At 40.4% G+C, this 144179-nt stretch overlaps 5 protein-coding genes across 10 annotated transcripts in view; all 5 read right to left on the bottom strand.

Annotated features, from left to right (window-relative positions):
• The window catches only part of celsr3 (cadherin, EGF LAG seven-pass G-type receptor 3), a 62390-nt gene extending 31673 nt beyond the window's left edge, over positions 1 to 30717 (bottom strand). For all 3 annotated transcript variants that reach the window (XM_058389521.1, XM_058389523.1, XM_058389522.1), the window contains exons 1-10: positions 25405 to 30717; positions 16689 to 17026; positions 15427 to 15715; positions 4147 to 4369; positions 3219 to 3334; positions 2738 to 2826; positions 2482 to 2639; positions 1995 to 2158; positions 1714 to 1839; positions 1061 to 1230 (exon numbers count right to left, since the gene is read on the bottom strand). In XM_058389521.1, the coding sequence (XP_058245504.1) occupies positions 1061 to 1230; positions 1714 to 1839; positions 1995 to 2158; positions 2482 to 2639; positions 2738 to 2826; positions 3219 to 3334; positions 4147 to 4369; positions 15427 to 15715; positions 16689 to 17026; positions 25405 to 30403 (6672 nt within the window). In that variant the 5' untranslated portion in view covers positions 30404 to 30717. The remainder of the gene's footprint in view (positions 1 to 1060; positions 1231 to 1713; positions 1840 to 1994; positions 2159 to 2481; positions 2640 to 2737; positions 2827 to 3218; positions 3335 to 4146; positions 4370 to 15426; positions 15716 to 16688; positions 17027 to 25404) is intronic.
• A 14429-nt stretch (positions 30718 to 45146) lies between these two features.
• Positions 45147 to 56576, bottom strand: dalrd3 (DALR anticodon binding domain containing 3). Its single transcript, XM_058390111.1, has 13 exons — positions 56163 to 56576; positions 54820 to 55124; positions 54407 to 54702; positions 53260 to 53318; positions 52872 to 52973; positions 52458 to 52522; positions 49280 to 49338; positions 49079 to 49161; positions 48767 to 48893; positions 47705 to 47763; positions 47482 to 47598; positions 47251 to 47319; positions 45147 to 46991 (listed from the first exon to the last, which is right to left on the bottom strand). The coding sequence occupies exons 1-13, from the start codon at positions 56397 to 56399 to the stop codon at positions 46872 to 46874; spliced, it is 1698 nt and encodes a 565-aa protein (XP_058246094.1). The 5' UTR covers positions 56400 to 56576; the 3' UTR covers positions 45147 to 46871.
• An 8176-nt stretch (positions 56577 to 64752) lies between these two features.
• impdh2 (IMP (inosine 5'-monophosphate) dehydrogenase 2) lies at positions 64753 to 77513 on the bottom strand. Of its 3 annotated transcripts, none has more exons than XM_058390112.1 (15): positions 77102 to 77513; positions 75392 to 75440; positions 74950 to 75051; positions 74706 to 74780; positions 73859 to 74065; positions 73648 to 73735; positions 72675 to 72874; positions 72509 to 72599; positions 71586 to 71681; positions 69870 to 69941; positions 67618 to 67761; positions 67278 to 67422; positions 66794 to 66937; positions 66580 to 66663; positions 64753 to 65129 (listed from the first exon to the last, which is right to left on the bottom strand). In XM_058390112.1, exons 1-15 carry the CDS (start codon positions 77197 to 77199, stop codon positions 65108 to 65110), a joined length of 1617 nt encoding a protein of 538 aa, XP_058246095.1. In that variant the 5' UTR covers positions 77200 to 77513; the 3' UTR covers positions 64753 to 65107. The 3 variants fall into 3 exon arrangements, with proteins under 3 accessions (XP_058246095.1, XP_058246097.1, XP_058246096.1); XM_058390114.1 differs by having other exon boundaries at positions 73859 to 73993; XM_058390113.1 differs by lacking the exon at positions 69870 to 69941.
• Positions 77514 to 83072: 5559 nt separating this feature from the next.
• On the bottom strand, positions 83073 to 96362 carry arih2 (ariadne homolog 2 (Drosophila)). The gene is made up of 15 exons (XM_058390116.1): positions 96208 to 96362; positions 93718 to 94176; positions 92222 to 92289; positions 92052 to 92124; positions 90263 to 90404; positions 89881 to 90002; positions 89000 to 89109; positions 88722 to 88839; positions 88552 to 88602; positions 86995 to 87016; positions 86742 to 86893; positions 86239 to 86382; positions 86071 to 86139; positions 85384 to 85497; positions 83073 to 83780 (listed from the first exon to the last, which is right to left on the bottom strand). Exons 2-15 carry the CDS (start codon positions 93964 to 93966, stop codon positions 83709 to 83711), a joined length of 1506 nt encoding a protein of 501 aa, XP_058246099.1. The 5' UTR covers positions 93967 to 94176; positions 96208 to 96362; the 3' UTR covers positions 83073 to 83708.
• Positions 96363 to 99691: 3329 nt separating this feature from the next.
• Positions 99692 to 113177, bottom strand: xpc (xeroderma pigmentosum, complementation group C). 2 transcript variants are annotated; one of them, XM_058390108.1, is made up of 14 exons: positions 112850 to 113177; positions 111094 to 111360; positions 110849 to 110960; positions 110153 to 110237; positions 109856 to 110013; positions 108840 to 108960; positions 108649 to 108738; positions 107702 to 108538; positions 107019 to 107179; positions 106609 to 106690; positions 105539 to 105670; positions 103899 to 104068; positions 103085 to 103178; positions 99692 to 101021 (listed from the first exon to the last, which is right to left on the bottom strand). In XM_058390108.1, exons 1-14 carry the CDS (start codon positions 112956 to 112958, stop codon positions 100701 to 100703), a joined length of 2739 nt encoding a protein of 912 aa, XP_058246091.1. In that variant the 5' UTR covers positions 112959 to 113177; the 3' UTR covers positions 99692 to 100700. The 2 variants fall into 2 exon arrangements, with proteins under 2 accessions (XP_058246091.1, XP_058246092.1); XM_058390109.1 differs by lacking the exons at positions 111094 to 111360; positions 112850 to 113177 and adding an exon at positions 110424 to 110472 and having other exon boundaries at positions 110849 to 110927.
• Between the last annotated feature and the right edge of the window lie 31002 nt (positions 113178 to 144179).

The following is a 144179-nucleotide window of genomic DNA, read 5'->3' as shown; positions in this document are numbered from 1 at the left end:
TATATCGAATATAATCATATTAAAAAAATATATATATTTTTTTTATTATATTTTCCTTCTTCTATTGGAAGATCATTTTGTTCCTTTCTAGAAATAAATAGGATTAATAATCTTGTGAAGTGTTTATTCTAATCCTATAGTAAGAAATACTTCACTTGCTTAAGATGTCATCTAAAATATATTTAAAAAATCTAAAATAATACTCATGATGATTTCTGTGTTAAAAATTAATTCTATTAATTCTATTATTAAAGGTATAGATTTCATTTTCTTTCATATTATACCTATTATAGGTAAGACTTTAATAGGTTGAAATCTTGTAGAATTTAGAGTTTATGATGAATAATTAATACTATTTTTAGTGGTCATTTTCTAAAGGCTGAAAGATCTGAATCTTGCACAGAAACAAACGAAAGAAAATAAATTAAAATAAATTGTTTTAAGTCTGAATGAATAAATGAATGAATGAAAGAATTAATTAATTAATTGATTGATTAATTAATTAAGGCATCACTTTATGGGAGCTCAATAATATTCCAATCATGTTTAATTAAATAAAAAGCCATCACGATTATATAAAATAGGATCTAACTATAAACTATAATAAAGTCAAAATCATCGATCTTAATTCTTTTTCATGTAGAAGAATAATAGAAAACATGAAATAATCACACAGATTATGAACAATACCACAGAGATGCCATTCAGGTCATTTTATTAGAGAGTAACATGGTGTTAAAAATGACAGATGTTTATAAATATGTAACAAAATGGTGATTTCGGCTCCTGTGACATTTACTCTATCTCTTATTTACACTCTTACTTGCCATCAAGAGAGTCTGCAAAAATCTAACAGGGATTCGTGAGTCTATTTTCATAAATATTGTTTGTATTCCAGATTAATAGATTATAGATTATCAAACATTTTAGAATTCATTTTCCAGCTCAAATCAAACAGGATGGCAAGGAGAAGACAAAGATTAGCAGCGCACACAGTGTGTGTGTGTGTGTGTGTGTGTTGGATGTGTGTCGGTGTGAAAGAGAGAGTGAGTATACACACCTGAAAGATTAAGTGTGTGTACTGTTCAGCTTGCGCCTGCAGCAATATCCCATCTTTGGCTCGTGTGCGAAAAGCCAGCCCCAGGTACCAGGGTGTGCTGATGGTGACATCATTCTTCAGATCCCACAAAAGCGCACTGCTACCAAGGAAGCGGTGGGGGTGGGGCATCGCTGTGGAGGAGGTGTGGTCATGTGATCAGTCAGCACCGCTCTTACATGGTCATTTTGAATCAGAGCTATCAGGTCTCATCGTTTATCACCCGTGATCAGAACTGGATAATTGTTTCTGTCATTCAACACGCTGTGTTTGTTTTGGTAACAGACGGCACAATGTCTCGCCCCATGCTGCATCACGCCGAGAGAAGAGTGAATATTTAATACCAGATGCACACGATGCCAGCGAATATCCTGATAAGCAGAATGTAGCTTTTATTATTAAATTCATTTTAATCAACCTGTTTTTTATTGATCTCACCTTTTGATTGCTGGAGAGATTTATTGCTAAAAGGATTTAAATATTCTCTATACGCACGCACACACACACACACACACACACACAAAGGATCTGCCTTTGTTTCTGCCTGTACACATCATATAAGAGTGTGTGTGTGTGTGTGTGTGTGTGTGTGTGGTGTGTGTGTGAGATTTTCTTACCATGGCTGCAGTCTTTGCCTCCGAACCCTAGTGGGCAGTCACAGGAGAACGTCTCCCAGCTCACTCTGCACGTGCCTCCATTCTGACACGGGTTTGACTTACAGAAAGGCATCTTGGCACTGCAGCCTATCAGCACCAGGCATTCAAAATGACATCATCATATAAGTACAACAGTGGGATCACTGATGACATCAGACACTTATGACATCAGACATCAATGCATGATTTAGTAGCTATTGGTAGCTGTGCACAAAGACACACACACACACACACTCACATACCTGGCAAAGTGCCATTGTTAGCGACATATCCTGCCATGTCCACAAGTTTGTTGTCAATGTGAAGATCCTTCATACAGCCAGTAAATTCTCTCGTTCCGAAAGGGAAATTATCCGGAACATTCGGGACTCCGCCCAGAAACAATGGCCCGGTCAGATCCAAAGACCTAAGATGAAAAAGACAAATAGACAGAAAATAGACAGAGATGAGGAGAGATGAGAAGATCGCCCATGCAGAGAATATCAGTGAGGCTACAAGCTTATACATATGCAAGTGTGTGTGTGTGTGTGTGTGTGTGTATGCAGGAATTATTGTATGAGGCCACTAGTTTTTGTTTGTACAAAACAGATAACAGTCTAAATATCACAAATTTGCTTACATTTAAATATTGACCTAGAAAGGTTTTCACAGAATTCTCGACCCAACTGTGAATTTGTGTGTATGCGTGTGTGTATGTGTGTGTGTGTGTGTGTGTGTGTGAGTACTCACTTCTTACTGCTGCTCTGTTTGCCTTGTGCTGCACAGCTATAATTTCCCAGCTGAAGTCCGAACCTCAGTGAGATAGCGGTGTCACAGTCATCCACACTCACTACAGCCACTTTCTCGTCCGAAGGACCCTGGACCTCACCGCTCACACTCCTCTTGGGCTGCACACACACACACACACACACAAATACGGACTATACTTACTGAAGCAAAAATGACTAGATCAGATATATGGATCTATGCAAACACACACACTGACCTTGTTATAGTAGTGGACATGGACCGTGTGCCAGTTCCCATCACTCACACCTCCTGGCAGGTACGGGCTGACCTGCGTGGATGACTCACCTGAACCAAAAATCACACACAGGTCAGGATAATAATTCATCTTCTTTATCCTAGCCAGGGTCAAGGTGGATTTTCACGACCAGAGAATACTAGCAGCATAACAGGAATACACTCTTGATGGGATGCCGGGTCATCACAGAGCACCATGCGCACACAAACGCACTTCAAACACTTGGGGCAATTTAGAATGACCAATCCACCTTCTGTCATGGTTTTGGGAGGTGAGAGAAAACCAGAGAACCCACAGAAATGATTCGTTGCACACACATGAGAACCACAAGCACTTGTGGGCCCACTAATATCTTTAAAATTAACAGTCACCAGACAGAGGAAAATTTCATTTTAAATGCTGGTTCACACACACACACACACACACACACACTCACACCTACCTGTGGAGTACTTCAGCACTACTTGACCATCCAGTATCTCTAGGGCCAGGAAGTCGTGCTTTTCATTAAAGCGGCCGTTATAAAACAACAGCCCACTATTCTTAAGAGTGGCAAACCTGTAAAGAAAAACACACACAGATAATAAACAAAGAATATATAATGAAAGTGCTCATATGTTATGTGTGTGTGTGTGTGTGTTGAAGTAATGGATTATGTGGTATTGTGGATATGCCTCTGGGGGAACATGGAAAGGGGAGTGTATTGACTGCAAAAAATCCACTTGCACTTGTGTGTGTGTGTGCATGTGTGTGTGTGTGTGTGTGTGTGTATGTATAAGACACAGAGGGTAATATAGAAAGAAAGGTTAATAGAGAAGGACAAAGCATGAGATGAATGCTCGAATGTTCTCGACTACCTAGGGAAGGGGAGATAGAGTGCTGCTCTTTTCCTGTTATTGTTGGCTTTTACTAAATAAAATATCAATGCTTTAGATATCATGGGGATTAATAAAAAAACAAAAAACATATGTTATATCGCCGTGCCACTATGGCAACTGAATTCTGACCAATCATGGAGGACAGATGAGATATAGCACTCACAGAAGAACAGAGATGGAGAGTGTGATGATGAAAGAAATGGAAAGTGCAGAAGGAGGAGCTTTAAATGAAATAAAAATGAAAAAGAGAGATAGAAAGAGATCCTAGCGGGTATTGAATCTCTTCACCTCTATCTACAAGGCAGCTTTCGTCTCTCTTTATCTCTCTGTCTTTGTCTCAGATCTCTCTCTCTCTTTCTTTCTTTTTTTTTGGATCCCAGACAAAAAAATCATAGTCTTCATTTACAAACGTTATTGTAATGTGCATGGGTATGCATATGTGTGTGTGTGTGTGTGTGTGGTTTAATTTCATGAATATGTGTCTGTACTCACGAGAGAGAGATGGACAGGTGGAACCTCTGTCTCAGTCCACTGAACATGATGAATGATTTGGGAGGGAAGGAGCGAGTGCTGATGGCACAGTAGGGTTTCTCGTAGCCGCCCGCTGGACACTCACAGCGGAAACCTCCTCCTGAAAGCTCATGGCACGTCCCGCCGTTCCGACACACACCCGCTACGCACCGGCCCGTGCGCCGGTCAAATTCACAGCGTTCACCTGCCAGGAGAGGACACCATTAACCATCGACTTTAACACATTATACACAGAAGAGTTGTGTTTCTGAGCTTGGAGGAGAAAGAGAAATGAGCAGGACCCGCCCTCTGGGTGAGGAGCGTCCACTATACACTGTCCACTCACACACAGACACAAAAGCCACTGTTGATTTGCTCAATATTTTACAGGATTTTATTCTGTATACATTTGTTATCTCACTGCAAAATATATATCTTATTAAGCAGAAATATGTCAGATATAATTGAATTGATTTAACATTTTCATCGGTAAAGCTGTATCTTAAAGTTTTATGTAAAATCGGACTCTTCTGGATGCAGAAATCTTGATAACGAGCTGCATTTTGTCCCTCTGTTTATAGCTGCTGTGAATGCAAGTGCTTGTTCTTGGATTTTCCACAAAATTAAATGTAACCATAAATGGACTATGAAAGAGTATGATGTGTTTTTCTATAAAATAAAACTCATAATTGTTGGAAGATTGCTGGAGCAATAAGAGGAACAAAATACTTCAAAAGGTGTTGAAGGACTTTATGTCTGTCTTCTAAACAGAGACAAAGGGACATTACAGAGTGTTCGTCTACATGTCTAATGGTCTTTCAAATATTTTGGCTGCTTTCTGTCTGCCTTTCTTCTTCTTGCCATCCTTCTGTCTTCCATCCTCTCCCCCCTCCTCTCTCTCTCTCTCTCTCTCTCTTTCTGTATCTATCTTTCTTATCCATCCTTCTGTCTTCCACCCCCCCCTCTCTCTGTATCTATCTTTCTTATCCATTCTTCTGGCTTCCATCCTCTCTCTCTCTCTCTCTCTCTCTCTGTATCTATCTTTCTTATCCATCCTTCTGGCTTCCATCCTCTCTCTCTCTCTCTCTCTGTATCTATCTTTCTTATCCATCCTTCTGGCTTCCATCCGCTCTCTCTCTCTCTCTCTCTGTCTCTCTCTCTCTGTCTGCCATTCTTTCTCTGCCTATCTTTCTTTCTATCTATCTATCTATCTATCTATCTATCTATCTATCTATCTATCTATCTATCTATCTATCTATCTATCTATCTATCTCTCTTTCTTCCCTTCTCTCTCTTGCTCTCTTTCTGTCTGCCTATCTATCCATCCTTCTCTCGTTCATCCCCTCTCTCTCTTGTGCTCTTTCTGTCTGCCTATCTATCAATCCTTCTGTCTTCCATCCCCTCTCTCTCTCTCTCTCTCTCTCTCTCTTGCTCTCTTTCTGCCTATCTATCTATCTATCTATCTATCTATCTATCTATCTATCTATCTATCTATCTATCTATCTATCTATCCATCCATCCATCCATCCATCCTTCTGTCTTCCATCCTCTCTCTTGCTCTCTTTCTGTCTGCAAATCTTTTCATCCTTCTGCCCCCCCTGCTCACTTTCTGTCTGTCTATCTATCCATCCTATCTATCTATCTGTCGGTCTGTCTGTCTGTCTGTCGTCTGTCTATCTATCTATCTATCTATCTATCTATCTATCTATCTATCTATCTATCTATCTATCTATCTATCTATCTATCTATCTGTCTGTCTATCTATCTATCTATCTATCTATCTATCTATCTATCTATCTATCTATCTATCTATCTATCTATCCTCTTTGTCTTTATACCACTTTCCTTTGTCATGAGTTTTCCGTGTTTCCTACAGCCTGTTGATTTGCCTACAGTCTGGTTTTCTGTCTGTTTGGTTAGCTCTTGTAGAAAAAGGGAATTGAGCTTTTCCAGACATGCAGATTTCTTCCAGAGGCGTTATGATCTTCTGCCAAAAGTCGGCTAAGCATTGACTTTACACTGGTATAACGTGGTTAATAAATCTTAGGAAGCAGCTACTGTAAGTAAGTCAAATAACATGCATGTACAAACACACACACACACACACACAATGGTTTTGATGCCCTACGGTGATCCTGGACCACAACCGTCAGCCCCCCCCCCCCCCCCCCCCACACACACACACACACACACTCTGATCCCCCAACACCAAACGCAAAATCCTCCCTGTAGCTCTGTGCTCCTCCTGCCAACTGGTCCTGTGGTCCTCCATAACACACACGCACACATACACACACAAACACACACACACACATGCACACACACACACATGCACACACACACACATGCACACACAGCTTCAGGACTCAGACAGAAAAACAAAGACAAACATCTACCACACACAGACAAGGTAACACCACTTAAACTCAGCCCACGGCAAACCTACAACGTTTTAGCAACCACACACATGAACACAGACCCATGGGGGACAAAGGAATAAATCATTTTCCATCACTTTCCATCACTCATCAACAGCTCAGCTACACAAACACAGATTTTTAATCTGCAATTATTGCTCTCTATACGAAGAAATGTGGAAATGCACAAAGAGAAAAAAATATTTTTAAAAAATATGTTATTTGCAAAAGGATTTATTGATTTCTCTCTCTCTCTCTGTGTGTGTGTGTTTAACCCTTTGTGAGGACCAAATATCCTCACGATCACCAGGTCAACACAAAATGACCATAATTTTCAGCTTTAATTTGAAAAGGTTGAATAGGTCTGGATGTAAACAAAGCATTAATTAGCTACAGCAATGGAAGGTACTCATTAATTTGGGCAAAACGTCTGTTTGTGTGTGTGTGTGTGTGTGTGTGTGTGTGTGTGTGTAGGTTTTGCGTGGCCACAGGAAACCATTGCCACTGGAACCTCCCAAAAATAATCCAATAAAATAATTACCCAAACCGAAAGCCAGTGTACAGTCATACACCCGAATCCGGCAGGCTATCAGAAGCAGAAGCAGGAGGCTCTGGTGAATGTGTGTGTTCATTTTCTTCTCACAGCGCTGCACATGATGCAGAGCTGGATGAAACACCAGGCACTATGGGCCATGCTCCAGTTTCCCAACAGCCCTGTTGTGCAAAGCATTACATCTCTAATCCAATCCCCTAGCTAGCAAAGCCCTAAGTCAAGCTCACTGTACCAGCATACAGCCATGATCTAGTTAATGTGCTTCTCTCTACTACAGCTTAATCAACTAAACAGCTACCCAGCAGGCTGTGAGTCAGATCAGCAGGAAATGCACTAAAACATGCAGCGTGTCTCAAGGTGTTAGGCCATCACGATCCACCAGAAAAGCTTCAAGAAACCATGGGACATATTTAATAAATCTTAGAAACTCTCCTGGAGAAATAAACACAACTCTTCCAAAATATATTCCCTTTACTGGTGTTATGATGGTAGTGAACAGAGAGCTGTCTATCATGTCTCCCATTCAGATCTGATTTACATCATTTTCATAGTCGACAAACCATTCAGTTCATCCTCATGCACTGTAAATGAGGGCGGAGTCAGCCAAACCCATTCGCTCCCACCAGATTAGAAATGTTTCTTTATAAATTAAAGATGTATTAAATTTTGTACTGAGTTGTATTGGCTTCCTGTAAGGGAAGAAGTAAAGCCAAGTCATGCCAGTGAAAAAAAGAAAAATTCTTTCACAGCATAAAAGAGTCAATGGTTGTTCCTTTTATGTGTCAGGTACAAAGAAGCAGCATCGGTGAAAGGTATAGCTACAGCAGCCGTAAGAAAAACTCTTCTGCACTTGCATGAATTTGACTCACTGCTTCCTGTCACACACAGCATCTTAGTGGTTAGCACCGTTGCCTCACAGCAAGAAGGTCCTGGGTTCAAACAAGCAGGGGCCTTTCTGTGTGGAGTTTGCATGTTCTCACCGTGTTTACTCCGGTTTCCTCCCACAGTCCAAAAACATGTACATTAGGTAGATTGGTCATTCTAAATTGCCCATAGGAGTGAGTGTGTGCGTGTGGTTGTCTGTCTATATGTGGCCCTGTGATGGACTGGCAACCTGCCCAGGACCTTTCGCCCAATGTGCGCTGGGATAGGCTCCAGCAGACCCCCGTGACCCTAATTAGGATTAAAGCGGGTATAGGATGGATCCATGGATGGATGCTTCCTGTCACCAAAAAAACACTGGACTGGCAAACTTGTTCATTTTCTCTTTTTACATGAGGTGAATTGAAACCTCCTGGTGGTCCAGTGGCAGGCTCTTGCGGTCTCATTGCCGGGTTCAATTCCTGGGTAGGGCTCTAACCCAGCCACTGAAGAGTTAACTCTCAGTGCCGGTCCCAAGCCTGGATTAAATGGGAGGGTTGAGTCAGGAAGTGCATCCTGTATAAAACCTGTGTCAAATGGAAACGTGCGGACCAAATGACCTGCTGTGGCGACCCTGAACAGGGAGCAGCCGAAAGAACAACAACAATGTGTGTTGAATTGAAGTATTTTGAGACTATTTCATAAGGACACTATTCCTTCAATGAATACACAGGAATTCGCTCAGGAATTTGCTGAAGATATCTCAGAATCTCAGCGATCACAAAAGTCATCTTTGCTCTGATAAAGAATTTTTAATTCTCAAAAACACCTGAAAGTTCACATGTGCAATCTGAAACTTGGTACTCCTTGTATTCGAAACATGTGTACTGCTTGTATGTATGATACAGACCTGTTGCCATTGTATGACAGCAAAAACCCTTCTTTTATGATTAGCCTTTGTGTTCTATAAGGCAATTCTTCTCTTGCGTTTTTTTTTTTTTTTTAATACTTTTTTTAGGAACAAAGACTGTCACTCCATTCCACTGCAGTGGTAGAGGCGATGCTTAGTGACTTTAGTTTCCACGGCTACGGCAAACAGAATAAAACCATGTTCACACTGTAGCTGTCCTTACAGCAGTAAGTCCTTATTATCTCAGGAGAGAAAAAAATGCATGAAAATGCTTCCTATGTCTTCCTTCTTAATATAGAGACACCATTGTGATGTTCTATTAAAAATAATAATAAAAATCAACAGTAATCTTTTCAAATATGCTACGGTATGTTAGTCTGAAAAGAAGTGAAATAAAGGCATGAATAATTTAATCCTAATCTATAAATAAAGCAAATTCATGCACCACATCAGTTTAATACTGCATGTTTTAGGAATTCTAGCCTAACCACACTAAACACTAATAAACTGCAATAACACGATCAACACAATCGGTCTATTCATTAGCAGCTAAACTATACAAGTCTCAGGCACCTGATCATCGCTCTCTTCTCAAGTACATCGTTTTAAAAAGATTGCTGAAAGGCCTAGAAATCCTGACGGGGTATAGGCTTTGTCTTCTTTCTACACTAGAAAGCAATGCCTTTTCAGTATTTCTATGTTTTCCAGCTGTTGCTTTTCAATATATATATATATATATATATATATATAAACAGTAACAGAGAAAAAAGGTTCTGAGGCAGACTGAGGGACAAAGACAGGAGGACAGAAAGAAAGAGACAAACAAAGAACAAGCGTGAAGCCTCACTGACGGCGACACAAAGCAATTACGGTAAAACATTTCACTCTGATGGCTACCCTGCACAAAGCACTTAGAGACACACACACCTCCCTATTCACAAAGCACTTATACACACACGCAGGCATGTGGAAAAATGCACAGAATATGTGACTACACTTTTGTGCCAGCCTGTGTCTCTAAAGGAAATAACAATCCATCCATCTCAAAAAGCCATCCTGTAAAAAGCGGTATTTTAAGAATTTTGAGCAGGGCCCTTCAATTCAGACTTTTTATACACCACACACAAATACACACCACACACACACACACACACACACAAACTTCCACAAGAGCACTTCTTCTGCCTAAGACATCAGCTCGTCCACATGCAACAGTCTTAAAGTTAAGGGGACGGTTATTTGTTCGTGACAAAAAAAAACAACACAATTTTCTACGTTCATCAAATGTGTTCACTCAACCAAGATGTTGTTAAGAAGTAATGAAAATTTGTCTCAGCACAAATCTTTTCAATCAATAGTTGTTTCAGCACTAAAGCAGACTTCCTGATGTATTTGAGAACACAAAAACACTTCAATCTATAATTTAGAGCAAAGCGTAACAGTTAACAGTGCTCTTAGTTTAAAGACAGAATTGTACTGGAGAGCTGGAGGTGATGCGGATACACTATATTGCCAAAAGTTTTGGGACACCCCTCCAAATCATTGAATCTAGGTGTTGTTTTTCAGGGGTTGGGCTTGGTCCCTTAGTTCCAGTGAAAGGAACTCTTAATGCTTCAGCTTACCAAGACATTTTGGACAATTTCATGCTCCCAACTTTTTGGCAACAGTTCCCCTTCCTGTTCCAACATGACTGTGCACCAGTGCACAAATCAAGGTCCATAAAGACATGGATGAGTGAGTTTGGTGTGGAGGAACTTGACTGGCCTGCACCTCAACCGACAGAACACCTTTGGGATGAATCTCTGACCTCACAAATGCACTTCTAGAGGAATGATCAAAAATTCCCACAAACACTCTTAAAAGTTGTGGAAAGCCTTCCCAGAAGAGTTGAAACTGTTATAGCTGCAAAAGGGCGGAACAACTCCATGTGCATGTAAAGGAAGGATGTCCCAAAACTTTTGGCAATTTAGTGTAACATAGTTCCTTAAATTTGTAAATACAAATGATTTAATGCATGTTTGAAAAAATGAAAGAAAAGGGGGGAAAAATGAAGAAAAATAGGTGTTATGCATAAACTGGTGGAATGCACAGGTTATATGATAGATGACATCATCATCATCCCTGTGCTTAAAAGAACTACAGCCAAAGACCGATGTACAATCTCACAGAGCGGCACTCATCATGCCATAGACACGTCTCTCACCTTCAACAAGTTGCTAAGCCTGAACTGCTTAAAATTCCCATGTATCTAATGCCTATTAAAATAGATGATTTATGAAAAGTACCAGAAAATGTGTCTGCAGCTTTCAAGACTTTCAGACACTGCAAGTGGTCAATCTCTCTCTCTCTCTCTCTGCTCCACTTTCATCTGCTTCACATAGGAAAGTTCATTCCTTAGCACATTTTTGGATAAAGGCAGATGAAAAAAAAATGCTTAGGCTCTCTTGCGTAACCATAGTAACAGCAGCTATACTGACATCCATGTTAACAAAAAAGTCAAGGCTCCAAGTCAAGGACAGAATATTTGACTGCATATCTGTAAACCCCAATAAATGGACCATTTTGTTGTGTATTATTTCAATATGTTTTTTAACACAGCCCTGAATATACATTATTTCTCAGAGGTATAAGATACAACCTAAGGTATTACCTTTTCAGCAACATTTCCAGCTCAACTATGGATAAAAAGAAAAATGGAAAATGAGGATCCTTTGCATGGGAATGAAGTTCACTGTGGTGCACTCTTGGCAAGATAGTGCCATCATTTATCATCCATCCATAGTGCCTTTTTATCATCCATTACCCATTCCATAATCTCCCACACTCATCCTTATAACAGAAATTGTTCTGTACTTCTTAGACACACTGTCTACACTTACACCTTACATTTGTTTGCCATGCTTTGTTAGGTTAAGATGTCTTTATTTGTCACATATTCATTACTGCACAGTAAAACTCTTTTATTACATATCCCATCCTTGGTGGGTTGGGGTTAGTGTGCGGGGTCAGCCATGATGCAGCACCAATGGAGTGGGTGGGGGGTTGGAGGCCTTTCTCCATGGCCCAATGATGGCAGCTTGGGGGTGCTGGGGCTTGAATCCCAATCCTCCCATCAACAACCCAGAGCCTTAAGCACTTGAACTACCTCCACCCACTTTTGATTATTTGCTACTCAAAATCACAGGTCAGATTTAAACTAGCCTCAAAAATGAGAAAATACTGTCTAATCAGGTTAATAAATTCTAATAATAAATAAATGTAATCAGATCAGAATTTATTTTTTTATAGGAAAAGAAAAGATATCATAATACCTGCAATTTGTCAGAAAACTAAACTCCACTGACTCTCAAAGCAACAATAAGCAAGTATCACTGTTCTAAAACTTATTTCACTTTCTCTCATCATCCCCTCAGACATCTGCTTCCCCTCTCTATCTTTCTCTCTCTCTCTCTCTCTGTCTTTATTTCTGTTCATCCTTCCGATACATCACTCTTTCCTCAGATGTACACTTTGTTCCTCTCCCTGCTTCTCCCCTGTGGTGTGTGTGTTTTGCTATTTATTCACTCGCCTTTATTCACGTGATGTTTAATTCATCAAAGCCCCTGCTTACCCGATAGGCAAAGTAATTCCCCCCGCCCCTGTTCTTTCACACATGGTATGACCCCCAGGGGAACCCCATCTGCCCCTACCTCCATCCTCTCTGTCCTCCTCTCTCTGATCTTCCCTTGTCTCTGTCTCCGCACCCGCCGTCTCTCCTACACTTTCTCCTGTCCTCTGCATATCATTTCCATCTCAACTATCTGCTTCACTTCTTCACTGTTGTTCTACTTTATCACTCTACTTCTTCTTCACATTTCTCATTCTCGGTCCTTCATTCTTCCCGTCACTAATTCTGCTCATTCTTCTCATTCCCTCCTCCTTCTGCAGACACTAATTTCTATCCTGACCCTCTTTATTTTATTACTTGTCCATTAATTTGTCCTTTCTCCTCCCTCCATCTGTGCATTACTCAATTTCTATCTTCGTTTCCTGTATTTGGTGTTTTCAGTGTGTGGTGCTCATATTTTCACATATTGAGTGTGTTAATGTTGTTCCCAAAGGGTTTTAGGAATAATGTGCTAAAATGTAGCCTTTTTTAAATTAGCCTATAACCCATTTAATTTAGCCTATAAACTACATTTTAATATCAATTCATTCCTCTTCAGTAACCAATTTATCCTGGAGATTTTCCAGAGGCGGAAATACACCCTGGATGGGACGCCAGTCTATCATGGGGCATTGCACACACACACACACATTCACACCTTAGGGCATAGGTGTTTTTTTCCAATCCATTTATCTATGTGTCTTTGGGAGGTGAGAGGAAACAGGAGAATCCAGAGGAAACCCATGGAGACATGCACAGAATCTCCACACCCTGGAGCTGTGAATGTTGCGAATGCCCTGCCTTGCTTTCCGAATGCACATTAATATTACATTTGCCTTAGATTGATTATACTGGTTTTATTAAAGGAGTTGCATGAGTTTTGCATATGAAGTTTGTGAGCTCCTGAATTTTCCTGTGTATAACTGATGTAAGGAATAAAACACTTTCTGGAGTAGGAAAAATAGTCAGTGGTATGGTGGTATGATGTGGCCTGAAGTGTTTTAATCCACTTATACCATAGCAATCACCTTTTGTGAATAAAAACAGCATAAATGGCATCAATGATCATTAAAAAAAACAAATTATACTATTTAATCCATTTGTTGTTACACTTATTGTCGAGAAACCTCCAAACACATGTTAGCTCCGGTATATAGCATATAAACAGTTATTCCTTCACAAGCATCTATTTTTCCCCTCTCTTTTTATATGGAGAGTATTTTATGCAAGTGCCTGTCAATTTGCTATTACTATAGAAACAATACAGCTTATATACAACCGCAGTCAACGCTCCGTATCTTCTAACTAATCATATTCACGAATCCAGCACTGCTGTGGTATACATACGACACCATTGAGCATTAAATGTCCATCTTTAACGTAGAATTTGTATTTAAGATACAATGAGAGGAATCTGCATGGAATTAATTAGCAAAAAGCTTAGTTTCAAATGTGAATTGTTCAATGAATGGATGGTGAATAATATGGTTCATCTACAAAATATCGCTGCTTCTCAGACACAGAGTGTGGAGGCCAGAGTTGGCAGATTGTTTTTCTCGTAATCCTGGAAGAGAGAATTGAGACAGCATGCCTCACAGCTTCTCTCTCAGACCCAAAAAGACTGCTAACTTTTAAAATCAGTCTGCTAGGGTCTAGAGTTTCCATTCATTTGATTCCTAAGCCGGACTGATTTATTTATTAAAGAATTCTTACAATTCCATTTTAATTTCTTTATAAGATCCTTATTTTAAATCTATCATCAAAAAGCAACATGTGGCACACTGAGAGAGAGAGAGAGAGAGAGAGAGAGAACAGTATGTACTCTGCTGTCCAAAAAAGCAATGTCATGTTACACCTATCATAAACTACACACCTCAAAGAATACAAGAAAGATACATTAACCAGCAGCTACAAGATGACGTTATTGGTGTTAGTTTCATTTAATCTGGTAAATTCCTCATCCTATTTGGTCAGAAAGTGTTGATTAATATGTTGTCGTTTATATTGTTAACAGTTCATTTACAAAAATGGTTAAAAAGAGTGATGGATCTTTGATAATTGAAAGATTGTAATCATTGGTAAATGACTGTGGTATGAGAGGAATAAACAACGTGTCACTCTAGATAACAATAAAGGGAGAGAGAGAGAGAGAGAGAGAGAGAGAGAGAAAGAGAGAGGGAGAAATAGGGAGGCTGATCTGTCGTCTCCATTTAGCATAAAATGTTAGTTTCGGATGTTATTACCGAAAAATTAAAATTATAGTTAACAGTGAGGCAACAGTCACTCAGAGCTAGCCCGGATGCAGAAAAGACTAAGGAGTAGATAGATAGATAGATAGATAGATAGACAGACAGACAGACAGACAGACAGATAGATAGATAGATAGATAGATATATAGATAGATAGATAGATAGATAGATAGATAGATAGATAGATAGATAGATAGATAGATAGATAGATAGATAGATAGATAGCATCGTCAGGTAAATAAATAGTGCTATTCTTAAAAATGAACTAAATGTGGTCAAATGTGTTGCTTACTGGCCGCTATTTATTCCATCTGCACATTTTTGTTGAGACTGATATAATATACGTATAGTGTAATAATATAGGATCAACACATTCCAAGAAAAGATCCTGCTTGTGTTCTGTTTCTCACATGGCCAGCTTTTTCTTCTCTAACTATCCTCAAGCTTCCCTCATTATCATCCACTCTCTTCCTCCTGTATCTCTCAGAAGCTCTGCCTCAGCCCCTGCTGTACTGCATCTCATTTAGAGCTGCTACACGCCTTCTGACTGCACTAACTAACGAACACGAAAGCCCTAGAGCTTACACACAAACCCAAAATGTGAAAATCCTCACACGCACACTCACCTGTATAATTCTCTCTGCAGATGCAGGTGTATCCTCCTTCCCTGCGTGCACACACTCCTCCGTTCAGGCAAGGATTCGAGTAGCACATGTTAATCTCGATCTCACAGTAATCCCCCGTGAAGCCGGGGGGACAGCGGCAGCGCAGGCCTGCAATAGGGTGGATGGGCCGAAACAGCATGGAGGGTGAGGAGATAAAAGGGGCGGAGCTATTGAAGCGCAGGACGCTTATGCACTTCATGTAGTTCTGACACGGCTCACGCAAACACACGTTATCATCAAACGGCAGCACCTGCAGATAGCAACACAGGAGTTAGAAGAAAGTGTAAAATGTGTGTGTGTTTGCCTAAGATAAAAATATTTCTTTCAGTGTTGTACGATTTGGTCCTGAGTTCATTTCTCTTGATTTATGTGTTTAGATAATTAATAGTCTGTGATTATCACAGGTAAAAGAGACATACTAAAGCCTAGTACAGATGTGTTTCAGTGACTGTAGATAATAAAAGTATTATTGCTAACTAGATTAGCTAAGCATGCAAGCATTGATGTGCTAAGAATATGATCTAACAGTGGTTGTAAGCTACGTAGCTAAGTTACTTTGTACTGGGATTGATGCTAATCAAGGCAGTGTTAACAGTCGACCTAGCAAATGCTGTGGTATTTATTGTGATTGTGATTGTGTGGCAACGTCCGGTTAAACTGTTGATAAACCATACACCTCCGAGAATAATCAAAATGTTAGCTAGCACCTACAAGATATTGTTGAAATGATTAGCTTCATTATTAGCATATTCTATGGACAGTTTTTGCCTTTTCACTAGTTTCTCAGTTACTCTTTCATGCAATCTTTCAGTAAATCTCACAAAGCATCGATTCATTTGTAATATACCACAACGCTGGTGAATTCTTGATTCTGTTTGGCCAGAAAATGATTTAATTTTCTATAATACAGCTCTGACAATAGCGCCAGATTTAATACAAATCACAGGGTGATATTAACAGACTAATGTTATCATTTATATAGTTTATAAGTCATTTACAGAAATGGTTAAAAAGCATGATAGATCTTTCTTACAAGCTTGAAACTTGTAACCATTGACAAATTACTGTGGTATAAGATGAATACAACATTTTGGAGTTTTTTTAATAAACCAACCTGGCTCTATAAAAGCACATATTTTATCTTGTCATATTTTATTCTTTACTTTAGTGTATATATCTCTGTGTGTTGTGTGTATGAGGGAATTGTAAATTGGGTCAGTTACCTGCATCTGAGTGAGCATATTCAGTCTTGGTCTGTTGAGATAGAGCTGCTCCTCCAGGGCATCTGAAGGGAAGAACTGTCCTCCAGGCAAAGCTGCTGAAAAGCTGACATTCAACACTCGCTCCGCTTCGGCATCTGGCTGTACGTTGAAAACAAACACATCCGCAGCGGCGACTGACAGCACAGATGACACGCCTTCCAGGAAGTCAGCGAGCAGCGGAGACAGGAACTGCTCCTGGGACATATTTTGGAGTCTTACAGTAACGCTGCTGCTTAACATGTCCTCAGTGATGATCAGGACCCTCAGCTCACACTGAGCACTGATGCTGTGAACACCGTCTGAGACGAGAGGTTGGGGGGAGAGCAAAAGAGAACACGGCAAAATCAATGTCAATCTTCTGATAAGTAATCCCCCATAAAATACACACCTGAGGTTTTAAATACCACTTCAGCTCGTCTCTTTCTATTTAGTCACCCAAAACTAGCCATTTTGTCCATTTAATGGTTTCTGTATTAAATAATATATTGACAAACGTCCACAGATAAAAATACACAGGCGTCCTTACGCCTTTATCTTTTATCATCATCAAAGTCATATTTTATGATTATGCAGATTAGAAAATGCCCCTGAATTACATTATCTCAGTCAACAATTCTGACACATTTCCCAGTTCAGAGAAAAGATCAGAGAACCTCTTTGGCTGAAACTCGCTTTTAATAAAAGTCTAAAGGCAGCTGTTGAACTCCACCATTAATCTTTTTTACAAGTATTTTATTTAAAAGCTATGATTAATTCTTTAGAGAAGAATAGTGTAGATAGATAGATAGATAGATAGATAGATAGATAGATAGATAGATAGATAGATAGATAGATAGATAGATAGATAGATAGATAGATAGATAGACAGACAGACAGATTAATTTTTTTGGTCAGACATAAAAGGATCCATCTATACCCTAAGAGTTTATTTCTATGAGAAGGTATAGAAGCCTACAGCTGTTGGTTTTCTTCAGACAAATGGGGAGCACCTTAGGTGGCTCGAACCCATAATAATAATAATAATAATAATAATAATAATAATAATAGATACTAATCAACCGTTAAATAGTGAAGTAAAAAAGAAATTAGTCTACAGTATTTCACACCTCACAAGGAATAGTCAATTTTATTACAGTTACTTTTCTCAAAAAAGACATTCTTGACGACGTATGCAGCAAACTGCAATCTCCAGAAGACGCAGCATCCGAAATGAGACACAGAGAATATAGAATATATGTATATGTGCGGTTCACTGCCTCTGACTACTCCAACTATCCAATCAAAGGACGGGAAATTGCTGATGCTATCGTATGCCTGCTAGATGGCCCCAGTGATGCCAACTCGAAATCTGATTGGTTAATGGAACAGTTTCATCATCACTTATTTTAAGCTACAGGTGCCTGCACTTTTGATTCTTAAGGTCTTAGGGCCAGGCAACACATGATGTTAGCCACTGGCTGAAATATGATTGGATAAATACTCTTATCCTAAATATACACTACTGGAAGCAGCGCAACCAAGAGAAAAGCTATGAAATGTAGAGAATAGACTATTGGGAATAATTTAATACACATTCATGGAAAAATATATTAAATATATTAAAATGCAAGTCAGTGATTCAGCTCACTGCTGTTTAGGCCAGCAGAGAAGGCCTTGCTGGCCCTGACGGTCCACCACTGTATAAGTACAGTTTTCATCCTTGAAAGATGATCTTTTAGATAGTAGGTTCTACATAGAATATACAAGGGTTCATCCAGGGACAAACCAGAAGAATGATTTAAGGTGCTAAACGGAAACTTATGCTCTTTCCTAAGAGCATAAGTTACCAGAATTCCCATTATAGAGTAATGTATATGAAGCCTTTATTCACAGAAACCAATAATTGCACTTCCGCATCCATTATAAGTGAGTCGCAAGCCTCTATTGTTTTTTCAGTACTGGGAAATGTGTTGAAATACATCTCACTAGTAATAACACGTATTCTACAGATGCAGTGCATAAGGAATAGTTAGGAAAAAAAAAAACACTTGGGTATTCCTTTCAAGCCAAATTAACCAAAGATCCAAAACCTCAGCACAACACAGCATTCCTGTGGAGAGCAATTAGCGATTCAAAGCCTATTTAGTTTGCTTTCTGTGTGATAACGAACACTTTTAATTCCACCGAAACAAGGATTCAGAGAGGGGGAAAATGTGGGAAATGAATGTGAAATGCATTTTAATGTCACTAGATTTCCTCCTTTCCTAATAACTACAGCTAACTTCTAATGGAACCACATAGAGATAGAGAGAATAGAGAAATCACAGCAGTGTGGAGGAAAATGAAAAGACAGAAATGAAAGAAAAGGCTAGATTAAAAACAGTATGAAGGGGGGAAAAGCAGAAGAGAGAGAGAGAGAGAGAGTGAGAGAGAGAGAGAGAGAGGGTGTGTGATGTGGGGGAGGGGAAACATGGCAGCTGGTTTTATTACAGGATTATGGGGACTGACTCCCTGTTGACCTCTCGCACACACACACACACACACACACACAAAATCACAGTAAAACAGTGAGCACACAATTTCTCCTGCTTTACCCTGTCCTTCGCATAAAACCTGCCTAATATGAACAATTAATACAGTTAATGCTGCTAATCGTATAATACCATAAATATATTAGACATGGAGATTAAATCTGCAAATTTTTCCAGATTACAGACTAATATCCATAACAAGCAACACATCATACTACAATATAATAATAATGTGTGTGTGTGTGTGTGTGTGTCTGTTTCCAGGCGATATACCAAATCCTCCTTCATGTCATCAGCGGGACAAAAAGCAGACCATTTCTGCCTGTGTTTAATACAGTGAATTGATACAGCAGTTATCCTTATCCACAACTGGGAGTCTGGACTTTTTCACACCCTTGTTTTACCTCCAGCATCACTCCAGCATCACCACCTTACAGCATGTGAGGCTGCTTCTAAAGGACAGCTCTCTGTTATATACTGTATGGATTAATACTGCCCACTCTCTCTCTCACACACTCTCTCCTTACTTTCTTACATCACAGCTTCTGTTTGTTAGCCACTCTCTTTTCCATTTACTTTTCTGTCTTTTGTCTTCCTATCTCCCTCTTGCTCTCTCCCTCTCTCTCTCTCTACCTCCCTCTCTCTCTCTTGCACTCTAACTGTGATTAATATTTAATAAACCGCCAAACTCTTTCCCACTAATGTAAAGTTTATTTTAGACTCTTTATACTGCTGGGAGGAAATAAATGTGTGTCTGTGTGTTTTGGATATGTGTGCTCTATTTTTGTAGGCTTTATTTTCCCAGGGTGGAAAAATATTTGAAGTGATGGGTCACAGTGTGTGAATACAAACACAGACACACACACATACACACAGATACACACACACACACGATGGGGGGTGAGAGATAGAGAGAGAGAAGAAAGAGAGAGAAAAAGGGAGAGAGAGAGAGAGAGAGAGAGAGAGGGAGAGAGAGTCAGTATAATTTAAACACAGAGCAAAGACAAAAAGGCAAAAAAAATATAACCCTGAGACCAGCTAAGCCTGTAGATTCTGCATAATCAGTTAGACACACATAGTTGGAAAGAAATGCCTCATAAGCTGTGCTGTGTAGCTTATGTGTAACAACAGGAACAAAATGTACAGATGCTTTAGTAATAAATAACTTCAACCTTTAACGCCATATACAGTGTATATATATATATATATATATATATATATATATATATATATTTACACCTAAGCAACACACCATGTGCTTTATGAACATCCCATTCCAGGCCTGGCCTCCCATTCCTGTTATAATAACCTCCACTCTACTGGGAAGTGTTGCATTACCTTTTGAAGCGTGGCTGTGGGGATTTCTGCTCACTCAGCCAGAAAGAGCATTAGTGAGTTCAGTCACTGATGTCGGGCAAGGAGGCTTGGCATGGAGTAGGCATTTCAATTCATCCCAAAGGTGTTCATTGGGGTTGAGGCCAGGACTCTTTTCAGACCACTTAAATTCTATCACTCCAATTTTGGCAAACCATGTCTTCATTGATCTTGCTTTGTGCACAGGAACACTGCCATACCGGGCATTGTTTGGGCATTTTAGATCCAGTGAAGGATAATCTTAATGCTACAGCCTACAAAGACCATTCTGTGCTTCCAACGTTGTGGTTACAGTTTGGAGAAGGCTCCCGTATGGCTATGGTGGCCCGGTGTCCACATACTTTTGGCTATATAGTGTACAATCCAAGCAGTTGAGTTTTAAGCTTTGCTTAAGGCTTCTTCAGTGGCTACGCTAGCTAAAAGAACTACACTGGCTAAAAGACTATCCATTATTTTATATCCATTATATAACATAGGTGGTAAATATCTGTATATATTTTTTTTATCTTAACCTAAAAGTGCAAAAATCTACTTAAGAAAAAAAGAATAGCTTCAAATTCTGCAATCAAGTTAAAGTAAAAAAAGAAACTTATATTTACTGTAACTATCTCTAATCTCTCAAATGTCTCGAAAGCTATTATGATCATAAATCTGACCATACGAACTGAATGCTAAGGGCTAGCTGCCACAACATAGACTGTTGTAATAAATCCACAAGTTTACACGGGTATGCAGCAACAGATAGATTATAGTGATAAGTATCTCATTCTTGCTGCTGCATCTGTTTAGATTTTGAAGCTTAAATTTATTTTAGGAATTTAGATTGACTTGAAGCTGTCAGATGGTAAAAATTCACCTAGACACATACACCGATCAGGCATAACATTATGAGCACCATCAGGCGACGTGAATAACACTGATTATCTCCTCATCATGGCACCTGGTAGTGGGTGGGATATATTAGGCAGCAAGTGAACATTTTGTCCTCAAAGTCGATGTGTTCGAAGCAGGAAAAATGGACAAGAGTAAGGATTTGAGCGAGTTTGACAAGGGCCAAATTGTGACGGCTAGACCACTGGATCAGAGCATCTCCAAAACTGCAGCACTTGTGGGGTGTTCCTGGTCTGCAGTGGTCAGTATCTATCAAAAGTGGTACAAGGTAGGAACAGTGGTGAACCAGAGACATTGATGCTCATTGATGCACATGGGGAGCGAAGGCTGGCCCGTGTGATCCGATCCAACAGACGAGCTACTGTTGCTCAAATTGCTGAAGAAGTTAATGCTGGTTCTGATAGAAAGGGGTCAGAATACACAGTGCATGACGGGTCAGGGCTGTTTTGGCAGCAAAAGGGGGACCAACACAATATCGGGCAGGTGGTCATAATGTTATGCCTGTTCGGTGTACATGATTATAGATAATTGTAGTGCTGAAAGCAGAGATTTTATTTAAATTGATTAAGTAAATATCAAAAGTATTGGGTGAAAGAAAACTCAAGTAAAGTTCAGGTGCCTAAAAACCAGACTTGAGTACAATAACATAATAATAATAACATGTTTTCTTACGTTCCTCCTCCACATTCAAAGCTACTACTTCATGATTCCTATGCTATGCTTCATGAGGCTTCATTTGTATGTATAATATACCTTCCTGCTGTAAGAAATCTTCTCCCCAAAGACTCATGCTTCCCAGAGACTCGTGTGCTTTTAACATCCTCACTGCCGTTTGCCTTTCTGCAGTATGGCCTACAAACTGTTTCACTGGAACCTAACATTAAAATATTACTCTCCAGTGTTGCCCAGAGGGGGATGAGTTTCTCTTATGAGTCTGGTTATGCTCTATGTTTGTGACTCATACTCTCTCAAGGGAATGTTTTTCCTTTGCTTACTGTTGCCTTTGACTCGATCGTTAGGTCTACAAACCTGTAATTTCTGTAAAGCTGTTTAATTTATTTTTTTAATGTCTGTTGGGTTTTAAAGTGTCCGTTGTGGAAAGTTCTACATACAAATGCAGTTGAAACTAACTTCTGTACTGAACTGAAGTGGAAAGAAGTGAATATATCTGCATATATCTATGATGAATTGCAGCAACACACTCAGCATTCAATGCTACACTGCCACTGAAAATGCTGAACATTTCTACTCCGCATTCCTTATAAATTAGCTACTTTTTTTTTACAGTATGTTTACTTGAGTAGGATTCTGCAGCACTATTTCCAGCCCTGGAAAATACATCATTTATTCTAAATTAATTAACTAATTACCAGGGTGGAGAAGTTAAGAACTAAACAGCGGTTGTGCTGGACTGTGAGTAACAGAGTAATAACTACTCATTTGGGACAATCTGCTGAGTCTGCTTGCCTTCGGCCTGCGTGTGTGTATGTGTGTGTGATATAATGAGAGAGAGAGAGAGATAGAGAGAGAGAGAGAGAGAGAAAGCCTCATGTGCACAAGAAAACTGAACTGTGTGGGTTGATTTGACCTTTTTGTCTGCATGAAATTAATTTACAGCTTCATCTCGTCTTCGCACAGCAACATATACACAGCATCTATTACAGCAACATTCGATTAAAGGCATGTACACATGCACACACAAATCATATTAATGCACTGGCACTCAGTCCCAGATACAGACATGGATGAATGTGCATGAACAGACACTCACATATACAAGATAAGACTTTGGAGGATGGTATAATAGTTGATTATGGTGTTCTGTTTGCTTGTAATGTCAGGTGTACCCTGAGGTCTTAACTCTGAGTAAAGTAAAATAGTCAGAGGAGAGAGAAAGAGAACAGAGAGAGGGGGGGTAGAGAGAGGGTGGGGGGTAGAGAGAGAGAGAGAGAGACAGACAGAGGACACTGACTAATTCGGTTGCCGGTGCAACTTCATTAAACTACATTTGCAGTACAAATAGAAAGCACACACACACACACACATAGCTGTTTGTATTTAGATTACACTTTGCAAAATAACTTATCACTGTTATAACTTATGTTATAGCAGCTTTAGTAGTTGCTCTTTCAGCAGTCTCTCAATAGGAGTTTTATAAGACAGAAAAACGCAGATTGTCTTGTGTTACCAAAAATCCATAAAGCCTTCTGCTTGGAAAAGTCACACTGATACTGGAGATTCCTTCCAAAAACATTAAATAAATGCCTCTTCAATATCAATGATCACAGATTTTTTGTATCTGTACATATGGAGCACCCACCATTTCATCACTTTAAGTCCCTGTGTAATTTGTTGCTATAGAAATAATAACTTCTTAGAAGAAGCGCATTAAAATAAACCCTGTAACCAGAACGGTCAGAGCTGCTGTTAAAGAAAATTAATCAGTTTCCATAATGTAAGTAGACTTATTTAGAAGAGCAGGAAGTGACACATAATCATATCATATCAGGAGTCATACACTATTCTGTGGATCCTAATACAGAGGAAGGCAAAAAAATATTTAGACCGGCAATTATTGTAGTACGCCTGCTTTTCTTCTAAAAATCAATTTGTCTTCTCAGTATAATTTCCTAAAAATGAATTGTGCTCAGAACGACAGTGAAGTGAAGCTGTGAAGCTGATGTTTTAGAGCAACCAAATCTTGAATGATTAATTATATATGGGAAAATTGTACAAACTTCATTTTTGACAGATTCTATTAAGAACTAACGCTGATATTTTCCAGAGATGAATAAATAAACGAGTGTGTTAAAGCCTACAATATAACTTCCATACTTTTTCACTGCCTCCCTCGAGATAGAAAACTGTGTCGAGTTTTATAGTGGCCTTGTTATTCTTCACAGGCTAGTATTTTGGAATATATCACACAGATACACACACACACACACACTATGGAATTAACCCTCAATGTCCTCGCATTCATTCAAAAAGACCAGAACTGCCTTTTTGTTCTTTTTCCTGTCACTCACATCAGCACACACTGAGAGAGTGTGATATCAGGTCAGTTCCTCAATAATATTACATCCATCTCTTCAGGCAAGAAGAAGGGAGATGAATAACATTGACAGAGAGAGCAATGGGTGTATAAGAGCAGAAAAAAAGAGAAGTGAATGGAAGTGGGCTTCACATGCAGGAGAAGAGAGCCTGACAGGTAAAGGCAGAATGCTTGCCAAAATCTAATTGAGTTGGCTCTAATTGACTTCAGCTTCAATCACACACGCACACACACATTTTATGTCATCTCCCCCATATGGAGAACCCCAAGAACAACGATATTAATGCTGCAGGCCATCAAAATTAGTTGAGCTTGAAAAATAGTGCTGTGAAATATGTTGCTATTCCCAAATCCCATTTTTCTAATGCCAAGTACAAACATCAACAAATTAAGACCAAATAAACCTAAAGCTTCAACATGTCCACAACCATTGTATCGTGTTTAAGCCATGCTACAATGAGACCAACATTGTCATTACAGCCTCTGCTTATAGCATTTACCCACCATTATTGTCTATTGTTACCTGCTAATACCAGGAAGCCACCATTAGCCCATAATGCAATTGACAATGATCTGAAATGCCCGTGTGATGTAAATCAAGAGTCAGATTTCTCTATAGGCTCTTCCTTTTATCTCTCTCTCTCTCTCACATTCATTAATTTTGACACTATTTTCTGACACTGACCAAGTGCTGACTTTGTCAGTTTCATAAATGTCCAACAAGACAATTACACAGAAGCAAAGGGTTATGAAAACCATTGTAACCTGATTTGGTTCTTCATTCCCTACCTCCTTGACTCAACACAATTCTTACTCCCATCCCCCCTTCCCTCTGTCCCTGACTTACCAGTGACGGTGATGAGCATGTGGGCGACCAGTGGGCGATTGTTGTCCAGTTCACTGCTGAGTTGGATTTCTCCACTCGTGCGGTTGAGCAGCAGCAGGTGAAGTTCGTTACCATGTTCAATGGTGTAGTAGAGGCGGTCAGTTACATCTGGGTCGTGGGCTGGAACACGCCCTATTACTCCGTTTGGGAAAGTGTTGGACCGATTTGACACAAAGTTGTTGAATATAATCTGAAAGTTTTTCATTTCAGGGCTGTTGTCGTTTTGGTCAATAAGTCGGATTCGCACCGTGGCCCGGCTTACCAGAGGTGCTGATGTGGCTTGGACGACAATGACATACTCGTTCCGTGTCTCATAATCCAAGTCAATCAGAGATGTGAGCTCTCCTGAAAAGATGTCCATCTGGAAGATTTCTGGAATGTTACCCTCAACAATTTGGTACATGATCTGGGCATTAGGTCCTTCGTCTGGATCTGTGGCTGTAATCTGAGCTACAACTGACCCGACTGCACTGTTCTCTTTCACCCGCACCTCAAAATCATCAGCTGGGAACACAGGAGCATTGTCATTAACATCCATTACACTGACCTGGATACGGACAGGTGTGCGTTGAGGTGGAACTCCACGATCCACTGCAAAGGCTGTGAGTTCATAGAATGGTACGCTTTCACGATCAAGTCGCCGCACGGTGCGGACTATTCCGGAAGTGGGCTCAATGGTGAAATCACCATCGCCATCTTCCCCATTTTGGAAGGTGTACTGTACACGGCCATTAGCATGAGCATCTCGGTCAGTAGCAGAGATCTGTAGGACACTTGTAAAAGGTGGGGCATCTTCACTGACCCCACCCTGGTAATGTGGGCTGAGGAACTGTGGCGCATTGTCATTTACATCATTCACATTGACTTCTACATATGTTGTGTCAGATTTCTGTGGTATTCCATTGTCCCGAGCTGTAATGGCAAGAGTGTAAGTCATTTGGTCTTCATAGTCCAGCTCAGCTTGTAGTGTAATTGCACCTGTTGCAGGATCAATTCGGAACTGTGGAATGTTGTCTTCTAGGAAATAAGTGATCCGGGCATTCTCGCCAACGTCGTCATCTGTAGCACTTATTACCACGACAGTGCTACCTGGAGGTCTATCCTCATTCACACTCACAGAGTAGTGAGCACTCTGGAACACTGGGCGGTGTGTGTTTGCATCTGTGATGTTCACATGTACCTGACAGGTATCATGAAGAGTTCTGTCAGAGGCAGTGACTGTTAGTACATAACGCCGCTCTTGTTTATAGTCAAGTGGCAATGCCAGGGATAAAAGCCCAGCTCCTCCAGCTGTACTTATAGCAAAACGGTTCCGTGTGTTTCCACCAGTAATCTGGTAGGTGACTGCACTGTTGACATCACGGTCCACTGCTGTTACAGTAACAACACTCGTTCCAACTACAGCATCCTCATTTAGTCGAACATAGTACTCTTTCTGAAGGAACTCGGGACGATTATCGTTAACATCCATCACAGTGATAGTGACACTTGCTGTGGCAGAAAGTGGTGGTGTACCATAATCCCTGGCCTCAACACCAAAGAAATAGTGCTCTACCAATTCCCGGTCAAGCTCTGAGCTCACTGTGACCCAGCCTGTAGCAGCATTGATGACAAAAGGAGTGTCTGTGCCAGTTCCTGTTAGCCTGTACTCTAGCCGTGCGTTATCAGCACTATCAGTGTCAATGGCTTGTATGTGCAGTACAGAGTGGCCAATCGGGGCACTCTCCAGCACTGTAGCTTGGAATGGTGTGGATACAAAAATTGGTGGATTATCATTAACATCAGTCACTTGGACACTAACAATTCCAGTGCTGTTAGAAAGAGGAGGCCGGCCATTATCTTGGGCACGTAGTCGTAAAGTGTATTCACGTTCGGTCTCAAAGTCCAATGGTGCCACTACCTGTATTTCTCCAGTAACACTATCGATTGCAAACTGCCCTCTGCTGTTCCCACTGATAATGTTGTAGTGCACAGCAGCATTTCCGTCTTTATCGTCATCGGTAGCACTGACGCGCAAGATTTCTGAATGTGGCCGCACGTCTTCTCGAACTGCCACTATGTAACGTTTCTGACTGAACTGTGGAACGTTGTCATTCTCATCCAAAACTGTTATGTGAACATTAACGGTAGCAGAACGTGGACCTGGCTCTCGTCCTTGATCATTGGCCTCCACCTGTAGCATGTAGCGTTCGTTTATCTCTCGGTCAACAATACCACGAGTTGTGATCAAACCTGACCGCGGATCAATTTCAAATGCAGAACGAGCAACAGCCGCACTTTCCCCAATAAACCGGTAACGAATGTTAGCATTTGCCTGGGAGTCGAGATCAGTAGCACGTAGCTGCAAGATTGGATAACCCTCTTCCACGTTCTCTCGGATTGTTTCACGGTATTCTGTCTGTTCAAAAATTGGAGAGTGGTCATTCCGGTCAGAAACAGCAATAGCTACCATTGTTGTTCCAGACAAACGTGGTGAGCCATGATCTGTAGCCGTCACTCTGAAGTAATGCAAGTCCATGTGCTCTCTATCCAGTACATGTGTGGTAGTGATAAGTCCAGTCGTAGGATCGATTTGAAAATAGTCCATGGATCTGCTGTTCATTAAAGGTGCCATGGTGTAGCTGAGCCGTCCTGCCTCTCCAGGATCTGGATCATCTGCTACCATTGATATAACAGAGGTACTAGGAGGCTGGTTTTCTGCCACCTGAATCTGATAATTGTACTGAGGGAAATGGGGGTGTCGATTAGCAGCTCTACGTGAGCGTCCAACAGGAGGGACACCTAGTTGCTCACCTATTTTTTCTTTGAAGTATTCATAATTGTCCATGACTTTTTTCTCGTTACTTTCTTTCTCTGTTTGTTTTGAGTCAGTAGTAACCTCTACTGGGGTGCTTTCTACCAATTCTCGGCTGTTTTTTGACTCATCTTTTTCCGCCTTGGTTTCCTTGAATTGCTGCCAGTTTTTGTTCTCATCTCCTCTAACCGTCTCTCTTACTGTATGTGAGACGTTGCTGCCTTGACCTCTTCCTCCCTCTCCCAGTAAATTTGTGTTTCCTTCAGACACCTCTTTCTTTGTGCTATCTGCATTTACCCACCCTCCTCTTTCCATGCTTCCTTCTTTTCCATACTGCCTGTAACCCTTCCCCCTGCTATCCTCCACCTCCTCCTCCCTCACCTCTCCTGCCATCTCTCCCTTCCTCCTCCCTCCTGAGACCCCAACCTGCTCCACATGCTGACTGACAGCCTCAGCTTGTAATGGCAGCCCTTTACCGGATTTTAATTGCGTTTGCCCGGCTCCCCTGTTGGTATCTAAGCTGTTGCCGGTGGTGCTGTCAGTGCATGCCGGGTGTGGACGCTCCATTGGGACAGAATCCAGGTGAGCTTGAGGACATGGCACATGCGCTGTTAACTCTTGTGCTGAAATGTTGCTGTCCTTTTTGCTATTCGTTTGAACAATTCTTGTTTCATTTATACTTTTTTCAGTAGAGCCACTGTTGTTCTGATAATCATTCTGCTTGTTGTTGTTGTTGTTGTTGTTACTGTTATAGTTCCACAAGAACAAACTTTGAACAAAGTTAGGATCTAGAGCTGACTCACCCTGTGTGCCATTTTTCTCATTGTTCCAAGTCCCAATGTGAGTATGTAAGTCACAGGATGTCTCAGTCAAGTTAAGCTGAGCCGAGGGCTGGAAGCGTTTCATTATGTGAGTAACACTATCGCTACATTTAACTTGTGAGTCAGAGATTTTCTTGCTTTCCGAGTCAGAGAAAGTAGAGATGGGTTCAGATATGGATAGATAATTAGTTTGTCGGAGAAAAGGGTTTCCAGTAAAGTAGAAGACACTTTGTGACACGTGACTTTTGTCAGAAATTGAAACGGCTTTGCGAGCCTTACCTTGATTTTGTCGATACTTCTGGTTATGTTTTCCTCTCTCGTCTCTAAGCTTTACATTCAGATCAGGGGTGTCGATTACCGTGATATTTTTGCATGTCAAATGGTGTGGTAAAGTAGTGCCAGTAAAAGGGACGATTTTGCGCTCTCTGCTACTCCACTCCGTGCGCGCCAGAGTGTGACTGGCTCGGTGCCCGTATCCATTTAAGAGTGTTTTAGAGTAAGCTGCGGGAGCGACAGTGACTCCTGTGAGCCGGCATGACTTCAGACAGATGTTTGACGATCCTGGAAGGTGCTGCGCGCGAGACCTGATGCTATCCCCAGTGGCATCATGAAAACACCCTTTCCAGCCCTCTGTGGCGAGATCGATAACATTGAGGAGGCCTCGCGAGGGACTGTCCGTTATCCATGGATTCCTTTTGTCCCTTTTATTGGCGTCCAAAACACTGCAAGTCGCATTAGAATTTGAATTGTCCGTTGATGGCGGCCGAGCCCACCTCTTGGCAGCGTTAAACTCCCGTTTTGAGGGCAACAAGCTGCGCCTGGGCCCGGTTCTCCAACCACCTGCGCTCTTATCCAAACCGGAACGGGCATCGATACAGCCCTGTTCCTGGTGCTCAGGCTGTACAGAGACCCATCCGCAATCGAGATGACACAAGCACGAGCATGCTCTAGTCCTTTGCACAGACCTCTTTTTTCCAATCTGAAGCAAGGGAGCGAGAAAAGGGGAAACAACGCCCTTCTGAACACAACCGGGTAGCCGCTGATGACAGCGTCCGGTCCGAGGCGTTGGTTCTGATGCATTGTAATCCAGCGGCGACGAGACCACGGGGACTCCTGCTGCTCCGGACCGCGAAATCGGAAATTCTTGTCTGGATCCGAGCCACGCTGCTGTCCATACAGGGCGGATCTCCGTGTCGCTCTCAGCCAGAGTCCGCGCGTCTCCGGGGGCCGGGTGGTGGCGGCGTGGCGTGGCTGCTCTCCCCGGGACAACGGCGAACAAAGAGCAGAGCAGAAGGTGCAGCAGGAGCGACGGCGGCGAGCTAAAGCCCAGCAGCAGTGCAGCCATTAGTATGGCGAGATCCTTTTTCTCCCCCTTTCTCCCTCTCTCCCTTCTCTCTGCCTCTCAGTCTCTCTCCCTCTCCCTCTCTCGCTCTCTCTGTCTTCCGACGCCAGGTCCTCTGCAACTGCCCGACTCCTTCCGCCGTGCTCCCCCGGTCTGCGCTCTCGAAGCCCCCGGGAAGCTCGCATCTACTCTCGGTGTCGGGTAGAGCTCGCGCTAGTAGCAGCACGGGCGCAGCATCTTTCCTACTTACACACATCCAACATGGCTCACAGAGGAACCGGTGCTACTATAATTCCACCCCCCTCGCGCTCCCTTCGTTCTCCCTCCTCCTCCTCCTCCTCCTCCTCTTCCCCTTCCTTTCTCTTTTCCTCTATATCTTTCTCTATCCCGATCTCTCACCGCACGCGCACAGTCTCTCTCTCTCTCTTTCTCTCTCTCTCTCTCTCTCTCTCTCTCTGAGAATAGCCCTTTGGAGTCTGCGCAGGACCGTTTCTCCAGCCGCCATAACCTACACTGGAGAGAATCTTGTAAATGGAAATACATCAGATTTAATAATGAAACACAGAATTCTTATAAGCATTATAATTTAAAGCAATACGATTAAAACTTGACGTTGTGAAAGTGAAATCTTAACTGATGGATTAAAATGTATAGTATACGCGCGGTATCTATATATTTGTAATATTAATTTCAAATATGTAATTAATCTATAGACTTCTCCCTTATTTTAGAAGTCAAGCCTATAGCAGGTTGATTTCCTTCCTTTGTGATTCTGTCAGCCGGTGTCCACCTGTGACGTCATTCAATGGCCACAGGACATTTTCAGGGTAATTATCCTATTTCAGTCCATTAAGACACACACCATTTCGCTAGATGGCTATACCTTTTATGTAAGTCCACAATTAACAATAATAACAGGAAAAAGAAGAAGTATTTAAACATCTAAAAAATAAAAACACCAGCCTGTGTGTCGTGCAGTTTGGCTGCCTGTGCCACAGCTGGAACAAATCCATGGATGGTGAAAAATGCATACGGCTCAATTATATCAAGCAAACACAAACACGCGCGCGCAAGCACACACACACACACACACACACAAAGATAAATCGCCCTCTCGCCCACGGTTCTCATGCTGTCTCGTCTGAGCTGAGCTGAACTGACGGCTGCTATGGGCTCCATGTCTCAGTGTACTCGCGGTGTATAAGAAAAAAAATCCCCATTAAGTAGGCCTCATGTCGAGCTATCAGCTTACTGTCTCTCTCTCTCTCTCTCTCTCTCTCTCTCTCTCTCTCTCTCTCGTGTGTGTGTGTGTGCGTGTGTATAGATTGTTCTCTTGTTGCCGTAATGGTATTATATCATACGGTCTTGGCTGTCTAAATCACGTTAGGTAAGAAGAGGAAGAAGGAATCCCTTAAAAGCGCATCCGCAATATAGCCGCTCTTTTTTACGCACTGACAAAGCTGATCAAACTGCCTTTGAGATCAGATGAAACGCACAATCACTTCTACCTGGAGTACATTTCCCATCCACCAAAGTGCAAATTCATGCAGTGCCAGCTCGCTTTACTCACTTCAGCTCACATTACCGAGTTCCTTGAAATCATTGTTTGATATAGCCTAAAATGTCCCTATAGTAGCATTTCAGTCGAGATTCAACACCAAATCCAGAGTAACAATTAACACTAATGATTTAGTACAGGGTTGCAGGATTAGGACTGGACCTGGAACACTTTGACACTGAAAATCTCCATTCATATTTCTACTTAGTTTCAGGACCAAGGACAGCTCCCGTGTCTCTTCTAGCGCTTTCACGTGCAGATCCTCGCGCACTAATGTATGTCTTGTTCCGAGGGCGTTTCCAAACTGCATATTCATGCATATTTTTAGATCCTGGCGTTCTTAATGAAGGCACGAAATAGAAAGGTTTTCAAGTCATTTTAGTGCTTTCTCTGACATTACAAACACGTGAAAGGATTTATTATTCTACATAGATTAAATGTAATGTTTCAAAATAGTTTTGTCTTGTGATATCTTATTATTCCTACACTTGAGCACTGTCATCGTTTACAGGGACATCGAAAACAACTGTTGTTGTATTAGATGCCATTTACACATCTGTTAGTGGATCACACATTGTTCAGTTCTTTGGCAAAATCGTTGGGGTTGGGGCTGACCTAATGGGCCGAGTAGTAACCCCGGAAAATCCAACCTACTCATCACGCCTCGTGGAGCGCAAAGTGCACATCTAGCGCGCGCGCACACAACATACACACACACCTGGCTACAAGGCCTCAGCTCCATTCCATAGCTGAAGTTACCATGGGAACGGTAAAGACGAGAGTAGCTTATTCTTATAATGCAGTGTGTGTGTGTGTGTGTGTGTGTGTGTGAGAGAGAGAGAGAGAGAGAGAGAGAGAGAAAGAGTTGGGGTGTTGGGCATTTGGGGAGGGGCTGGTGGAGGTGCACAGGTCTTTTTTTGTTGCACGCTCGCCTCTGTTGCTCATTATCATCACGCGCTTTGTGCTCTCGCAGTGCGCTCCCTGCGGCGAAGCCCAGCCAGCTCAGCACTTTAACTGGCTCCGCCCATCAGACCAACCCCTTGGATCCCACCCCGCTGGTCGGTAGCAGGTGGCCGCGTGCTGGCGCGTGTGTGGTGTGACTGGGCGGTAATGCATATTCACCCATGCTGTGTGCAGACGGGACGTGACTGATGGATGATCTTGTCCATTGCCAACAGAGTGCCCATTGCTATACATGCGCACACTGCACACACTCACTGATTGCGCACACACACACACACACACACACCTCTGTCCTCAGGCTATCCCTGCTTCATACACGGCATATGGAAGCAGCTGGCCGACGCGCCCGGGACCTCTGAGGGACTGTTATCACGGTGAAAAGTGCACCGGGAAGTAATTAGAGCGAGTTGCATGAGCATCAGGGGAAAAAATATTCTACATAGACTTCAGTCCATCAGTACTATCGACTTGACACTTTGCTTAGGGTTATAACTTTCTTAGAAAACAAACTCCGAATACTTCGTCGCCTGTGTGCATTTCCACAAAAGAACAAATTATTTCGGTGGCCGACTTTCATATGTATAAACTGAATGGGAAAGTTGTTCCCTGATGTTTTAATGAAAGTGAAACAGTGAATAGGAAAGAAAGTGGTAAAAGTACAGATTGACAGCTTTGAGAAGTTTAAAGGGGCTGACTTTAAAGTGCAGTACATTTTTGGCGCACATTCATGCAATTATTAAATCAGCCAGTTATAGTCATTTGAAGATCAGAAAATCTTGGTCTGGTCTTTTTCCAATGACTTTCCAGTGAACGTGTGCCCACTGCAGCCTCAGATTCCTGTTCTTGGCTAACAGTAGTGTACCCTGATGTGGTCTTCTGCTGTTGTAACTCACCTGCCTCAGGGATCAATTCAATCTCAGTTCAATTCAATTTATTTGTATAGCGCTTTTAACAGTGGACATTGTCTTCAAGCAGCTTCACAGAAGTATAAAAATATAGAGAAAAAATTATAAAGCTTAAAGTTAAGTAACTATTTTATCTCTATTTCATCCCTAATAAGCAAGCCTGAGGTGGCGGTGGCAAGGAAAAACCCCCTGAGATGATATTAGGAAGAAACCTGCAGAGGAACCAGGCTCATTTGGGTGGATCAACCTTTTGTGTACTGTATTTTGAAATACTTTTCAACTCTCCATATGTAATGAGTGGTCATTTGAATGACTATAGCCTTTATACTGTCAGCTCAAATCAGACTGGCCATTCTGCTCTGACCTCTCTCTTCAGTAAAGTGCTTCCACTCACAGAACTGCCACTCACTGGATGTTTTTTGTTTTTCACATCATTGCGTGTGAAACTACCACGTCTAGTGACAACCATGCATGAAAGTCCCAGAATCAGCAGTTTCTGAAATACTCAAAACAGCATGTTCAACAACCTTGCCACGATGGACACCACAGACATCACATTTTCCTCATTCTGATGTTTGATATAAACATTAACTGAGGGGCCTGTATCTGCATGGTTTTATTCACTGTATTGCTGTCACATGATTGGCTGATAGGATCGTAAAATTGTAAAAATGTCAAATAATATTAGGGCCAGGGTTAGTGATCCTGTTCAGAAGAAATCCAGCCACACTGCTCTTGCTCATATAAAGACAAAAAAATTAAGAATGCAATCAAAAAAATAATGAATCTTATTTATAAAAAAAAAAATAAGATAAATGATAGAATTAAATAGTGATTAATAATCAGTTATATAGGTCAGCGTTCACTTTTCTTTGTGTGTGCTTGTGTGTTGCCGAAAGCGGGATGATGTCATAAGTTATTTTGGAGGATTATGAGATTATGAAGTCCGTGTGTTCGTTATCTGGCACACACTTTATTGCATTTTGACATGCAGATTGTGCAGTGTGACTGCTGAGTTCCTCTTAGCAAGGAACTCTCTTACTCTTTCACACACACACACACACACACACACACACACACACAATTTTAATCCTAAATCACAGTAGTGATTAATACACAAGCAGGAAATGTGGAAGATTCTTCATTTGCATGGATACATATAGGTTTCCCTTTAAATGAATATATACACACACCCACACAGATCAGTATATTCTGATGAAGATAATAATTAGGCAATAACACACAGCTGTTACACTCACTGAGGTGATGAAGGATAATAATGACACATGCTGACCAGTTTGGAAAATGAACAGATTTTCTTTTTTTTCTTCTCATTTTTATATAAATATGTACACATTATATACATTATAAGCATATATAATTATTTAACAGCTCAATAAAATGCTTATATTTTATATTAGCTAATAAGGTCAGTATATATATATATATATATATATATATATATATATATATATATATATATATATATATATATATATATATATATATATATTTTACATTATTGTTATACTGTAATACGCTTACCACAGAGCACCATCAGCTAGAGTTATGCAGGTCTATTCGGAGAAAACATACTTTATAGTATTTAAAGCTTTCATTAAAGAAGACATGGAACTAAAATAGGCACAGAAATTGGTATCCTTGATATTTTATTTGTCTCATGTATGTATACGTGTGTCTTTTATCTATGCTGAATATTTTTGATGTACACTTGCCACGTTAGAAATGCGGGAACGAGTCAGAAAAGAGACATAATCGCTCTATAATATTAATGTAATAGTTAAACTCCAGAGTAAATAAGTTATGTCCTGACTGTGTGTGTGTGTGTGTGTGTGCATTAGAGTTATCTTGTTGTGTTGTGTTTAATTGCTCTGTGTCTATCAGAATGGGAGGGGGAAGCTGTTTATAGGCCAACAGCGTTGTCTCTTAGTCAGCCAGTGACCCAAATCACAGAATATGAAAAACGAAAAACAGAGGAAATGAGAGAGTAAAGGATGAGAGACAGGAAGGGAGGGATGCAGGGGGGGTAGAAAGAGCGCAAGTATAAAATGACATTTACTGAACCGAGGAAGGAATGAATTCATGAGCCAGATATAAATATCCAGCTTTATTATCCCACTGCTTCCCTGTTTCTACTTCAGCTCAAACAAATACACACAGAGCCTTATTCCAGTTTACACACATACACAAACTCTTACCCACTTATTCAGCTTCCATATGTAAGGGATATAAAGCTTTATTTCCTTTGCTTTTTTTAAAATCGTTCCAACAATACCACAGTAGAGCCATGCAGTGTTTTGAATAAAACCATAGATGCACTGTAGTGTAAAACCTCACTGATTCTCGCAGATTAGATGTTTCCTTGGATTCACACCCTTTAGCCATTTCCTAGATAGCTTAAATAGCTGTAGCTCTGTTACACATGCACTATATCATGTTATTGACCTCTGACAGAAACTTCCTGGCAGATGACTGGCAGCTTACTCTCATATAATTGTACTGTAATATATTTACAGGTAAGTGCTGTACTTAAAAAAAATGTAAACTAAACATAATCCACTACATATGTTCATTTGGCTGGTGCTTTTTAGCCAAAGTGACTTACAACTAAGCCAGGATAAAAGTGAGCAGTTGAAGGTTAAGGCTCTTGCCCAAGGACTCAACCATGGCAGCTTGGCAGTGCTGGGAATTAAACTCATGGTTTTCTGATCTGTAGCCCAAAGCCTTAACTGGAACCGGAACCACCTCTATGGTTGAATTAACTCGCGCTAAAAGAATATTTTCAGTGTTTTACAGAATCAAAGCTTCTACAAGAATATAAACTTAATCTCAAAGAGGGATTTTTGTTTGCCTTAAATAGTTGCTAAAATATAGGGCACAGAAACTCTCGTCTCATCTCAGATAGATAGATAGATAGATAGATAGATAGATAGATAGATAGATAGATAGATAGATAGATAGATAGATAGATAGATAGATAGATAGGCATAATATTATGCATAAATTGGCCATCAGCTTTGGGTGATATTTACATCAACCACCAGAATGGGTAAGAAATGTGATCTAGTTACGACCATGGTGCCAGATATTCCACTTCAAGCCAAGAACACAAAGCTGAAGCTGCAAGTGGGCATAGGCTCAGCAAAACTGGACAGTTGAGGACTGGAAAAACAGCCTGATCTGATGAATCTCTATTTCTGCCGAGGCACACAGATGGTAGGACCAGAATTTGGCACGAACAGCATGAGTTCATGGACAAACCTGTCTTTTGTCAACAGTCCAGGTTGGTGGCAGTGGTGTAATGGTGTGGGGAATGTTTTCTTGGCACACTTTGGGTCCATTAATACTAATTAGTCATTGCCTGAATGTCACAGATTATTTGCATATTGTAACTGACCGAGTGCATTCCTTCATGTCCACAATTTACTCATCTTCTAATGGCTACTTTCATGCACCATGTCACAAATTCATCTCAAACTAGGTTCATGAACTCGACAATGAGTTCAGTTTTCTTCAGTGGGCTTCCAAACTCAGTGCATGTGAATTCAGTAGAAAACCTTTGGGATGTGTTAAAACGGGAGATTCACAGCATGAAAGCACAGCTGAGAAATCTCCAGGAATTGACGTGAGGAACTAGACCAGAATCTCAAAGAAGGAACATTTCCAAACATCTTGTGGAAAAAAAAATACCACAAAGAATTGAGGCTGATTTGAGAGCCTAGTATGGTGTTCTTAATAAAGTGCTCAGTGAATACGTGTGACCTGTAGTGACTGAAGGCTACATCACCATGATAAATGGTGCACATTCATGTACTATTTAGTGTGCTCTACTTAGTCATGACAGGTGAGAACACAGCAAGCAAGTCTTGGATATGTTCTTGGGCCACATCCCACTGAACTCTGGTGTGAATTCAACCTAATTCGACCCACTTACATAAAGGAACCAATGACAGATTTTCACAGGTTCCAGCTTGTGGCTTTCGCACATGCACCTAAGCAAATGTTACTTTTTATAGTGTGTCTGTTTGCACCCGGAAAATGGCACTAGCCAATTAATGGCATCTTCATCCTGAAGCAAAACAGCAGTGTGCAGAGTATATCAGAGTCAGCACATCCCTATTCAGCTACTTAAACACACCAATGTGCTGATTTTCACAGCTAGTTAGCTCAACAACTTACCTTTTTAGTAGTATATAGACAAATCGTCAACAAGCAAGCAAATTTTAGGCTAAATATAGGTTATTATAAACCAGTAACATAAGGTAGATAAAATTAGCTATTCATTATATTGTGTAAGATTTTAAGCGTGGAAGATGTAGGTTAGGAGTAGCTACAAATACACCGATCAGGCGTAACATTATGATCACCTAGCTAATATTGTGTTGGTCCCCCTTTTGCTGCCAAAACAGCCCTGACCCGTCATGCACTGTGTATTCTGACACCTTTCTATCAAAACCAGCATTAACTTCTTCAGCAATTTGAGCAACAGTAGCTCGTCTGTTGGATCGGATCACACGGGCCAGCCTTCACTCCCCATGTGCATCAATGAGCCTTGGCTGCCCATGACCCTGTCTCTGGTTCACCACTGTTCCTTCCTTGGACCACTTTTGATAGATACTGACCACTGCAGACCGGGAACACCCCACGAGAGCTGCAGTTTTGGAGATGCTCTGATCCAGTCGTCTAGCCATCACAATTTGGCCCTTGTCAAACTCGCACAAATCCTTACGCTTGCCCATTTTTCCTGCTTCTAACACATCAACATTGAGGACAAAATGTTCACTTGCTGTCTAATATATCCCACCCACTAACAGGTGCCATGATAACAGTTGCCAAGATCATAACTGTAGTTTAATTATGATATTGCATACAATGGCTCATTAAGTTCCTGCAGTAAATGGGTTTGGGTTAAAAGAAAATGGCTATAAATAGTATAGCATATAAAATGCCTTTTATAAATTGCCATAATAAAGCGTTCCTATAATGAACAGTCTCATAAACCAAGATTTTTAAATCTGAAAAAAATTCATTTCGAATGTGGTACTTCAGCAATTTTTTAATATCCCTAAGGATTTTCATTCACATTCTCATAGAAAGAAAAGTAATAAAAAATAAATTAAGCTTCAAATTCTCTTTGGTAGAAATTCAATTGCAGAAAGCAAGTAAGATTTCCCAGCTTTATTTTGTTCAATTTATAATCTTTTATCGTGTGGAAACTCTAGTAATGATCATTCAACATCATCCCACTTATCTATATTTTAGATTATTTTATATATTTTACTAACTGGATGGTAGCTTTACACCCAGTATACTGTGTTGGGTGTAAGGCTAAGCATTATCTAATAAATAATAGCATTATGCAGGTTTGTTTGCAAGCTAATATTTAGTCTAACTATTCTGTTGTGTAACTGAGGCTCCAGATTCACCCTTATTCACCTATTAGTCGACAAGAACACTGAACTAAATGACAAAAATAAAGAAGCAGTTTGATTAAGCATGAGGGAGAGTGGGTGGCAGTATGTGATGGCTCCCTGAAAGTGTGAATTTCAAGTGACCTTAAACCCTACAGCATGTCACTTAAAAATGAACTTGTGAATTTTGCAGTTTTCAAATTGAATGGAAGAAATGAGGGAGGAAATGAGCTGAGAGATCGGAGAGAAAACCCGGGGCATTTCTGAGAAGGACCACCTGCAGCAGAGCCTTGTAGGCTTGTATGAAACTCAAGTGTTCAAAAACTTTACATCAAAGAGCGCTTTCCGAAATGGCCGGAGGTTGGGAAATGGCCAAGCCTAAATTAGAGGAAAGATTAGGCGAACGTTTTTTGTGGGCAGAAATCCATGAACACTTTGCTTCTCAGATGCTTTTTACTCCTGAAACAATGGCTGTAGCAACCAGCAAGTTTAGCTAAAAATGTAGCTGATGATCGAGTTGTTTTTGATCAGGGAAAACCAGAGCACCCAATCTGATTTTTTTGATTTGGCATAGGTTTTATGCTAGATGACACAACCCTCCCATTTTATCCAGGTTAGGGACCAGCAGTTCTTAGGAAGAACCTGATCAATTCTGTTCAGACAGTAACCCAAGCTCAGGATTGAACCAGAAACCTGTGAAATGTGAGACAGCAAGGCTACTCTTCACCAACGTGGTGCCGCATTACATTTAGATAAGAGTAAAATGTAATTAAAATGAGTGATCTGGCGAATAAACCCAAAGCTGTGGATTTGTATATGACAATGAACAAACTTTCCAGAAGATAGAAGAAGTTACAACTAAATCCAGACACTTATACAGTATGTGTCCATGCATGTCTGTGATTGTGCAACACTGAGACATAGGCTTTGGTTTTCCATTCAAGGGCTTTCCAAATAGTCGCTGCTCTCTACCGATGAGGACACTTAACCATTCTCACTGCGAAGGGTGTAGCCTTCGGAGGAAGTAGGGCATAGTCATGATCACTTCAGAATTGGCCAAAGCGAGACAGACAGTGGAGGAAGTGACAGCTGTTGAATGAAGCACTGATCTGATTAAATCTGTCCATCGCTGTTCAACACCACCAACCCCCACATGCCACATTCTCTCCTTACACTCCCTCAATCACACCTTCTGCTGAGGGATATTTGTCTTGGATCTAATAGTGTGTGAGCTCAGTCATACACACACACTCATACTGTCATTTTATCTCACACAAGCTTCAATATGTCAATCACTCAGCTCTAGAACAGTACAAGTCGGATAGAGTGAAGCCTTTCGGCATTTGAAAAGCCGTTCCTAAAGGGTACATGACAACCTTTTGTACTGTTAAGGCAGTATTTATTTCACACGCCTACTGTGACACATGTTGACTTCACTCAATTCATGAACTGCGAAATGCTTTCACAGAACGTGGGTAATTGATATTCAATATAAAACAAAGGTTTCATCCACAACCAAGGCTCTCCCTTCAGGAAATGTTGTTTGTAAAACTAGAACAAGAACTTTCCAAAGAATCTTTAACAGACTGTTTGTTTCATGAGAAAAACACCAGGGCTATTCAGCAGGTTGCCAAATAGGAGCATTTGCAACATCTTACCCAAGGAAATTAATCAATATGCTAATTAATATAATAATTATGTGGGGGAATTAATAATAGAAAAACGTGAAATGGAAGAAATAACATTATTGAGTGACCCAATAATGTTACACATTTGGGTGACCCAGTGTAAAACAAGTCTCTCAGAGAGGAACTATGCATCAACCAGCTCTATCTTGTATGAAAAATATGCAAATTTACGCTACTTGTCTACCGGCCAGCAATGAAGAGTGCAGATCTAGACTCCTTGGTTTGAACCTGTGCTCAGATTTATGTCTGTATGAAGATTAGCACGTTCTCCTGGTGTTTTCTCAGGGTTCTCCAGTTTTCTTCCTACCTCCAAAAACATACAATTAGTGAATTAGCTAGGCTTAATTTCCCCTAGGTGTAAGTCAATTGTGTGTGTGTGTGTGCTCGGTGCACTAAAAACAACTAGCGTCCCAAGCAAGATGAATTCCCGCCTCACGCCCAAGAAAGCATCCTGATGGGGATAAAGTGCTTAGTGAAAATAAATAAACGCTTCTGTAAGATTGTCAGGTACTCCCATGGAGAAAAATCATCCAGAATAAATGATTCAAGCTGTCACAAGCCTAAGCTGTCACCAAACAACCGTTTGGAAATAGAAAGCACAAAGTCTTCAGTTGATCCTTTTCTCTCAGTTACAAGGCAACCCACGCACAGCTCACCTTCAACTGCTGGAAACACTCCACATGATAGCATCCCAATTTATAATTGGCTTCTCTGGTGAGCAGATGAACACTGCGCACACACACACACACACACAGACACTTCCCATATATCACTGCATCTTTCTGTAACCTTACACAGTGCTGTGAGCAGCTCAGTGAGTCACTACAGCAGTGAAAAATAGCTTTCCTTGTGAGCCACACACACAATCATCATGTGGCCATTACATGTAGTTGCCCCGCCTTTCTCCACCTCCCGCTTAGCCCACTCCTCTCTCTACCTCTCACGCTGTCAGCGTTGTCCACAGCACTTAAAACCACATCAATACAGTGCACACTTCCCCCTACAAACCTGTTTCTGCATCTCTACCCTTCGCTGGCAACCACAAAGACTGGGCTCGTTCTCCTGGGCATCTCTGACCCCATTCATCTCCCTCCATCCATTCCTCTTCCCTTTACAAAAGATGCCAGTTTCGCTTGTAGCGATTACAGCATGTACTCCGTCTCCTGCTTTGTGCTTTCATGCTACACTTGATTTCTCTCTCGCTCTCTTTTCTTTTGTCTCGGCGCAAAGGAGGCCTTCCGGGAATGATTGACAGGTTAACAGTCCCCAAAGCACAACAGCATGAGAGCGAGAGAAAAGGAGGGGGTAAAGATTGCACTCTGGTGTTCAAGGCGAGATATTACACAACATTAACCACAGGCAATGATCTACTCAGTGTATTTTAATTATTCTAGGATATTTTATAGCTAATATTGGTTCATTTATATTTATACATGCAGCCTCCAATAATATTGGAATTTTTTATTACGCAAAACCTGATCAAAATTCATAATTCCAAAGGATTTTGTTTGCACTGTCTGAAAAGATTTCAACTGAAAAATATTCAATGCTTCTATACGTGTTTAGTGATTCTGGTGCTGAAATATTTTATTTTTCTAGAGCCCAGCAACTTCCACTTTATCCAGGTTAGGGACTTGCAGTTCTTCGGGAGAACTTCTGTTCAGAAAATAACCCATGCTCAGGAGTGAACCAGGGAACATAGAAATGTGAGAAAGCACTGCTACTCACATACTTTAAAAAAGAAATCAGTATGAAACTACATGCTCTTCTAGTACACAATAGCTATTTCTCTTCCAGTAACACCTGGGGGGGAAAAAACTCACTACATGACTAGAATGAGCAATGGAAGTGTGGAACTTTGCCAGTGAAAACTGGCATGAAGTCAGTATACACACACACACACACACACGTACACACATGTACACACAAACACACACCCACAGAGGAAGTTGTCAGTTCTGCTTGCCAGCTTGTGTTCTCTTTATTGCGGTCACCTGAGCAGCTCAGTGTGTCTGAAGATGAGGAGCGTGAAATAAGTCGGTGATCCTCTGACTCTCGTCTCTCTCTTCCCCCCCCTCCACTTATCACTGTGAGACGTTTCCTCCAGCTCCAGTCTGCTAATCTCTCAACCTATTTCCGAGTCATATTTATAGTTATCATGCAGAGACACAAACAGCTTCTTACCACATTGAAGATACTTAATATTCAAGTTGGAGAAAGTTTTTAAAAAATGCTTGAAAAAAACCCCCACAAACCTACTTTTTGACTGGAGCTGACAATGACGGCTTCTTCTCTCACTTGTTTCTTTTCTGATGAGCGTTTGACCAGTCGATAGGCTACTGAGGGATGAAATAGGAAGTGAGCACTGTAACTATGTGTGAAGCCTGAAACATATCCAGTAATCCATTTTTAAGTCAGAGATCATTAGTGTCTAATCACCATCAGTTCCAGCCTAATCAATAATACACACACAACCCTAATAAACAAGTGTACACTAATAACATGATCATTATCCGGTGTCTGCAGTTAGCTGATTGTTCAAGAGATGACGATATCTCAAATCCGAATTAAAGTCATTACCAGATATTAAGAAGACTAATTAGAACCTGGATTTTAAACCAAATGAATTAAATAGATATACTTTATTGATCCCATAAGGGAAATTTCCTGTGTTACAGCAGCTTATATATACTATAATAAATCCTTTTGGTCAGCTGTGTAAAAGATTACAAATATTGTGTCTTTAAAAGGAAAACCATTTGTTAGGTGACTCATGGACACTATGTGATCTTTTCCAGTTTAGAACATTTTGTACAGACAAACTAGCTCATAAGCAGGAGAGAATATTTGGATAGTTAATCTAGTTGCGTTGAGACTTATTCTGACTTTATATATCCAATAGACTTTTTAACTTATTACTAGTAAATAACACAAACTGCATAGCTAAACGTTTGTGGACACCTGATCATCAAATCCACACGTTTGTTGAACATCATATCCCACATGAAGCCCCTCCTTTACTCCAGTCTTCTGGGAAGGCAAAATATTCCACTAGATTAAGGATCTGACCATTTAGCCACAAGCCAAAATGATGTCATGACAGTATATTCTTTGTAATGCAGACTTAACTTTTGTTGACCCACCGCAGGTTCTGTGGCCGACGGGAGTGTTGTACATCTGCAGGAAAAGTGGTGATGCAAGGGGATGGTGAATGTCTCAAGGAGTAAAAAAAAAATTCAACTCCACTTATTAACCTTTAGAGACTAAATCATGCCAATATTTGGATGATTTTGCGAATCTTGCCCAGTTCCCACCCATCAGTCTCCATACAGCTGTTACCAAGTAGGGGTGGGGGAGGTGGGAGCAGGTAAGCTAATGCTGCATTCATTCATGGTGTCTCGTAAATGTTAATTTGTAAATTGTAATAAAACAGGCCTGAGTGGCTGTTGGTCTACTGTAGTGACCTTCTAGCAAGATAGGCTTAGATTTGCAGCACAGCAACAACAGTGGACAGCAAGTAGCATTAAGAAAACTGTAGCTGGCTAATTTTAGTCATAATAGTGATTATGGTGGTGAGTGTTATAACTAAGGACTATGTCTGTGTAATAACCACTCTATAGCCAAACTATAGGTACTTCACCTTTCACCGAGTGAGGGCACGTTATTTGTAAATCATGTACATCATTCTGTAAACTGGAAGGAACTAGTAGTTGAAAAGACTACCCCATGTTAATGACTTGAAATCTCTAGTTGAGGGGACAATTTTTGTGGCTTTTATCAGTTGTAGGCAGAAAGTTACAAGTTGTAACTTCTTCTCAATTACAGCATAAAACACACCTCCTCCAAGACACATGAAGCCAGCTACATCTTTACCAATTGCTGCGTCTCCAGGCGATGTAACACATTTGGAGGAAATGGCTATCCGCAAGCATGGCTTCATGATAGCCCATGATAGGCTGTGAGTGGCAGGGGAAAGAGAGAAAGAGAGAGAGAGAGAAAGAGAGAAAGAGAGAGAGAGAGAGAGAGAGAGAGAGTATGCCACCGCTCTCGCACGGACAACACGGCCAGTTTTGCTCGCTTGGATTCCTGGCCTTGGATGAATTTGGCATTATCAGGGCTTGAACTCTTCCAGTGTTGCCAATATCTGACACATCCTCGAATCCACCATTACATAACCAAAGAATAACCGTTCAAAAATCCTGAGATAAACACAGATTTATTGATTAAAACAGAGTTGATTGTTCTTTTTAATAATACAGTCATTTAAACTGACAAAGACTTTTTAGCTCTCTCTTTACATGTGCATACAAACACACAGAACGATGACATGTATTGGGACAGATATACAGAGCCAGACTACAGGCAGAGTGGCATTTACTCTCTATGGCACGTGAATAGCTGTAAAGTGTGGATTAATGATGATGATGATGAAGTTGCTCCACAGTGTGTGACTTTCATGCCTGTATAAAACTCTGTAATGCTTTGCATTAAAGCTTCATTAACTAACACAGTAATTAGCATGAACAAACCATGACCTTCAGCATTAATAAATCATAAACACATTATCATAGTAATTAACATTTTTAAATTAACGTTTTAAACCAATTAAACAAAATAATCGCCTCCTCCATTTCTCTACACTTAAGTCAATCAGTAAAATGAAGATCATAGTGAAGCTTTTGAGGATGTGACAAAAACCTGGAACTAAGGCTGAAAAGCAAGTTCCAGTATTTACACCAGGAAATTATGAACATTTAGGAACTGTAATTTACATTTTGCAAATTTATACATGGATTTTATTTTTAGTCATGGACTGAATAAAACACAGCCGATCAAAAACACTGATGAACGCAATAGCATGTTATTAATTATTAATAACATGTTAATAATGCTGAAGCTGAAGATTAATGTTAACGAATGCATTAAATAACATTAGTTAATGAAAGCTTAATACAAAGCATTAGTTAAACCCCATTTTCTAACAAACATCTGAGACTGTTGAACAGTGTGCGTTTACGTCTTTAGGTCTCGTACACCACGCGTTGGACGACGTATTGACATGACAAAGCACCAAGAAGTACAAAACAATGGTAGGAGTTATGAAAAAGTTGCAGCACCTCTGAGGTGAAATGAAAGCTATGAATGGGGAAATTTTAAAGACTACGGCTTTTTCTTCCTCTTCCATCTTGAAGTTAATTATAACCAAAAACATGCAGCTTGTTATGTTACTGAGAATCCACAAGGTGCAAAAGTGTCCTCTGTCCTGAAGACTCTCCTGTAGGTGAAGCTTACTGACCATTACAAAGCACTGACACTATAGACTCCTTCCATAAATATTAAATAAAGCTCTATATACAGAAAACTGCACCGTATCAACGAACTGACCATTTTCTTTGAAATATATAACTCATGTAGGAATCTGTTACACTTTATATTGGTTATGTGGAACCATAACAAGTCCCTGTAAATGAGCTGTTACTATAGAAACATGGAATTAGTAAAAAGGAGCACAACAGCGCTGTGGTATAAAGGAAAACACATAACAAGGAGAAAAGACAGTTACGGTGCAGTATTTATTACAGCATTAGATCATGTGTAGTGGCTGTTATGGGGTTTCTGTAGAGAATATCTAATTCAAACTCGTACTTTATTAGTTGCATTTAAATAAAGACTATAGCTTGGAAGATGAGAAATATTTACGGACTTTGGGAACCAAAGCAAGTATTATAGTACCTTGGGTGAAATTGAGGAAGTTAGGTTCAATTACGGAAAATTTGTTTAATACTTCTTGGTGGCTTTTATAGTGATCGTGGAAGCTTTGCAACACTTTTCAGGTACATTCCTAGTTACTCTTAAACATTTCAGGCACGTTTCTATGTATGGATTGTTCCTTTCGATGTACTGGTGGGGTCGTCTCACTCAGAGCTATAGCTGTGGAATCGGGGGCAGATTTAGAGAATCCAAGGCGCTGTGGTAAAGTTCCCTCAAAGCCTTCAGCAACAACAACCGGCAAAACATCTGATTAAAAAGATGAGGTAACGGCTCCTGCAGAGTGAGGCAGAAGGACAGGGGCACAAACAAGGAAGGAGGGTTAGAGAGAAAAAAAAAAAAGACAAAGCAGATGGAGAGTGTAAACAGAGATGGGAAGAAAGAGAGGAAAAGGGTGACAATGCGAGAAAGGGTGGGAGGTTAATGTCACTGAACTCCATTTGAACTGTTTAAATTACATTACTTAACGTTTCCATGCTGTCAGTACAGACAGACCCATGGACACACACACACACACACACACACTGAGACTCACCCCAAGTACATGTACTCTGTTGTAATACGAACTAAAGTCTTTACTGAGAGACACCAGGAATCTGCAGACCTGCACAATACAACAGAAAGAGCAAACTGAACGAAATTCGGTACTGCCTATGTATTCGTTTCCTCAATTAACATAAAAATGGAAGACAACATATGTTAGTGTCAAAATGTACACCTCTAGTGGTGTTTTCAGTCCCATAAGCACAATCCAACAGACACAAACCTGCTCTGTTCTTAAATTAACTCTGGCTCCCGCCCCCTCCAGCTCCAGCGTCTGTCCTGATTGGTCCAGAAGCTCAGAGAATGGGATGAGGTAATTGAAAAGAAGAAGCCACTCCCCCTAGTGGAGACATAGTTTTAGTGTTAGGACTGCAGCATTTTACTAACGGATTCCTAAAATAATTTCTTTAGAGCTCTGTACAAAAATCAATGGCATGTTGAATTACCTCTTCTTTTAGAGAGGAAAAATCCAGCTCTGTGCCTGCAGGGATTTCGGGGTAGATGCCTGCAGAACAGTCGTGAGGTCTTTCACATCATAATGGCAAATATAACACGTTTTACATTGGCATGTGGTGCTGATATTTAGCAAATACTTTTCTATTCATCACGATATGAATGGGATCGTATCTGAGATCGTAATTCATAATAAAACCACAGGGCCATAAAACATGACTCCAAATACCTTAAAATATTTTTAAAAACCATTTAATAAATAAAAAAATATTTTAAAAAGCATACAAATAAAAATATACAGTAGTCCCCTGCTATATCGCGGTTCATATATCGCGGTCCCGGGATATCGTGGATTTTTATTTGGAACATAACTAATTTTTTTTTTGCAGATTTTCTCCGTATAACCTTATAGTGAATTGTTTTTATGTTGAAATAAGGTAATTTATTAATAAAAAATATATATAATTATTAATTACAAAATATAAACATTAATTAAAATAAAGCAAAATTCTCCAGCATCCCAGTTCTTCGTGTGTCACTGTCCCGAGTGTTTGCTTTTGTTCTGTGTATTTTTACGTTTTTTTTTCTTCATGCCCTATTATGTTGCCCAAACGCTCGGCACCATCTAAAGCTTCTGGCAAGGAACATACGTACATACAGTACTAATTATAAATGTGATATTTCTAGGAATTTACCCAAAATTCATCTTGCTATATGCTTGCAAATGTTTTCTGTGTGTGTTTAAAGAGTGTTGGAGGGTAATTTACGGTTTAAACAATAAAAAAAAAAAGCATTTGGAGGTGGCGGATTTTGGAACGGTTTGGAACGTAACCCCAGCGATAAACGGGGGATTACTGTATTTAAAAAAAAATGAAAATAGTGTATTCCTATGTCTAACCTTCTTTTCCTGTATGAAGCAACAAGAGCGATTTAACAAAGAATTTTTTGGATAATAAACTTTGATTTAAATGGCCTTCAAAAATGTAAATATGACTACATTTTCTAATAGTATTGAAACAGTACTAATAGTTCTAATAGCCCTGTGTGTGCCTCACCTTGCTGTACGCCTTTTTCATAGCTGCTGAACAGCGTGTGTAGTCTTGCACAGTTATACATAACAAAGACTCCTCCCCTGGGACCTTTTGTGGACACGCCCACTTCACGCTGTACATCCAGAGTCACCTAATATGACATCATCCAGAAATTACAGTCATCACTGCTATAAAAAGCTTAAATGTGAATATACAATACACAAATACAACCTCAAACTTTCACACATACATACTCGTAGGTCATACGATAAAGAGTTACTGGACGTCTCTAGTGCGTGCAGACATGCATGCATATGTGCTCAAACACACACTCACAGGGCTAGTGTGTGCTGTGGAAAGCAGCTCAAACCGCACTGTGGCACAAGTCATCACTCTGATGATGTCATCCCAGGTTTGTCCTGCAAGGTCACCAGAAAAAAAACACACACATGTAGCTCTCCTGCACAGACCTCACACACTGAGCTCACTTCCTGTCTCACCACACACACACACACACACACACACACCTGCACTTACCTTCCACTTGCTCTCCATATTTCATTTCGGAAGCTTCTTTCATCTGGGCTCTTCTTAATCTGAAGAGAATTTATGTGCAGGTGCACACACACACACACACACACACATACACACACACATAGATAGATCAAATTATTTGTCTATTACTGTATATATATACACTATATTGCCAAAAGTATTCGCTCACCCATCCAAATAATCAGAATCAGGTGTTCCAATCACTTCCATTCCATAAAATCAAGCACCTAGGCATGCAGACTGTTTTTACAAACGTTTGTGAAAGAATGGGTCGCTCTCAGGAGCTCAGTGAATTCCAGCGTGGAACTGTGATAGGATGCCACCTGTGCAACAAATCCAGTTGTGAAATTTCCTCGCTCCTAAATATTCCACAGTCAACTGTCAGCTGTATTATAAGAACGTGGAAGTGTTTGGGAACGACAGCAACTCAGCCACGAAGTGGTAGGCCACGTAAACTGACGGAGGGGGGTTAGCGGATGCTGAGGCGCATAGCATGAAGAGGTCGCCAACTTTCTGCAGAGTCAATCGCTACAGACCTCCAAACTTCATGTGGCCTTCAGATTAGCTCAAGAACAGTGCGCAGAGAGCTTCATGGAATGGGTTTCCATGGCCGAGCAGCTGCATCCAAGCCATACATCACCAAGTGCAATGCAAAGCGTCGGATGCAGTGGTGTAAAGCACGCCGCCACTGGACTCTAGAGCAGTGGAGACGCGTTCTCTGGAGTGACGAATCGCGCTTCTCCATCTGGCAATCTGATGGACGAGTCTGGGTTTGGCGCTTGCCAGGAGAACGGTACTTGTCTGACTGCATTGTGCCAAGTGTAAAGTTTGGTGGAGGGGGGATTATGGTGTGGGGTTGTTTTTCAGGAGCTGGGCTTGGCCCCTTAGTTCCAGTGAAAGGAACTCTGAATGCTTCAGCATACCAAGACATTTTGGACAATTCCATGCTCCCAACTTTGTGGGAACAGTTTGGAGCTGGCCCCTTCCTCTTCCAACATGACTGTGCACCAGTGCACAAAGCAAGGTCCATAAAGACATGGATGAGCGAGTCTGGTGTGGAGGAACTTGACTGGCCTGCACAGAGTCCTGACCTCAACCCGATAGAACACCTTTGGGATGAATTAGAGCGGAGACTGAGAGCCAGGCCTTCTCGTCCAACATCAGTGTGTGACCTCACAAATGCGCTTCTGGAAGAATGGTCAAAAATTCCCATAAACACACTCCTAAACCTTGTGGACAGCCTTCCCAGAACAGTTGAAGCTGTTATAGCTGCAAAGGGTGGACCGACGTCATATTGACCCATATGGATTAGGAATGGGATGTCACTTAAGTTCATATGCGAGTCAAGGCAGGTAAGTGAATACATATATATATATATATTATATATATATATATATATATATATATATGTATATATATCTATATATATATATATATAAATTTATATATATATATGTATATATATATATATATACATACACACACACACACACACACACTATATGGCCAACAGTATTGACACCCCTACTAAATATTCATTTCAGGTGTTTCAGCCACACCTTAGCCATGCAATCTACGTAGACAAACTCTGGCAGTAGAATAGTTCCTACTGAAAACCTCACTGACTTAAAACGTGGTACTGTCATAGAACTGAACCTCTGTAACAAGTCGGTTTGTGACATTTGTCCCCCAGTCTACTGTAAGTGCTATTATTGTGAAATGGAGATGTCGAACAATATCCGAAGCCACAAAGCAGCAGGCCATGCAAACTGACAAGAGTGCTGAAGTGTGTAGCATGTAAGAATTTCCCCATTTCCTTTTATATGTCTCAGTGCAGAGATCCAAACTGGCTCTGAAAGCAATGTCAGAGCAAGAACTGTGCATCAGGACTGTGGAAATATGTTATCTGACATGATAGATCATGCTTCTCCACGAGCAGTCGGAGTGAAGAAGGGGGATTACAAATCTGGATTAGGGGGATGCCAGGATGATGAGAACTATAGTGCCAACAGTAATGTTTGCTGGAGGAGGGATAATGGTTTGGGGCTGGAGGAGGGATAATGGTCTGGGGCTTGAGGAGGGATAATGGTCTGGGGCGGTTTGTCACAGCCAGATTTCATAGACGTTGTTGACAATGCTGGTATTTCTAGTTCTGGGGCTTTTCTGGTGCACAGTAGTAGAATACATACATAATTCCACAACAAGAAACCATTTTGGTTTAGGTTACACTCACTTTGAGTTAAATACTGAATATAGATACACATACGGATATAGAGTACTAAACAGATACAGATACAGACACTGTCACGTCCCTAATATAAACACAATACATACATACATGTGAGGTAGAGTATAAACGCCTATACTGACTAGCCATTTCAATAGGTAGATTTAACTGTAGCTTATCTGCTGGTATTCTCATTAGCTTTACCCCATCGATCAGTGGAAATACTCCATCACAGGACCACTGGAGAGCGGGTGTTCTTTGGGTGGTGGACTATTCTCAGCACAATGGTAACACTGACGTGGAAGTGTTATGGTAGTTTGTGTGCCTCGAATGCACCAGGTGCAGTAATACAGCTGTGGTTTTTAAGCCTCTTGGGACTGAGAACTGTTTAACAAGCACAAAGCATCCGGTTATACGAAGGGCTGGAGGATGAGTAACACAAACAAAAACTGTGCTATAGTCTCGAGCTATCGATTACAATGTGTCATACCAGTGCAACACACACTACCATGTCACCATGACTGCAGAACAGCCCACCTATCGAATAACATCAGGTCAGCAGTGGTCCAGTCCTTTTTTTAATGTTGGACAGGAAGGAGGGTGTGTGACAAATAATGCAGCAGCGCTTGAGTCAGTAATTGTAATATACCTACATAGTGCACCTATGTAGTAGGTTTTGCTGCAGTTTTGAAGATTCTCTGATCCAGTCGTCTAGCCATCACAATTTCTCCGTTGTCAAACTCGCTCAAATCCTTACGCTTGCCCATTTTTCCTGCTTCTAACATCAACTTTGAGGACTTGCTGCCTAATATATCCCACCCACAACAGGTGCCATGATGAGGAGATAAACAGAGTTATTCACGTCACCTCTCACTGCTCATAATGTTCGGTGTATATAGTAAGATTGTATGTATAGAATAGTGTAGAACTTACTGCAGGTATTGAGCTGCGTTCATTTGAGTGCCTGGAGTCTTTACTGGACCACACACTACCAGCCTCTGACAGACAGACAGACAGAAATAAGTGTAAAACTGGCATAAAGTATGTTTTAATTGACTCTTTAATGTTCCAGCAAAGATCATCTTCTTAGCTAAGTGTAAGTAAAAGCTGTAAACATTACACCTCACCACATGAGGGATTTCACAGGCTTCTACTCATACTGTACGTGTGCTATTTTAACAAGCTAAAACAAATTAGGTGTGCGTGTGTAATAGAGATGGAGAAACCAGTGATGCCTGTGTGCATGTGATTGTGTAGCTTCACAGGGCCTGACGATACGAAGTTCCTTTTTTGTGCATTAATATTTAGTATTCCTCTTTTTAGTGTTTTTGTGAGCGTGTGAGAAACCTGCGTTGCCATGGCGCTGGTAGCTCTCCAAAGCATGGCCGTCTGTTGTTGGCGGAACTCATCCTGACAGGAAGTCACGTGCAGCACTGTAGCTGTGGATGCCTGCAGGAAGGACAGGGTCCTACAGATCAACCATAATGCACAAACACAGATCTACAATTGCTAATAAATACAAAAAAATTGACAAAGTAAACCAGGTCCAACAGGAGTAGTTTACGGCTAAATTGTAAGCAAATACATTTTGCTACACGCATTTTTTAATGCAATATATGATGAAACGTGATCAAGTGCAGGGCTAATATTATAACGTTTGTCACAGTGCAATTTGAATGAATATATAAATAAACAGAAATATGTAATGATATATCAGCTGATATGTGGGACTCACAGGAAAGTCGTCCATCGCTCTGTCCAGCTGAGCCAGATGACAAAGTGCCTCTCGCTGCACTGTAGGAGAGAGAGAGAAAGAAGAAGATTCACGTTTATTATTCCAACAAACACAGGCGACAAAAAAAGTATTTTAAATACACTTTTATAGTCTGGATTTTTTCAGCATGGCAGATTTAAGAAGGAATCCTATGCAATGACATCAGGATTAAATTAAACATGGAGTAAAGAGAGGAGGTTAGAGTACCTGGCAACCTGCATTTTTTTTTCTGTATAAAAACTCTTCAGTTTTTTGTCAAACGCATTTAGATCTATGCTGGATGTTATCCTTATCCTTACATAAAACATAACTGAGAGGGCAATCTCCATGATGGTGGCTGAATAACTAGTTTTGCCTGCCCTGACCAACTCAACCACACACGCATTGTCTAAAATCTTTCATATGTGTTCAGTTGGGTTGGGATCTGGTGACTGTGAAGTGCCATATCATATGAAGTACCATCTTACTAACACAATAGAAATGTTTCATCAAAACATAAAGGTGAAATCATGCAAAAATAAAAATAAAATGTACCCTTCAAGAGAATAGAGTCAATAAGTTTTCGTTTAATTTATCACCTCTCAGTATCTGACACATGGCCATGTGACTGTAAAGGGAAGTAACGCTCTGAAATTCATGAGGTTACAGAGATCTGTGATGCCTTCTCTCCCACACCCAAGCTGAAGTGACAACAATAAGTGCAGAAGCAGCAAAAGTATCCGGCTTTCTTTCACCTTCATGCAGTCATGAAGCGGACCTGATCATTTTCCCCAAAACAGAAAGTGCAAAGAACGCTTGTGCAGACATTTTATTCATTTTATAGCCACTGCAAATGTCGATTGGCTTGTAAATACAGTGATTTTTTGGCATTTGATGAATGTGGATGATGCAATTGTGCTTACTGATTTCATAATGTGTGTGTGTGGGCTGTTTCAGGGAAGTCATCAGCTCACACTAATGACATCTAACACAAATGTGAAGTGTGTCCAAAAGTGTGAGCAAAAAATAAAAAATGGAAATGAAATAGCTGGAAGTCTGAAGTTAAGTGTATTTACTACATTCTCATACACACACACACACACACACACACACACACACTTGTCTTCACCTGTGCAGGTGCCAAGAGTGGGGTCATAACCCTGCAGCTCTACATCCTCCATCACTCGTTTCAGGTTTATCCTGACCTCCTCAGTCATCCCTCCATCCTCTCCCTTACTCGCCCTCTTCCCTCTCTCTCCATCTGTCTCTCTGTAGGAACAGTTCTCCAGGGCGTTCCTCATCTTTTCTTCTCTTTCATCACTGTTCCAGCTCACAGACGCTGCCGGCCAATCAATGCCCAGGATTCGGAGGAAGCTGATGATTTCGCTGTCCTCAGGCAGGGCAGGACAGAAGGACACAGAGTAACTGCAAAAAAGATTTCAGAAACACACAAGAGACTTATTACTTATACCTCTTTATCTCTACGTCTCTTTCTCTCTTTCTCTCTCTCTCTCTCTCTCACACACACACAGGTTTACTCACCCTTGTCTCAGGAGCACTGCTCTAAGGTGGTCAGCGATAAGGACAGTGCGGAGCTGCCCCAGTGTCAAAGTGTCTGGAGTGGGCAGAGCTTGTTTGGCATGCAGTGCGGGGCAGTTTATAACAACACAACCCTGTCTTTGAGTGGCAGGTCTCAGGTACGCGTTTATCCCACACAGAACGCCTTGGAATACTGTGCAACGGTCCACTGTTACACGCAGCCCCTCCGCTGTGATGTCACATCCTGCAAGCGGTAGCACACCATTTCCACGAAGAGAGAGGACACGCCTAAGAATACCCGGAGGAACCTGCAAACGGACACATACAGACATACGGACGCATAATGGCCTTTTAAGTACCATGACACAGTGAGCTTTTCAGAGACTGTCAGTGGAATGTCAATAAGTCACTGGAATGAAAATAAATGACTAGAATTCACATGACAATTATGACTGTGATATGCTTTATTCCATGTCTGAGTACTGATTGAAAGCCCTATCCAGGGATTAGGCAGATCATCAAAAATCAGATATATGTAATTCTGAATAGTGGGTGGGATATATCAGGCAGCAAGTGTGTTAGAAGCAGGAAAAATGGGCAAGCGTAAGCATTTGAGCGAGTTTGACTAGGGCCAAATTGTGATGGCTAGACAACTGGATCAGAGCATCTCCAAAACTGCAGCTCTTGTGGGGTGTTCCTGGTCTGCAGTGGTCAGTATCTATCAAAAGTGGTCCAAGGAAGGAACAGTGGTGAACCAGGGACATTGATGCTCATTGATGCACGTGGGGAGTGAAGGCTGGCCCGTGTGATCCGATCCACCAGACGAGCTACTGTTGCTCCAATTGCTGAAGAAGTTAATGCTGGTTCTGATAGAAAGGGGTCAGAATACACAGTGCATGATGGGTCAGGGCCGTTTCGGCAGCAAGAGGGGTCCAACAGAATATTAGCTAGGTGGTCATAATGTTATGCCTGATCAGTGTATAGTATGTTATGAGGTAATTGTGCAGAGTGGGAGGAGCTTAAAGCTGCAACTTCTTGACATATCTACTCAAGCAGTTTAAGAGGCTATGTGATTATAGATGCAAAAAAAAAATCTGAAATAAGTAACCAAAAATCACGTTTCTACCTGTGGTGTCTTGCCTTAAATGACTTATTATTGCAGCATTGTGTGCTTGGAGGATTTGTCCGGGGTTTTTGAGGACAGTGGAGAGATGAAAACATCCGCCTCAGGGTTCAAATGTTTGGGTCAATAAAAGCAATGTCAACTGTTATCAGTCCCACTGCCTTACTAAACCAGATAAACAGCATGGCAGCAGTAACACATGCCTTTACAAACTGAACCTCACCTGTCCGTCAGAGTAAAGCGTGGCCAGGACCGTGTTGGGCGCCAGGAAGTCTCGGTTTCGCAGGTTTTTGGCGCTGCTCTCTTTAAACCAGAGCTTGTCCCGCTCGCTGGTGCTCCTCTCCCCGCTTTCGGTGTGCTCGGACTCGGCTTCGTGTCCGGTTTCCCTCCGCAGAGCACACCGCAGCGCCCGTACAGTGGAGCCGATCCGGAACGGCGCCGTTTCCGCAGTCTCCATCATTCACCGCGTTCACAGCGTGAACATAATAACCATTCAGCCGAAACCCTGGTGTGATTAATTATATCTACGAGGCCTCTAATGGACACCCACGCGCTTTCCTTTCCTCGCACATCGATCACTGGCGAATCCCTGAAGCCGGAACTTTGTAGTAAGGTAAAAGGCTCTACTACGGCACATTTCACTGAAACATACACGCTCTGGAAGGACGCCATCTTAATTGTGGCAGGATTCGGGCGTGTTTTTATTATGTGTTATAAACTTCCTTTTCTTCTTCTTCTTTTTCTTCTTCTTCTTCTTCTTTAAAGATCAGCTAGTTAACAAACTGTATTAAGTATACATAATGTTTTTTTTCTGTATAATTCAGCTACTCTGTAGATACAATTCTACTGAAACTCCAAGCACAGGCACTTATCTCATGATATTTGGTATATAAACACCTCACACCTTTTGGAACAATAAATTATTGTAATATATTGTAATTAGTCTGTTTCCTTCAAATTAGTAAGCTTCAGTCTTTAAACCTCAGTAATGGTTTTATTCTAGTTCAGAATGGTGGTGAATCAGGAGCCCAGGAATGCTGGGAATGTGGTGGGAATACACCAAAAGGGATGTACATGCAGACATTCACACACTCTTTCAGTACAGCCAGTGCACCTACTGACATGTTTTTGGCAGTGGTTTGATTCAAGATATTTTGTTAATTGAACGCAAACCACCATTTAATGTCTCATAATGAGTTGTAGTGTAAATTTACGTAGTTATTTTTTATAAGTAAGTTATAAGTTATAAGCCTTTATTTGTCACATATATATTACAGCACAGTGAAATTCTTTTCTTCGCATATCCCATCTTTGGAGGTTGGGGTCAGAGCGCAGGGTCAGCCATGATACAGCGCCCCTGGAGCACAGAGGGTTAAGGGCCTTGCTCAAGGGCCCAGTCTTGTTGTTCAGGCAAAGACTATACAATCCTTTTGCATTCATATCAGTGCTCACGGTGATGGGTTAAATCCCAAATCCCCTTCATGATGGATATACACCCTACATAAGTCTCTATAAGGATTTAGATACATATAAAGAACAAAGAACAAAAAGAGAAAGCAGGCTTAGCACTTAAATGTGAATTTGTATAGAACAAAATATTTTGTAAAATTTCCAAATGATTTGGATGCAGTCAACTGAACTGATTTGCTCTTATTTCGGATTGTACTCCTGGCAGTTTTACACATTTACTCCTTTTAAACTCTTACTGTCTAATGTTTAAACCAGAAGGCGAGTTGGCCTGCAGTTACCATTTAACAGATTTGAACCATATAATGTGAATGATCCAACAGCAGACATAGTTTATGTCCTGAAAAAACATGGCAACATTTAGAGGTTTATGTTTGTTTCTAGGTGATTTTACAATGGTTTATAAATGTTCTTCATTTCTCGCTACATGGTGTTATAATCATAAAGTCAACAAACCGGGTGGTTTAGCAGACACCAGTGTTGTGTTAATTAAAAACAAAAGAGTCCTATGGACTCTAATGGTAACCTTGGGTAATAAAGAGTGGTGTAATGGAGGTTTAATGGACCTAACAGACTTCTGGGGTGTTTAACACAATAGACAAATCTGCATGAAAAATATGTGGCCTCTTAGAAACCATTCTAAACCATTACGTTCTGATCAGATGCTTAACAGAATGAATGTATTCAAGTTCTAATTAGAGAATGAAGCAATATAAGAAAAAAAACAATTTTATTTTCAGCCTCAGGATGGTTTGATGTGTGGAGTAAGAAAGTATGAACCTGCGCATTTAGAATGAAAGTAAAAATACAAGAAAGATTCAGAAAGCAAAAAGACCCCTGACTCAAATCAGGGAATGGTTTTAGTCAAGGTAAATTATTGCCCCTTTCAAGGAAGCAGCAAGAGCTAAGTCTTTACTGCTAATCTTTTAAATGTTAGCTAACATGCTAATAACTCTGATTATACAAATGCTATGCTTACAGCTAACTGTCACTAATAATTGTTAATAGTTGCAACAATAGATAGATAGCTAGATTAGAGTGAAGGTAATTAGGTCTAAGTCTTGCTGTGTAACATAAGTATTATAGTCAAGATTTGGTAGGAATTTAGATTGATTCTTTGTCTGATGCTAAAAAGTCAACTGTAGCTTTACAAATGTGGTGATGTGGTGATTTTCTTTTAAAATCTGAGTAAAAGTCACAATAATTACGTGAAAAAAAATCTTGAGTTAAGTAGACAAAAGTGATTGCACATTGTTACTTCCCACTTCTGTGTGTGTGTGTGTGTGTGTGTGTGAGGGAGAGAGAGACCAAAAAAAAAAAACAAAGGGAGATACATGACATTGGTTCTACATTATTTATTATTTAATAAACAGCATAAATATCATAATTCCGACATTTTATTTTTATTTATTTGGGGGTTTTTTTGTCTTGAGATGCCCGGATACTGTTTTTGATCACCAGGCCTTTTAATTGAATAGATTCGGATATCACTGCTGGCTGACACGAAGTTCCCGGTGGCGGTTAGCATATCTGGCAATCCGGGAGAAAACGTGTCATTCTGCAGCGACATCATTATCATTTCTTCTCTTATACATGCAAAATAAACAGCAACTTAAAGAAACTCTCACTGACAAAAAAAAAAAACATCTCACCTCATTATTAAGTCTATTATACTCCATAATACTATTTTAACTCACAGAACATGTATAGATGGAGGCCAAGCTTATCTCAGCTACTATCATCGAACACAAGGAATGTAGTATTGAGATTGTAGAAATTTCACATTATTGCTGGAAAGGTGGGAAACGGAAGCCATACCCAGCTGTTAATGAACCAATCAGCTGCATTATGGGTTCCGTTAACCACCCAGCCGCGGGGAGGAAAGGGTCCAGGTTCGAAGCTCACGACATATGAAGCTGAAGAAACAAGAAATCATAAAGTCACAAAACCTTACATACATTTTCCAGTACTTTACAAATAACCCTGTCCACCATGAGTGTCCCGTCTCATAATCTTTCCACAGCACATAATGCTGTCCACCTTAAGAGCAGTTTGTTTGCGAGGAGACCTCAGTAGGAAACAAACTGAAAAATCTGATTAAAGCTCAAACATTCTTTAGACTGTTTTATCGTTGTTGGCGTCAGTGGCTTCATGGATGAAGCCAATCCTGTTTATTTATCTTCTTCCATCTAAAGTCAGGGGGGGCCTGAAAAACCTGTTTCCCTACCAAAAACACACCACTATAACACGGGCAGTATCTCAGCTGAAGTCTGACAGTTTACCAGACAGATTTAAGAAAGACACAATAAGAAGGAATAAATGATAAGGAGGCTTAGTTAGAAATGGACAGCTTTGTACAGCTTCAGTGTAGGTTCAGATATTTACACACAGTCTCCCTGTACATACACTTCCTTTACTTTCACTTCGCAAATTAGAAAAACAACAAGGGACAAAAGCTCAACTAGGACGAATGAAACTTTTCTTAGTGTTCAAGCTCGCCCTTTTGGATGAATTTTTTTTCTTTTTTAACTTTTCCTTTAAGCAACTCACTCTGTGTTCCTGTAGGGAAGCAAATAAAAGCAGAAGCTCATGAAATTGAATAGCAATGCGTACAAGCGTGAAGAAAACCGAAAGGGAAATGCTTGTGTTGGCAAATTAGAGAGAAAAGACAAGAGAATCTCTAACACAACAAAAGATATATATATATATATATATATATATATATATATATATATATATATAAAGCAAAAACATTACACAGCACAGAAATATACAATGAAATAAAAAGTGCTAAGATACCTTGAAGGTACAACAACTCTTCCCCGTCCTGGCCATTCTCACTTCTCTCTCTCTCTCGCCCGGGCTGCTCAGTTCTGTCTGTTCATGTGAATATGTGTGAGTATTTATAAGTGTTCACTTCCTCTTCAGAAATCTGAGAAACATTTTCACTTTCACTTCTTCACTGGGCTGCCCACAGACACTCCCACCATCCATCTCTTCCTCTGCCCCTCTCCTCTTTCTCATCCATTATGTCCTTTAGGTCCTTAAAACTTCTCAGATTTTAGCTTTTCAAATCGACTTCCTTCCTTTTATTGTTCCAGTGTGGAGAAGGTTTGTTCTGAAGAGAATGATTGCCTTACTTACACACATGAAACAAAGACAGATCAGTGGTTAAGGAATAGTCTGGTTGTTTCTCACATTCAAATGCAGCTTGTGTTTGCTTTTTAACATTTTATTATAAATCCATGCCACCAAAATCCATTTATATCCAGTTAGTAATGTGGCATTCGCATACTCGGTTACTAAGCTAGTATGAATGGATATTAAAAATAAATAAAAATAAAAAAAATTGATGTTGCATTGAAGTAAATAGCTATGATCACACTTGATCGTTTGTTTTGTTTTGTTTTTCTTTGCATTGTATTTGCATTGAGATATCTTCAGATTTTTACTTCAGATTTTTCTCCCATCAGAAAACCAGTCAGCTGACTGGTTTTCATAATGTTTTAAAGACCGGTTTTACTTTCATACCACATCTCCTTTGAATTCTCAGATCTGATTGGTAAGCAACTGCTGATTAATCTTCAGCTCAGAAAGTAGATCCGGCTGTAATTCAGATCGCTTTTTGTCTAAAACATTATTAATTCTGTCGTACAGAGATGTGTATGATGGACGCCTCATGTTATCTAAGCCTAATAATACATGGATTCGAGCTGGTCGTTATTTGAGAAAGAAAACTTATGCTTGTTTAATATTTATGGACAGTGTCCAGTGCTTTGTAAGGCTCAGTAAGCTTGCAGCCGCAGGAGAATATTCAGGAAAGAGGATTTTGTGCTTTTTGGTTTCTTAGTTAAGGTGCGAGATCGTGGTTTGGGAACAACACAAGTGATCGCAGGAAATGTAACTTGTTTTCCAGATGCTACACATTTAATGGTTATGTCCTAAGAGTATGACGTGTTGTTCATTAATAAATTGTAATGGCTGACTTATTACTGTGGTATAAGAGGAATAAAACACTTCGGCACATGAAAATATTCAACGTTTTGACACTAATAGTAACTTTTCTTTTTATTTAAGATGACATCACACCACCCTATCATTTTCCATAACAGCTTGCACTGACATATTTTATTCCCTACAACAGTTCTGACCACACAATCTCCATTATTTTACTGACCATGGCTTACTGTATACAATAGCATGGGTTGTACAAGGTTCATTACTTCAAGCTGTTTTAAATTATTAGTGTTTATTCTGAGACGGTGTTTGTAAAGATGTCTCCTTTGTTCAGTTTTAGGGTTAGGTTTTTAGGGAAGCTAGTTGTAGTTTGGGTTGATGGTTTATTTGAACCTCAAATAGAAAGTAATTCAAATATACTGTTTCCTGTAGCACGTAGTGGAGATGTTAGTGGTTGCTCATCAGTGAGCTACACTTACCTATAACTCCTTTCTTTGCGTCCAGAGATATATATTCATTTGTAAGCTAAAAGGCATTTGGAAAAATTTCCACACATTACACATGGTAGTGGGGTTTAAATGCACATCACAAACACACAGTTGGCCCTCAGTTTCTCAGTGATTGCCGGCTAAATTGTACCAGATAGCTGGGTAATAAAGATTCACTTTAAAATTAATCACATTTACTGGTCCTGGAGGAACCCCTAAGGGCAATGGTGGTTCAAGTGGTTAAGACTTTGGGTTGAGGATTGGGGTTCAAGCCCCAGCACCACCACACTCTACTGTTGGGCAATTGAGCAAGGTCCTTAACCTTCTCTGCTCCAGAGGCACTGCATCATAGCTCGGATCCCAACTTCCTTAGATGGGATACATGAAGAAAAGAATTCCACTGTACTGTAATGTATATGTGGCGATAATAAAGACTTCTTGCCTTCAGTTCTTTACTTTTTTACTGGATGACGTTTACACACCAGGACTGCCACTACTGGTCTTCAACTACAATTCTGTATAGTTGCATTGGGCTCGAAGTCACTTCGAATAAAACCGTTCCCTTAAAGAATAAACTGTATAATGTAAAAAATATTTATACATGAAACCTCCTGCTCAAACAGGGCCGTTAATTAGGACTGCCTCATCTTTCCTGTGATGGAAACCTGTTAGAAAGTGCTGAAACAGGAGACTCCTTTCTTTCATATTATTATTATTAAACACAAACATCTTCATAGAGAAAATTTCTAAAACCATATTAGGTTTTTTGTTAAATTATATTCTTAATCCACTTATTATTAGTCTTAGATTATGTGGATTGTCCGTCATGTAAATCCCCGTGAAAAGAAACATTGAGGTTTTGAAACGAGTGCATTCATATAAATTGAAATAGTTCTATTGAGAGCCGGGAAAACACTAAAATTTACAGAAGAAGGGATTTTCCAAGCACCGGGGTGAGAAAGCGTCCGCGATACAGGATGATTCTGTTCATTCAATATTTACTAATTATCATGTGGATTCGTTCCAGAAACAAGAATAGTAATGCAAGAAAATTATAAAATAAAATAAAATAAAATAAAGACATTTCAGCTCTTATTCAGCAAAGAATTGGGTGATGCTGAGATCTATTAGCTTGAAAATGGCCGGTTAAGAAGAATTAAAGCCTCCTTCATTTGCTGTAGTCAGGGGCAGATAGTCTGAGTATTTAATCCATTTTAACTGACAAATTTTCTAACAAAAAAAATGAATATAAAAAACTGTCTCTGTGTAACGTCTGTACACATCTCGTCAGTGGTGAATATCTCAGAATAGCTATAAAGCACTTTTAATAATAATAATAATAATAATTTCTCTGTTTTTACGTGTGTATACTGCTGGTGTAATTATACTACAGTGTACTGTAGAGATAACATTATTAACAGCAGCGCTTAGAAGCATTTAAATATGCATTATAATTTTTCGTTTTATATAAATAAATTATATTTAAAGACATGGATAATTGTTGCTTACAGATTTTTTTTTATTTTCTACCTGCAATTTTGTTTTGTTTTTTTTCTACCATATTTTTATGGACTACTTCACTATCCCAGGCTGCTACATTAGAAATATTATTCAAATATTTCTAAATGTAAGAAAACGGTAGCAAAACATTAGCTGTCATAGTGACTACATTTGGTCATTTGGTGCAAGGGGGAAATTGCGTAAGAATATGTTAAATAAAATACAATTCAATTCAATATAAATTAAATGTAATTTATTTATTCACGTATTTATTTATTAAGGTTTTGAGCTAATGACTTGTGCCAATGTTGGGCATTTCCTTTTGTTACAAAGTGCTGAAACTGCAGGCTCCTTCCATTAATATTAATATGAAATACACAGCTCCGTACAGAACACTTACTAAACCTTATTAAGGAGTAGATATCTTTGTTAAATTACAATAAATTCATTATTAGGCTTAGATCCTGCATTATAGTAGTCACCGTGAAGGAGTTGTTACTATGGAAACGATCAGGTATCAGTACGAGCGCATTAATATAAACCTACAATTTGATTTATTGACAAAGTTGCTGTGATAGAAAATCAACACCTTGTGACCAAACAGTTGCGATACGAGTAAGAAATAAAGCACATCATTGATGATCAATGACCGCACATCCTGAAATGTTTTGTTCATGCAGTACTGCAGCGATAGACTAATAATTGCAATTTTTTGTAACGAATTAAATCAATCAGTTCCATCTCTTCTCATCACCAGATGCTTTATCATAATTATCCGTTTATCTGAACATTACAGGTGGGGGGGGGGGGGTCTCGTGTGAATAGACTTTTAGACCAAAAAAAAAAAAAATCAGTTAAATATCATGTTTCATTTAATGACACACCTGGTGTCTTGAACCGAACCTGTCCAGGTGTGTGTTTGCCCTTTGTGTGTGTGTCCTCTGAGTGTGTATGTACAAAGCCCATGTCTGGAAAGTCCGGTGGTTTTGAAGGTGCAGCCTGGTTCCCTCGAGACCCGCAGGCTAAATGAGGAAGAGCGTACTACTGTGGAAATCTGACACGGTTCATACATATTAAAATGTTCACCATCTAAATATGCAAACTCTTATGTCGATCCCAGCGTATTCATTTTCCGGTTATGAATTGACTCAGCGACTTGTCTGCTTTCAAATCGCTTGAAGCTTGTTTTAAATGTCTGGAAGGTCGGTCGGGTTCCGTCTCAACACTTACTGCAGAAAAGAGACACACGCACACACACAAAAAAAAAAAAAGCAACCACAACACTACTTCCTCTTTTGTGAACAGCGACTCCAAAAAATTTTCTCAGACTAAGAGTTTCACATGTGTGTATTTGGAAGAGGTGGGATTCAGAACAGCAAAAAGAAGAAGAAACCAGACAAATTGTTTTACTGGAAAAAATGTATTTTAAATGGACGAATACCTCTGAACATAACAGCGTTACGATATCCTTGATTTTTTTCGGTTTCATGACAGAAATGTAATGTGCGGAAATCTGAACACATATAGACACGGCTCACAGTGGGTTTGCTCAACAAAGATCTGGAAGACAAAGAAAAGGGAAGTGTGGGATGTGACATGGGCATGGATGCATCGATGTGTGCGCATGTGCATATGTGCAGTGGTCATCTGTGCACTCATGAGATTTAGTAGTGTGTCATTATACAATAGCATGGCTGTGTATGATTGTGTGTGTGGTAATGTACTGTGTGTATGTTCATGGCATTGGGTGTCTTCATTAGAACAGACGTTTCTCGTAGCTGAAAGACAGAAAAAAAAAAAAAAAAAGAAGTGTAAATAATACAAACAATAACATCCAGAATAGTAAAGAGAGTGACCCCCCCCCCCCAAAAAAAAAGTAAGGTCACAGGTCAACCAGTAGAGGTCAGCATTTAACACTTACACATTTTATTTTCTGGCCAGTGTTTGAGATTATTTAAAAGAAAGTAGATGAACGATCATACTACATATCATCAAAAGAATGTTTTTTAAGACCTAAAAAAAGCAGCCAAGATTTCTTCCCTTGTATTAAACGATAAATTAATACTGCATCCCCATACAGTCCATCACAACTAATAATACTGAATACTATGATTTATTTTTTTGACTATTTGACATTTCTAATCCCATATCCAACAATCAGCAGCAAATCTATTTAAAATGCGTGTGAAGCTACAGACTGAATGTTTCGTGATGCAGAGAAAGAGCTCTGAATAAACGCATGTCATTTACTGTACACTTTATTTATTAATACTTTACACGTGTTAAAACCAGATCATTTTAAAAAGGTATAATGCAGCTATAAATCACTCCTTATTCTTTTTTAAAATTCTCCTCTTTTTAGTTCTTGCTTCGACAACAAACCGTTCCTGCACCTTGATTTTGTTCTACATTATTTACACTGCCATGATATCCAGCCACGTTTTCTCCTATTATATCGTATTACCAGAACTGCAAATCTAACTAACTACTAGGAGTACTGAAGTTAAAAACCAAATCAACAATGCAGTCTTTTCTCCTCTGTGTAACAGGAGATTTTTATTTTTATTTTTTTTTACATATGATGAGGATTGTGCAGGTGGCTTGAAAATCTCTAATATTGACCGCCACCAGCTGGACGCCCCGCCGCCAAGGCCAATCTTACATGCTCTCAGCTTGTGGCTCTTCCTCGCTTTCGGTCATGGTCAAGTGGAGAACGGTTTAAGTTTAATATCATTTAGTCGTGTTTATCAGGAACTCTACCAAAAGAAATCTTGAAAACGACACAAAAAACAAGATGAAGAAGCTGACATGAAATGAGAAACTGTGTCTGTGTTTAAAGATTAGAATCTCCTCCGGCACTCTGAAACCTGCCACAGAGACAGGTATGCTAGCTTTCGAGGCCAAATGAGAGCAGACAAAGTGTCGAAAAGTAATGATCACTTGTCTGTACGGTGCATAACAAAAACTATTCTAGCATTAGGTGGCATAATAAATTACTAATAAAATCTCCACAATAATACTAGTAGTCATTCTGTCCCATGAAATTGTCTTGTACAGACTGACCCAGCCCCTCATTAAAGAAAAGGAAAAATGATGTGACCCTCACAGTAAAACGTTTAGGCACCCCTGCTCTAGATGATTAATTAGTTAAGAATGTTTTTAATGGCCATCTGTGATGGCTATTGTACATGTTTTAAGAGATTTAGTGTGATATGTATGTGCGTATACCTGTGCAGACCATGCACTCCTCCCTCCACCTGAGCAGATACGGTTCTTTTCTCAAATTTCAGATCACCAGAATACATCATCGCTCTGAAACACCAAACAGACCAGAGAAACAGTAAACACTGAATGCCCAGACTTGTACACCTGCATATACACACTTCATATGAGTCTCTGCTTGTGGGTGTGTGTTTGTGCAGGGGTCTGCAGCTGCGTGTACCTAAGTTGTGTAAGGCTTTTAGCTCCAATGTCCTGGCAGGAGTGCTGGATTCCAGCATGGAGGTAGGGGACAAACTTATGGACGGAGCCTTTGTCCTGTACTGCGCCCGACACGCCCTGAGCCACTTTAATCTTATCGCACTCGCTGAAAGAGAGACAGGCACACGGTGAGGATGAGCATCGATAACACACTTCTAAACAGGCGTTAGAATTGGATCACATACAAGATGACATATCGCTGGGTGAGAAAGGGGAGGAGCTGGAGTTTGGAGCTGAATCAATTCAGCCACTCACATGATCATGAAACATCACTAGACATTTGGCTTGTTCAACACAAGATACTGGACTTAGCTTGATGTTAGCAAGCATGCACATGCCAGACTCGGTACAGAAGCCTGAGAACTGAATAACATCATGCTTGAATAACAGTGTGTATGTATGAGAGAGAGTTTTCATGCACATACAAATAAGTGAATGTGTGTTACCTGAAGTATCTGGTCTGGGAGCCCAGGTTCTTGTCCATGGCATCAAGCGAGCCCATGCCTCTGTACTTCTTCAGTCTGATTCCATCAGAGAAGAAATACTCGCCTGGAGCTTCACTGGTTGCCGCCAACAAAGAGCCCATCATCACTGAGAGAGAGAGAGAGAGAGAGAGAGGGGGAAAAAACATCAATATTAATGAAAGCAGTAACTATTTCATCAGCTCTGTGGTGTGATGTTATAAGCTTAAACTGCAAATAAGTAGTGCACATCACTATTTAATCCCACTTCATTGTTAAGAACAGCCCTACTCCTGTAACAGTGACTATAAATGAAGTTCCTCACCTGTGGACGCTCCCAAGGCCAGGGCCTTGGCGACGTGACCGACGTTCTGAATACCACCGTCTGCGATGACCGGCACGCCGAAGCGCCTCGCGTACTCCGACACCTTATACACGGCTGTAGCCTGCGGCCTGCCACACGCCAGCACTGACGGAGAGAAAAATCCAGTATTCAGTACCTTCACTCACACAAAATAACCTCAAAACTACACAACATCAAACTTACATGCTCAAGGTCTTATTGACCTTTTTTCCCCAGCATGCACAGTGTCTTTAGTTCTGATAAATGAAACACTCACTAATGATTAATTCCATGTGTGAAGACTGATTTCGGAGGAGCAGATGTGGGTTATAAACTACTTGGGGTGTGAAGTGTGTGCATCGTTGGAAGGGAACTGAGGATGAATTGATGCTTTTACAGCTTTATGGTCAGTTTAAAAAAACAAAACAAAAAAAAACCCATGGTGGACTAATAGAGGAGAAAAAGCAGCATTGTGTGGAAAAGGTCTTGAGCAAACGTCTTAAAGCATTCAACTGTATATATGTTTATATATAAACTACATGGTGTCTGTAAATTCAGGAAGCAACGGGAACGTGTCGAGCAAGATCTGCGAAAATATGACGCAGCAGCCGAGAGTATGTGAACGTGTAGTGTATGCTGTAAATAATAAATACAAAAGGAAGTACATGTAGATTTCCACTCACTCGTTCCTGACTTTTCAGACACCTGTAATAATACGGCTCTGAATGTTGTCCAATTCATAGGATTTGTAGATGACAGTCTTGTTTTGAGGAGGAGTAAACTACTTCAGTTATCTAGGGGTTGGCATTTATTTACCCCTCTTGTTTAAAAACAAACAAAAGCCCATATTAAGGCTTTAAATGATACTGTTTCATCATCCTGAAAAAAGTTTCACATATTAGGGAAAACCTTCATAAGCAGCCTTCGCTAAAATGGCACAGATGCTCGAAAACAGGGAGAAAAACTAAATAACCTGGCTATTTATGCACAAAGATTTGCAGAGTCACTAATGAGGATTATTTGAACTGCCTCGTCAACACATGCATGCTGCTTTACGTCGCACAGTAATTGTTAGCGTGTTGTTTATGTGGTATGCCGGGGATGTGGTAGCTTGGTGGTTGAGGTGTTGGACTACTGATAAGAAGGGTGTGAGCTTTAATCCCAGGTCCACCAAGCTGCCACTGCTAGGCCCCTGAGTAAGGCCCTTAAGCTTCAATTGCTCAGTGAGATAAAATGAGACAAAATGTAAGTCACCCTTGGGTAAGGGTAGAAATGTAAATGTTTAAAAACATGTTTTGGATGATCAACTACACTGAGCGCCCTCTTGTGGACAAAATGAGACAACTCTGAATTAGTGGTGTTCACTGTAGTCATGTTGTTTGCTCATTTTGTTTACAAAATGTTTTGTTAACTTAATCTGTTTTAAAAAAAAATGAAAGGAAAACAAACTTAACCTAGTTAGAATACTGAATCACACTGCTCCAAAAGATCTCGAGATTTTCTTATCGTTTCATTGCAATTGGTGTCAGATGTCAATGCAGATTTGTGACACGAACTGAGATGAGAATTGCACAAATGCGCAGCATGCAGTAAAAAGTGTCTGTGCAACGTCTGCTCAAACACAAAAGAAGATCAGGCTGTTAAAAAAAAAAAACAGCCTGGAAAAAAAAAAACAGCACATAAAAGGGGAAAAAAAAAAATTATACAATAAGTTATAACGTGAAACAACCCTGTTAGATATAGTGTTAGAAATGCTTAAAAGGCTCTGATCTCGGCAAACTACATTTTTCTTCACCTTGTATTTTGTTCTGAATCGAAGTGTTTGTTCACACACGCGTGTCCTAATCGACCGCTCCGGAAAATTTGGTGGAATCCGAGAGTTTGCCGAAGCCCGTGACTGACAGGTTAGTCAGATTACAGCAGGGGTTTCACATTCCAGTCCTGGAGAACCACGGCACACACCCGATTCAATTAAATGGGCTCATTACTGAAACCTCCATGAATCAGAAAGGTTTTTACATAAAACCTCTGTAGTAATATAAACTGGACTGGAGCCTGACACCTCTGCAGTAGTACAAGCATCCAAAACCCCAAAAACCCAAACACAGCAACAACTACTACTACTGATGCAGAGCCGTTAGCCAATCAGTGCAGCGGGCTGTGAAAGGTAGGCGGGTGGGGAAAAGGGAGCACTGAGCCAATAGGAGCCCTGTGTCAGAGGGGGACGGACTTACTGCAGTATCCCGTTACAGTGGCTGGGGCTTTGGGGCTGTGGAGCTTTATATCAGGAGGAATAGTAAGAGGAGCTAAAGAGAGATTAAACACAGAGAGCGGGGTTGAAAGCATGAAAGAAGAACTGGGGAACACAGAGCTTAAAAAAAAAAAAAAAAAAAAAGGAGAGATGGATATAAAAGACAGGTGGATGATTGGTGGAGGGAGAGAAATGTAATTATAGGATAAGGTTGATACAAGGAAAGAAAGCTGAGGGGGGGGGAATAAAGGAAGATACAAAAACAGGAACAAATAAAGGTGCCCTAGAAAGTGAGGACCTGCCTACATGTTCCCATTCTTCTCAACACACCACTGTTTCTTCTGCTAGCAGCAGTTCAGGGGATTTTTTTTTCGAGCACAGAGAGAAGCAGCACTTCTGCTTTAGGAGAGAGGTTTTGTGCCAGGCTACAGATTTATTCTCAGTAGCTGTATTTAAACTGCTGCTTAATAACTTCTGTAAAAGAAATGTTTTCTTTTAGAGTGTAAGGCTTTCTTCAGGTTCAACGTACTTCAGTGTTGGGACACACCTTGATGCTGTAACTATAACACATATATTCTGTTGCCTACATAAGGTAGGCAACAGAATGTGCCACGTGATCATATGCTCCATGGTTTCCCTTAGTCTGTACACACTGTTACACTATGAGTTACCACTATTCTTTTCTTTTCTTTTTTTTTTTTTTAGCCAACACAGATTTTCTGAACAACAAAAACGTGGGACCTGGCCACACACTTCAGTGTTTACTTAGTAACTGATTTATGATTTGTCTACCCTGTCACACTATTATATATATAAAAAAATATATACACATACACTGACCAGGCATAACATTATGACCACCTGCCAAACTACCTGTGTTGGTCCCCCTTTTGCAGCCAAAGCAACCCTGACACCTTTCTATCAGAACCTGCCATTTGAACAGTAGTAACTCGTCTGTTGGATCAGATCACATGGGCCAGCCTTCGCTCCCCACGTGCATCAATGAGCCTTGGCTGCCCATGACCCTGTCGCCGGTTCACCACTGTTCCTTCCTTGGACCACTTTTGATAGATACTGACCACTGCAGACCGGGAACACCCCACAAGAGCTGAAGTTTTGGAGGTGCGTTGATCCAGTCGTCTAGCCATCACAATTTGGCCCTTCATCAAACTCGCTCAAATCCTTACGCTTGTCCATTTTTCCTGCTTCTAACACATCAACTTTGAGGACAAAATGCTCACTTACTGCCTAATATATCCCACTCACTAACAGGTGCCATGATGAGGAGATCAGTGTTATTCACTTAATTAAATTAATTAAAAACAAAAGGTGACTATGTGCACAGTACCAGTTGTCCTTTCTCATAGGTGTGACATTTATTTGATATTTTTATGCCACCTTCACATCATACTAATGATCTCTCACACATGACCATGCTTTGTCAGTGACAGACTCATCATAATTTCACCCCAAAGAGAGGTCAGATGGAGTGCTCCATCAGGTGCAGCTCAGTCTAAAGCACTGAGGTGTGAATGCAGCCACTTTACCCATTCTAAACTATTTCCCTTTCAGATCACTAATTTGAAATGACTGAGCTAATGACTTTGGGTTTGAGATGGTTAATCAGAGAAGGATGGAAGATTCAGTGTTTGGGAATGGCTGAAAGGAAAGCAATGATGTGCATGAATGCTTTACTCACCTTCCTGTGTGATGCAGATGGAGCCACTGCCCATGCCCACTCTCAGAGCGTCCACGCCAGCATCAATCAGATTCTTTGCCTGAGCTGCTGTTACCACTGAGAGAGGAGAGAGAGAGATAGATTAATTCCATCTTCTGTTTAGCAATATACTGATCTATTAAGACGACCCTTATTTTGATCCTATTATACAGATGTACGTTTGTAGCAGCACATTTGCGGCCTCTAGTGGTCATCCCGTGCTACTGCAATTTATGACCTCACCTTGTGATAGAAGCACTGGTCTGTAACTCAGGGTCACAGTTATTTACACACCCTTCAGTATGTCACAAAACAATACAAGTATAACAACTATTCAGAAAAATTAAGCACATTAAACAAATATTTATTACTATTTAATTACTGGTGCCATTAGAACTTTCTGATTTTTGCAGAACATTAAGAATGTTAAAGGCACCTTTCCTAGTTTAAATGCAGCCCACCAAGCTCCACTGTTGGGCAATTGAGCAAGGCCCTTAACCCTCTCTGCTCCATGGGTGCTGTATAATAGCTGCCCCTGCACTCTGACCCCAACTTCCTCAGCTGGGATATGCGAAGAAAAGAATTCCCACTGTGCTGTAATGCATGTGTGGTGATAATAAAGGCTTCATGCCTTCAGTTCTAATTGTGTGAGGGCAATAACTTAATAGTAGCTGACTGAGATCACTGTAATAAAGTTACAAACAATCTACTACTAATTCACAATCCCTCATGCAATTAGATCACCAAACTTCTTCCAATTTCTGATATACTGGCTTTCTTCCAATTTCTGATATACTGGCTTTCTTCCAATTTCTGAAATACTGGCTTTCTATGAAGGAGAAACAGTGCACCATCCCTGACGCAGGTCAAATGGTGTGTGTGCGCGCGATTTGGGTGACACCTACCGTTGCCTCCTATAACCTGCAGGCTGGGGTATTTCTCCTTGATGTACTTGATCATGTTGATCTGGAAAATGGAGTTTCCTTGGGAAGAATCCTGTCAGAAACAAAATAAGCATTAGGATTATAAAAGCTAAATAGATAAATATATATATATGGGGGGGGCACTCACCAGTATGACAACATCCACGCCAGCTTGCACGAGCAGGTCGAGTCTATATTTGTCGTCGTTGTGTGTTCCTATGGCAGCACCACACAGCAGCTGCTTGAGCGAGTCTTTGGAGGCCAGAGGGAAATCGCGGTTCTTCTTCAGGTCTGTGCGAGCGATGATGGCCACCAAACAGCCCTCCTCGTTCACGATGGGCAGTTTACCTGAGGGAACATTAATCCCAGTCAATTTCTAAGCAGATGTTACATGGAACAGCTCTAATACATGTCAATAGACGCATGCCATATTTTATCACTATCAAGGAATGGACATTTCATTGCTCTATTCATGTTTATTAACATGAATAGAGCAACATCCACAGCATTACATTTCTCTGTTCTAATACATAACTTACCAAGCTACCTGACGAGTACCTCATAGCTGCATTTGAAGAAATGCATGCTACTCAATTTATTTGTTTCCTGTTTTAATTCAAAATCAGTTTTAATTATGAGATTTCATGAAAATACATTTAGTTAAAGTATCTAAGAACAGATTTCAATTATTGTGCATATTGTGTAAAATCAGAGATAAAGGAAACACAGGTTATGTTGAATTTTTGGTAAACTAAAAATATTTTCACATGGGATTTATTTTGGTACTAAATTAGAAAATCACAAATATAATTCACACCTGATTTATTTATTTCAATAAAAAAAAGTTAAAATTGGTATTTAATTGCAGTTCTAAATAGTCTGTCAGGTTATCTTAAAATAATTCAGAATAGATCATAAAAATAAATAAATACCTATAAAATGATTAGTTTTCATATTTTTTTAGGTTTTCACACTGAACATCTTTGGGTAATGAGTTTTCCACAAAGAACGTAATTAAAGACGTTCAAGTTTTTTCTCAGGAAACAAAATAGTAGAACAAACACTACACTTGTAAAACACCACATCTGGAACATTAATAAGATTGAATAAAATGCACAAACCTTTTTTACTCCTCTGAAGGATCTCATTAGCTTCCTTCAGCGTCACACCAGCAGGAGCCACAACGAGATCCTCCATCTTTGTCATCACCTAGGCACATTTAAAACGGAAATCAGTGTGAACGCTCATAGAAAACTCAGTTTCAATCAGAAACGTATACATGACGTTCGTTAAACCTTTATCCACCAGCTCTTATGGTTAAGCCCCACCCACCTCGCTGAGCAGAAGATCATGCTCTTCCTCTTTCAGGAAGTCGATGTCTCGAGATGAGATGATGCCGACGAGGCGTCCGCCCATCTGTCCGTTATCTGTGATGGGAATGCCGCAGAAGCCGTGACGTGCTTTTGCCTGAAAGACATCTCTCACATGCTCTTTGGGGCTCATCACCACAGGATCTGTAATGAAACCCTGCTCGTATCTCTGCGAGACGCAGCGGGCAGATGGGGAGAAAGCGAAATGGGGAAGAGCGTGCATGATGAAGAACAAGAAGCAGCAGGAGATTGTTAAAGCAAAGTTTTGCTTTAAAACTGAGGATTAAAACAGTAAATCAACGAAAGATATGGTTTAACAAGGTATAAGAGAGTAACGGGAGACTATCTTGAACTGAACTCTTCCCTCTGTTTATAGCTGGGTTGCCATGGCAACTGCTTTTCATGGTTCACACTGTTTTCAGACTATTTCCTACCCAGCACTCACCATCAGTGTGCATCATTTTATTTCTTCCGGTCTAATTGTGGCTTCCTGTATGATGCTGCAAAATCTCACAAGTCCACTGCAAGATCACGTCATTCCCCTACTCACATGAGGAACCGTAATCACTCGTGATACCAGGCCTGAGCAGAGGGCACGCATCTTTTCATGACACTGATATTGAAATAATTTCATTAGGAGCTAATTTAACTGTAATTTTACTGTCGCCTAAAGAGACCATCAACTGTCAAAGATTAGTAGCCTCAATCGCGTGTTACGTGACATGGTCCTACCACCCATGCCTCCAAAAAACACAAGGGGCATGAAGCACAGCTGTGAGTGAGCAGGTGACAAGAGAGGAGAGCTTTACCTTGACCTTTCTCACTTCGTTGGCCTGGAATTCTGGCGTGCAGTTGTGGTGGATGAAGCCGATCCCTCCGGTGAGCTAAAGACCAGGGAACAAACAACAATTCGTTTCACGGTGTCTGCTTAAAACGACACTAAATGGTAACTGCATTCAGGAATATTTCAACCCTTTGCTCAATTGAATCTCAGTGTACCACAGGATTTTAACATAATATAATTCACGATATAAGCTAAACCGCATCACTTACAGCCATAGCGATGGCCATCCCCGACTCGGTCACCGTGTCCATGGGAGAGGACACCAGCGGCGTCTTCAGTGTGATCTGTTTGGTCAGAGCTGATGTCAAGTCCTACAAGAGGGTTAAAAAAAACCAAAGAAAAACATATGAATAAAATCATCCTATCCGGCCGAGACGCACTCTGTTCTACTGATTTGCATGGATGTATGAATTTGTAACCACGATATTTGCTAGTGAAATATATGCAGCATAATGGTGAAAGAACGGCTTTGTTTTATGTATTTAAAGGCAGCACGTATTTTTATAACATGAAACATGATCATTAAAGCACATCACTGAGGTTTATTTCCCTTAGGTACTATGGATTTAACTATAACGCTCACTATCCTATTCCCGAACGTCTGAGACGTCCAAGTTAGATGCACTGAATGCACACGTGTGCTTTACTTACCACTTGGTCAGCTGTGAAGTCAATATAGCCTGGGAGAATCAGGAAGTCGCTACGGAAGCAAATAAAAGAGATGGTGAGAATCAAATAAACAAACAAGGAAATTAAATGTCGTACATTCTACACCCATAGTGAAGGGACCACTTGAACCCACAGGCCCAGACGTGTGAGGCAAACATCCTAGCCACTAAGCCAACATGCCCCTATCTCTCATTTCCATAATAAATATTATTATACACTGCAACTGTAATATTTATGTAAAGCATTTAATAATAATTAATTAGCGTGACCTTGTATGGTGGACTCTCCACACAATACGAGACTTATAATAAACGGATTAAAAGAAAATCACCGAAGTTTTTATGTGATAAAGGTTTCTATAAGGAGACTTTATTACACGTTTATAAAACCTCCAGTGTCAGTGTTCCATAACATTAAATGCAACAAATAACAGATGAACATTATATTCTATAATTGATAAAATAGCTTGGATAGTGTTTGCGAAACCACCTCCTGTTTAGTTTATAATAAGTTTATTACATACTTATCACAGTGTAGCCATTTGTAATACTAATCTTCAGCCATAAGTTTGTTTTTAATATACAAGTGTGTTGCTGTAACGAGAAAAGAAATGCTCCACCTTGAACCCTTACTATTACACATTCATCTTAAAATACATCAAGAAAAACTGTGCAGTTCTGGGAGCGAGTCTGGAGGTTAAAATAGCAGCCATCTTTTGGCACTGAATTTTGCTGCCACCCTTTCATTTTGACGTCAAAGTCAACAAAGTCCACATGAGCTTTATTTTCACATGTGGGATGAGCGAGTCTCTGTTTAGGCTCAGACACTTTTCCCATTTGTGTGGTTTCTTGAGCTGTGAGCAAAACTTCATGGCTTAACCACAGGGTGTAGCCATATTTAAGTGGTCACTAATTTAAAAAACAAAACAAAAAAAAAACTACTTTCCCTGCTTGACAGCACAGTCTCAATTTTTGGGCCAGTGGTTTTAAAACCCCGGCGTGTCCAGAACACGCTGTCTATCTGAGAGGAACAACATGTCTCTAAAACCCTGAAGCTCTTTCTGGAATAAACCTGGAATGTGTAACCTAAAACTGAGCAGTGTCACTGATGGGGTGGCGTAACTTACTATTTTGACATGCCATTACTACTCTGGTTTTGGAAGGAGCACGTCTTGGAGCAAGTTTTGGAGCTTGCTACCTAAACAAGTCCTGGTCCACAATTAATAAGTGGTGCAAGACAACCCCAAATACTGGCACATGTGGGGAAAGTGTTCAATAGTTTATTACACCAAAATAGCAGTTTTATATGGGTTAAGCTGTTTACATCCTAACTGTATGAATCATTATAAGGTTATTTGGGGGAAGAAAGGCTTCAGGTAAAATTGTTTTATTTACTTTATCTTTTTCGCACCATGCAGCGTTCAAGAACAGGTTTTTCAGCGTTCCTATGTTTCAAAACAGGACTCGGGGCTGTAACAGAAATCGTATCACTACAGATTCGTTCTTTTGGAAAGTCATTTTTTACTAAAGCTCAATGTACAAATTAAACGTAAAAAAAAATTCTACATTTAAATACTTCGTAAGCTTTTCCACACGTGACATGTTTCTGACGGACCCCACAAACAGCAGCCCGTTCACCTGAACGCTGCATACTGTATTATTGTATAGAATTAGCCGGCTGCATGCTACATACTTGTATGTGAGGCCATCACCACAGCCGAAGAGCTGCTGTCCGGTAAGACCATCTTCAGGCACATACCCGGTCTGTCCGCTGATCAGGTAGTCCGCCATCGCGCAGGAATCACGGTGAAAATTACTGATATAAATATATGTCGCAGAGAGGAGTGCAGAAAGGAAACGCGTCCCAATGTGAGACAGTAACGTTACGGCTAACTTGTGCTGGACTCACCGCCGCACACACAGAGCGCGGCCAACCTGGAATTTAGCGTTAGAAATTAACCTCCGGTAACGGATTGCGTTGGCTGATGGTTGTTAGTGGGGAACTGGCTTCTTTTTTTCATCCGTTCAGCAGGTTGAGGACCGGCCTCGGCTCCGTGGTGCCAACTACAAGCGCACGTGTCTGTCTGAAGCGCGACCTTGCCGTCCGCGGGTATATATATAGAGTGTGGTTGCGTCATTTCCGGGTTCAGACTCCTCCCACATTTCAAAACGGTGTGTCCACCGTGCAAGGCATTTTGTTGGACATGGCTACGTTTTTTAGTGAAAGCATAGCGAAAAGGAGAGAGACTTTTCTGAGCACACATTAGTGACTTTCCAGAATTATTAGAAACTGGGGTCCAGATCACACCACAGCTGTTCATATAAGCATTGAGAGAGCAGATCAACTCTTACACTTACTAACAATGTGTAATGAGTTAAGACTTAGACCAATCACTAACACCCACTGTATTTCTCATTCTCTTTAACCTCTCTTCTTGGCGATATTTACAAGTAACAAACGCGAACAACATTTTCTATCATGATCACTCAGCTTTTCACTCACTACTTATTTTTCTCTGGGTCTTGATAGAAACTATAGGATTTTGTACACGCATGCAAGTTTAGTTTGTAGAGCCATGACCAAGGATGTCTTCATTTACAAGAATGCATTAAAAACTGCATTAAAAATGCATTAAAAAATGCATTAAAAACTGGTAATCAAATTTATATGTGCTATGTATATTATATTCTAAGCAAACATCTTTCTTCTTCGTGTACTTTTTAATTTGTAATTGTCCTGTAGAGGAAAACAAATGTACAAGCTATGGGTTGTTAGCCTAGACAATGTCTGTTACCGAATATACGTTTATTTTATTATTCTTGCATTTGTTTTGCTGTTCACAGCTGTTTGGATGTACCAGGTGTTATGTTACAGTGGTGTAACCAGACCTATTGTTCCCTTTCAGCCGACGGTTAATGAACTTCTTTAAAACAGATATTTATTTATTATTATTATTTATTTACACTTTACATTAATTTAGCTGTTCAACACACCACTTTTCTAGGGCCTACACAAAAAGCAGCCAGTTTACAGAAGTCTCTTTTTTTATTTTTTTAAAGAGGTTCCCCAGTAACGTGTGGTTCGCGAAGGAGTCGTTTCATTGAATCGACTCTTTCAGGTGAAGGTGGAGAGACGACACTGATACTGAATCTTTTCTTGCTTGCTTGCTTGCTTTCAATATAGATGGAAATGTCTTTACTCTTGCAGCGTAAATAAATAAAAAAAAACGTTTCCATGGAAGCTCATCGGTTGCCTAGTACGATGAGTGAATCAGTTACTTAAGGTATAATCCCATGTTGTTGAGCCAAATCGTGCGTAGAGGAAATCTATAAAAAAAATCCATTAACTCTGATAGATGCAAGTCGTAAAAACCTTCAAAACACGAAGCACGGATGACTTCTTCAAATGGTCATTTCTCTCTCATGCACTAGGTCATTTTTTTACGTTTGTTATTTTCACGTGCCTTTTACATACGATTATTTGATTGTTCACGTGCTTACTTTTCTCCAGCAGTGCACGTGTTTTTATAGTTTATAGTATGATTTCTCATACTGTGTTGTTTGTTCAAAAGTGGGAATTTTTGAATATGTAAAGTATTTTGGTTAAATTTGTTCCTTACACGAATCATTCTGTTCAGATGTGATTACATTGTTCACATAATGCCACGTGGGTTAACCCGAGAGCACGTGCTAGTTCAGGGTGTGTGTTGAAATGCACGCTCCCCTATACATAAGCACGTTAGTCCGGTATCATTTGTGATGTATGATCACATATGAAATGATTTATATTATTTTTGAAGGCTCCAGATTTTGTGTTTTTTCAAGAATAACTAACATTACTGACATTTTTTGTGAGCCAAATGAGACATGAAAGGCCATATTGGAAGCATATGGAGGAGGTTATTGTTTATTTTGAGTAACTGATGTATCCTGGTCAGGATAGCTGTGACCGAAGTACTTTTTTTTATATCTTGGGAAACAGATCCAATAAGTCCATCAGAAACTATTGTGAGAAAGTATGAACCAAAATACTTGGTCAGAATTCCTTTGGGTGCGGTGGAGTGGGATTTCGAAACAGTGCCACTCTCACCTCTAGGTTATAATTAGTTTGACATTATGGAAACACTGTAGGGATGTTTGCCTCATGTAAACATTTCTCCAGGCACTATTTATTCAAAAGTTTATAACAGAGTCTGTGCCAGGGCACAAAGTAATAAAATCCATCTCGTAAATCTTCCACCCCCTTTTTTCCCCCCATCTTATTTGAAAATAATGTCAAAACATGACGTCACTGTTCTTGCTGGATGGCATGATGGTGTAATAGCTGCTGTTGCACCATCCCAGCTCAGGGGTGGCTCAGAAGCTTTTTTGAGGTTTGCTGACCGCCTATGTGAAAACCTTTTTGGATGTTGTCTCCAAGTAAATACACTACATTGCCAAAAGTTTTAGGACACCCTAAAAGTTTTAGTTTTTCATGGGTTGGGCTTGGCCGCTTAGTTCCAGTGAAAGGAACTCTTAATGCTTCAGCATACCAAGACGTTTTGGACAATTTCATCCTCCCAATTTTGTGGGAACAGTTTTGGGGATGACCCCTTCCTGTTCCAACATGACTGGTTTGGTGTGGAGGAACTTCACAGAGTCCTGACCTCAACCTGATAGAGCACCTTTGGGATGAATTAGAGCGGAGACTTCTCGTCCAACATCAGTGCCTGACCTCACAAATGCTCTTCTAGAGGAATGGTCAAAAATTCACATAAACACACTCTTAAACCTTGTGGAAAGCCTTCCCAGAAGATTTCATGCTCTTATAGCTGCAAAGGACAGGCCAACTCCATATTACATTCATGTGCATGTAAAAGCAGATACACTATATTGCCAAAAGTATTCGCTCACCCATCCAAATAATCAGAATCAGGTGTTCCAATCACTTCCATGGCCACAGGTGTATAAAATCAAGCACCTAGGCATGCAGACTGTTTTTACAAACATTTGTGAAAGAATGGGTCGCTCTCAGGAGCTCAGTGAATTCCAGCGTGGAACTGTGATAGGATGCCACCTGTGCAACAAATCCAGTCGTGAAATTTCCTCGCTCCTAAATATTCCACAGTCAACTGTCAGCTGTATTATAAGAACATGGAAGTGTTTGGGAACGACAGCAACTCAGCCACGAAGTGGTAGGCCACGTAAACTGACGGAGCGGGGTCAGCGGATGCTGAGGCGCATAGTGCGAAGAGGTCGCCAACTTTCTGCAGAGTCAATCGCTACAGACCTCCAAACTTCATGTGGCCTTCAGATTAGCTCAAGAACAGTGTGCAGAGAGCTTCATGGAATGGGTTTCCATGGCCGAGCAGCTGCATCCAAGCCATACATCACCAAGTGCAATGCAAAGCGTCGGATGCAGTGGTGTAAAGCACGCCGCCACTGGACTCTAGAGCAGTGGAGATGCGTTCTCTGGAGTGACGAATCGCGCTTCTCCATCTGGCAATCTGATGGACGAGTCTGGGTTTGGCGGTTGCCAGGAGAACGGTACTTGTCTGACTGCATTGTGCCAAGTGTAAAGTTTGGTGGAGGGGGGATTATGGTGTGGGGTTGTTTTTCAGGAGCTGGGCTTGGCCCCTTAGTTCCAGTGAAAGGAACTCTGAATGCTTCAGCATACCAAGACGTTTTGGACAATTCCATGCTCCCAACTTTGTGGGAACAGTTTGGAGCTGGCCCCTTCCTCTTCCAACATGACTGTGCACCAGTGACCAAAGCAAGGTCCATAAAGACATGGATGACAGAGTCTGGTGTGGATGAACTTGACTGGCCTGCACAGAGTCCTGACCTCAACCCGATAGAACACCTTTGGGATGAATTAGAGCGGAGACTGAGAGCCAGGCCTTCTCGTCCAACATCAGTGTGTGACCTCACAAATGCGCTTCTGGAAGAATGGTCAAAAATTCCCATAAACACACTCCTAAACCTTGTGGACAGCCTTCCCAGAAGAGTTGAAGCTGTTATAGCTGCAAAGGGTGGACCGACGTCATATTGAACCCTATGGATTAGGAATGGGATGTCACTTAAGTTCATATGCGAGTCAAGACAGGTGAGCGAATACTTTTGGCAATATAGTGTATCTCAGTTTTGGCCTGGCTCACAGACTCCGCTCTAATTCATCCAAAAAGGTGTTCCATCAGGTTAAGATCAGGACTCTGTGCAAGCCAGTCAAGTTCCTCCACACCAAACTCACTCATCCGTGTCTTTATGGACCTTGCTTTGTGCACTGGAGCACAGTCATGTTGGAATAGGAAGGGGTCATCCCCAAAGTGTTCCTTACAAAGTCTGGAGCATGAAATTGTCTAAAATGTCTTGGTCTGCTGAAGCATTAAGAGTTCCTTTCACTGCAACTAAGGGGCCGAGCCAAACCACTGAATTCAATGATTTGGAGGGGTGTCCCAAAACGTTTGCCAACGTTGGTGTATTAGTGAATCTAAATTGCTCTCATTCCCAGATTCACCACAACACTGACCACGATAAAACAGTTACTAAAGATATATGAACTGTTTGAGTTGTTTAATTACTCGAAGTTTATATATATATACACATCTACAATATCTCTGGATTTAATATAACCAACAACATTAAGAGCATTTAAACATGCTTTATACTCCACTGACTACCCACAGGGCACCCCCAAAATGCCATACAAATGTACTCAGTATTAGATTTCAATTTAAAATACAACATTGAAATGAAAAGAGGCAACAATAATACCATTGGCTTTTAAGCCAGAGTAATGATGCATACAAACATTACTGTAGTCATTGTCATTTTTTAACTGATGTGTGAACTGACTTTGCTCATTGCTAATTTGCTCATACATTCTGATACTTAAAATAATCCTTCTCGGTCATCAATCTTGAACAGTGGTCAAAAATAAAGTGTGATATTGTATTATAGCTGCTTCTATTGTATAATCAAATTTGTTACAATATGAATTGAAACCATATCCTAAAGGATTCAGCAGTATTGTCCAACATTGTATTGAATTGAAGTCATATTTCATTGTCTAAAAGATTTACACCGACAGTATATATTGTGTACTAATACTTCGAGTAATAGTATGGAGGTTGAGGCATAACCTGTTATTCAGTGAGCTTACACATGTCGCTCTAGTCTGAGTGCTTCCAAGTGACATGTAAAATTAAAAATCTTCTATTCCCTAAAGAAACATTTTTCTCAGTTCTCCTAAACAGGAAAAAGCTAATTTTCAGAATACAGACTCTCCTGGGTATCAGGTAGGGTTCAGTGATGTAGTGCTGGGCGTTGCTGTGTTTTCTCTATCTTTTGGTTGCATGTGTGTATGGGCCATCCCAGGGGGTTAATTTTATCTCTGGCTCACAGGGCTGGCTATATTTGGTCTGTGTGTTCAGACCTGAAAATGCAGTGGTGCCAAACAAGCATGTGAGCACACAGAAACGGAAGTGGACACGATTAAAAGGCACATTTAACATGGTCATTGAAGGTTTCCAAAAGATAAATGTAAGAAGGGTAAAGCACAAGAGAATGACATCATTAGCTCACTAATTTGTTGAACATGTTTTCATTTCTTTACCAAAAAAAAAAAAAAAAAACCCGTGCAAGTGTGTGTGCATGCGTACAGAACAAACACACAGGACTCGATATCTGGTTTAAAAACCTTCTCTCAGTAACTATTTCTGTATTAATGTACAACCGTTGAAAATTACAGCATGTTTCATTGATTTTTTTTTTGTTTTTGTTTTTTAAATGAGCTAACTATCAACAGCCATTTTCAGGAAAAATAAAAATCAACCCAGAGTGATAAGCAAAAAAAGAAAGGCTGAAAGAAAAAAACAAAAAAACAAAAAAACCCAAACAAAAACAGTGATTACTGGGAGAAATTAGCTGGAAGAGCAGCAGGTAGTCCATGTTTCAGGAGTGTTTTAAACTGTGTGTATGTATTAAACTGTGTGTGTGTTTGTGTGCTGATATGGAGGTGTAAAAAAAAAAAAAGAAAAAAGAAAAGAAAAAAAAAAAAAAGTGTGTGTGTGTGGGGGGGGGGCATGAATCAGGACACAATCGTGCTATTCTGAAACCCTGGAGCTGAGAGGCAAGGGGAGTGAGAGAGAGAGATTCACAAAAGGTGTGAATGAGAGAAAGACACAGATGAGAAACAGCACAAAAGAAACAGAAGTGAAGGATAGGGAGGTGAGGGGATCTTTGGAGCGAGGGACAGATGCAGAGGGATGAGGGGATGACAGAAGAGAGATCAAAATGCTGAGATCATGTCAGACAAGCGTTCAGGTGTCGTGAAAGTCCTTCAGCAGTGTGCGTCTCTTCTGTTCAGCAATGTGCATCTGATTTTCCAAATCCTATGGAGGAAATAAAAGGTCAGAATTAATTTAACACAAAAGCACACAAACATCAGCAACCTCACAAACGCTATATGCTACAGATCAAATTAAAACTCCACCAAAATGCATAACAACATGAGCATAGTGTACTGCAGCAGAATATATTGCATGGTATTGTATATACACTATTCCTCACAGAAGTGCGCAATAATATTTGAGAACTGTCATATCACATTCAAGTCATGTGACTGCATACACTATACTGCCAGAAGTTTTGGGACACCCCTTCAAATCATTGAGTTCAGATGTTGTTCATCAGGGGTTGGGAGTGGCCCCTTGGTTCCAGTGAAAGAAACTCTTAATGCTTCAAAATACCAAGACATTAACAGTTAAACAGTTTCATGCTCAACTTTGTGGGAACGGTTTGGGGATCGCCCCTTCCTGGTCCGCACCAGTGCACAAAGCAAGGTCCATAAAGACATGGATGAGTGAGTTTGGTGTAGGAACTTGACTGGCCGGCCCTCAACCTGATAGAATACCTTTGGGATGAATTAGATTGGAAACTGAGAGCCAGACTTTCACATTCAACATCAGTGCCTGACCTCACAAATGTGCTTCCAGAAGAATGGTCAAAAATTCCCATAAACACACTCCTAAACCTTGTGGAAAATCTTCCCAGAAGAATTGAAGCCGTCATAGCTGCAAAGGGCGGGCCAACTCCATATTACATTCATGTGCATGTAAAGGCAGACTCCCAGTTTTCACTCTAATTCATTCCATAGGTGTTCTATCAGGTTGAGGTCAGGACTCTGTGCAGGCCAGTCAAGTTCATCCACACTAAACTCACTCATCCATCTTTTTGGACCTTGTTTTGTGCACTGGTGTGCAGTCATGTTGGAACAGGAAGGGGCCATCCCCAAACTTTTCCAAAAAGTTGGGAGCATGAAACTGTCCAAAATGTCTTGGTATGATGAAGCATTAAAAGTTTCTTTCACTGGAACTAAGGGGCCAAGCCCAACCCCTGAATTCAATTATTTGGAGGGGTGTCCCAAAACCTTTGGCAATATAGTGTATCAGCTACATTCACTTGTATGCCCAACTTTAACAGGGTGCAGTGTAAATACAATAGTAACTACAGTAAATGTGAGTCTTGGAAAAACCTGCTGGATGTTGCTCCCATTGAATTAAAAACAAGCAAACAAATAAATAAAATAAACATCCTCTTTTCAAGTATGGCACCTTTAAGTTAAGAAACCGGTGTAGTTTTCAGAATGATACTGTAGAAAATGTCAAATTTGGGCCATGTTAAAGATTTTCCTATGCATCACATAAGCAAATCCAGATGAGATTGGAATTGAAATCTAATATTAAACATTTATTATTGTGTCTACTGGAACAATACCACATGCTCTTTACTCTCAGATTTGTACTCTATAACCCCCTTGAGTATCGTGGGTTTTTTATCCAGCACTGAAGCATAAGAATGCTTGTGGAGGGAGTTATGGCTGGGAGTTATTATATGAATGTGCAAAGGCATGAGGGTTGGTGTGTGGTAGGAGCAGATGGTGCTGTAAACAACACCACCACCAAAAAAAAAAAAAAAAAAAACCACCCCTCTCACCCCTCTATCAGTGGCATTGAGCTCCCCCTCTACTCTCTCATAACTGTCCGCCCTCTCCACCTTCCATGACAGGTTCTCGATCTCCGCTTCCAGCTGCGCCTGCTGGTACTCAAACTGCACACATACACACACAGCAATAGATGTAAACAACTTCAACAACAGTATCGAAGTTATGTTAGTACAATAGCCAACAGTTTTCTGAATTGTCTGTATGTACTTTAATATTTATTTATTGACGCTATTAAAGCTTTTTATTTCTGACCTTCCGACTGACAACATAAACTGGCTATGTTGAAAGATTCAAAACATTAAAATCACACAAACTGTAAAGGATGCGGTCAGATTCAAGATAATCCTTGGTTTATGTTAGACGTGGGGGAAAAAAACAACTTCTTTTAATTTAATTTAGAATTAAATTAATATGCTTGGTCAATTCAGTTGAATGGGTTTATATATTAATTGTTCTTTTAATACCATGTCAGAATCATTGGCTATTTTCATGGCCAGCTCAAGGTAGATAAAACGGGACATTTTGTAATTCATACACGATTACAAAAGTACAACCTTACAACTTTTATATTCAGTAAGCCTCATTTTACTATTCAGTAAGACATTGGGTTGAATGGATTTACCTTTATTAGTCTGCATTTGAAAGTGCCCATGCACGTAGCTGGTAAAATCACTCACCAGTTTTTTGCGAGGTCCAGACTCCATGTAGTAGGCGTAGGGGTAGGTATACTGCAGTGTGTAGCGACACTAAAGAGAAGAAACACAAATGCACACGATGCAAAAACGGTTGTGAAGCATAGCCTATAAAAACATTGCGGAATGAATGTGCACGAGGTATTTACGTACCTTGGCCAGTAGCTTGGCAGCATTTTGCATGTACTGCCAGTCGATCCAGGTACCCAGGTTATTCATGACCCTCTCGTGAATTTTCTCCTGAATGCGTTGATACGTCTGAGCCTCCAGCTGCAAACTCTTATTGTGGTTCTCCCACTAAACACATCCACACACAAACACACTTACTTTAGTGTCTGTCTGTGTCTACTCAAAACAATCAACGGCAGTAACATTTGTGTTTATGGAAACACTACGAAATTCACTAGATCTTTTTGAACTCAGTTCAGCTCCAAATGTGAACTTGTGAAATATTTCACAGATATTCTACAGTGTAAATTTGTTTACTGCTTAAATTTAGGACACAACCTATATATTACTTGGTCGAAAGAATCAGCCTATATACGTAAATTTGACAGATTTGCTGGCATCAGTAATCAGGGTAGAAACCTAGAACTAAACTAGTGGCTGTTCACGGCTTCATTGAATTTTCTTGTTCACATGTATGCATGTCTTACCCTCTCAAAGTAGAAGAGGTATTTTTTCAGGGCCTCTCTAGCCTGCGCCTGTTGGCTCTGGTTCACGATGTCGGGATTCTCTTTGTAGCGGCTGCACTCGTAATACTCGCTGCCGTGAGTCTTCCAATCTCCCAAACACATCCAGCAGAAATCTACACACAAACATTACCCTTCATTTATGCCAGAAAACTGCATGTTCGTCCTGGTTTCATTTGATTAGGTAATCTTACATGCGCAGCAGTTAGGCTCTTACCGTGTTTACATTTGGAGCATTGCTAGATGGAAAGAGAGAGAAGAAAAAGACAAACATTTTAAGGAAGCCTGTAAACAACACTTAAAATAAATATAAGAATATTCACAATTTGAGGAGAGTTGATCACTTTAAAGTATAAAAAAAGGTGAAAAGGTTTCTTTTAACAACGCAACCTCATAGTTTAAAATCATAGTTTATTAACAGAGAACCCTGCTTGTCCTTTAGGTAGTGGACTCACATAGTCTAGTTTGTAAATGTACTTTTCACATTATTTTTTTATAGCGGTGATGCTGCATATATGAATTATAATTATAATTATATTACCAATTACCAATTATAATTTGGTAATGGTCAATTCCTACCCATCAGGCACTAATTAATTGTCTAAACTAAAAAATGTCTGGTATATTCACAGTAGCAAAGTAGTAGACAATATAGTTTAAAATAAAAAGGAAGAAGGGATAAAAAAAACAATAGTTTGATAATGAAACTGAACCGAGAGTGGGCACTTCCTAAAATTCTAATAAGCATACTTGGTTCACATCTATAAAACTCCTAGGCTGCCACTACCAAGAAGAAATTAGTACAACAGGGTCATTATTATTAACAAACAAATATCACACTAATACTTCATCATACTAGTACTATGTTAGGTGAGCTTTCAGTCAGGAAAGACACTATTAAAGACAGTCTACTTATTTGAGAGGCACAATCAACATTAGTCACATGACTAAAGAGGATAAAGTGAATACAAGCTGCTTTTTAAAATCCATATTATAACCACTCCCACAATATCGATATTACTATAACTTGCTAATGTATCACATATAAAAACTCATAGGGTGACCAGATTTTTAAATCCAGTAATTGCTCATTTAAACTACCAACTCCACGACTTAACAGAAGTTCATACATCGATCAGGCATAACATTATGACCACTGACAGGTGAGGAGATAAGTCTTATTCACTTCAGCATGGCACCTGTTAGTGGGTGGGATATATTGGGCAGCAAGTGAACATTTTGTCCTCAAAGTTGATGTGTTAGAAGCAGGAAAAATGGACAAGTGTAAGAATTTGAGTGTGTTTGACATGGGCCATATTGTGATGGCTAGACGACTGGATCAGAGCATCTCCAAAACTGCAGCTCTTGTCCCGGTCTGCAGCGGTCAGTATCTATCAAAAGTGTTCCAAGGAAGGAACAGTGGTGAACCGGTGACAGGGTCATGGGCGGCCAAGGCTCACTGATGCACACGAGAGGTGTAGACTGGCCTGTGTGATCTGATCCAACAGACGAGCTACTGTTGCTCAAATTGCTGAAGAAGTTAATGCTGGTTCTGATAGAAAGGTGTCAGAATACACAGTGCATCACAAGTCAGGACTGTTTTGGCAGCAACAGGGGAGACCAACACAATATTAGGTAGGTGGTCATAAAGTTATGCCTGATCCGTGTATATGAAAGCCTATATGAATACAAGTTCATTTGCACAACGCGTTTTGCAATAGCCGTGAAGATGCAGGAATTACAGTGCAGTGCAGGCGGAGTGCACGCTACTCACCATGTGGTTGCAGCCTCCGTTTTTCTCAATGCAGATATTGCACTTAGGACACTGCAATCCAAGAGTAGAAAGAAATAAAATCAGCAAAACAATTCAATACCAGTGGCATGTGTACGTAAACATGTGGTGCGTGCATGTGCAAATGTGTTAGTGTTGGTAAATTTACTCACGTCTTTAGTGTGTGCACTGATGTAGTTGGCCGTCTCTGAATCGTCTGCGCATTTGGTTAGCCATTTGCGGATTGTAGCGCAGTCTGTGGGGGCGTGGTACATCTGTCTGCACTTAAAACTTGAGACACAGACAGAAGCATATTCAATGAACTATCACTAGTTAGGTAGCTTGTATTAAGGGCAGTCCTAAGCGTTATTGTGTTCATCTACACATGCTGGATTCTGGTTAGAGTGATTGAGTGTGTGCTGTTTCTTTATACAAGAATGATTTTATTTACCAGAAGACTTCATCACAACGACTGCACTGAACTCTGCGAGCTCGAGGCTCTTGCACCTTTATGACTATTGGACAGTCTGCACCAGGACACAACTGCAGCTGGAAATGACTCTGTAGAAAGACACAAACAGTACAATTATTTATTTTAGGATGCAAAAATGTCTTCACCATATCATTGGGAGACTCCCGGGTGCGACTCCCAAGGATCCCACAGCCATCTATGTTAACAATTTCTGTAAACCACCCGACACGCCTAAAAAGTAATTTATAATTGAAGCATAAAACATGACAGAAAGATTGATTTTGCGTGATTAATCGAGTTATATTTTAAGATACATTTTCAATAAAAAACATGGTATATCATCTGAATCAATAATGTTCGATACTACATCTAGGTAAACAACTAGCTAACATATTCTGCATATAGGTAAAACAAACTGTGGCTACTAATTTGACTGTAATGAGCGAGATGCTAAAAGAGGCTTGAGCAACTGATAGTATAAAGAAAACAAGCATCACACATTGCACAAAATATGTGCATGTAATAAACTGATGCCTTTTAATGTTACATGCACATTATACGTCATTCAATTTTACAAGACTATGCGATTTTATCACATGGCTGCAAGACGTTGCTTTAAGTGTTATTAGAGCAGGTGATAAAATATGGGGCTATAACTGTAAATATAGGAGTATAACTGTTTTATTCATATTTTTGAAGTATGCCAAGTAGCTGCAACTAATACACTTTTAAATGAAACCATGTTTGAATCATTTAGTTCCCTATTTATTTTATTTTTCATCCGGAGTTGGACATTGTGGTGTCATGACAACCCTAGTCCGATTCTGTGTGGATTTTGTGGCAAAACAAACACACAATACCTCCACGTAGTCCCTGAAGAGGTAGCGTCTGTATTTGTCCTTTAGTTCTTCACTGGGCAGCAGTGGCAGGACGAAATCCTCTGGCATCTGAAGAGAACAGTCCTGAGCCATGCACGAGATTCCTGAAAGTACACACGTGCATGGTTGGATTTATACGTATTTGTCGAGGTCAAACAGTGAAATTTCATGAGGATGAATTGCTATTTTAGGAGTCTTCTACATGATTAGTAACAAACAAACGCTGGCCTTTTCTCAATTTCACAGGCATTCTTACAAGACAATACATTCGTCGATGAGGTGTTAAAGAGCCGAGCAGGAATCACACGCACTCCAATAACTCCTAACCTGAGCTGTGCATATAGATCGGTGTGGGTGTACTTACCCACTCCTATGCCATCTTTGACCAGCACGGTGCAGTGCTGCTCCCAGCAGGACTTGCAGAAGGAGTGCTGACACGGTAGAGATAGCAGTGCATCTCTCCGTACAAACTGCAGACACACACCGCACTGCAAAGACGCCACGGCCTACACACAGTATCAAAGTGTAGCCATGAGAGAATAGTATTACCCAAAACACACACACACACACACAGAGTAGGGCTGAACAATTAGTCACATTATTATCCTGTCCTCAATTTTTGCCTTCGTAGCCTTCTTATCCACAGAGGGCCAGTATGGGTGAAGGCTTTCCTTCTAGCTAAGCAGAAGCCACAACTGGGTCTAAGCCAAGATTAACTTATTAAGCAATTGAAATAAGGCGTAGCTTTTGCTTGACTGGAATGAAACCCTGCACCTACACCGGACCCTCGGACACCCTTGGCTTAGGTTTAGTCATAATCGACATCAGTTACTTGTGAGCTTTGCTGACGTTTGATAAATGCTGACATATTGGTCCTTAGTACCTCTGAAGTTCTCAATTCAGTTTTAGTAGTGAGCTTTGACTACTGTTCAGTCTTTGAATCTGAACCACAGTGCGCCTGCAGGGAGAGGCAATTGAATTCAGCCCCACAAGCAAAACTAAAGATCATTATACATGGAGCAAAAGATCCAATCAATTAATGGGACTAAGAAGTATTGATTGAGAAGACAGACATGTGAAGGAATATACAGTAATATACTGTGTGAAATCATTTGTTTTCTGCTGACAAAGTGCAATAAATCTACTTTGTTCTTAAACTTGCTGAATAAATGTAATAATATAAACAATGGGATTTCAATAGTGAAAAGAAACATTGATTTTCATATTAGCCTTTACCATGCAGACCTACCACACTGCTCTGCTATTCATAAATATTTTATTTGTATAACTATATGGATTCCTTTCTTCAGCTGAAACAAGAATGTACAAGCACACACACAATGCTATCACGCAATGCTACAAAGCAATGCACATGCTGTCATTTAAGCATTACTTTAATATGCCTGTGATATTTTTCTGAAACACACTGTAAAAAGCATACACTCAAACAATCATTATACAAGTAAACAACATTACAGCTCTTAAGGAAGCAGAAATGTCCCAGATGCAGCCAACTTAGATAGATGGATGGACGGATGGATTGATAGACAGACAGAACGGCAGACAGACAGAGAGATGAACAGAGCCTTGACCTCAACCCGATAGAACACCTTTGGGATGAATTAGAGTGAAAACTGCGAGCCAGGTCAAAACTGGGACTTCTGCCTTTACATGCACATGAATGTAATATGGAGTTGTTCCACCCTTTGCAGCTATAAGAGCTTCAACTCTTCTGGGAAGGCTTTCCACAAGGTTAAGGAGTGTGTTTATGGGAATTTTTGACCATTCCTCTAGAAGCGCATTCGTGAGGTCAGGCACTGATGTTGGACGAGAAGGCCTGGCTCACAGTCTCCTCTCTAATTGATCCCAAAGGGGTTCTACCGGGTTGAGGTCAGGACTCAAGCTCATCCATGTCTTTAAGGACCTTGATTTGTGCACAGCTGTGTTTTTTTTTATAACTATAAAATACGCAAACTGATAGTAGTTTTGCTAATGAGACCAGAACTACTGTAATGCCTTGCCACTGAAAAGAGTTATGGAGAGAGCTTGGCTGGCAAATACATAGAAATCCTATAAAAGCAATAGGGAGAATCTGTTTCATATATCACTGAAGTAAACTGGAAAACAACAACAAAAAAAAGAGAGATACTCACAGTGAGAGATCGGCAGGTGGTTATGGGCTGAACCTGGGCCTCACAAAGCAACTGCGAAGAGTTGGACTTGTACCTGTAACACACAAAGAGGAAATCAGCTCTTCTCCTTCTTTGTTTGTTTTATAAACTTGCCGCATATTTAATCAGGGAAGTTTTGTGTGTTCTCTTACCTGTCTATTATTTGTGACACTTGCCAGTGGAAATGTACAAGGACCAGTTTGGCTACAGCTGGTGACACCTAGGGTAAGAAAAACAATACCAGTAAATTAACTTTGACGCAAGAATTAATGATGCAACACATGCTGATTGCAGTAGGTTGGTCGAGGCAACATTCAGTGAAACAGTAAGAAAGACAGTTATCTTCTATACTAATTTTGGCCAACCAAAGCATCCAGAAAACCTAAAGAAATCTAAATAAATAAAAACCAGCATGACTATAATTAACATATACAAATACTTATTCCTTTGCCGTTTTCATTAATTAGATATTAAAACTACCAACCTTTAAGCCTCCCACATGTACACAATCTACTCATTTACGAGGCCTCAAACTCACTCTCCTTGTGAAGAGGCGGGTGTGTGTGTGTGTGTGACCTGAGCAAAGATGTGTTTTGAAAGTATGCGAACCAAATAAACCTTGTCCCCAGTACATTTAACTGACCCCAGGGCCAACTCGCAGATTCAGAATCACCTCTGTTAAATCTAAGATACATCATAAATCACATTCCTAATACATGTTCATGAATTTTGCCAGTTGCTTTTCTCAAGTCCTACAGAGAAACTCTTTCCAAGCATTTAGCGTTCAACTTCTTCGGCAGGCAGAATAAAGAAAAGCTTGCACTAATGTAAGCTTAGTAAAAAGCCTGGCTGCTGACTTCAGGAAGCATCTCCCTGCATGTTGCGTGTTAAAGATTTGAACCTGATAATGCTTCTCTGGGTTTAGGAGAAGCAGCTGTAACACTGCAGCCCACACAGTCCCACCAGTGCCAGGTCACATTAAAATATGCAGAACCACACACAGCCTTTTCTCCCTGTACTCTCTCCCTCTCACACACACACACACGAACACAGCAGGGTTTCCTCCCAGTGTATTTTACATCAGACAGTTCAGTGAGTCAATTCTGCCCACCCGCAGTGCTGAAGCATGTGGGGTAAATAAATAAATGATACTTTAATGGATTGCAACGGAATCTGTTGCTTTCTTTTTCGACAGCATTTAAAGAACGAATACAGTATGCTGTTTTATACGTATAACCGTTCTTCCTGTGTCCCAGGTGAAGATGGACAATTTCACTGCTAGTACACTGCTTGGTCTAATCACAAACAAAGACAGGCATATCACCTTAGTATCCAGGTTATGATTTGCATTGCCATACATGAAGGCTTTATCAGTGAAATGCCATATGTTTGTCAGAATATACCATGATCTAATTATCTGCATACTGGACAGGACAGGTTCAAGCCTGTTTCACAAACTTTGCTCATATGGAGCACCTCCCCAATCAGACACACTGAGAAAATTAAGTACAGAGAAAAAGAAATCAAAACAAAAAACAGGATTGCGTTAACAAGTTAAAAAGAAAAAGAACAATCTGATTCCTCCATCTCACAACCTAAGCAGCTTTCTGAGAGAAACCACACACACACACCCACAGCAAACACAAACCTTAAGGGATGAAGACACATGGTTGACCTCCTCAGTCAGCAGTCTCTGGCTTTCTCTATAGCTCAGACACGTGAACTGGTATTCTTCTGGGTCGAAAGCGTCAGGTTCCGCTTGCTCGACGTCGCCAGCCACGCCTTCATAATAATAAGTCATATCACCCTGATCTTCTTCCTCGGCGCCCTCATTCTCCTCCTCTTCAAAATCTTCCTCGTTACTGTCGGACGCTTGGCTGCTCATGTCCACAGACATAGCCCTCGGGGCTTATCCGTGCGCCGACTCAAACGCCGCTCTCCACCAACAAGCGGCCCTCGATGCTGCCGCTGTCTGCCCCAGACTGGATCGCTTATCCCAGGGGGGCTGTGCCGAACTCAGCAGCAGCGGAAGAAGCAGAAAAAGTCGCACTCCCCGTCACTCATGAGGAAACCAGAAATGGGGACGAGCTGAGAGAAACGAGAGACACTGAAGAGACACAGTCAAGAAATTGTGTTATTAATCAGTAATGTCTTTTCATCACACAAAATTGAAAGCAAGTGTATTGAATATGGCACTGGAGTGGTGAAGAGAGTCCGGTTCTGACCACAGGACTGCTTTTTGTTTGGTGGCCTGCTCTCAACCAGATTACTTTGTTTTTGGTGCCTTCACATTTAATGTCTGTTTGTTGAGAGTAAATCAAAGTTTGGTTAGTTTTATACTCTGCAAAATCAACCGGAAATATTTTTGTGGAGTGGTGTGTAAGGCCAAAAAACCTCCAAAAAGTCAGGAATATGGTCCTGAAAAATGTAAATAAAGCTTTACCAGGTGTGTGCAGAAATCATTACAAAAACATCACCTTAACATGAAGAATGCAGACTGCCACGCAATCATCTATAAGACAATTACATATATAGCTCCAATCCTAAATTTGTGCATCGCATCCAGTTTTTTCTTTTCCTTTGTTTGTCCAAATATCTAGAAAACAGTGTTACATTTCTGTCCTTTTGCTGTGCCTAGCAAAATAATCTTGCAACTAGTTATATACTCGCCGTGTTGGCTTCATAGCTGCAGTCAGGTGGATTCAGAGTCAAATCTCTTTTATCGCTGTAACTGAATCGTATTAGAATGCACTTGGAACTGGACTGAGATGGCCTGGCAGTCTTGATTTGTTGGTTATTTTGGTCTGCACTTGAATGCCTTTGCTCACATGCTTAAATGAGCAAACATGCCAGGGTTTGAATAAAACCAAATAAACGGCATACGTGTGATCAGAAAATGTAAAGAATATTGACATTGCTTTACCTGGGTACTGTCAGATCAGTGCAATGCTGGTGATCAATCTGACAAACTAGTCAGCACGTGTAGACACAACACATAAGGCTGTGCTGTTCATAATAAACAAGCACATCAAAATAAGTGCACAGAAAATACTTTGATGAATGCTGGGGATTTGTGGCTCGTTTGGTGCACATCCAGCTCTCTCTGTTTATCTCTCTGGATCGACTTCACTGACCCACAGCTGTTGGTCAAGGTGGCCTGGGAGTGTTATCTACAGGAACACAGGCCTTCACACTTTGAGGTTAAAAGTGTGGGTGTTAGGGGTGAATTCTTTTTGGAGGTCGTTTTCGCACATCTGATCGTTTTCTCCCCGTGTTGCTCATGTCACAGATGGTCAAAATGAACAAATGGCCCGAAGACAAAGCTGTGCTGGAATGAAAGGCTTTTTGTTGCGGTTTAACGGATTAAACGAGACCGGAGATAGGGCAAGAGATCACAAGAAAGATTAGCTCAAGTTAGTTGACGTGACCGCTGCCAAAGCTCGCCCATGTCTCGGTCTACACTGGGACCCTGGACACGAACTGTCGTTGAATCCGAGCCAAAAGCACCATATATGGAGCAAGAGATCTGTCTGAAATGCAGACTATCACCCATCCAGTTCAAGACTGGAGTTTTTCCAGATACGAAAAACAACTCGCTGTGCATTCCTCTCACTACTATTAATAACCCACAGCACACGGTGACACGCAGAATAACACACAAAGTGCCTGGTTAGAGATTACAGTTTCAGCACGTTAGGTTAGGGCAGGGAGCGACAGGAGGCTTTAAACCGCCGAGATGAGCTCGTTAGCGGGGTTTGTTTATACTCCAGGACGCTGCATTGTTGGCTAACTTGAGAGCTAGCTTAGCCAGCGTTAGCTAAAGCAGCAGATACGCAGAAGGCTGACTTGCTAGTTAAACGTGTATACACATACTATAGTTTTTGCAGCTAGTATCAAATCTACTGAAAACTATAAGCCATACATAGATGTTTTCCGGTTTATTATAATTTGTTAGGTCGAAGTAAGATAAAAGAAAATCATTTCCTCCCCCAGATGAACCCGAACGCCGTCGCCAGCTCGCACTTCAGCCCGAGGATTCGTGTGTAAACAAGGCCGTTTTACAACTCTGCGTGAGGTCACGTGTTAAACACGTGAAAACCCACATTCTCTACAGACCCACCAACTTTGTTTCACCTACCAGAACGACACGGGAAAACGCTCGACTTCTGCTGGAGGAAAACAGTCAAACGTTAGAAGTGCTCCTGTTCAGCTTAGCCGAGCCGATGCACAGCGGAACATACAAGCGGGGGCTTAGTGTGTGGCGTCACTTCCGGGTCCCGCTGAGCCAACGGGCCGGTCTCAAATGCATGACTAATGGGTGCAAGGTTGAGGCTATGACAATAAAGATTCCGCTCAATATGTAGTGCACTAGGTTTTGCATAGACAGCAATTCGGGATGCAACCTAAGAGCTACATCAAAGGCACCGAATATGGTGTACCAGTTTGAACATCACAGCGGATTTAACTCATTGTGGCATGAACGATTATTTCCACAAGTCAAAGCAAGTGAAGGTGTAAAACACATAATCCTACAATTTGCGTATCATTTCAATCTGGCCTGTTTTACAAACAACTCCTGTTAGGGTCTGGGATACTCACTTAGCAAGTACTGTAAACTCTAGAATTGTTATCACTCATATAATGAGCATAACGCATGCAATTAGTTATACAAGTATAGAGGTAGATATTTAATCACCACTGATTTGTTTTCCCACAGACATTTCTATGCTGATGTGGACGTACACCGATCAGGCATAACATTATGAGCAGTGAGAGGTGAAGTGAATGACACTGATTATCTCCTCATCATGGCACCTGTTAGTGGGTGGGATATATTAGGCAGCAAGTGAACATTTTGTCCTCAAAGTTGATGTGTTAGAAGCAGGAAAAATAGGCAAGAGAAAAGGATTTGAGAGAGTTTGACGAAGGGCAAAATTGTGATGGCTAGACCACTGGATCAGAGCATCTCCAAAACTGCAGCTCTTGTGGGGTGTTCCCAGTCTGCAGTGGTCAGTATCTATTAATTGTGGTCTAAGGAAAGAACAGTGGTGAACCGGTGACAGGGTCACTGGCGGCCAAGGCTCACTGATGCACATGGGGAGCAAAGGCTGGACTGTGTGATCCAATCAGATGAGCTATTGTTGCTCAGATTGCTGAAGAAGTTAATGCTGGCTCTGATAGAAAGGTGTCAGAATACACAGTGCATCGCAGTTTGTTGCGTATGGGGCTGCATAACCGCAGACCAGTCAGGGTGCCCATGCTCACCCTTGTCCACTACCAAAACTGCCAACAATGGGCACGTGAGCATCAGAACTGGACCACGGAGCAATGGAAGAAGGTGGCCTGGTCTAATGAATCACATTTTTTTACATCACATACCTGGGGAACACATGGCACCAGGATGCACTATGGGAATAAGGCAAGCCGGCGGAGGCAGTGTCATACTTTGAGCAATGCTCTTCTTGGAAACCTTGGGTCCTGCCATACATGTGGATGTTACTTTGACACATACCACCTACCTAAGCATTGTGGAAACGGTATTCCCTGATGGCTGTGGCCTCTTTTAATAGGATAATGTGCCATGCCACAAAGCAAAAATGGTTCAGGAATGGTTTGATGAACACAAAAGCAAGTTTAAGGTGTTGACTTGGCCTCCAAATTCCCCAGATCTCAATCCAGTCGAGAATCTGTGGGATGTGCTGGACAAACAAGTCTGACTCAAGGAGGCCCCATCTTGCAACTTATAGGATGTAAAGGATCTGTTGCTGACGTCTTGGTGCCAGATACCACAAAACACCTTCAGGGATCTAGTGGAGTCCATGCCTTGATGAATCAGGGCTGTTTTGGCAACAAAAGGGGGATCAACTCAATATTAGGCAGGTAGTCATAATGTTAAGCCTGATCGGTGTATGTTTCCAGTTGTTATCTTTGCAAAAGTTCCATCCACCCTTTGCAGTTATAACAGCTTCAACTCTTCTGGGAAGGCTGTCCACAAGGTTTAGTAGTGTGTTTATGGGAATTTTTGACCATTCTTCCAGAAGCGCATTTGTGAGGTCACACACTGATGTTGGACGAGAAGGCCTGGCTCTCAGTCTCTGCTCTAATTCATCCCAAAGGTGTTCTATCGGGTTGAGGTCAGGACTCTGTGCAGGCCAGTCAAGTTCCTCCACACCAAACTCACTCATCCATGTCTTTATGGACCTTGCTTTGTGCACTGGTGCACAGTCATGTTGGAAGAGGAAGGGGCCAGCTCCAAACTGTTCCCACAAAGTTGGGAGCGTGGAATTGTCCAAAATGTCTTGGTATGCTGAAGCATTCAGAGTTCCTTTCACTGGAACTAAGGGGCCAAGCCCAGCTCCTGAAAAACAACCCCACACCATAATCCCCCCTCCACCAAACTTTACACTTGGCACAATGCAGTCAGACAAGTACCGTTCTCCTGGCAACCGCCAAACCCAGACTCGTCCATCAGATTGCCAGATGGAGAAGCGCGATTCGTCACTCCAGAGAACGCGTCTCCACTGCTCTAGAGTCCAGTGGCGGCGTGCTTTACACCACTGCATCCGACGCTTTGCATTGCACTTGGTGATGTATGGCTTGGATGCAGCTGCTCGGCCATGGAAACCCATTCCATGAAGCTCTCTGCACACTGTTCTTGAGCTAATCTGAAGGCCACATGAAGTTTGGAGGTCTGTAGCGATTGACTCTGCAGAAAGTTGGCGACCTCTTCGCACTATGCGCCTCAGCATCCGCTGACCCCGCTCCGTCAGTTTACGTTTAGCTTCGTGGCTGAGTTGCTGTCGTTCCCAAACACTTCCACGTTCTTATAATACAGCTGACAGTTGACTGTGGAATATTTAGGAGCGAGGAAATTTCACGACTGGATTTGTTGCACAGGTGGCATCCTATCACAGTTCCACGCTGGAATTCACTGAGCTCCTGAGAGCGACCCATTCTTTCACAAATGTTTGTAAAAACAGTCTGCATGCCTAGGTGCTTGATTTTATACACCTGTGGCCATGGAAGTGATTGGAACACCTGATTCTGATTATTTGGATGGGTGAGCAAATACTTTTGGCAATATAGTGTAAGTAATCCTGGTGATCAGGGAAATTCATGATGTCCTCATCCTTCATCTAAGATCCTAAACTTCCTCTATATTTTACAGCAAGTTTGAGGGCTTTACCTTGTATATTATCTCCAAACTTTCTCCAAACATGATGATCACAATCACTGCGTGTTTCAGTCCTGAGCTTTTTTAAATATTCAAATCTTTTTTTTCAGTCATGACCACAACTGTGCTTAATAGTATTTTAACAGCTTGTGCTTGTTTTAGATCCATTATCTCACTTAAGCAGGTCAATAACCATGTTCGTTGCTTATCTTGAAAGCTTTTTAAGTGTGTTCAAGAATGTGAAGGCAGTGTATGGCTTCACATTCTTGAATAAGTCAATAATTTTGCCACATATATTATTAAGGATATAATATTGAACAAGTGTTCATCAGGTATTTGCAATCAAGGGTGTAAATATTTCTGGAAATGGCTGTATGTAGTTAGATTATAATGGGGGTAAGTAAACACTCATAGGCCACTTACATAATGTTTTTATTATTTCTTTAGGTTTTAATTTTTTTTTTTTTATAAATGTTTTCCAGAAAAATAACCCTGAATAATAAAACATTCTTTAAGAGTGAAAAATCAACATCAGTCATGAACAAGATTATTACAGTAAAAAAAGCCCTACATGTCTTAATGAATGTGGATTGTAAAGCAGATTTAACAGTACAGGGTGTAGGCGAAAGCTGAATTTAATTTTCATATGTAAAATGCCTCTGAGATTAGCTGGGTATATTGATTATAAGTCAGTATGTCGAAGACTAAACATTTATACAGTACTTTAAGCGGAAGAACGATCCATCAGGTTTCTTAGAAGATTAGTGTTTAGGCTTTATGAGAAATATAGACACATTACTGGCCTCCTGTCACTGGCGCAGTGTAGGGATTTGGGGAAGGAAGACGCACACGCAGCCAATCCTGTACTCCTGTACTGAAAATACTTGACTTGACGCACTGAAATGATTGAGACTCAATAACTAACAGCCCTTGAGCTCCAGAAAAACTACCAGTGAAAAAGCAGCATTGGATTAAGAGGGATGTAGTTTATCTGTATAGAAATACTCGGGATTTTTAAACCTTGCATAAGACTACCACGTGAAATTATGAGCAATTGACAGAAAGAATTTTTACAAGCTTCCACATACTACAAACAGTTGAAACTCTACCTTATAAACAACTTGATTAAAAATCTCTTTTGAAGACCTTTATGGTTGGAATATAACAATTATGGATGCTAATTTTTATTAATGAAATGCAACAGCTGCCCTTTGTCCTCCACTATAAATAGGTTTTAGGTAAACAGATTTTCCGTTCATGGAAATGTGTTAAATTTCTTGCATGTGGTTGGTTCGTTTCCGTTTAATTAAGTGGCAAGGACGGAGACAAAAGACGGACTTGTTACACAAACTGCTGTGGAAAGGAACTGGAAATCCATGTCATTTAAGTTCAGACGATGGCAAAGAAATCTGTGACTCTAGTACTGAGAGGAAAGAGAAAGCAAGTGATAGCAATCATCACACCGGCTTTTCAAAAGGGAAGAGATGTTTCTGCTGGCCACGCCTCTCCCTCTTACTGGCAGACTTTTTAACTCCTCCTTCTTCCTGCTCCTCCTGCCTGTTCTGAGGCCATGAAACAGCCAGAGATGGTGGAGCTGTGTGAGCCCCACCTTCATCCTCCTCTCCAGATGAGAATCCCTCTGCTGCTTCTTCTCCACTTTTTGCAATACCCGTGTCCTTAGCCATGCCCTGCTGTCCGTAACGCCGCTGCAGCCTCTCTTTAATCAACAACCCTTTCACCAGCAGCTTCCAGTTAGCCAGCGCTCGCTTCTCACGCTTCTGTTCCAACAGACAAAACACAAACAGTACAATAAACAATCTGTAGACACACACACGCAAAGGTTTCAAAAGTCACTTTAAAATGGATGAACTGAAAAAAAAACCTATCATACATATTCACTACAGGCATTAAAGAAAAGATTAAATAATTGCTCCCATTCTTTAGATAACCAACATTAATCTCGCACTGCTTATAGATTCTATTGTGTAGACATTATAATACATCACAAGGCTGTGGTGGGCAAAACTATTTATCAAAGCCACACAGGAAAAGCAGGGAGTCTCAAACTAATCCATATTACTGTGTGTATTAGTTTGCGTGCTGAAACAATCCATATGTTCTCATTTTAATAATGAACTTTCATAAAGGATGAGTCAGTCAAAGTCTCCGCAGCCGCTCATATATTACAGACGGGCTCGAAACTGCTCTTCTATCACAGTTCAATTAAACCGCACACACACACAAACACACACACACCCCATATATACACACAGGCATGCACATACACAGACATGCACACACACACACACACACACACACACACACTATATACACACAGGCAGGAACATACACACACACACACCATATATACACACAAGCATGCACATACACAGACATGCACACACACACACACTATATACACACAGGCAGGAACATACACACACACACCATATATACACACAGGCATGCACATACACAGACATGCACACACACACACACACACTATATACACACAGGCATGCACATACACAGACATGCACACACACACACATTATATACACACAGGCATGCACATACACAGACATGCACACACACACTATATACACACAGGCATGCACATACACAGACATGCACACACACACACACACACTATATACACACAGGCATGCACATACACAGACATGCACACACACACACACTATATACACACAGGCATGCACATACACAGACATGCACACACACACACACTATATACACACAGGCATGCACATACACAGACATGCACACACACACACTATATACACACAGGCATGCACATACACAGACATGCACACACACACACTATATACACACAGACATGCACACACACACACACACACACACACACTATATACACACAGGCATGCACATACACAGACATGCACACACACTATATACACACAGACATGCACACACACACACACTATATACACACAGGCATGCACATACACAGACATGCACACACACACACACACACTATATACACACAGGCATGCACATACACAGACATGCACACACACACACTATATACACACAGGCATGCACATACACAGACATGCACACACACACACACACTATATACACACAGGCATGCACATACACAGACATGCACACACACACACACACACTATATACACACAGGCATGCACATACACAGACATGCACACACACACACACACACACTATATACACACAGGCATGCACATACACAGACATGCACACACACACACTATATACACACAGGCATGCACATACACAGACATGCACACACACACACACACTATATACACACAGGCATGCACATACACAGACATGCACACACACACACACACTATATACACACAGGCATGCACATACACAGACATGCACACACACACACACACACTATATACACACAGGCATGCACATACACAGACATGTGCACACGCACACACAAACACACACTATATACACACACAGGTGTGCACATACACAGACGTGCACACGCACACACAAACACACACTATATACACACACAGGTGTGCACATACACAGACGTGCACACGCACACACAAACACACACTATATACACACACAGGTGTGCACATACACAGACATGTGCACACGCACACACAAACACACACTATATACACACACAGGTGTGCACATACACAGACGTGCACACGCACACACAAACACACACTATATACACACACAGGTGTGCACATACACAGACGTGCACACGCACACACAAACACACACTATATACACACACAGGTGTGCACATACACAGACACATACACAGACAGACACACACACGCACCTCTTGTTCCTTCTTCTTTTGAATCTCTTGCTCGTTTTCCCAGGCAGCTTTCAGAATCTCTTCATGTTCCTCACAAACAATGTAGCCGTCAGTTCTGCAGAACAATGACACGACGATTAGATGCCACGCAAATGTACACTCCCGAAACATTTTACCAACATGCTGCAAATACAAATGCGCTGACAAAACGAATGCAAATTTTGCTGTGAACGTAATCGCAACACAAGGGCTAACATTTACATTAACATTTACATGCAACACTCAGGCAGGAGAACATTTAAACTGTCGGAAACAATACTATACAATACTAACTGTACGTTCAAAGTTTTGCTAGTAGAGTGGAGTAGAAAGAGAGTTTTCTTTCTTCTTAAACATGTCTTCTTGTTGCTCATCACTGTCACCTCTAGTTTGCTCATTAGGGATCTAAATCTATGTGCAGATTCCTGTAAAAACTGACAGTTTCAAAAGTAGTATAAAGATAAAACGCAACCGAGTCTAATTGGCTGAACCGCACTAGCATAAGGAGATGTTTGTTATTCAACTACACAAGCGCTTCCAGAAATCTCTCTGGATGTGAGCATCTGCCAAATGGCATAAATGTATATGAAATATCAGTGTAAGAGGGGAATTAAAACTCAAACCGAAAAAAAAGAAAAGAAAGTCTGGCATAAATATAGGTTTCTGTCGCTTTTGAACACCTCTCTCTTTCTGTTGTGACTAGAGTTTCTGTAACTTCCATATGTCTGCAGAGTGTGGGCTGTCATTTCAATTAATATGCTTGGAGACTTTACCAATTCGCAAGACACACACTTACACAGCATGTGAGTATCCTCCATGGAAATCGAAGCCTGTTACAGCAGGAGCACAGTCCAGGTTGAGTTTTCGAGCCACTCTGTTCAGATTAGGCAGATGCAGATGCACACACCCCACCGGCAACATGGATGGTTGAAACATGTACACGTTTCCAAAGTCGTTACGTGGAATCTGCAACACATAGAAACAAACAAACACATCACCGATCTTTAGCCCTCTGCATTGCTCCGGCTTGCTCCAAAAGTGCCATTATTTTCCAACCCCCACAAATCTAAATGACTGCAGACCAGCAGCGCTGACATCCATCTCCTTCAGTGTCGAGACATCGGACTATAAAAACAAACAAACGTCCAGACAAAGGAACGGTTTCTTCCCCCCAAGCTCAATAACTGTCTGGAAAAAAACTTCATTAACACCAACCCACACACTGCTGAATTATCACACTGTGCAGCAAACTAATACTCTCTCGCACATTATATGGCACAGGATTCATAAATCACGTACATGAAGTTGCATTTGCACATATCAACACGGCACGTGAGGAATGACATGCGGCAGGTCGCGCCTTTATACAAAAACAATGGCGTGATGTAAAGTGGAGAGCGTTCACCACCCTGAAGTGTATGATTTTCATATAACAGCATGGTGTGAAGTGTGTCGTTCCACTTATACCATGGTTATTTGCCAACGATTACAAATTTATTAACGCATGACACATCATACTCCTACACCTATTATATTTAATTACTGTCCATGAGAAGTTAAGTTTCTGTTATTACAGCACTGATAATCATTCCCTCACCAGCATTTCATTCTCTCTCTCTCTCTCTCTCTCTCTTGCTCTCACAAAACAAACCCACTGCTTGTCACTTTAATGAGAAACTGGGAAGCTTAAACTCCTCTGTTCTGAAGACTTTCCCGTGCCGGACACCGGCTAAATTCTTTTGGCTGCTCCCTCTTCAGGGTCGCCAAAACGGATCATCTCGTCCGCATATTTGATATGGCACAGGATTTACACCGGATGCCCTTCCTGACACAACCCACCCATTTCATCCAGGCTTGGGAGTGTTAACTCCTCAGTGACTGGGTTAGAAACGAACCCAGGCCACAGCAATGAGAGCACAGGATCCAAATATTGCATAGACCTCATCTTAACATAAACCATTAGTAATTAGAATTTTTTCTTTATTAAACAACACATTTTTAAATAAAAACCAAGTTGATTGTAAGGCTTAGATCATGCAGAGTGGCCACCATGCAAGAGAATGTATTAGATCCTGAACATTACTATTAGATGTATTAGATCCTGTACTGTTCCTGAACATTAATCCACACCTTCTGACCAATCAGACTGGAACATTCAACACTGTAGTATAAAATGTTTTATCATGACAGAAAGTTAATTTTGTCTGATTGGTCTTTTCCCATCTGTATTTATCTTAATAGATATATCCAAATGTTTGTCTTTTTTCCTGTACTTGCATGATTAACCTTGTTTCAAACTTAATCAAGTGTAAAGGGATCTTCTCCGAGGCAGCAACTCTACCAGATGTGCCATCAGTTGAAGGAGTAAATATTAAATTCACTGTAGATTAAATCTCACCTGGCTAATAAAATTCTCTCTCATGTTGACATACTTACCTTGCCGTTGATGGCTACTGGAGGCTGGTACTCCTCGGTCTGCCAGAGGCCAAACAGGGGTAGGTCCTTTTCATCCTTGTTCTCAGACATCATCCTGACTTTCCGAGAGCGGTTTGAGAAGCCCTTCACCATCTGAACCAACAGGGGGCGCAAACACTAATTTAGCCTTAGCACTACATATACTTACACCTAGTTAAATTTAAGTACAGGGAATACCTGCTTCTAATTATATAGATTGAAGTTTGGATCAGATTTGTAAACAGTGCTCTACATTTATATTTTTTCATTTTCATGAATGAAGCCCCTTTTCTTCAGGATATAAGTGACTAAACATGAACACAAATGCCAAAGTAAAAACCTACATTACATTACATTACAAAAGTTTTGGGACACCCCTCCAAATCATTGAATTCAGGTGTTGTTTTTCAGGGGTTGGGCTTGGCCCCTTAGTTCCAGTGAAAGGAACTCTTAATGCTTCAGCATACCAAGACATTTTGGACAATTTCATGCTCCCAACTTTGTGGGAACAGTTTGGGGATGACCCCTTCCTGTTCCAACATGACTGCACACAAGGTCCATAAAGACATGCATGAGTGAGTTTGGTGTGGAGGAACTTGAAATGGCCTGCACAGAGTCTTGACCTCAACCTGATAGAACACCTTTGGGATGAATTAGAGCGGAGACTGCGAGACAGACCTTCTCGTCCAGCATCAGTGCCTGACCTCACAAATGCGCTTCTAGAGGAATGGTCAAAAATTTCCACAAACACACTCCTAATCCTTGGAAAGCTTTCCCTGAAGAGTTGAAGCTGTTATAGATTTCCCACAAAGTTGGGAGCATGAAATTGTCCAAATTGTTTTGGTATGCTGAAGCATTAAGAGTTCCTTTCACTGGAACTAAGGGGCCAAGTCCAACCCCTGGATTCAATGATTAGGAGGGGTGTCCCAAAACTTTTGGCAATATAATGTATGTTCTCCTTTAACAATAGGATTGATTTACAATTACACTCAGAATTTCTTTAACATTAAAATCTCCATCATAGTTGATGGAAGGGGTCTTTGCTTTCTCACCTTGTAAGGCTTCTCTCCGAGTCGGACAGTGCGTGCTTGCTTTAACCACGTGTCTCTCGAATGTAGTGTGTGGACACAATCCCTGAAAATGCAACAAAAACTTTATTAGAGCGGATTAATGTGTTTAAATACATGTGTGGGTGTGTATTCCTCTAAGCTGTAATATACATTACAAAAGAAATATTACGGTCCATGTGCAATACTAGCATGCAGCACTGAAAACCCCATTAAGGTCCCAAATATTTCTGAAGGTATTTTAGTTATCCAAGTCCGTGAACTGTGTACTAGAACTAAGTCAAGGTGACACCATCTGTGCTTTAACATTTACTTCTTTCATTTGAAGGGCTTTTTCGTGCAGTTCCCTGAGTTCGACAAGCCCAGCAGACCTTGTACATTCACACACACTTTACCGTGAATAGACAGCTTCTCCTCGACAGTAACCCAAAATGGTGGCAGTGGGGGGATACAGTGCCTCGTACTTCAGCATGTGCCTCTCCAGTGCATACAGAGGATGGCTTTTGTACTCCGATATCGCTTTTGGCAATGGCTTGTCCATCAACTTTGCCTGCAGCTATAGTGGAGAAACAAGCATGTAGGGTTACAGACAAAGAGAGACAGAGCACAAGAGAGGGGGACAATATACATAAAGACATGTACATGTATGAAATATATAAGTGTAAGGCATCCATAAACAGTCTATGTTTTAAGTGAAACTGTATTTAAATGATGTCCCTCAAAACAAAATTCTTTGTCCTATTAGCTATCAATTTTCATCCATCCCATCCATCCATGCTTATCCTATACAGGGTCTTGAGGAACCTGGAGCCTATCCCAGGAGATTACAGGCACAAGGCAGAGGACATCATGGACGCACAGGCACACTATGGACAATTTAGAGATGCCAATCAGCCTACAATGCATGGCTTTGGACAGGAAACTGGATTGAATACCCCCAAGGAGAACATGCAAACATACGTAATTACAGGGCAGAGGTGGGAATCAGTGCCCTAACTCGGAAGTGCAGAATAAACACAAAATATTTTAAGCAATTAATATGTGAATATATGTGCACATTCTTGTGGTCTTCCAGTACCTCTTTATCTTCTTCCTTTTTCTGTTCAGAATCGGGACACTCGTAAAAGCTTAACGTCTCCTCCCACCACTCCGAGTTGATACGTCGTTTCCTTGACGCCGTGAGCCAGGTGGGGTCGTATCTGCTGCTCACGTCTTTCAGGTAACCGTGGTCATCTACACCCACTACATACGTAATTGGCTGAGTGACCTGATTAGAGCAGAGCTCTGGTTGCCCCACCCCTTGATCAACATCAACACATATCCATCTCTTTGCACCTTTCAGGTACACCTCTATCCATTCATCATCTCCTTTCCCCTGCCTCTTTCTCCTTCGCTGCTTTTTCCCTTCTAGCTCTTCTTCTAAATCTTCTTCTTCTTCTTCTTCCTCCTCTTCATCCTCGTCGTCGTCCTCCTCCTCCTCCTTTATTCTCTTCTTGATCTTGCTGGAGCATCGTGGAGCCTGACTTTTGCCCTTTCCTTTAGCCTTTGAATTCTTCTTAGACCTTTTTGCACCACGCTCTGAATCATCGCTGTCATCCTCGCTGGACAGATGAAACTCATCCCCATCACTAAGCTCCTCTTCCCCGTCCGTGCTATCTTCTTTATATGACACTTTGGATGCAGTACTCCTTCTTTTGGTGTTTTTTGGCCTTTGTCCCCCTACTGCTTCTTTCTCCTTGTCCCCTCCATCCTCAACATTCCTTTTCTGTCTCTTTCCGCCCCTCTTCGGTTGCCCCTCAGTACTGGAAGAAGATGGGCGTTTGGACCCAGGGGAAACTTTGGGTTCTGGTGGCTTTTTATCAGCTTCATTAGATTTCTCTTTAGAAAGAGGACTGCTGGAGGTTTGTGCCTTTTCCTGAAGGGGAAAAAAACACAACACACTTAACTAGTTAATCAATGCCGAAATGCATCTGAGCTCATATATCCCTATCCGTCCAAAAAAAGTCGATACACACACAAATCTACCTTTTTTGTTGGTGGCTTGAAGGATAATGGTTGTAGTGAGAGCACCAGACGACAGTAGAGGTGCAGTGACCTCAGCACCAACAGAAACAGCTAGAGAAAAAAAAAAAATCACATATTTTTGTGTGAGTGAACAATGCAAATGTAACTTAATAGTTTTTAGCAAAGAAACTATGACAAGTAAGGTCTCTCACGTAGGTCATCTCCTGATGGTTACGTGCTGACAGACTTCCCAAACGTCTCTCCAGCAGCGCTCGCAGTGACATGTCCTTCTCTTCGGGGAGGGCAGGGTTTAGTGTGAACGTCTCATTAAACCTGTGAACAGCAAGCAAAAGTGTAATGTTTTCTGATTCAGATATTTCAAAACATTACAATGAGGCAGGGCTTAAAGGTGCAGTATTTAAATGAATACTTCAATTTCAATTAGATATTAGAAAATCTGGGATTCCCAACATCACCATAAAAAACTTGCCTAGTTTCTATTTACATTTCTTCAGCCGGGAATTTAGCCACACCCCCAGACAAAGCGGATCATTTCCATTTTACATTTACTGCATTTGGCAGACGTCCTTATTCAGAGCAACATACATACTTCTTACTTTACACAGTTGAAGGTTAAAGACTGGTAGACTGTGGTAGCATAGTGGTTAAGGTATTGGATTACAGATTAGAAGGTTGTAAGTCCAAATCACAGGCCAATAAACTGCCATCTTTGGGCCCCTTAACCCTTAACTGCTCAGTTGTATGAGAAAATGAGATAAATTGTAAGTTGCTCTGGATAAGGATACCAGAAATGCTTTGCTCAAGGACCTGGAGGCAGCAGCTTGGTAGTGGTGGGATCTGAACACCCAGTGTCAATTGTTTGGTTATGAAGGGCAAAATTTTACTCCGTTTTCTCTCAATTCGTCAATTCCCACCCACTAGCTAGCTCTACCTTTCACACAATAGAAACCAACCAGTGAGGGTGAAGGCTAGTGAGACACCTGAAGCCAGCCCACTTTGGAAGAAAGCACTGACTGATCTCTTCCACATACATGAGCTCGCTCACTATTGTTGCTCTGATTGACAGTGTACAGCCGATTGATGGCTGTGGCATCGTTCTTTGGTGCCACTTGGTTTAACTACGATTGTGATTCACCTTGCAAACAGCAAAAAAAAATTACAAACTGCCCCTTTAATGTTGCCGCAATAAATTCCTCCATGTTCTCACCACTTCAGGAGACCCTCCAGATAGACAGTGTTGATACGTTTTTTAATAACCATGGTGAAGTGAGAGGGAATTAAGGACAAGGTGATGGCCAATAGGTCAGGCTCACAGCACAGGCGGTTCCGGAACAGTCCGCTAGCCAATAAACATAACAGATGAACCTGAGTGACAAAGTAATGAAAACCAATGTGATGAAACATGAATATGTAAACATCATGAATACAAAAGGTTCATAAATATGAAAGTCAAATTTGAGACAAGTAATGGCAGTAATGAACAAATATACACACACACACGCACCTTGTGTGTATCCTCTTGTACCTCCTTATTGAAACGTTTCATCATTCTGCGCAGGTAAGTCTCCAACTCTGCTTGCCGATTCTCCCTGGAAACAATCACCATAGTAACATGAAATCTAGCCGTCAATCACTGACACCTAATCAATCAATTGGCTGACAGTGTGACAGGTAACACTTGGCATGTGAGTGCAACATTTTGTCATGTCAGTTTTAGGAAATGAGTAAGACGAATGAGTAAAAATTACATTTCAGAAACATGAAAATATAATTACTGTGAAATTCATTTGGAGACTTAATGTGAGTTGTCATAGTGTTGTAGATCTGTAAGAAACATAAAGGGGCTGAAAATCTTATTGGAACATCAGACTTTAGACAGTATTAAACATGTAGCATTAGCATCATCAGATATCATGCTCCGATATGCAAATACAAGCCATTAATTTAATTGTTTAAATTTGCATATTTATAGAATATAAATTTCGTAATGAACGTAGACCTGCTTCTGTGCCTTTTTCTGTTTTCTTAAGTAATTTATTACTCAGTACTGGTCTTTTATGGTTTTCAAAACAAGTTTTGGGTGACACTTAATCAACCCGACCTTAATTCATAATGTTCAAGAAACCACATTAGGAGATGCCTCATTTACCAGCTGCGCACACACACACACACACACAGACACAGACACACACACACACACTTTTTCTGTCTCTTGTGTCTGGCCTCAGTTGTCTCAATCTCAATTTCCACAGGCTGTGAAGGAACTGCAGGTTCTTGGTCTTCCTCTGCTGGTCCTAATGGACCTGCCAGTTCTGGGAAAATACACACACACACACAAATAAATAAATAAATAAATAAATAAATAAACATTTCTGAACCTAACTCAAAAGAACTGTGACTCATTCTCAATCACACTTTTACAGAAACACACAAACACAAACACACCTTCCACTTCTTCCCAATCCTCATCTTCATCACTCTCTTCACTCTCGTTTTCTTTTTTCTCTTCTTTGATCTTGTTATCGGCGTTCTTCACCACAGAGCTCTCTGGAAGTGACGTGCTCGAATCTTCAAAGATGTCCTCAGGCTCATCTTTTAATGGCTCACTGAAGTATTTGCTCTTCTTTCCAGCCGCTGGCTTACGTGCCTTTTTTGATGCTTGGCCTCTGGGTTTGGCGGTCTTGGCAATAGTTTTGGCTCTAGTACCCTTGTCTGTTAAACACATGCATCAGGAATATTAATGTTAGTGATCGTTAATAGCAGGATACTGACACTAATACAATAAAGAACACCACAATGTGTTTTTCTGGGCATTGTGGGAATGTAGTAACAGTGAAGTCTTCAGTTCAGTACTTCTAGAACACTGACAGATTTTATTGTTCCTCAGTAACATGCACATGATTAAGTTAAAGTACTCACAGATGTGATCTATTTTACTTCACCTCAAACCTGCTAGTTTACTGAAGGGTGGAGACATAACCGATTTGTGTATTAATGCATATTCATACTTTCTGGCATATTTAATAATGTTAAAGCCCAATTTTACTCATTTTAGTGTGTTACTCAATTATATGCTTTGTCCCAGTATCAGCTGATACTTTAATATTGGTATTGATTTGAAAAACTAATATATGCTATATTGCCAAAAGTTTTGGGACGTCTGCCTTTACATGCACATGCATTTAATATGGAGGTGTCCCACCCATTCCAGCTATAACAGCTTCAAATCTTCTGGGAAGGCTTTCCACAAGGTTTTGGGGTGTGTTTATGGGAATTTTTCACCATACCTCTAGAAGCGCATTTGTGAGGTCAGGCACTGATGTTGGATGAGAAGGCCTGGCTCACAGTCTCCGCTCTAATTCATACAAAAAGGTTCTATCATGTGGAGGTCAGGACTCTGTGAAGTTTCTCCACACCAAACTCACTCATCCATGTCTTTATGGACCTTGCTTTGTGCACTGGTGTGCAGTCATGTTGGAACAGGAAGGGGTCATCCCCAAACTGTTCCCCCAAAGTTGGGAGCATGAAATTGTCCAAAATGTCTTGGTTTGCTGAAGCATTAAGAGTTCCTTTCACTGGAACTAACGGGCCAAGCCCAACCCCTGAAATTCAATGATTTGGAGGGGTGTCCCAAAACTTTTGGCAATATAAGTATAGTTTGGCTGCAATCACATTTATTTTTCGCCCCTACATAGTTTCTGCTTTCATAGGTTCTGAAGACATTAATCACCAAAATTTTCGGTAACACACCCTGAGCATGAAAGATTCAACACCACTTCCCCCGGTTAAGTAAGATCTCACTAAACCACGCCCACTTCTCGGTCCTATAGTGGGCGTGTTCTGAGCACATCTTACTTAACCTCAATAGGCGAAGGGAGAGATGTTATTCAATAGTCTCACTTGCACACACTTCAGCTCGAGAAAGGAAATGATTATATTTGCACACAGGGTGCACCAGTTACTCTACTCTATACAGTCAGATCCACAAGAGCAGCCATGCAAAGGTGCACATCTGCAAACAACAGCTGCTGAAATAAACAAACAAACTGCACAGCACGCAAAGATCAGCATCTAGCAAGTAAACTACTTACAACATGAAGCTAGCTTCAAACCAACATCTACCAGAGCTTGAACTAATACAGAACGTTGGGATAGAGTGAAAAGAAGAGATTGGTGGTCCAAGTTGGATTTTCCTGTCTACCTTTGATGCTCGGTGTTTTAGGAGCAGCTTTTCTCTTCTTAACAGCCTGAATCTTCTCCTTTGTGCTCTCCTTTTCAGTCGCAACAGCCCGGTGTTTATGTTTAGCCATGTTAGCTCTGGACTCGTACTCCGTTTCCGATTCCCAGAAACTAAGTTATAGAGTGAAACAGCGTGGTGTGTTCAGCGTGCAGGCACTCTCTGTGTGTGTGTGTGTGTGTGTGTGTGTGTGTGGCTGCTTGTGTAACTTCATTCAGAAACCACAGTTACACAAGCGCCGAGCATGGTTTGTTGAATAACACCGAAACATGCCGCCAAACGTCACTTCCGGTTCGGCACAGCGGCCGAGTCTTAATTAGCTTCTTGTTGAAAGCATAGTGCACTACAAAGGATGCATGTGCCGTGAGTGTACACACTCAGTGTAGTGCATTTGTAGTGAAGACGAGAGGTGTTTATAATATTTTATATATAATAATATATAAAAAGGAAGTAGACTTCAGACTCAGAAACGATGAACACTAGAGTGCGATGTTGTACATTATTTATTATTTATTTATTTGTATTTATTTATTTATTTATTTTTCCTGCATAATCCCTTTCGCTTTCACTTGTTTTTAGTAAAAACCGAAACGTTTGAGTATAAAACGAGCTAGTTGGACGATTAAAAAACCCCAAAAACTTTTATAATCTTATCTGAAGCTGTAGCAGGTCATACAGATATCCCACAATGCAATGCAATAGTGCAATAGGTTAGTGTTAAAATATATATATATATATATATATATATATATATATATACACACAAAATATTTTATATATATATATATATATATATATATATATATATATACACACAAAATATTTTATATATATATATATATATATATACACACAAAATTTTTTATATATATATATATATATATATATATATATATATATATATTTATATATATTTTATATATTTTATTAATTTATATATACACTACCGCTCAAAGGTTTGGGATCACTTGCATATTTCAGCCTGATTTCAGCTACAGAGACTCCATCAGCCATCTCCATCTATCTTGTGGGAGATGCTCCAGGAAGCATGGGGTGAAATCTCATCAGATTATCTTGAAAAACTGACAGTTAGAATGCCCAGGCTGTAACTGCTGCAAAAGGTGTTTCTTTTGATGAAGGCAAAGTCTGAAGAAAACATTCATCATTTCCATCAAAATCATTATTTCTAACTCTGACATGTCAGCATGTCCTGTTCTTTTGCTATATTTTCTATTCAGACTAATTTCATGTGTGTTTCCTTGGAAAACAATAAAAATTTTGAGTGGTAGTGTATATACAGTGAGGGAAAAAATGATTTGATCCCCTGCTGATTTTGTACGTTTGCCCACTGACAAAGAAATGATCAGTCTGTAATTTTAATGGTAGGTGTATTTGAACAGTGAGAGACAGAATAACAACAAAAAAATCCAGAAAAACGCATTTCAGAAAAGTTCTACATTGATTTGTATTTTAATGAGTGAAATAAGTATTTGATCCCCTATCAATCAGAAAGATTTCTGGCTCCCAGGTGTCTTTTATACAGGTAAGGAGCTGAGATTACAGTAGGAGCACTCTCGGGGAGTGCTCTTAATCTCAGCTCATTAACTGTATGAAGGACACCTGTCCACAGAAGGAAGCAATCAATCAGATTCCAAACTCTCCATCATGGCCAAGACCAAAGAGCTGTCCATGGATGTCAGGGACAAGATTGTAGACCTACACAAGGCTGGAATGAGCTACAAGACCATCGCCAAGCAGCTTGGTGAGAAGGTGACAACAGTTGGTGCGATTATTCCCAAATGGAAGAAACACAAAAGGACTGTCAATCTTCCTCGGTCTGGGGCTCCATGCAAGATCTCACCTCATGGAGTTTCAATGATCATGAGAACGGCGAGGAATCAGCCCAGAATTACACTGGAGGATTTTGTCAATGATCTCAAGGCAGCTGGGACCATAGTCACCAAGAAAACAATTAGTAACACACTACGCCGTGAAAGACTGAAATCCAGTAGCGCCCGCAAGGTCCCCCTGCTAAAGAAAGCACATGTACAGGCTCATCTGAAGTTTGCCAGTGAACATCTGAATGATTCAGAGGAGAACTGGGTGAAAGTGTTGTGGTTAAATGAGACCAAAATCCAGCTCTTTGGCATCAACTCAACTCGCCGTGTTTGGAAAAGGAGGAATGCTGCCTATGACTCCAAGAAGACCATCGTCACCGTCAAACATGGAGGTGGAAACATTATGCTTTGGGGGTGTTTTTCTGCTAAGGGGACAGGACAACCGCACCGCATCAAAGGGACGATGGACGGAGCCATGTACCATCAAATCTTGAGTGAGAACCTCCTTCCCTCAGCCAGGGCATTGAAAATGGGTTGTGGATGGATATTCCAGCCTGAAAATGACCCAAAACACACAGCCAAGGCAACAAAGGAGTTGGTCAAAAAGAAGCACATTAAGGTCCTGTAGTGGCCTAGCCAGTCTCCAGACCTTAATCCCATAGAAAATCTGTGGAGGGAGCTGAAGGGTCAGCCACAAATACTTAATGACTTGGAGAGGGTCTGCAAAGAGGCGTGGGCCCAAATTCCTTGAGATGTGAGATGTGTGCAAACCTGGTGGCCAACTACAAGAAATGTCTGACATCTGTGATTGCCAACAAGGGTTTGCCACCAAAAACTAAGTCATGTTTTGCAAAGGGGTCAAATACTTATTTCACTCAATAAAATGCAAATCAATGTATAACTTTTTTGAAATGTGTTTCTCTGGATTTTTTTGTTGTTATTCTGTCTCTCACTGTTCAGATAAACCTACCATTAAAATTACAGACTGATCATTTCTTTGTCAGTGGGCAAATATATATATATATATATATATATATATATATATATATATATATATATATATATATTCTGATGAACTGTCCTGTTCTAGTCATGTGTTTGTACAGTTAAATAATCATCAATCTCCTGCGATATCTCAAGAATAACTGTGATTTAAGGACAAATAGTTGAATGTTTGTAGGTATATATGGAATGATCACTCTATCCAGCAGATGAACTGATTAGATTTTGGAATGAATCCAAACCAGGGTCAAGGTTACACAAGGTCAAATGTATGTAGTTTCTTCTATAATTGACACGTTTTTCTGGCACCAGAGGCATCCCTGTTAGCACAAGTTCTACTTGTTCCAAATCAAGTTAGTTTGAGAACCTTGAACAGCTTCTTATTATTCAGATATTCAGTACTACAATATTGCAAAATAGTCTAGCCTTATGCTGTTTGCTGAACTGTGTAACTTCTATTTATTTAATAATGAACATGAAACTGAGTTTTGAACACATTTTTCTTTCCTATAATCTGTCAATTCGAGCACTGTTTAAATCAGTCTTTTCCTACCAGTTACACGTTGCCACATTTGGCTGAGACTAAATGTCTGTGACAATGGATAAACTGTTTATAAATCACTATTTACATATCTGCCAATGAGTCAAACCAGCAGGAGAATAGTCAAGAGAAAAAATGTGTGAACACCCACACTTCATTTTTTTTTTTGGCAAATTCATTAATATAATGCTGGGAAGCTGTCGATTTGACCTTTGTAGAACCAACGGATGTTAATAGCTTACATCATTATTATTTAATGTTCATTAAAATCTACACATTGGAATCCAGGTCAGAAAATGAACTCAAATCTTGGTCTTGTTCTGACATTGTGAAGTTCCTAGATATAAAAGGAGACATGTAAGAACATGCAAGACCACGCACACATTAAGCCCCAGCTTCAGTTGTGTTTGAGCTGCATTTTTATTCCGCACTGCCTTGTTATTTCAGCTAATCTTGTCAGGTCTGTTTACCTGCAGATGTCACTGCGAATTAAATACCCATGATGACGATGTGATCTTAAAGGCTTTATTTAGTTGTTCCTGGAACACAGGCTAAACTGAAAATAAACTGAAATGAGATAAACCTGTAAAGATTCAAAGAATTATGTAGAGAGGAACATGAGGTTGCGCTTTCTGGGCACAGCGAGGAATTCGTTTTAAATCCAACCATTAAAATGGATACTTTTGCATCAGCAGTGACCATTAACCTTTCAGTTTATTTTAAACTAAATTATAAAATCGAAATTCTCAACAAGGATATACGCCGATCTTGACCATGTCTTCCAGAACGGATTAAGCTGTAATGGACTAATAGAATAAATAAATGCATGAATGAATATTTACATACATAATATTGTTTATATTACTCACTTATTAAGAAAATGTAATAAATAAGGAATAAAACACGACAAGAAACAAAATGGGTTATTTTCCAATAAAAGCGCATCCTGAAGTGTTTTATTCCTCTTATACCACAGCAATTTGTCAATGTTAACATTTTTCATTCACTTAATAAAGGAACCACGGGCCTTTTATTGATCTGTTTATAGTTATGTTTAATGTGTGTCCATGAAACAAGATATTTTTGATATCACATACATTATAGCAACTATAAACAGTTATTTCTTCTAGATATTTTCTCTCTCTTGAGGTTAATAAGACTAAATAAAATAACATAGTGTAATGTTAGTGAGACGCTGCAAAGCACAAGGTCCTCTGCTTTGACTCTCCTGTGGAGGAAAATGTAAAGTTACAGCTTCACCTCTGACTGATCCAAAACTTTGCTAAACATCCTAAACATTTCTTTGAAAAATATGTGTAATAACCAATCACACAAGTATTTTTTTCCCCCTGTGAACAATCTATACAAGTCTCTGTGACCACAATGTCACAACAGAAATGATAACGCACTAAAACGAGTGCATTAATATTTACCTGAGATTTGTCTTGCAGCTGGAATTACTTTATTAACTTTAAAGTACTTTGAACCTCAATGAACACCTTGTTACCAGCTTTGAGAATTCAACAGCACTATAGTCTGAATATGAGTAAAAAAGAATCCATTCCAAATGTGCTAAATGAATAAGCTTTTAACACAGCCAAGTGTACAAGAGCTGTGTCCTTTGAAAGATACCTCAGTGTTAGTTAAAATGTCATAAAGTGTAAAAGTAAGAGTCAAAAACCCCTCACACTGTGCCATAAAGAAGTTGCTCTGAAATAATCCACCTGAACAGATGAGTGGGTGAATGCCATGAATTATGTGCAAATAAATTGAAATCCCCAGTTGTGGCTTTGGTGCTAAAAGCAATGTCTCTGTCTGTTAAACTAACTCTTACTGACATGAATCAGCTCCCTGCAGGTCTGCTTCACTGAGCCCGAGGCTGCACCTTTACTCATTAAAAGCTCAGCAACAGCCAGTGAGGTCTATTAGAATTGGTGTGTGTGTGTGTGTACCTGGTGCCGCTTGATGCAAATGAACATCTGTCTTTATGCAGCTCTGCAGCAGATGTCCGGCTCCTGAGAGAGTGTGTGTGCGTGTGTGTGTTAGGATTACTTCAGAGAGCTGTCTGTAAACTCGACTGGCAGCACAGTTTCACACAGTCTCCCTGCAGCAAGAAGCGCCCGGTGGGCATCTGGACCAGGACTCGTGCCAGGACAAGCGTATGTGTGTGTGTGTGTGTGTGTGTGCGTGCCTTTTAGTTGACAGGTGAAGACAGTTGTTTGGCTCAGGAGCCACCAGACTCAACTCTGGCCAGTCTCCATGACGACGTAGGCTCCCAGCCCTGCATGGCTTCCATCCCTATATGAAACTCGAAACTATCAGATAGGAATAAAAAGCCATACAGGACAGAAAGCAAAACTGAGACAATGAGAAAGATAGAGAGAGTGTGTGTGTGTGTGAGAGAGAGAGAGAGAGAGAGAGAGAGAGAGATGTACTTACACACATACTTTATCCAGACTATCCACATGTTTTATTGGTCTAGCCTTCGAAATCCTATTATGACTTCCACAAAGATGTCTGCACTTTGTCTAATTTCACAGCAGGCCTGAAAGGGGTGTGATTTACCATAAGAAGGAATGAGGCATGAATAAAGGACTTGAAGACACAACCCTAAAGATGTTTTTTTCCAGAAAGGTGGTATAGGGAGACAGCTGTCTCCTCTGAAATAAGCTTTTCCGACCCCAACACTAACCTCAAATCTCCTAGACAATAAATGTAGACACAATTTACATTTATTATAGGATGTTGCCACTCATTGCACCCGAACACTATAAGAATAAATAATATAAAACTTACTTTTACCTGCCACTGGGATGATGTTGATAATGAGGATGATGATGAAGACCCTAAAATATACACATTTTCCCCTTTAATTCGCCTTTTTGGTGTACCTTTTAATCATTTAAATAAACTATTAATAGTTTTTTATAGTAAAGCTCTACAACTGAGTTCTTACTCCCCCCCCCTCTTTTAAAGTGATTTACAAGTCACCCAGAATACAACTAAGAAGCTGATGACTTGATCAAGCACCGACAGCGGCAGACACTGGTGATGCTGGGATTTGAACTCATAACCTTCTTATCAGTAGCTCAAAGCCTTCACAAGTGGTACAAGAAAAGCTCCCTTTTAGTAGGTTTTTTTCCCTCTAAGAGTGAGAACCTACAAACCTACCTGTTGTCTCATGTCCACAAACCTGGAAGCGCCACTGCCGTTATTCAGTTAAGTCACCTGGAGAGGCTTTGTAAGACCCCTGGCGGTGGGGATTGGTATTACAATTCCTCATTATAGCCCACATGGACAGAGAACGAGACTGATTACACACAAATGGGCCATGTCCGAAAAACACATTAACACACTGGACAGGATGTCCATATAGCCTGCTATCGAAAATAGACATATTTATAGATTTATATATAGATTTGTTTTAGAAAAATGATCAATAAAATGTTCAATACATACATACATACATATATGTATATGTATATGTATATATAGTGTACAAGTACAAGTGTAGTAGTGCGGTTTTAGACGTCACCGTCCTCACTTGATTTTTTCCCCTGTCCTACTCACCGTAAATGACAAATGTCCTATGTCCTTGTACTGAATACACGAATATCAACGTATAAATACAGCCAACATGCATACAGTCGAGTCGATAATATTGTGTCTAATGCGCAGCCGTAAATGCTGGACGAGACATTCCTGTAATAAAGACAGATGATGGAGCTCGATTATCCATCCATCCATCCATCCATCCATTCATTCATTCATTCAAACGCATGCAGAGCGCAAGTGAGCACCTGTTGTCTGTCTGCCTTTCTCTCTGTCTGTCTACCGTTTGGTGCGAACTTACAATTTTCAAATCTACAAAATACAGGATAATCATTATACCAAAAAACGGACAGAATGATAAACCGGTATCGTGCGTCTCGCAGTCCGTGCGCAAAAGCAGTTTAAAGTGGGTGCACGCGTGATATCATTTATAAAGTGTTTAAAAAAAAAACAGCAAAATGCACCTGATGGAATGAATTCTTATGGCTTTTTTCCCCAGGTGAAACAGTCTACCTGAATAGGAAGAAAAAAAACAACAGCCGCGTGAAATAGTCTAGTCTAGGGCTACACGGCTGATTGAGTACCTGCTGCGTAACATCAGGTAACGGGACAACCACGAGGGAAAGACGCAAAACCGCGCATCATTCTGCGTTTCTTCGATGCTTACAGGTTTAACGACTCGAGTTTGACTGTGAAAGAGGATAGGATGGTCACAAAGGGGATGTCCCGGTCCCGGTTACAGCAGTGACCGGCGCAAAGGAGACATGGCGCAGCCGAGCAGTCCGCGATGGACTGATGACGGAAAGTGACGGATGAGTCACCGGGTCCGAAACCGCGAGATGCGGCGTGCATGTGGAAAAGCGCACCAAGTAGAAAGTTTAGCCAAGCAGCAGGATTCCTGCTGTCCACAACCGCTTTAGTGTCCTTGCAGTGCGCTACAAGGTCCGTCCGAAACCGGGTGGGACAGAATGAGTACCGCGGGTGGATGGTCTTGTCCTCGTGTGAGCAGGGTCAGGCACGGTGAGGCGGGCCAGCTGTAAATGTAGTTGGAGCTGCAAGCGCGTGCGCCTCCGGGCCGTTCGCTCGCGCTGACAGAGAAGGGGTAGAGAGGAGGAAGGCTGAGGGAAAGGCAAGGCTATACCCCCTTCCCGCCCCTCATCTAGACAGCCAATAGCAGGCAGGGATTGGGCCACGTACCAAAAGCGTACACCATCGTACAAAAAACTCGTGTCATATGTATGGCGTATATTATTTTGCTCGACGCTTACTTTGGACTCGGTCCCGACATGCACGTGTTAATAAAAGACCGCTGAAAGCGCGCTATTTTCTTGTAGCACACACCCACCACTCATAAAAAAAAAAAATCCACACCGAAAGCACTTTCATTCTGCACAGTGATGTGCAACAACGGAGAAGCACGTGCTGTACCTTTCTGTATCCAGCTCACTACTTTGTGGACACTCAGTAGCCATTTATTATGATCAGTTTATATTTACATTATGTGCACTTTGTAGACATTTAACCAAACTGCACAATCTTTCAGCTGCCTTCTACCAATCTACCTCACCCATCATGAGACCTGTGATTATCTAGGTGATGGATCGTTCTTGAACAGTAATCTTGACATGGCAGGCCTTTTTTCCCCCCAAAGTGTGCTGTGCTTATATGAGTGCATCAGGTGCAGAAGTTGGCTATATTTTATAGTTATTTTAACACTGAGCACTTAAGGCTTCAGCACTCTTCGTGTAAAGATCACCTGAATTGTATGCAGAATATGGTGTGTAATCAACACCAATACAAAACCACAGAGAAAAAGCTTGTACCGTTGACTTTTTTTGCACAAGCCTCACAGACGTTGTCTCAGAATTAAGTATAATAATAATAATAATAATAATAATAATAATAAGAAGAAGAAGAAGAAGAAGAAGAAGAAGAAAAGGTAGTTCAATTTATATAGTGCCTTTCTCCCAAGATCCCTGAGAATGATCATACAAACTGTCCACCCTCTGTGAGAGCAACAGGCACACTGTAGTTCATAGCGATTGGGTAGACACAAATCACGTACGGTGGATGAAGGCCTGGGGAAACCTGTTGCTCAAGATTGGATCTACAGCTCCAGTGGTCAAGGGGCTAAGAACAGCTTAACGTTAAACCCAGAACATCACGCATAGAAACACAACACAGCTTTGATGAGAAGCATCAGCCAAAACGCAGACAGTGTACTCTCAACCCTCTCTCAAGTCTAATAAAGACGGAGCTTTTACTAGATGCTTGTGTACAGTTAAACATTTCATTACTTGCAGAATCTGTTTACATTTATGTCTGAATACTGTACTACAGTTGCCCGAATATTTTTCCTTGGTGGACTATTTTCAACCCACATTGAGGAGTTTAAAATGCACTAAGATTAATTCATTCATCCATCCATCTTTATATCTTCTTTATCCGTGGTGAATGTTGAGATTACTGTGCGCACATATTCACACCTAGGGACAATTTAGAGTCTTCACTCCTCTTAACAGCATGTTTCTGAGCCTGAGGGAAACCCACATGAACACAGGGAAGCATGTAAAAATCCACCCAAGTGCCAAAATGGCTTTACTAACTAATATCTGGTTAGTGGTGGTGCCTGTTCAGTGATAGAATGTGTAAAGGAGGGCTGATTAATTGTGCAAAAACATATGGTGGTCTACAGTAGTGCTCCTATATGACACGTCTATGTGATATAAGGAGCAATTAATGTCGGTAAAAACCAGATGTGCCTAATTAAGTAGCAAGTGACTGAATATAAGAAATAAATTTGTAGAAGCCACTATATACTAGACCGGTGGAGAGTAAGACAGCTATCTACAGTGAGAAGAAAAAAAAAAAAAAGCCCAGTGCAGGGCAGAACAAATCCCCTCCCCCTCCTTGGCACATTCCACAATGTTTCCTTGCGCCCCGTGTCCCTCTGCGCCCGGAGTTGCTAGGTGCTGAAAAGTTCAGCTCAAGCTCTCCTACGTCTAATATCATCTTCGACTTTACTGAAGGATGATGGACAAGGCTAAATGAGTACCACACTAAAATCAATACTCTAAATCTAAAACAACCAGCATGTATAATATCACGTATTTGACATGTGAGTAATATATTACCATACGAAATACGTGTGAAGGAGAACTCAAGCAAATATGACACACGTGTGATTCATTGTGAAAAATAAACCTGTGGAAAAATACAAAACGGTACAAAATACTCCATGTGCAAAATGTTCACATGTGATAAATATAATCAGGTTCACGTGTAATATGAGTAGGGTCATTTTAAAAAATAGGTTCATTTTCACTGTGTAATTGTGTAGATTAAATATCATTATTATTATTATCACGGGCCTACGGGTTTAACATTTTGCCGAAAGGAGGTATGGAAAAGAGGAGGCGGTGGAGGTCCATATTGCAGAGGTTTAATTATTTTCTCCAGACATTTGAAGCAAATGTCAAATGATGTCACCCTTCTATCTGCCTCCCTCTGTCTGGTGGTTCTGGTCTTGTGCCAGCTCAAAGTAATTGTTTGGACTCATAAAGGGAGCCGTGGAGGAGGCCATGTTGGCTTTATTAGTCATTTTTACAGATGAAAGCAAATTTTCTCAATGAGTCTGTGCAAAGAGTCTGTCAGGGTTTCACAAGGCTGCCATGTGGATTTTTCTCTAAAATAGGCATAATCGTAGGGGTCAGTCATACAACAATTTCACATCCTGTTGACGAGGAGAAAAATGTCCGCTGTTCTGCACACTGTTCTGTGAGTGCTTCAGGTGAGGGGCATCATTAGGGCTTGGTTAGGACCAGTGGGCTGCCCTGAGGCTGGAAGGAGTGTGTATGTGTATGTAAATATAACAGCAATTCTCTCTCTCTCTCTCTCTCTCTCTCTCTCTCTCTCACACACACACACACACACTAAGGAGGTCTCTGGGGGCCTCTGGCAACTCAGAGCTGACCATTCATTGCATTGGAAATGATGTCACCTGCTCTTCCTGACCATGAAAAGGAACCACTGCAGAATGCTGAGGGAAATGTTTGGCGATTTAATGAACCCCTCAACCTCACACACACAGGGCTGGATGAAAACCAGCTTATATGAGCAAATAAAGACACGTTAAAAGGCATTATACTTAAAGGAGACACCAATTTGCACAAATTCCCACTAGGTGTGTAACAATAGGATGGTTTGAATCAGTGAATCAATTTAAAGGCAGTGAATGAAAGAAATCACAATTAATTGGAATCACTTTGCTTTGGATAAAATTGATTCTAAATCAATTATTATTATTATTATTATTTTTTTTTTTTTTTAAAGAAAAGCCAGATATCGGGTGTGTAAAAACACTTTTTTCTAACTGATATGAAGTAGATATGTGTACCAGTTTGGAAGCTAGTTAGATCAAGCTGATTTTTTTTATTTTTTTCAGCAGGGGAAGTGAGCAAGTAATAAAAGTCTTTCTCCCTCTAAATCTTTTCTATAAATATCTGCCATAGTTCTGCAGTTCTTCAGAGATGACACACAGACTTGCTGACGTGTGTCGTGGAAGCAATGCGACTTACTGTAATCTATAAACATGACAAAACTTCACTGTGAAGCTGAACACTGTAGTATTACAGGGTTGCAGCCATCTTGACAACCAAGACCACAAAGGCAGTGTTTAAAGGCAGAACGTCCTGCGAGTTAGAAATGATGTGGATTAAAAATACAGTTCTAAATTCAACTTTTAATTTGTGAACATTTTATGTATTATTTCAGAAATGTCTTTTAATTTAGACACATATATACTGTATGTTTAAAAATGAAACAGTTTAATATAATATAGGAAAATATGTACTGTATTAATTTTAGTTCGATTTTAGATATTATGTGTTGTTTCCTTGAGCTTTGAGCTATGTTAGCCCTGTAGCTCACTGTTGCATTGTAACTAATCATAGTGGCTTATAAAGGTTTGTCATCTACATGTGCGTAGTTTGTGGAAAAAATATGTAAATTCAATTGTTCTTTTAATAATGAATGCATATACAATAAACTCAGCTAATCCATTACTCTGACAAAATAATTCGGAATTTAAAGCATTTTCCTTTCCCAAGCAAACGTTTGCCTTTGTTATATTTCAGTAAATCTTTGTTTAAATTAGTTATACTGTAGGTTCTGGGCTGCGCGTAAAGCATGACATTCATGACTATGATCAAATGTAAAGATTTGATCAGCCAATCAGTTTTGTTCACAAGTATACACAGATCAGGCATAACTTTATGACCACCTGCCTAATATTGTGTTGGTCCCCCTTTTACTGCCAAAACAGCTTGTATTCTGATCCCTTTCTATCAGAACCAGCATTAACTTCTTCAGCAATTTGAGCAACAGTAGCGCATCTGTTGGATCGGATCACACGTGCCAGCCTTCACTTCCCACGTGCATCAATGAGCCTTAGGCATCCATGACCCTGTCACCGGTTCACCACTGTTCCTTCCTTGGACCACTTTTGATAGATACTGACCACTGCAGCCCGGGAACACCCCACCAGAGCTGAAGTTTTGGAGATGCTCTGATCCAGTCGTCTAGCCATCACAATTTGGCCCTTGTCAAACTCGCTCAAATCCTTACGCTTGCCCATTTTTCCTGCTTCTAACACATCAACTTTGAGGATAAAATGTTCACTTGCTGCCCAATATATCCCACCCACTAACAGGTGCCATGATGAGGAGATCATCAGTGTTATTCACTTCACCTGTCAGTGCTCATAATGTTATGCCTGATCGGTGTATAATGTACAATCTAAGAATATTTTCTACTCAGTCACATCATTTGGGGTCACTGGTTAAAATTAGGTTCATTAAGAGCTAGCAAGAATTTGACACACCTAGGATCTGTACTCTCTGATATTAAGAAACCATACCTGTGTGCTTCCACTCATCAAAATATCTCAGTCAATCCCTCTGGCTTTATTTGAGATGCAGCATGACCCACCTAATCTCCAGACACACAGTGGGCCGAACGAGATTCTTCACAGAGCTGTCGCATTTCACTTCCCAATAAAATGTGAAAGAAAAAAAAATCCAATAACCTATGAATGTTTGGCACACGTAAAGATGCGACCATATTCGAACAAAATTGCAAGAGCACATGCCAGGACTTCACATAACATCACATCACATCGATGCGGGGGTGAGCTTAATGGAATTTGTTGCTTTAATTGTAATGCTTTCTCTTACAAAACCTTTGAAATGTAATTTGTAATATGTGTTCATATTCAGTCATGTGTGATGGCAGCGAGAGTAAAACCGGGAAGCGTACACCTTATGGGTGTCTGAAATAACCTAAGTAACAGGAGGGTTTAATGAAACCATGGCATGTGGGAAGAATTGAGGAAATAGCATGTGGAAATTGGTTTAAAGCCCAAACAGTATTAGAAGAAAGTGATGTTAGAGAAGGGAATCTGTAAGGAAAAACATTGCCGCTTGGTTGAAATCTAGGCCTGGTAACCGTTTAAGAATAAGTAATGCTTTCATAATGAACTAAAACATGCAGTAATCAAGAAATAACACTTCTGAGTCAGCTTCTGAGTCATATGGAAATAGTTATTAATGATGCTAATAATGAAGTGTTAACATCTCGGGAAAACATTCTGTAAATAAGCACAACGACGACTCGCAGTATTAATAAAGATCATTTATACAGGGTGATTAAAAAATGCTTAATATGGTACTACAACACTGTAGCTGTCTAATGTTAAGGAGGATAAATTACTAATTAAAATGTAAGTTAGAAAATGGCAACAGTACATTACCAGTAAGTGTTTTTAATCACATAGTATTATGGGGAGTTTGTTCTTCCATATTATAGGCTATTATAAGTGTAGTCAATTTCAAAGTGTATTCTTTTCTCAGTTTCTCCTCAGGGTTTGCTGTGGATCATGAGAACAAGATGGGATACCAACATCAACATGCCAGTCCATTGCTTGGCACCATGCACACACCCATTCACATTCACATGTTATTACACACCTTGGAGCAAGTTCAGGTAACCAGCGTGCTTCGGAAGCTGGGAGAAAACCGGAGAATTCCGAGAAAACCCACCAAGAGAACAAGTGAAAATCCACACAGACCTGAGCTCAGGATGGAAGCTTGAAGCTATGAGATGGCAACATTACCGGATGTACCATCAGAAATAAAATAAAAGCTGAATGTATTATTCTTCATGAATCTGTGCTATGAGTCATATGTTTATCTACTTGGTTCTAAAATCATCTCAACACACAAACTCTATGTTTGGCCTTAACAACTACTCTTATAAGGAAGATCCTAAGCTTGGGCTTCAGCGGCTCATATTGTGTACCGAAAGACCATCAATTATATAAATGATGTGTATTAATATTGTAGGTCATGGTATTACTTGACAGAACCATTAACACAATGTTAATAATATTTCACTAGTGTTATATGATAATGGCTGTTCGTGCTGTATATGACTCCCAGGCTGTTAATGTAAATGCCTCATTATTTCCTGATGCATTAAGTATTAGTGCATGAATAATTTCATCAGTGTGAATGCATCAATCACGTGTTTGTGTATAGGACTTTATAGTAAAGTGTTACAACAAACCCGGAATGATGTCAGAGGCAGAGAAAGTAAGCCCCCTGACTGATGCGAGTCGGACACGCTGTGGGAGCTAGAATTAGACTCAGCACCTCTTTGATGATTGCGAGTGGATGTACCTGTGTGTGTGAGGAAAACGAGGCGGAGGAATGAGCACCGGGACGATTCGACGTCCAGAACAAAAAGGGTGAGGGGAAAAACGTGAACGTCATCTGGTCTAAAGCGGGGCACTGTGGCAGAATTCTGCACTCAGCTCTCTAACTGGCGCTTCAGCACAAGACCACAAAGAGACGCGGAATCAACCGGGATTTAGACAACAAAAAGCTTACAGCCACCCTGCTGCTCTCTCTCTTTCTCTCTCTCTCTCTCTCTCTCTCTCTCTCTCTCTCTTTCATACACACACACACATGCACACACACAGGTAGTGAAATACATATACACACACACACATTCCAGAATTACTGATTCAGCAGCTGAAACATTTCTGGTGGAACAGCATACACACCAGTATTATACATACAAATATGCATACAAAGAGTAAACAGACCGTCATAAATAACTGCCTAAATAAGATTAAATAAAATATTCTGTTCAATGTTTAATCCACACACACACACACACACACACGCACACACACAAATATGTTCCTGCAGCATGGCTGATCACCACAAAGCACTTAAGAAATTATTATTCCATTAATATTCTCTTGAAAGGTTAGCTAATATGGGCACTTTTTGTCGTACCTGTTGCCATGTGAATTTTGCACATGAGACTTTTAATAAAGAGATTACAGTTTCTAATTTCAGCCTCCTACTTTGCCCTAGAAAAGCTTTCATGGGCAGCAACATTCAATAGATATAAAGTTCATATAATTATTAAGCAGGGATGAGCGAAGCTATGCCAGAATGTATTCTTAGAAATACAAAACACTACAACTGGAACTGAAAGGTTGTTGAAATGAGACACTGTGTTTTGTATTTTAAAAATACAGATTCGTTTCTGTTTCCCCATGGAGGACATGAGAACACCTCAGTTGATAAAGAATTACAACAGCATTCAAGAGGAAATTTAATGCTAACACTATTGATAGAAACCGTACTGATTAAACAGACTGCATTAAATTGTGCAGGGTCAAAAAAAAAAGAAGAAAAGAAAAAAGTTTTATTGCGCCACAACAATTAATCTATGGCTTGTCTTTTTTTTCTCTCATGTGTGTCATTAAAAGAGTAAAAATAAACTGCAATTATTTGTCTAAATAAATGTCGAAGTTGAGGAAAACCTTCAGGTTAAAGTAGAAGCTAAAGCGGACTTTTGAGAAACTATAAATGTGCTTAAATTCTAAAAGATTTACAAAAATATAAAGATGTCCGCCCTCAAATCACACACTGATTTCAGTAAATAAATTCACGACCCTTTCATTTACATTTAGATTTTTTTCATTTAGCAGATGCTTTTATCCAAAGCGACAAATGAGGAAATACAAGTAAAGCGATATATCGAGCAGAAAACAATACAAGTAGTGTTACCATACAATATTTTTTAATTCCTTTCATCAGGGAACCTACCTTAGTTAAGGCTAGCTAACAAAAGCTGTATGGCTAATCTCTCAAATTTGACCTAGCATGATAATACTAGCTTACATTTGGGGATGTGGTAGCGATGATGGCCTACTGATCAGAAGGTTGTGAGTTTGAATCCCAGGTTCCACCAAGCTGCTACTGAGGCCCTATAATGCTCGGTTGTATCCAAAAAAAAATCAAATGAGATAAAATGTCAGCCACTCTGGATAAGGACTGTTTGCCAAATGTAACACTATCTTGAAAAAATAAGTGTGAATATATATGGCAGCAGATAAACCAATCAGGCTTAACATTATGACCAGCTGGCTAATATTGTGTTGGTCTCCCTTTTGCATTAACTTTGAGCAACAGTAGCCCATCTGTTGGATCGGATCACACGGGCCAGCCTTCACTCCCCACATGCATCAGTGAGACTTGGCCGCCCATGACCCTGTCACCGGTTCACCACTGTTCCTTTCTTGGACCACTTTTGATAGATACTGACCACTGCAGACCGGGAACACTCCACAAGAGCTGCAGTTTTGGAGATGCTCTGATCCAGTCGTCTAGCCATCATAAATTGGCCCTTCATCAAAACCCAGTGTCAGTTTGTGTTTCCTCTGAGTTTTCCAGTTTCCCAAAAATGTATATGAATTAATTATGATAAATTGTCCCTAGCTCTGTCATGGACTGGCATCCCATCCAGGGTGTATTCCTGCCACATGCTCAGTGCTCCCAGGATAGGCTCCAGATCTACCCTGATCATGACAAAGCAGTTACTGAAAATAAGGGACAGAGTTAGTGGCCTGTTCCTGATAGTTTGCTGATAGTTACAGGAAATTCCCACCAGCAAACCAGTTACGTTGGTGGCTGTACAGTTTGTCAGCAACTAACCAAGGAGGGTGAAGGCTAACACATGCTGCTTTTGAAGCAGATCAGCTTTTTGAAATTCAGCTGTAGGAGCTTCACCGGTATAGACAGCATGAAGAAGGTACGCTCCACCCTCTTCTACATACAGAAAGCCATGATTAGCTAGTGTTGCTGTGATTGTCAGGAGAAAGTATATGCCATTCCTAATGATACATTCACACATACAGTGACTCACAGCTACAAAACGACCGGAAACAATTCATGTTCATGAGAGCTGACATGAGTGACAGAGACCATTGGTGGCTAGATGTGGGCGTGTCCAGTGATATGACAAAATTGAGAAATGTGTAACTTATAGAAAAATAAATATAGAGTGACTTAGTGCAACGGGAGTAGACACAGTACAGTGCTTATGATCCATAGTAGAGGTGGTACAAGTGGTTAAGACTCTGGGTTGTTGATCAGAAGGTCGGGTTCAAGCATCAGCATCACCAAGCTGCCACTGTTGAGCCTGTGAGCAAGGCCCTTAACCCTCTCTGCTCCAGGGTGCTGCTTCATGGCTGATCCTGTGCTCTGACACCAACCTCCAAAGCTGGAATATGTGAAGAAAAGTGTGCTGTAGTGTAAATGTTAATGTGTAAAGACATTAAAGAGCTCACACTACTTTGTCATATTACATGATGCAGATATACACTGGTGAACTGTATACACAAACTCCAAATCTCCCTCCAGAACGTTTCATTTTAGCGGCAAGAAAACCGATTTGGCGTCAAGTGGAATGCTAGTTGCTCGGCCCACTGATAAATGTTATTGCTATGGCAACCAGTAGTTGGAACGCCTACAGATGACTTCACAGTAGTGCGACTGGTGATTTGCAGAGATAAAATCGCTGTATGTGTTTGTGAACACAGCTTAAGAGAGCAAAGGCAATTTCGCACTCTTGGTGCCCCAGCCACGAATGGCATCACTGGAATTCAAACTCATGATCTATGGGCAAACATTTTTCTGTAACCCCGTGTAATTATATTTTATCCTGGTTCTGTCGGTATTTAATAGCTACCAGAAAATCCCTAATGGAAACCTTCAAGAATCTGGTGGAAACCATTACAGCAATTCTGAGCGATGACCTTTTTCTGATGAAATGTAATAGATCCTTGGATAGATCTTCATTGATTCCTGATACTCCAGCATAGACTCCATCATTTTTGGAACCAAATGGCCTTTTGATACTGTTTACATAAACATTGTTCTTTTTTTTATATACCTTTGTTCTAAATCTTGTTTTAGATTACAGTATTAAAAAATAAATCAACTTGCAATAAAACAAAATTTACATTTAATTAAAAAAATACAAAAGGGCATTTTTATAACATAAATCACAAATCTTGAAATATTAATGACAAAATATTAATTAAAAAATTCAATTCAAAATTTTTACATATTAATGAATCTCAAATACACGAAAGAAATATTGCACAACTCTTTCCATTTTTATATAAAGCTAATATTTGCTTTTTTCCCCCTAATCCTTTGTGTAGATCCGTCTGAATAAAAGAGCTGGACATGATGTCACATGTTTACCTTTGTGCTGTGCCTGTATAATTAAGGTATATGGTTCTATGTGTGTGTGTGTGTGTTTGTGTGGACGGGTAATGTGTATACCTCTTGCTGAGCACACACTCTTATTCAGCACTGAAGCCTGAGTGAAATGTAGCTGACGGTGAACATTCTGAGCTTAAAAACACTAATGGCACACGCTGATGACCTTGGGTGCATGTGACATTATGCGGAAAATGATCTGCAAACCAACATCAAACTAACTGATTTTAGCTCACAGGGCTGTTTGTCTGTGTGTGTGTGTGTGTGGCTGGCCGATTTGGCTGGAGATGGATTTTCTCTAGATGGATTTGCTGTAGATGAGAGGTGGTGTGGTAGGGGGTCCAGCAGTGCTTTGATCATTACCACTTGTGGAAGAAGGGTTCTGACAGAGAAACGAGCCCCTTACTTACACACTTACACACACACACACACACACACCTCTAAGAAGTATGATTATAGTAACTGTAGCAACAACTGTAGCTCATCAGAGGCCCACAGACAAACGGTGTGACATTCTGTCTCTCTCATGTCTCCGGTTCTTCCGGTCGTTGGCTTCTGTTCTTCACCATCAAAACAAGTCCTATTTTTAGACATATAAAGAAAAGCTGCATGAGTTCACTTTAACTAATTATGTGCATTTATGGTATAAAAAACAAACTGCTTCTATGCATGTAGACACAAATCTCTGTCTCTGTCTCGCACACACACTCTCCGAATAAGGTAAATGCAGAGACATGACATCCTGTCCTGCTTCCTGTTTAAGATAGACCTTTGGTTTAGATTTTGTGTGTGTGTGTGTGTGTGTGTGTGTGTGTGCGTTAGGAAGTCTGTACATGGTCAGGATATGTCTAGAGGATGGATAGTTATATTCGTCACTGTTTGAATTGACTTTAAAGAAATACTTCAGCTTTTTTTAACAGTGTAATTTCCAAAAGACACAGGAATTCCTGTTTATTTAAACTTCCTCATAATAGAAGCAGTTGTTGAATACCGTTAAAAATACGTGATTGTGTAAAGCAAACTCAAAACTATAATAATGCATTGTACTCTACTAATATAGTTCTTAGGGTGAGATAGTCATGAGAGAACATGCTAAAGTGCTGTGGAGTCTGATTCTGGTGGAAACCATTAGGACAATTCCTTCTATGTGATGGAAGCAATGACCTTTTTCTGATGAAATGTAATAGATCCTTGGAATCAGCTTCACTGTTTCCTGATAATTCAGCATAGAGTCCAAACACACTGTTTTGTTTTTATTTGGCTTTGTTCTAAAGCTTGTATTAGATTAGAATATTAAAAAATAAATCAAAATTGGTGTGGTGATTAATTTTCTATGAAGCAGCTGTAATTCAAATCAGTGGTTAATTTTAATGCACTTATTTATTTATTTATTTTTTAAAAGTTTTTTTATTATTTATTTATTATTATTTTTTTTATTCCTTTTTTATTCCTACAGCAACATTTTTATTCCTACAGCAACATTTTCTTTCTTTCTTTCTTTATATATATATATAAAGAAAGAAAGAAAATGTTGCTGTAGGAATAAATAACAATTACATGAATAATTATATATATATATATATATATATATTCCTTATATATATGTTATAACTACAGTCTTAATTAATTGTTCACTCATCATACTCTTTCTTTCTTTCTTTCTTTCTTAATTTAAAAGAATTAATTATTTATTTTATTTTATTTTATTTTACCCAGTTTTAGTTATGCTTCATTGGCTTCCAGTTCATTTTAGGACTCAGTATGTGGTTTTATTGTTTGTTTTTAACGCCTTATATGAACTGCCACCCTGTTAAATTGCAGACACGCTTTGTACACACAGTTAGTACTGACTGTTCCTCAAGCTTGGCTGAAACCGGAAAGTGAAAAGTGCATTTGCTGTGTCTGCACCAAGACTGTGGAAATGCATCACACATGCTTCTTCTGTGTCCACTTTTAAACCTAAACTTACTTTTATTCCTTTGTGAAAGGTTGAATGCATGTTATATATATTTGTGTGTGTGTGTGTCAGATTTCTGTGTATATGTATATCTGTAAGTCTAATGCAAATGAGAGCAGTAATTAGTGGAACATAATTGTTTATAATACTTTGGTTAATTAACCTTTTTTTATTTATAAATTGTGCTTACTGTGAAAAGGAATTCAAGTTAGTAACATTTAAAAAAAAAAAAGTACTTATCCAGGGTATCCAGATAAGGTTGAAAAAGGCTGGAGTACCCCTTTAACAGGAGGCTCCCTAGTCTTGATTTGGAGGTCATTTTCACTGGAGAATCGCATCACAGAGCAATTCAGTCAAGAACGAGACTAAATCCATGATCAGGAAAACACCCCAAGAGTAACCCGCAGAGCCTCCACTCCCCTCCATTAACGTGCAGCTGATGCACACACACGTGTATCCGTGAGCGTGTGTGTCTATGTGCTGAAATGTAGCTCTGCCCGCTGAGGGGTTGTCATGACTACAGAGAGGAAATGGAATGCGGTAAATATCTCAATTTGCCAATCAACCCCCTTCCACTGTCATCAAACACACACACACTCACAGACACACACACACAGAGATCCGTGCACAAATATATTCACCTTTAAAAACTTTGACTTTTTATACAACAAGAAAAGAAAGTTATAATTTAATATAATAATATAATAATATATAATAATATAAGTGAGAAGTTATAATTCACACTGTGGCTATTACAAACTTTGTAATATTAATGCCTGCACACGATTCTTATATACATTTTAGAGTTTCAAGGTTGTACAGAAATATACCAATCTCAATAAACAAAAAAACACATGTGAGAAACCTGGCTAATATTCAACAGCAGTGCCCAAACTTTTGCTCTCAGATCCAGTGATACTAATAGGAGAAAAAGAAACAAAGATTTACAAAGTGTGTGTGGGTGGTGACTGGGGTTGTTTGAGTAGAGAAGCTTCCCCTTCTCCTTCATCACACTCACTCTCACACACACACACACACACACACACACAAAGAAGGAGGAATTAGGTTTAAACGAGTAGCAAGAGACAAAGGAGGAAACAAAGAAAGAAAAAAGAAAGAGAGAGAGAGAGAGAGAGAGAGGGAGAGAGAGCACAAGGAGAGAGGCGGTCACCTGGAGATGTCGGACTGGCCTGGGCCGAGCCGCACGGAGGGGGGAGCCGTCGCCATGGAGAGGGGCACTGGTCGCCATGGCAACCGCTGGGCCGAGGGTCAGCGGCCGCAGGAATGTGTTTGCACACAGAGGTGCATGCTGGGAGGAGAGTCCCGCTGTGAATGTGTGTGTGAGTGTGTAACTGCGTGAGTCATGATGTTGCCATTACAATGAGGTGAAACGAGGGCCGGGACTGTGGGGTAGTTACGAGCGTTAAGTCATTTGAAGAAAAACTTTTATGCACATGTTAGAATAAAGCTCACATTAGGTTTTGTTTACTAAATGGCTCATCTCTCTCTCTCTCACTCACACACACACACACACACACAAATGAACTGTGAAGCTAACCAGCCACTCTGCCTAGCTTTTTTTTATTGCATTATTTTCTCTCCCCAAATATATCTATCACATATCATTAAAAATATTTCTCTCTTCATCATTTTCTTTTTCATTCTTTTATGCTGTCTATTTAGCACTGTCAGACTCTATGAGTGACTACTGAATCCATAAATCACAATATATTTATCTGGTCAGTGTGGGGCATTACATTAGCAACATGTCCCAATTTTGACCTTGGCTATTGACCTTCTATTCATTTTAGCAAGTGAGAAAAAGTCACAGCACAGATCTCGACACAGATCTCATGATTCCAGCCACAGCAGCAAGAATCATTTATTTATAAATTAAACTTGATCAGCCATAACATTAAAACCACCTACCCAATATTGTATAGGTTCCCTTTTGTTCTGCCGAAACAGCAGCTCTGACCTGTCTCCACAAGACCTCTGATGGTGTTCTGTGGTATCTGGCACAAAAACATTAGCAGCAAATCCTTTATGCTTTATGACGCGAGGTGTGGCCTCCGTGGATCGGAGTTGTTTGTCCAGCACATCCCACATGTGCTAGATCGGATTGATAGATCTATCTATCTATCTATCTATCTATCTATCTATCTATCTATCTATCTATCTATCTATCTATCTATCTATCTATCCTTCTATCCTTCTATCTATCTATCTATCTATCTATCTATCTATCTATCTATCTATCTATCTATCTATCTATCTATCTATCTATCAAATTCATTGTAATACATTCACAGCACAACATATTTATATTTGTGACCATCTCATATCAGAACTTAAAAAAAGCCTGGACAGGACACGACCACAAATGATTCACAAATGCCTCCTTATTTCTTCAACCTGAATCTTTAAGCTTCCTACAACTTCCTACACAGGAAGTTTTATTTTAAATATAGAACTGACGTGTTTACATCATATTAATGCTCAACCTCTCCAAAAAATACAAATAAATAGAAAATTTGCATCATTTCAAATTCATTCAATTAAAAATAAATACTGTTAATGAAAGTCAATATATAAAATACTGGATTAAAATGGTCATATGAGAAGTCAGGTATTTATGTGGACTGTACATCACACTGTACTGCACAACACTGTGATGTATATTTGTTGATCACTGTTGTGTATATGGAGATCTGCTCACAGTTATCCTAACACAACTGGGCAAATAAGCAAATTCACTGAAACTGCTTTGAAGTGATGCTTCAGTGAGCTTGGATGTTTTATTTGGCAAATCCGTTGCTTCTCTCCTTCTGTCCTTGTTTTCGTTCCTTGACCGTTTCCTAGGAAGGAGGACTGAAGCAGCAAGGAAAGGAATCAAGGAAAGGAAACAAAAACAATTCATCCGAATCATCAACCAAGTCTCGCTCAACCAAACCAAACATCTACTGTAGATAGACACAATCTTGAGAGGACCTTCCATTGATAAAATTATGACTACACCAGAATCTAACACTAACACAACCAATAGGAAGTTGTTTAGGGAAAAACAAAACCAAAACCAAACACATGTCTTCACAAAGCTGCAAAAATGACATCTTAGCAGGTAAAAAGGTCTTGAATGTACTGTAAGTAAATCCAGCTCACACTATGTTATGATGCCTATTTCTAGATATTTCATATTCATCTGATATATACACCAATCATTATGAGCAGTGCCAGGTGAGGTGAATAACACTGAGTATCTCCTCATCATGGCACCTGTTAGTGGGTGGGATATATTACGCAGCAAGTGAACATTTTGTCCTCAAAGTTGATGTGTTAGAAGCAGGAAAAATGGGCAAGCGTAAGGATTTGAGCGAGTTTGATGAAGGGACAAATTGTGATGGCTAGACCACTGGATCAGAGCATCTCCATAACTGCAGCTCTTGTGGGGTGTTCCCGGTCTGCAGTGGTCAGTATCTATCAAAAGTGGGTCAAGGAAGGAACAGTGGTGAACCGGCGACAGGGTCATGGGAGGCCAAGGCTCACTGATGCACGTGGGGAGCAAAGGCTGGCCCTTGCGGTCCAATTTAACAGACGAGTTACTGTTGCTAAAAGAAGTTAATGCTGGTTCTGATAGACTGGTGTCAGAATACACAGTGCATGATGGGTCAGGGCTGTTTCAGCAGCAAAAGGGAGACCAATACAATATTAGGCAGGTGATCATAATGTTATGCCTAGTCTGTGTACATATATTGCAGTGAAGGTCCTTTCTGTTCTTGTGGGCTCCACAGGGTCACTGTGAAACCTAGACAGACAGACACAAATGGCTAAAATGTTAAAATATATATTTTAACCCTTGCTGGAGCTTGTGCTCAGTCACCTGTTCAGAGTGTAATTAATTGCTCACAGTGTAGTGTTGTCTGTGAGAGGAGTTGTCTCAGAGCAGCTGGAGAGGAGAGCAGATCAGCATATAATTAGCAATGACCAACAACCTCAAAGCAAAGGCCATATGCTGCTCCAGCCCACCACACAGACCCCCCCCCCCACACACACATGAAAGTTAGAGCAGTGGTTTTAGATCCACAATCTTCTCCTCATTAAAATGATGTTTTAATGATGAATTAAGGAATGAGCAACTTTGTATGTTCTGTCTGAACTCACGCATGCTTTGACACAGTTTAACAAGTTCAAATCACTCTCTCTCTCTCTCTCTGTCTCTCTCTCTCTCTGTCTCTCTCTGTCTCTCTCTCTCTCTCTCTCTCTCTCTCAGACACACACACACACACACACTGTTCAGAGTTCAGATGATTGTCCACAAGAGATGCAGTGAGATGGAAAACTTTAATCGCATTAAAGCCAAAAAACTTCTTTCATTTGGAAATTCCACAGATTTCTCCTTGCCTCTTCACCTTCATCTCTCTCTATCTCTCTCTCTTACGCACACACTCACACACACAAACATGGCCGCTGTTCACAGACCTTAGTGATTCACCTGCCCACCCTATTCACCAACCTCACGGAGGAATTCGTTGTTGCGCTTTCTTTTTTCTCTCTCTCTCTCTCTCTCTCTCTCTCTCTCTCTCTCTCTCTCTCTCTCTCTCTCTCTCTCTCTCTCCCTATCCTGTGATCCTGCTCCTCCTCTTCCAGTAACGGACAGATCAAAGCATCCACCCCTCCGCCTCCTCCAGACGCTATGGTTCCCTTCACTCTGTCACTCGTGCTTTGTGTAACTCTTTCCGGTTTCATGCCACGTTCAAACTCCAAACTCTCCCTTTGTCATCTGGCCCAGCACACATATACACACACACACACACACACACACACAGAGCTGGGACGAACCACCTGAGGAGCAGGGGGATTAGCAGCGGTACAGTTCAAAGTCGGAGTGATGGTCAGGGAAGCATTCAGGACTTCAGTAGTAGAGAGAAAGTTTGACTGTCTCACTAGTTCGGTTTCCATGAACTGTTTTGCAAGTGAAAATATCTTGCACATACTAAAATTTATGTAGTATCTCCTACTATAAGATCACAATAAACCAGATATGAGATTAGCGAACCTAAAAGATTTGTATTTTCTTATTCTTTCAAAAAAATAAATGTTTAAACTAGCTGCCAATAGAATCCTGTATATATACTGCAGCTTTAATGATCTCATTTGTGGTTTATTGCAATCATATAATAAATAATATTATCACATTTGAGATATTCCCTTGCTAATATGGCATTTCTTTTTACAGTGTATGATGTGAAGGCCAGCTTTAATGGCTGACCAACAAACAGAATCTTGAGTGACAAAAAAACTGAAAGAAATACTCCAGTGTTTTTCAGCCTAATCTTAAATCTAAAACATTTTGAGAGGCTCGAAAGCCTTTTAAATAAAGTGTCTACTCACAACTCGCTTATAATAGCAGTCTAAGGACAATAAATATCCAAAGCGCACAAACACAAAGACATACTGAAATCCACAGTGATGAACTAAACATCACAATTATTAGTACTCTACATGACAACCTTTCACATCAATGGCCAGTGTTCCAGACATCCAGACTTTTTCTTTACACAAAAGCAAAAGAAATGCCAATATTCTGTGCATCCAGTTTAATTAAAACATATACATTGTCTGGTTTCACCGCCAGAATAAAAATTAAAAAGCACCATTGCTTGCTGCTCCATCCATACTAAAAAAAAACCCCAAAACAATGACAACAAATTACCCATCATTATTATTTCTACCACAGCTCAAATTCGGGTTAGTCAGAAGGTGCTGATTCATTTCCTATAACAGCTGTATGATTTAATATGTCCCTGTAATGTTATACAGTATGTTATAGTTTCTATAGCGACCGGCTCTCCCATCATAGGGCAGCTGCCAAACAGAGAGAATAACATGTGCTTTCTCCAAAACACAACAATTAACCATTAACATCATTTGAAACTGCTGCTCATACTGCATCACACCAGGAAGACAACGCTATCCACCTTCGTCCACATAAACGAGCTCACATATGCTTGTGATTGACATGGGAGAGAGATCATGTGATCCCTTCTTCCCCAAAAGCAGAGCCAGTTTTGCTCTCTTGGCTCCGAGCAATGGATGGCTCTGACCTTACTGGGATTCAGGTTCATGAGCTCCAGATCATACGACACTTTCTTTGTTGTCTCATTTGGGGTGGCCTGATGGGGTGATATGAGTCATTCGTGAGGAGAATTTTTCGAAGGAGTTTCCAGTGTCTTTGTAACCAGTAAAGAGAAAAGAAAATGCCAGACTGGTGAAAGAATGACTATTTATACTTGTTATAATGTAAATGATATATCACTTGTTTTGAGGACATCATTAAACATAAACACTTAACAGATAACATAAAATACAGTGTGTGAATGAGTGTGTGTAATTTTGCCCTGTGATGAGTTGGTGCCCTGTCCAGTGTGTCCTTCACCTTGTGTCCCGAGTCCCATGGGATAGACTTCAGACTCCCTCTGACCCTGTGTAGGATAAACAGTATAGAAAATGGATAAAAATGTATGCATGGCATGGAAATAATATAAATAGTATACTACATAGTGGTGTCATGCTTTGGGCAATGTTCTGCTGGGAAAACTTGAGTTCTGCCATCCATGTGGTTGTTACTTTGACACATACCTAAGCAATGTTGCAGACCATGCACACCATTCATGGAAACGGTATTCCCTGATGTCTGTGGCCTCTTTCAGCAGGATAATGCACCGTGCCACAAAGCAAAAATGGTTCAGGAACGGTTTGATGAGCACAACAACGAGTTTGAGGTGTTTACTTGGCCTTCAAATTCCCCATATCTCAAGTCAGTCAAGCATCTGTGGGATGTGCTGGACAAACAAGAGGCCCCACCTCGCAACCTACAGGATCTGCTGCTAACATCTTGGTGCCAGATCCCACAGCACACCTTCAGGGATCTAGTGGAGTCCATGCCTCAAAGGGTCAGGGCTGTTTTGGCAGCGAAAAGGGGACCAAGACAATATTATGCCTGATCAGTGTACATCTATAGCTATGATAATGTTTCAGTTCTATAAGTACAGTATTATCCACAGACGAGGTAGTTAAAGTTGCCATGTTGCATCAAATGAAGATAATGCATAGATGTACAATGATGCATGGATAAGAAAGACTGATTAAACTGCAGTTTGTATCATGTCATTCTTAATTTAATAAAGATGGAATGGTTGGCAATGTGTTGTGGATGTAAAGAGGATGAATAAATCACTTTGGATGCCGTTACTGGAAGAGAATAAATTTTAGGTGATAAAGCATCACACCAATCTGCTGTCTTTCATTTGTTATATGTTTACTTATAAACTTGTCTGGTCTGGTCACTGTGTTGGGCGTTTCATATAAAGTGAGTCATGTGTATATAACAAGAATAAAAGTGTTTCCTTTAGCTTAATGACGGAAGAAACTGCTGAATGACATGACATGACTATGAGTCTCAGTTTGCAGGCATACACAGAAATGTGTGCGTTTTTCTATAGTTTCTATAGAGTTTTATTTCTGAAAGAACATAAAGTTTACTGATTCCAAGATTAGTGTTTCACATAAACTTTTATTGACTGTCAGAACTGCTGCTAGACTCTGATCTGTTATAAGTAAGGTTATTGTTAATAGGTTTTCAGTTCTTTTCTCGGTACAGAAATGACTGTCTGTGGGTGGCACAGCGGGTAGCGTTGCCAGAGCGCAGTCCCAGCGTTCCTGATTCGATCCTGAACTCTGATTTCTGTCTATCGCATGTTTATCTGGGTTTTCTTGTCTTCTCTTACCTCCTAAATACAGGCCTGTTGGCTTGGTTACACCTAACTGCCCTTAGGTGTGAATGAGTTTGGGAAAGTGTGTGGCCTTGGTGTCCTGTCCAGGGTTGTGTATTCACTACTACACTGACCAGGACTACTCAAGATGGATGAACGATGAATTATTAGTTGTTCTGATTGCACATATGCTACAGAATCAGTAGCTGAATAATAAATGGGAAAACTCTGCACCTATTATCATGGGCATAATTAACATTACACTTGATACATATAGGAGTTCAGTTCAACAGAGAAGTGGCTTCATAGCTCCAAGTGTGAGAGCTGTTTCCACAAGAGGGTAGTGCTGTGCCTTTTATCGCTCTGGTGAACCTCTGTACTTCAGAATGGAAAGAAACTATGGAACACTAGGATGTCATCCACAATCCCATGAATTTATTAAAGTAATTACGTCATTTTTATGGATTAAAATGTGACTGAAACTTTTTCATTCTGAGAATAGCAAACTAAGCTAGAGCCGTTTTTCTTTTATTTTCTTTCTTCTTCCAGAGCAGGCTGAAGACAGAATAGAGACACTTGACACTTAGAGTTCGATCTGTTTCTCACAGTGCTGTTGTTGATAAGTCTAAAATTACCCAAGATGACATTCAGCTCCATAAAACACAAATCCCACCAGAAACACTCTCTTTCAGGTTCATAAAAGGCCTGACCTGAGAATATGAGTGACATGCCAATCAAAAACACGTATTTGTCACACCAAAATGAGAGTGTGAGTGACTTTTTATTCTGTTGCATTTAAACATTCCTTGATCTGCTCATCACTAAATGGGTCATTTACGGTGACAGGGTTCAATTCAGAAGACTTTATATTGCAACAAAGAGTCCCATTTACCTTCATTGTACAAATCTTTGCTCTTATCTGCTGTGCTTGTCAGTACGGGCCCAATCTGTGGTCGCATCAGTCAGAGATGCCGAACCGCACGTCCATCACCCGTACTGTTCTGTAGTCGTCACCCGTACCCCTGAGGCCAAGATAAAAATGCACCATGTGTGTTTAAAATATTTCAGTCTATGCCACATAACTGGGTATTTAACTCTCACACACAAACACACACACACACTATCCTGTGTTTCGACATAACAGCAGTCATGACTTGCCCTTCCACATGCTCACACTCACACGCCCTACCTTGTTCCTTAACGCTGTGTGGGCCAGGCTCATCTGAGCCGTTTCTATGACGACGGGACATGAGGAGCAGGCATCACCTCAGATACCTCAACCAGATAATCTCAACTCAGTTCACACACACACACACACACAAGTATCTCTGTGGGGTATTTTTTTTATTGACGCACATTACTACACCTAAATAATGCTGTGATTAAATCTGGAAATGAACCAAACATTACCCTCAGTGTACCCCAGGAAATCTTCTGCTTTAAAAGAAAAAGCTTTATAGGGGCCAGACACAATAGCTGAATTGTCACATAATCCAATCTTAATGGGGACACACAAGTACCTAAAAGTCTAGGGCATGCAAATAGTGAAATACGTCCATAAGAACAAAATAAATATTAAAAAATATACATATACCTAGGGTGTATATACAGCGTGATGCAGTGTCACCAGATAGCACATGGTATTTCCTGTTATAGTAGTTTTCAGGACAGTGATTTATATGTGATTGCAAGGGAAATCCTTTTTCGTGTTCATAATCCAAAAATTGTCATTTTTTGTTTATAATTTGAGTTAAATTCATAAATATGGCAACGAATTCTAATCATACAATAACAAGTATAAGTGTACATATTGTGCCTAAGTTGTACAAAAGCTTTTCTATAGTAAGATACATATACTGCAAATACTAGGAGAGAGAAAAGTGGATTAAGGAGTGGAAAATCAGAACAACAGGAATGTGGGACAAGCCCAATTTTCAAGCGTTATTTTATATTGTGTCTGTTTTGGCAGAAAGAGATTCGAGTGTGTGCTGGATTACGGGATTACAATCAGACTGGTCATGTGACATAAAGTGACCCTGCTTATTACCCAGATTATGCAGGAGCAGCCGAGGCAACCTCTTCTATCTCTTCTTCCATCCATCTATCCGTATGCGTGCTTCATACTTAGATAGTTCTCTACTATCTATCCGTCTGATATCTACTCACATTTACTACAAAAGCCTTCACACTCACCACCACCATCATCATCATCTCTCCAGATTCTGAAACTTGGTCCTGAGCCACGTTCTGGCATGGAGGTAAGCTTGACCTTCGAATCTTGCAACATCCTTTACCATCCTCCTCCTCCTCCTCCTCCTCCTCACAGGATCTGCAATAAACACCTTGCTCATATTGTGAGTTTAGACTGAGTGTGTCAACATGGTGTAAACACAACAAATAGCAAGTCATCCTGTCGCTTTGTGCGGAAAATGGAGAGCTTTGTAATAAAAGATTCGGAATGTGCAGTAAATTGGTGTCAGTCTAGTTCAAAGCTTTAAGTATGAGGTCGCGTTCGTTTTGTTTCCTTATAGAAGAGGAGGGAAGTGACCTAAAACTATCACTAACATCAACATAAGCGAGTCTAGCTGCCAAGTTTAAAATGGGCTGAGAAAAAGCATGACAGCTCACAGAGGCGATGTTTGGCCCACAGAGATCAAATCCTGTTCCCAATTCACATATCTTCCTCATTCAGCGTCTGCATTCGGTTCATTAGGTTTGCTGGCAGGAAAAGGCGCTGGCTCTATAACTGTTTCCTCATAGGACTTAAGCCTCTAGGCATACATTTAAAAAACTTACTTCAGCATAAAAACTTTGAGGATCGGTTCTGTGTGCCAAATTTAGCAATGTTTTACGGTTTTTAGCTTCAGTTCTCTGCTCCAAACTCTGAGGTTTAGGTTTTCCTTAGCCGTCCTTCAGTCAGAGTGGGATTTAGTGACTACATCCAGCAAGTGTTCGGAAGTGAGTGCTGATTTTTGACAGTAAGCATT

The sequence above is a fragment of the Hemibagrus wyckioides genome, linkage group LG05 (assembly GCF_019097595.1).
Source record: "Hemibagrus wyckioides isolate EC202008001 linkage group LG05, SWU_Hwy_1.0, whole genome shotgun sequence".
NCBI lineage: Eukaryota > Metazoa > Chordata > Actinopteri > Siluriformes > Bagridae > Hemibagrus > Hemibagrus wyckioides.
The sequence above is the reverse complement of the archived record's forward strand: the minus strand, read 5'-3'. Positions and strand labels throughout refer to the sequence as shown.

Coding starts and splice junctions, on each gene's coding strand:
- dalrd3 (XM_058390111.1), bottom strand. CDS start 56,399: ATGATGGAGACTGCGGAAACGGCGCCGTTCCGGATCGGCTCCACTGTA. Junction 47,599..47,704: donor TTTCCTCTCTAAAAGAAGAG/GTAATTCAACAT, acceptor TGTCTCCACTAG/GGGGAGTGGCTTCTTCTTTT. Junction 47,320..47,481: donor TTAATTTAAGAACAGAGCAG/GTTTGTGTCTGT, acceptor TGTATTGTGCAG/GTCTGCAGATTCCTGGTGTC.
- impdh2 (XM_058390112.1), bottom strand. CDS start 77,199: ATGGCGGACTACCTGATCAGCGGACAGACCGGGTATGTGCCTGAAGAT. Junction 66,938..67,277: donor TCCCAGACCAGATACTTCAG/GTAACACACATT, acceptor TCTCTCTTTCAG/CGAGTGCGATAAGATTAAAG. Junction 66,664..66,793: donor AAAAGCCTTACACAACTTAG/GTACACGCAGCT, acceptor TTGGTGTTTCAG/AGCGATGATGTATTCTGGTG.
- arih2 (XM_058390116.1), bottom strand. CDS start 93,966: ATGTCTGTGGACATGAGCAGCCAAGCGTCCGACAGTAACGAGGAAGAT. Junction 86,140..86,238: donor CTGCCAAGCTACTGGCCAAG/GTACGTAAATAC, acceptor TCTTCTCTTTAG/TGTCGCTACACACTGCAGTA. Junction 83,781..85,383: donor TCAATGCCACTGATAGAGGG/GTGAGAGGGGTG, acceptor TTTCCTCCATAG/GATTTGGAAAATCAGATGCA.
- xpc (XM_058390108.1), bottom strand. CDS start 112,958: ATGGCTAAACATAAACACCGGGCTGTTGCGACTGAAAAGGAGAGCACA. Junction 110,238..110,848: donor AGACACAAGAGACAGAAAAA/GTGTGTGTGTGT, acceptor GATTGTTTCCAG/GGAGAATCGGCAAGCAGAGT. Junction 104,069..105,538: donor CAGTAGCCATCAACGGCAAG/GTAAGTATGTCA, acceptor TATGTGTTGCAG/ATTCCACGTAACGACTTTGG.